Below are 144179 nucleotides of genomic sequence, written 5' to 3' on the forward strand. Positions count from 1 at the left end.
TCCCGGTGGATATTAAATTGGAAGCGATTGTGAAATTTGGGGAAGACAGAAAGGCAACCTAAGGCTCTGTGATGAGTAATAAAAAACCAAACAAACAAACAGAATTCAACAGTAACAGGTGAAGAGAAATGCTGAGGTTTCTGACGCTGCCGTGTGTTGTATGCCAGGTGCATCTCGGGTATGTTAGAGATGGTCGAGTGCTATTTCCAGTATCATGACAAGTGGGTGTCTCTGTGAATCTCTGAAGATAGGCGATTGAGGCAGGGAGGTGGCCTGCGTCAGGTATGTCCTCGGCAAATAGTATTGGCTATTTTTTCTGCTGCTGTGATAAAATCCCACAGCCGAGGTGATTTGCAGAAGAAAAGAGTTTGTTTGGCTCATGCTTCCAGAGGATGTGTCTGTCGTGGCATGGTAGCAAGTGTCATGGAAGGAGCAGGAAGCAGAGAGCTTGCGCCTCAATCATAAGCACAAAGCAGAGAGAGTCAGCTGGAAGTCCTCCGGCAACATTCTTCCTCCCGAAAGGCTACAGACCTCCTGAAATATTGCCACCTACTGGGGACCATGTGTTCAAACATCTGAGCTTGTGGGGGACATTCTCGTTCAAATCCCTGAATGTGTGGTCTAGACAGCTCCAGGTTCTCTTTGATCTGCCTTCTTTTGACATTTCTTTGCATCTAGAATTACAAAGAACTGATAAAAACAATACCTTTCTCTCTCTCTCTCTCTCTCTCTCTCTCTCTCTCTGTGTGTGTGTGTGTGTGTGTGTGTGTACGCACACCCGCACATGCGTGCCTAGGGATAAACTATATCAAGAAATTCCTTTCCTAGTGATAGGTTCCTGACCAGCGCTGATCCGAGGATGGGGCAGATTCGTCAGAAAGTGCTGCTCGCTGGGTGGGGCTCTCATCATCTCGCTTGCTAGCTGTCCCCAGGTTTTATAAGTGTACCGAGCATCCAGTTAATGTTCTAGAAAGAATTACTACCTACATTTCAATTATCCTGGTTTTTTTTTAATATTAGCTTTAACTTTGGATTCAGAAAGCATTTGGGTAGGGTTTTATAACAGAAATATTTTTAGTATAAATATTACAATATTTGAGGTATAAAGAGAGACCATTTAGAAGACCCTTTAGTGATGATAACACTCGAGGTTCCCTTCTCTTTGATTTTTTGAGGGGTGAAGAGCCCACAGGGACATGCATCTTATTACTTATTACAGTTAGTATCCTATGTAACAGACCAATAAGCTCATGCCTCCTGAATAACTGAGATTGTGTACGCTGTAGTGCATACACTCCTCTCTCTAGTGCTCGCAATACTCCCTCCCCCCGGTACCCGTTACTTCTGTGAGCTTACCGTGTTCAGAGCCCTTCATAGTAAGACCAGACGGTACTTATCTTTCCCAACCTGGTTCTCTATTCACTCTAACATCCCTCATGTTAATCCATATTTTCACAAAGGGCAAAATTGTGTTCTCTCTTTTTATTTTTATGTGTATGGGTGTTTTCCTGAATGTGTGGCACCACGTGGTGCAGTACCTGCAAAGGCCAGAAGAGGGCGTCAGATTCCTCTGGATCTGGAGTTACAGATGGTTATAATCTACCATGAGGGTGCTGGGAATTGAACCTTCGTCTCTGCAAAAGCCAGTGCTCTTAACCGCTGAGCTGTCTCCCCAGCTGCACAACTGCCTTTTTTTGAAGAGATGATCCCATGGTGTCTGCATTTTCTTTACCCTCCTGCTGATGGACTGTTATCTGGGCTGTTGTGGACATGTTTGAATAAATATGGGAGTTGAAACTACTCTTTGATGTACTGAGTTATTATCTTTGAGTGGGAATTGCTGGGTCACATGGGAATTTATCCTTATTCTTGGGGGCTGCACTGGTTTCCATAATGGCAGGAATAATGTTAAGTGGTGGTTTGAAGGCTGTAGTCATCTTTGGGGGTGTGTGGTCCTAGCACCCCTCCTAGTGTAGCCCGAGAAAAGGAAGCAGCTAGTACAGGTTTCCCTGTATTAGGAAAACTATGGCTGTGCACTCTCCAACCTACACAGGCTAGGAGGATCAAGCGAGAGGAGCTGGGAAGGCGAGCTCTGGACGCTTGCTGGTATCTCATATTGGGACCTCACTCAGTGTCTATCAAATTCAATATCCCCAGCAAAACATCACAGATGTTAGCACTGTGCTCCGCCTGGGGGGAAGTGCGGTTCGTCATTTAAGAACAGACTTTAATTGGGGAGGCTAAGTCTGGGAGTGCTGGTATTAAAAATGCCTCTATCTGACTGTCTCACCAGGTCCAGGAATGACGATTAGGGGCTGAGATTAGCTTGCATGGAGATGGTAGGGTTAGGGCGAGAAGGATAAGAGGTTAGAAGGAAGGCAAAGGGTCACAGTGCTGGGGAACACTGAGCAGTGTTCAGTGTGGATGGAGAGGAAGTCAGGGGGATTACAGCACCCCATTCACAGCTGAGCACCAGTGGGATCCCCTGTGTCTGTGCATGAAAGAAAGAGTCAGTAGCCACTAGTCCTGGTGATAGGAGAGCCTCTGCAGACAGAGGTAAGAAGTTCTCTGGCTGGCTCTCCTGCCTGAGCGCCCTCTGCACGTACAGCCTCAATGCTTTCCCTTCTACTCTTGGGCCCTTGCACGTGACCATGGTAAAGGTTAACTGTGACCGGCTGTCAAAGGCGGTTATCTGAAAGTCCTCTTCGCCAGGCCTTACGAGACTGCAGGAGGCAAAGCAGACATGGCCCCCAGACTCTTGGCATTCACTGTATGTTGGGGAGATGCATATGAAGGCAATAAACAAGGAAACAAACATCCAACAGCCAGGATGTGCCATGGAGGGGATGCCTGAGACCCGTGGGAGTTTATACACAGGCCTTCACAGTGATGGTGCCGTCAATGGCTCCTCAAGGTGGGAGCACTAGCTCATACCTGAGGGCCTGAGGAAGCTGATTGCATGAGGGAGTTGGGGAAAAGAATCTTCAGTGAAGGAATAACCCATCTCAAGATGCTCAGGGACAAGAAACTGTCTCAGGAAGCTGGCCATTGCCAGAGGGAACAGGGGCCTGGCGGAGCCTTGAATCATGGCTTCATAGGTTGTACTCAGGGTCAGGGTTTCTGTCCTTAGGGAAAAGGGCAACCCTAGAAAAATTTAAAGATGCATGTCTGTGTGTACACATACATACACAGGGACAAATGAGAGAGAGAACAGAAGGAAGAGGAGCAGGAACAAGGGGGATGTGGTGGTTTGAATACACTTGGCCCAGGAAGTGGCACTATTAGGAGGTGTGGCCTTGTTGGAGGAAGTGTGTCACTGTAGACATGAACTTTATGACCCTTGTCCTAGCTGCCTGGAAACCAGTATTCTAGCAGCCTTCAGTTGAAGATGTAGAACTCTCAGCTCCTCCTGCACCATGCCTGCCTGGACACTGCCATGCTCCAGTCTTGATGATAATGGTCTGAACCTCTGAACCTGTAAGACTGCCCCAATTAAATGTTGTCCTGATAAGAGTTACTTTGGTTATGGTGTCTGTTCACAGCAATGGGAAGCCCTAACTAAGAGAGGGGACAGGGGGAAGGAGAAAGACAAGAAGGAAAGAGAAGAGAGGAGGGGGGAAGAGGAGGAAGGGGGCAGGGAGAAGAGAGGGAAGAGGAGGAAGAAGAGGGGTAGGAGGAAGAAGAGGGGGAGGAGGAGGAGGAGGAAGCACTTTTATTAGTTTGGAGGTAGCAGCTGTATTTGTTTTCTTGGGCTGCCATAGAAAGTACAACAGATTAAGCCAAGGAAATTTCTATTCTCATAAAGCTGGGCATGATGGTGTGTCCCTGAATCCCAGCCCATGGGAGATAGGCAGGATAAAAAAAAAAACCTGTTTTTTGTTTTTGTGCTTTTTGCTGAAGTTTCATTTGAAATAAAAATAAATAAACACACAAGAGCCATATGTCAGTGATTTGTCAGTAATCTCAAAATGTGAGAGATAAAGCAAAGTGATGGTATTTTAGCTTCTGAAAATCCATTTTAGGATCCAGTGAAATGGCTCCGTAGCAGACATGCTTGTTGCAAAGTCTGATGATCTGAGTTCAGTCCTTGGGCCCACACATCGGAAAGAGAGGAGCAACGCCAACAAATTGTTCTCTGAAGTCCACACACTTAACTGTGGCACACACACACACACACACACACACACACACACACACACATACACACAGAGGATAGTATAAGGAAAAACTTGACCAGCCCAGCAAGGTCATCCACTAACTTCCATTATCATTACCATAGTCGTATCAGGAAGACACACATTCTAAAACTTAAAAAGTGGCCATTTTGAAGAGTTGCAGAGTCGTATGGTAACCTTGTTACCTTGATGTGGACTACCTGAGCAACATTGCCTAGAAAACATGTTGCCCATGCTGCTCTGCAGGACTCCTTCTAGAGCAAATGCAGGTGTGGGAGCGAGTAGCTCAGGGATCAGCAGCTGCACACATCCATCACAGATTAAACCAGCAAGCCTAGAGGACCACTGTCATGGGCAATGCCCACTGTGGCCTGTGGTCCCATTCGTGCACTCTTAAGAGTTCCTTACTGACCTGGGAAACCTACATGGAAATAGAAACCATGAGGAAGTAAAGCCACAGAGCAGGAGGCTGTCACTGGTTGGCCTAATCCTTTTATCCTACAAGTGAGCAAAGACGCTGAGGGTGCAGAGCCTGGGTCACACACTGGGGGGGAGTGTTGGGGACTGAGTCCAGGTCTCTTGTGTGCCATTTGGTTCGCCCCCTGATGACACAAGGACTCTTGTCTCATCTTAAATATATCCAGGCATTGGGCTGGAGACATGGCTCAGTGGTTAAGAGCAGTGGCTGTTCTTCTAGAGGACCCGAGTTCAACTCTCAGCACCTATATGGCGGCTCACAACTGTTAACTCCAGTTGCAGGAGATGAATATGATGCCCTCTGCTGGTCTGTGGGGGCAATGCATGTACATGGTGCATACGTGTACATGCAGACAAAACTCTTATACATGAAATAAAAATAAAAAATAAAATCTAGGCCGACGCAAAATGACTGGTTCTCACGGCAAGGTCAAGTCTTGCTTTTAACTGAAGATGTTGGGGATTTATTGTGTTAAGGAAAAATGTATCTTTTCTTCTTTCCAAGTTTGGAAAAACAATCATGCAGACAGCATGGCCTGGGAAAGCCTCTCCATCTGGACCATCAGCTGGAAAAGACCACGAAGGTCACCCAGTGTGACTCGCCGAGCTTCACTAATTCCTGGAATTCCGTAGTCATTTCTCCAAATTAATTTTTAACTTCTTTCAGTATGTCACTTAAAATAAAATTTTTATCTCACTAAGGGGGGGAGGGAAGAGGGGGGAGGAAGATGACTTAACTTTAAAGTATTAGCAGCACACAAAATTCAATGTGCTTTACATAAATTGGAATCAGGAAAAAGCCAAGCATGGTGCCAGCTACTCCAGAGACAGAGCAGGAAAACCACCCACAGTTTCAGGGCCAGCCTGCACTGTAGAGTGAGGTTAAAGCTAGCCCACGCTACAGAGCCAGTTACTTTGTAAACCCCTCTTACCTTAGTGTCTCACGGAATTTCCTGACCCCTCGACTATCCAGGTAAAAGCAAGACTTATCTATAGTAAAGCTACAGTGAGAAGCTCCTGGGTCTTCTTTTCAACCTCTCCTCCATTCATATCATATTTGCTAAGGAAACCTTTAATTTGTATCCATCTACTTTTTATGTATATAGGTGCTTTCTGTCCTCCTGCATGTATATACATGCACCGTATCCATGCAGTGCCCGTGGAGGCCAGAAGAGGGTGTCAGATCCCCTGAAACTGGTTAAGGACAGTTTCGAGACACCCTGTGGGTGCTGGGAATTGGACACAGGTCTCTGAAAGAGCAGCCAGTGCTCCTAACGGTTAAGCCATCTCTCCAGCCCCATAATGAACCTTTCTAAACCTGTGACAGAAGTGTCTTCTGTAGAAAGTGTCCAGCGGGCGTTAGCTAATGGCTTCTAAGGTCAGTGAGTGTCTGGGCTCGCCGGGGCTCAAATGCCTCCAGGCTGGGAGGAGCAGTGCAAGGCAGTGTGAGGCTGCAGCTAGCTCTTGGGGCTGTGGTGCTGGTGTGAATTGGACCCTTCCCGGGCAGGAGACACTGAGACAAGTACACAGGAGTCAGCATTCTTAGGGTGGACTCTGTTGTGGGAGAGAAGGAAGCAGGAATCTGACAGCAGTTATGTTACCCAAGCCCATGCGAGAATCTGAAACTGGCTGGCTATTGGCTTGTGCCCCATGTGGACCTGTCAGGAGATATGAACTGTTTCAGAAAGGAGGCAGCATTTTTCACCTGAAGTGTGTGTGTGTGTGTGTGTGTGTGTGTGTGTGTGTGTGTGTGTGTGTGTGTGTTTCTGTATGTGTGTCTTCATGGGTGTATCTATGGTGTGTGTATGTGTGTATGTGGTGTGTATGTGTGTTCATGTGTGTATCTATGGTGTGTGTATATGTGTTTGTACATGTGTGTATGTGTGTGTATGGTATGTATATGTCTGTGTGTGTATGTGGTGTGTGTGTTCATGAGTGTATCTATGGTATGTGTCTTTGTACATGTGTGCACATGGTGTATATATGTCTATGTGTATGTGGTGTGTGCTCATGTGTGTATCTATAGTGTGTGTATATGTGTTTGTATATGTGTGTATGTGTGTGTATGTGGTGTATGTGTTTCTTTATGTATGTCTTCATGTGTATATCCATGGTATGTGTATACATGTTTGCATATGTGTGTTCATGTGTGTATCTATGGTGTGTGCATATGTGTTTGTATATGTGTGTGTGTATGGTGTGTTTATGTCTGTGTGTATGTGTGTGTATGTGTGTATGTGTGTGTGTGTACGTAGGTGGTGTGCATGCGCATGTGCCAGAGGGTATGTGTGGAAGTCAGAAGATGACTTTCAGAAGTAAGTTCTCTCCTTCCATTACGTAGGTCCCAGGAATCGAACTTAGGTTACTAGGCTTGGCAGCAAGCTCCTTTACCATCTGAGCCCTTTCATCAGCCCAGCCACAGTCATTCTTAGGGATTTCGCCAGCTAATACGTGTTAACAAACCACCTTTCTAGCAAGTAAGTGGATGTCCTTCCATCCCTGGCTAGGGGATTTTGATGGACAGCACTCTACATCTGTCTATAGCTTGACTTTCTTGGAGTCTTTTTCTTCACATAGGTCTTGGGATTCTGTTCCCTGGGACTCTGGTGAGTCTGAATATCATGGTGGATCATGGTTCCCGCTGCCTTGACTTTCTCGTTCCCTCATTCCTCTGCTCCTTTCCACCTACCCCGAGCCTCATCTGGCACTTGAACTGTTCCAACAGTGTATGAAGGGACCATCCAGGCCTTAGCCCAGGGCACACAAGGCCTCACTTGCATTTGCTTCTTGGGTCATGAATGTTCATAACCTAATTCAGTCTCTATTTCTGTGATAAGGACCTGGACCAAAAGCCGCCTGGGGAGGAAAAGCTTTATCCTTTCCTCAAAGGAAGCCAGGGAAAGAACTCAAGGCAGAATCTGGAGCAGGAGCTGAAGCAGAGGCCTTGAAGGGGTGCTGCTCTCTGGCTTGCTCTACATGGCTTGTTTAGTTTGCTTCCTCATACAGCCCAAGATCGCCTGCCCAGGGATGGCGCCACCTAGAGTGTGGTGGGCCTTCCCCATTAATAATTAATCCAGAAAAATGCCCTATGGACCTGCCTGTGGCCAATCTGAGGAAGGCGTTTTCTCAAGTGAGGTCCCTCTTCCCAGAGAACTCTAGCTTGTATCAAGTTGCCAAAATCCTAACCAGGACATGACCAATTGGCAACGATTGGCGACTGGAGATGCCCAAGTGGCTCGCTTGTATGCCAAACACATTGCTTCCTGTGTCTATTTATGTAAACAGCAACTCGATCCCTTTCTGCTGACGAGGGTCTGTTGCCTCGGTCAAAGAAGTGATCTGATCCTGTTTTCGTGTCTGGTGTCCTGGCATAAGGAACCACAAAGTCCTGGTCGCAGAGTGTTGAAAGTTTACTGTGTATTTTACCATGTCCGCCAGTAGATGTGGCTCCTTTAAGTACCAGACACTGATTGCTCAGAGAGGTGCAGGGGCCCCAGGTGAGCGGTGAGATCCCTGCTCTTATGCCTGCGCCTGGAACATGTGCTCTTCCCGGAGAGGGTAGGACATTACTGACTGCTGATTTAGCACGGGAACTGTGTCTTGCAGAGTGTAGCCGGCTGTGCCAGGGATGCTGTCCAAACTGTCTGCTCAGTCAGGTGTGCATCTGTCCGACGTTGGAAGGTTCTGTCGCTCTACTCTCCCAGCCGTTTTAGGAGCCATGTGAGGTGCCAGAGTCACACATCATGTCTCCTTTGCTGTCAACAGGGCTCTTAAATGTTACACGGGCTGGTGTGGGGGTCATAAGAAGTGAAATAAACCCTCGTGGGGTGTTCAATAGGACTAATGTCTGAGCACCCCGTCCCCCAAGCGAGTAGGGCAGCGTAAAGCAGTAGTTTACATCAGAGCACAGTCAGTCATGTCATACCAACTACAGGCGCTCCCAACATGGGAGGGGACCGTGACGCCAGGCTTCCTTGAGGGAAGTGGCCTTCCTGGGGAGCAGCATTGATGTATGTTGCTGATATGGTTTCATCCAGCCTGGCAGTGTCTAAATAAAGGGAGAGGAAGGCTGCATTGCTGGGCCCATGAATAGCTTCTACTCCTGCTCTTATGGCTACTGTGCATAAAGTCAGCACAATAAGGCAGTATTTGTAAAGCTCTTGAGTTCAAATGTCAAATAGAGTAATTATCTACAAGCCTAATTCACCTTGTCAAAATCCCCAGGAGTCTTCAAGACATTGTATGAGTGTAAATGGGTTTGAGAGACTTGACCACAGTCTCTGTCTCTCTGTCTGTCTCTCTGGTCTTTCGGAACACCGCACCGCCACCCACGGGATGGGAGTAGAGGATTCGTTGAACCCCTTAATCCCTGTACTTTGAATGTTGGATAAGGGATGCCCCAAAGAATCCTGGGAACTACTGTCCTCCAAAAGGAGGCTGCAGACATTGCTTTCAACCAAGGAAAACCACAAAACTAAACCTGGGAGTCCCATTGTTTATTACCACCTGACTGAATGAACAGAGGACGGATGAAAGAAGCAAAAGATTGGCACAAGGTGGTATCTTCCAAGCTCCCATAGTCAAAGGGGGCACAGAGAGAATAGGGCCAGCAACCAGCTAATGAGCTTAAACAAGTTGGCCAGTCACTAATCATCTTTCTCCCTCCTCACTACTCCCCAGGGCAAGCAAGACACAGGGATGGCTCGTCAAAGTCCAAAGGTGGCAGCTGGGAGCCCTGATGCAGCTCTGAAGAGGTGGTCAGGGAGTTCACGGGTAAAAGACAAGGGTTGGGAATATTTTTGAATAATACAAGTTCACGGACCAGTGAGCCACGGTTGTGCATTTAGGAGCAGTGGCCTTTTGCCAGTGACAACACGCTGTCCATGTACTTGAGCGGGAGAGATAGGAGTTAATGAATGAACACAAGGGACTCGGAAGGAGCGTGCTGACAGAACACAGTCCAGCCAGGAGCATGCCAAACAGCATGGGCACGCAGCGGTCAGAGGAGGAACAACAGAACCACTTTTCAACAAATAGCCTCGCTGCGGGCTCTGAGGGCAGAGAGAGACTGCTTAAAGGAGCTGGATCATTGTGCTGGGCCAGGAGGCTCAAAGTGAGTTTGCTGCTCACATTGGACACTGGGCCACACGTTCCCAGGCTCCAGGGGGCTGCAGCCAGAACTCTGAGCAAGCCCAACATGACCTGTGCCCAGAAGTCCCTCTCCCTCTGCAAGAGAAGCTCCAGGGACATCCTGGTTCCAACTGCCTAAAATGGAGGCGTGTGAAACTGGGTCGTACTGGTCAATTTGCCCAAGCCTAGTAAGGCACAACATGCCCCAAACCCCGCTGCCCATCAAAGGGGGACTAATTCAGATTACCTGGAGGGAAAGTTCACACGGGTCACATGCATCTCCCTCTGATCTCATCCCATGTCAGATGGGTGCACTCTCTTGTGGCTGAAAAACTCAGGAATACCAGGGCTTGCTAACTGAGGTATCCGGTGGAATGAAGCCAAGGATCATCTGATCTGTTTTCATGGAACAAGGGTTTGCCCATAGAGATAAAAAGGTTTATGCAAACATATGCGCTCATCCATTCATGTTAAGATGAATGCTGGCTGGGAGTCAGAGCCTTCATTAGAACAGCAATTAGTGACGCCATGGCCATTGAACTGGGATTTGCTTGATTTATTCATCTTACGATCGAGCTACTTGTGTAGAAGGAAGGTCTTTGGAATCAATGGTAGGCGGGTCTTTATTAGGAGACCTCATATACATTTTTAAAGGTAATACAGGTAGGTCTTCAGCCTGTCCTGCATGTGTCATGGCTGATAGGCTGGGGTTTGGGAAAACTGAAGCCAATGACAGAATTATGTAACCTTAAGCCTGCTGGCAGGGAACACACAGTGACGGGCTCAGTGGGAGCGGACAGAACAGAAAAGTAGAAAGGAACTTGTGAGGTGCGCATCTGTTAGAAAGGTTAGGCTAAGGAAACATCGTGTGTGGGGAGAAAACCGAAGCGGCAATCTAACCAGGACCACTACAGCTAAAAGTGAGTGAGCGGAGAGGCGGCCAGCAATCAGTGTGACCCGATCAGTTAGTTCTGTGATTTCACATGGGATCTGTCCTCATTAGCACTCGGTAGAGTGCTGCCTGCCTGCAAGGTTTCTTACAATCTCCAAGAAGTGGAAGAAAGCTGTCATGGCCCCAGGGGAGCTTGTGGGTGGTGCCCGGATGTGCAAGCTTTCCAGAGAACGCCGAGGGAGTGCAGACACAGGTAAGAGGTGTGATTTAGATGTCAAAGTAGAGGCCTGAGTGATTTGAAAGGAAGACAGGAGCTTGCGGGTGACATAGCAAAGCACCAGGTCCAAACACAAACTCACACAGACACGGAAGGATGCTGTGAAGAGACAGATTTGGCTGCAGGATAAGACCTGGATAAAGGGAAGATGTGTTGGCCTAAGTCCCAGATAGAAGGCAGAGGGCCTGAGTGTTGACAGTGAGGTTTGGAAGTAAGACACATACAGAAGAACCCCCAGAACTCGGTGGCTGGTTGGATACGGAGAGCAGAGCCTCTCGCCTGGGGGCAGCTGGCAGTCAATGCCTTAGCAGGAAGAGATGCGAACTTCGAAGGGACGCCTGTGAACTTGAGCCTGTGGCTTATTCAAGGGTACCGAGAAAGTAGTTTAGGTTAAAAAAAAATATACACTATTTCCCCTCCTCTATGCAAGGCAACAGAAGTCCTTTGACCTCTGATCTCCAGGTGATCATGGGAAGGGGAAAATGGCTTCCATGGCCGACCCAGCCTCGTTTGGTCTCCTTAGTGAGGTTCTCAGAGTTGGAAAGATCCCAGAATGATACTGTTCTTGGCAGTTATGAAGCTGCTCAAAAGTAAGGGCCATGGAATTCTCAAACTGCGTTCTGCCAGTTGCCGAAACACCTCGTTCAGTCAGTGATGTTAAACACTCTCACCTTTTCCGTCATTTGTCTCGTAAGCTGAAGAGTTGCCCCGAAAGATTCCACCAAAGGCAGCATCTTCACCGAACGCTACAGCAGTGGGAGCTCTGCCAGGGTGCTACCCAGGGACCTGGTACTGACTGAAGTTCATTGTCTGAGTTTGCCCACATGGCAGTAGCTCTGGGCTCAAACTGGGTCCTGGGGCAGCAGGAGCGATGAGGCAGATCGATCTGCTAATACTCGATACTCGGCTACCATAGCTCACAGCCTCGGGGGGGGGGGGTGTCCGCTGCCGCAGCCTCATGTGCGCATGCGCGAGCGTGCGTGCGTGCATGTGCGTGCGCGTGTGTGCGCGCATGCATGTGTCCTCTGGTACTCTTGGACTCAAGAAGAGTGCATGGGAGGAGCTGGAGTTCCAGGCTACTGTGAGCTACCTCATGTGGGTGCTGAAAATCCAACGTGGGTCCTCTGGAAGAGCAGCAAGTGCTTACTGAGCCACCTCTCCCGCCGCTTGCTTCCTACTTTAATTTACAATCCTTTTCTTCTTTCTGTCCTTATTCTCTCATATATTACTTCTTAACTGCAGTTTTCCCTCCCTCTACTCCTCCAAGTCTCTCCTCCTTCCTCCTCCAGGTCCAACCCTGCTCCACCTTCCCTCAGAAAAGGACAAGTCTCCCAGGGGTAATGTTGAATAAATAGATATGGACCCACAGACTTCTCTTGTGTTTGAATGCTCCGCCCACAGGGAGTCGCACTATTGGAGGTGTGACTTATTGGAGTAGGTGTGGCCTCATTGGAGGAAGTGTGTCACTGGGTACCGCAGGCCTTGAGGTCTCATATGCTCAGCCTCATAAGCTATGCCCACTGTGGCTCACAGTTTCCTCCTTCCTTTGTATCAAGATGTAGAACTCTCAGCCCCTTCTCCAGCACCATGTCCGCCTGTAGGCCGTTAATGGACTGAAACTCTGGAGCTGTAAGCCAGCTCCAATTAAATGCTGTCCTTTATAAGAGTTGTCTTAGTCATGGTGTCTCTTCACAGCAGTAAAACCCTAAGACAGAGCCAACCACACTTGGCATAACAAGATACAGCAAGACCAGGTACACACCTTCCCATCAATGCTGGACTAGGCTACCCAGTAGGGGGAAAAGGGTCCCCAAAGCAGGCAATAGAGTTAGAGACAGCCCCACTCCAACTGGTAGGAGCCCACAAGAAGACCAAGCTGCAGAACAATAACATATATGAGGAGGGTATAGATCAGACCCTCACAGACACCGTGAATGTTGGTTAATTTGAAAATCTTTAATGGCATATTCAGCCGAGATGGAAAGACAGGAAAACGAGGGAAACATGAGAAAAGAAAGAAACCACCCTCCCTGAGGTCTGGTTTATGGTTCTAATTGGCTAAAAGTCAAGTGTTCTGACACAGATGACCAAATCTGTACAAAGTCTGTCTGCATAGAGATCATGGCCCCTGTTTTGAGAGGTGTCTTAAGAAGACTATTAAAATACCTGGTGAAGTACGCTGAGGATCTAAGGCATGTGCCCTGGAGACCTTTGGTTTTGCTTACAGGGAGAGATTCTTCGGAGAGAAATAAGTAACCAACGCATTTGTACTTAATTTTAGAACTTCACTTACCTTAAGGTAGTTTACACCCTTCAAACAATGTGAGCTCACATCATGGCTTTTGCTAAGTCATCGAAATTTTATTAACACGTGTTACAATGTCTCCGCCCACTTTCATTCTCTTGGTAAACACTAACCTTGCTTCACATTTCCTCACCCTTTATAGGGTGGAGTGGCAGCTCCTGCTAGCGCTGACAACGTGAGAGATACCTTCTTGTGTGATCCTCTTACTGTTAAGAAACGTTTATCTTATTTACGTGTGAGCGCCTGTCTTGTCTGCATGTGCGTCATGAGCATGCAGTACCTGTGGTGGCCAGAAGAGGGCGATGGATCCCCTGGAACGGGAGTTACAGGCAGTTGAGAACTACCTGTTGTGGGTGCTGGGATTTGAACCTGGGTCCTCTGCAGAAGTAGCACGTGATCTTAACTGTTGCATCATCTCTCTCTCCAGTGTGCTTGTTGTTTATTTTCAGTCTTTGCATATCTTCTTTGGTAAAGTGTCTGTTCAAGTGATTTGTTTTCTTATTGTTGAATTTTGAAACTCCTTTCTGTTTGGTTAATAGTCTTTTATCAAGTACTTAAATACACTGATATTTTTCTAAGTCTGTGGTGTGTCTTCTATCTTGACAATGCCTTTCCTAGAACACAAGTTTCCAGTTCCACAGAAATCCAGTTTGTTAACTGTGTCCTTCACAGAACTTGCCTTTGGTGCTGTGCCTGGCTGGTCACCACCAAACCCACAGTCCCATCTTCCCCTCTGCTGTATCTTCTGGGCGTTTCATACTTTTGTACTTGACATTTATGCCTGTGGTCTGTTTTTAATTAATCATTGAAAAGGGCATTAGCTCTGTGTGCAGATTTAATTGCCTTTGCATATGACTATCCAGTAGTTCTACCCTGAGAACAGATTTAGTGGTTCACAGGATGTCCTCCTCATAAGCTCTGCCTCCTCTTCCTCATTCTCTCTGTCTCTCTCTCTCTCTCTGTCTCTCTCTCTGTCTCTCTCTCTCTGTCTCTCTCTCATCTCTCTCTCTGTCTCTCATCTCTCTGTCTCTCTTTGTCTCTCTTTGTCTCTCTGTCTCTCTCTGTCTCTGTCTCTCATCTCTCTGTCCCTCTCTCTCTCTCTCTCTCTCTCTCTCTCTCTCTCTCTCTCTCTCTCTCTCCCCTCTCCTCCCCTTCCAGCACTCATTTACTTCCGGTTCATCAGATGATGATATGGGTACACGTAGAGGTCACGTCTCTGTTACAATAAGCATTGGATAGTATTTATTATTATTCGGTGGTAAGTGCTGTGCTTTTAGAATTTGGGGCTGGAGAAATGGTTAGGAGCACTTCCTGCTCTTCTAGAGGATCCAGGCTCAGTTCCTAGCACCCCTGTTGGGTGGCTCACAACCCCATGTAACTCCAGTTCCAGGGCAATCTGAAGTCTTCTTATACCCTCTGTGGTTACTGCACACACACACACACACACACACACACACACTTAAAAATAAAAATTAAAAAAAATCTTTAAACTGTAAACGTTCAGTATGTGGTATTTGTGCTGCACACTGAGATGGGACTGACGTGTTGAAATACGGGCGGTCTAAGCTTTGCTGTGTGAAAAAGTACACGCAGGACACTGAGCTGTGACTGGGAGTGCAAACTCCTCCTCTCCCATATGTAGTTCCTTTCTCCTGTCCTCCCTCCTTCCCTCCCCCTCTCTCTCCCTCCTTCCCTCCCTCTCTCCCTCCTTCCTTTCTTCCAGTCCCTCTCTCCCTCCTCTCTCTCTCCTTTCTTCTCTCCCTCTCTATCCCTCTTTCCTTCCCTTCTTCCCTCCCTCTCTCCTTCCCTCCTCTCTTTCTCCCCCCTCTCCTTCCACAGCACAGGCAGTGTTGATCTTGTCTCCCTTCTTCTGTCAGGTAGCGAGGTTTATGAGTTCTTTCGGCCTCACCTTCTTTTCCTATAGATCTCTGCACCTGCCTGTTAATTACTGAGTGCTCCTCGGCCCTGAACAGGATGTGGGTGTCACACCCCTCCCCTGCAGCTCAGGGATCTGTGTGGAAGAGGTAGGTAGACTGTAAGAGCCACAGGTGGAGGATGACTCTACAGAAACAGAATCTTCCAGATAGGACAGGGCTACTGCACATAGGAACTCACAGCATCATCAGTGTCCACAAGGCCTGCACATGTTCCAACCACACAAAATCCCAGCATGGGGGAGGGGAACAGGGCACAGAGCTCCACTGTAGCCAAGAAGCTCCTGCAAATGATGGCTTCTGGGAAATTAGTTTTCTTTTGTAGAGTGACATTGGGTAGATCAACCACACTCCAGGGCAGGCCCTGTGCTCAGGAGTAGTTGCCCAACACAAATCACTTCATAGTTTGTATGTGTATAAATAAATGTGTGTGTGTGCACATGTATGTATATATAGTATGTGTATGATGCATGCACATATAATAGATGCACATGTGTATGATATGTGTGTGCTCTTTTGGTTTTGGTTTTCTATCTTTTAAAAAAGAGAAAGAACATGAAGTTGGTTGGTTGGTGGAATGGATCTGGGAGGAGTTGGGGAGAGGGAGGAAGATCATTAAAATATAATGTATGAAATGCTCAGAAACGCAAGTGAATACATATAAAACACTGGTTCTACCTAAGCACCTGGGGAGAGGGCGTGGTAGCCCAAATAATTGGTTATTTCCTAAATAAAAAATATGGGAGATGGAGAGGTGGCAGTCCCTTAGTGGGAGCTCCCCGAGGTCCAGGGGGGCAGATCTGTGCTGTGTGGTGGGTTGGCGCTGGAGAGGTTAAAAAGCAGAGATCAGGAAGGGTCAGTGTTTGAGCACTGAAGAGACTGAAGGGATTCTGGCTACCCCAGAAAAGCACCCGCCTGAAACTGCCATTGACCGGAACCCAGGGTCACCACAGGCACGGTTCCCAGGAGTTCCTTATTTGTTTCACAAACATGTCAAGATTGAAAATCTTGTGACCCAAAGTTACTTAGTGCAGACCTTGAGGACTGAAAAGACCATGTGAAAAGAACCATTCGATTTTGAGCAGTGGGTTGAAAAATATCTAGAACTCGATGAAGAGGGGCGGCTTCAAACCCCTTCATGTTGTGGCATGAGATGGCCACTTCCTTGAGATTCACTCTTGTCTCAGCCTTCAATCATCTTGCATCTGAACCTAGCATCCCTACAGAGGGACAAGCAGTCTCAAGTCTCTCTTAATAATTACAATGGAATGCTCTGTACTACTTTTGAAATTTATTTATTAAATCACAAAGTTATTTTTGATGTTTACTATGGAATACATTTGTATCAAGAAGATGACCGCCCTCCCACAATAGGCTCCATTTCAGAAGAAGAAAAGGTGGAGGGCTGTGTTCTGAGTCCTGTTGAGATAATCAATGCCCTTGGTGCCCTCAGCCAATAAAACCAAACACTGTGGACCACAAACTGTGGAGAAGGCTTCAGGGGAGATATTTTATTCCAACTCAGAGCCCTCTTTTAACATTTAACTCTTTGAAATGAAAATTCTCGTGACCCACCAAATCCCTACACACAACCCAGAGGATCATCCCCATCAATCCCTCCTCCCTACTTCAGAGGATTGTCTTTACCAATCCCTATCTACCACCTCAGAGTCATCTGCAGCAAGGGTCATCTCAACCAAGCCCTACTCCCCCTTGAAGGTCATCCCCACCAATCCCCACAAACCCCCAGAGGTCACCCCCATCAATCCCAGTCCCTCAGAGGTCATCCCCACCAACTCCACCCCCTCAGAGGTCATCCCCATCAACCCCACCCCTCAGAGGTCACCCCCACCAACCCCCAAGCCCACACCAGGGTCCTCCTTTAGTTTCCCACAGAGCAGATGATTCCTTTTTTTTCCCTTTCTTTCTTTCTTTTTTTCGGAGCTGGGAACCGAACCCAGGGCCTTGCGCTTGCTAGGCAAGTGCTCTACCGCTGAGCTAAATCCCCAACCCCCAGATGATTCCTTTTTACTCTTAGGAAATTACTGTTTCCTGACTCTGACACCAGAGAAAATTTGATTCAGGAGATTAAAAATATGTTCTTGGCTAATGTAATTATAAGATCGAAGTCACTGGGCCTCATTTCAGCAAGGCGCTTAGAGAATTAAATACATTTGTCCTGAGTGTGTGAGTGTGTGTGGTCCTGAGTGTGTGAGTGTGTGTGGTCCTGAGTGTGTGAGTGTGTGTGGTCCTGAGTGTGTGAGTGTGTGTGGTCCTGAGTGTGTGAGTGTGTGTTGTCCTGAGTGTGTGAGCGTGTGTGGTCCTGAGTGTGTGAGTGTGTGTGGTCCTGAGTGTGTGAGTGTGTGTTGTCCTGAGTGTGTGAGTGTGTGTGAGTGTGTGTGAGTGTCCAGCTCTCACAGACTGGCGTATCTCATGTGGAGCTACCTGCACGGAGCACAGGCACCACGTGTGGTGCCGCCCTGTGGAGACACAGCAACACCTCACAACCAGGGACTGGCGAATGTCAAGACACACCCGGCTGAGCTATTACAGTGCTGCAGATGTGAAACATGTAATGTGAGGGTTTTTCTGTACTTGACTGTATTTGTGCTTCATTTTGGAAATGTCTTTTGATGGCTGAATACGTAAATGGAGCAAGAAAACAATGTACCCTGTATGTGTCCAAAAGCACAGAAAAATGGTAATGAAATGGGAAAGATTACCTACCGTGGTAACAGTCAAAATAATTTTTTTCAGATTTTCTTATTTTATTTGTACCAGTGTTTAGTCTGTGTACATGTGTGTGCATTCCTGGTTCCCCTGGAGGCCAGAAAAGGGGGAATAGATTCCTTAGAAATGGATTTACAGGTGGTTGTGACCCAACACATGGATGTTAGATATTAAATTGGGTCCCACCTGAGGGCAGCAAGTGCTCTTAATTGCTGAACCATCACTCCAGCTCTGGTCATTTAACATTGGTTCAATTGCCTTGGATCAGTGAAACTTCGTACCCCAGCTTATGAACTACCCAGGTTCCGGGGATTAAGTTTAAATAAAGGTTGGTTTGTTATTGTTTTTTTTTTTTAATTAACATTTTAACCAGTGAACTCTGGGTACAGCGAATTGTCAACCATAATGTGTTGTGGACCTCATCCCATCCTTCAACACAGACTTCACAAACAAGTGGGCATTCTTTGGCAGACTGGACATATGTAGAAAACACACACACACACACACACACACACACACACACACACACACTCACACACTGTATACACTCCTTCAGTGCTGCTTCTCTGGAGATCCATACTGACCTTTTTCTTTCCCTGAATTTACATTTCTTTTCTCTCCCTGAGTTCCTACTTTTAAAGGGTGAATGTATCTTTATTTTTTAACTTAGTGGAAAACAAAATTGACAATTTATTCTATATAACTATAAAGGGAGACATTGTCTATTCTATTAGGTCAATCAGTCAGTCAGGCATCTAGCAAGAGAGAGAGAGAGAGAGAGAGAGAGAGAGAGAGAGAGAGAGAGAGAGAGAGAGAATATTCCACTGAGCAGAGTTTAATTAATCAAAGAATCATCATAAACATGAAGGCAGAATTGAGGAAGCTGACCAGGCAGAGGCAGTCTCTCCAGGAAATATCACCAGGAGGATATGGCGTGTTGAATGAGAATGTCCCCATTGGTTCATACGTCTGTATATTTGGCTCCCAGTTGGTGGTGCTGTCCAGGTAGGTTTAGGAGGTGTGGCCTTGCTGAAGGAATTATGTCACTGGGGTGGGCTCTGAGGTTTCAAAGCCACACCTCACTCACAGTTTGCCCTCTCTGGTTCCTGCTTGGGGGTTCAAGATGTGAAGCCTAAGCTCCAGCCGCCATGTTTGCTGCTTGCTGCCTTGCTACTCTGCCATGATGAACCATCAACCCTATAAGGCCCGAAGAGAAAAGAAGAAATCTTACCAGACCAGTGAGAACCGGAGTCCTAAAGGAGTCACCTGACAGAAGCTGTGACTGGAGGAAGAGGTAGCCATGGCCAGACAGTGTCCGACCAAGGAACAATGGAAAAAACCATGGGTTCATTTTCTTTCCCCACCCCCTGATCTGCCAGTGCTTTCGTTGTACAAGTCCATCCGTAGCTAGGAGATGTAATCCTGAGACTCCAGACTCCTGGGTATATTGACACACAGACAGAGCAGACCAGAGGAAGCGAGCAAACCATCCCACACAGGAGGAAAGTCCAAATGTCTTGTTAAATGTGAGAGAATATTCTCCTTTCAGGGGCCACAGACCACCCAGGCTTAACAACTCTGTGGACACACATTGTTCTGCTCCTGTGGAGTGGACCCAACCATGCCTTTTCCACCTTTATCCCAAAAGCCTGACTCAGGTGATATATTTCTTTCCTTGTTGCTGTAACAAAAATGCTTGAGAAAGGTAACTTAAGGGAGAAAGGGTTAGTATTGGCTCACAGTTTGGAGAAATAGTCCAGCAGAATGGGAAAGGTCCGCAGGCAGAAATGTGAGGCACCTGGTCACATTGTATCTATGGTCAGGAAGCAAACAATGAAGGTCGGCTCTGAGTTTAGCTTCTCCTTTTTCTTCAGTTCAGGATCCCAGCCCATGGGAGGATGCTAACCACACCAAAGGAAGATTGTGTTTCTTTGTATCCCTGAAAACTTCTTCTCAAACACACCACAATGTTGGTCTCACGTGTGATTCTAAATCTAGCCAAGTTGACAACAAAGATTCATCCTCAGAGGCAGGGTGGCTCCTGCCTCTCAGCCTGGTGCCAGTGAGGAGAGTTTCTCAGACATTGTTTGCTTGTCTTCTTACGAGAGCTTGACCTAGCTTAGCTTCCAGCTGACTAGAACCAGTGGTACCCATTACCAGCCCAGGCATCTAAACTCATGAAATCCTTTTATCTGTTATTCTGTTCTAAGATTATGTGCTGGTTAATCTTATGCCCACTTGACACAGATAGACTTATTGGAGAGGGGGGATCTTCAGTTGAGAAAACGTCTCCATGAGATCTGGCCTGTAGGACAATTTTCTTAGTGTAGGAGGGCCAGCCCACTGTGGGTGGTGCCATCCCCTGGGCTGGTGGCCCTGAGTTCTATAAGAAAACAGCCTGAGCAAGCCAAGAGGACCAAGCCAGTAGGCAGCACCCCTCCATGGCCTCTGCATCAATTCCTGCCTTCGGGTTCCTGTCCTGTTTGAATTCCTGTCCTGCCTTCCTTCAAGGATGAACATGTGTAGAGGTATAAGCCAAATAAGCCCTTTCCTCCCCAAGGTGCTTTGGTCATGGTGTTGCAATGGTAACCCTGACTAAGACCTACGGTGACACTTGCGTTCATGTTTGTTATGGTTGATTTTGATGGGTGGGTAACTTAATTTAAAAATACATTGGAAGGGAGTGGAGGATAGAGTTGGAGTGGATAGGAAAAGACACATCACTTACATGTATGTAAAAATGAATAAGCGAACAAGCCCCGAACACAAAGGGAAAATATCCTCATGTTATCTCTATCTGGAGTTCTGATTTCTGTTTATTTTACTTTTATTACTCTGAAAGCTAATAATGACCCCAGCGAAACTCACTGGGTCATCAAGAAGGACAAAGAGAGGGCAGAAGTGAGCTCAGCTGGGGAGAGGAGGGTGACCAACGGGAGGTAGACGAGAGTGAGGACCTGGGTGTGAATACAACCAAACTATGCCATACAGGGTACACAAGTGTGAGCATGCCCAACCCCAGTTCAAGGTAGAATCAATGCGCCATGTCTTAGTTGGTTTCTTATTGTTGTGATATTGGTTATGCCCAAAAGCAACGTGTGTGTGTGGGGGGGTGTATTTTTGGGATACAAAAGTGTTTGTGCCACAGAGCATAGGGAACCAGGAATGTTAAACACTGTTCTCTTCTCAATGGAGGAGATAAAATAACTGGTTTTTTTCCTGCCCAGAAGGCTGGGAGTGGATTTTGTTAATGACCTGGTGTCCATTTTGCTCTCTGTGGAGGCAGACCTCACCCAACTTCTTCAGAATATTTTTTCTAGACCCCCGCCCCCACCATCCCCTTCCCTGTTAATAGAACCCATCCTTAGGGGAAACGTCTATAAATGGTGAAAGGAACTGTCTGGAATAGCCGTGGAGGATGAGGTGGCGTAGAACAGACACACAGCCTGCTGTCGAGTGAAAGCAGAAGAGCTGGAAGGGTCACAGTTGGGCCTGTCTCACTGGGTCAGGCCCTCGGCTGTCCCGAGACACCATGCATTTAGCTGCAAACAGGCAGACAGCAGCAAGTATAAGAAAATGCAAATGAATGGAATGGTGATATTCACCAAAAACCACCCCACCGTAAGACAGTGAGGGGGGAGGGGGCAAGCAGCCCCTTATATAGTGAGTCAAGCATACCAGGCTGTTGCCAGGTAACCGTGTGGTGGAGCCTAGAAGAAATGCTAATAGGAATGGTGTGTTGAGCTCATATCTTATAAAAGAAGAGAGTAGAAATGCTGTCATAATCTTCACATCGTCGTCGTCGTCGTCATCATCATCATCATCACCATCATCATCATCATCACCACCACCATCATCACCACCACCACCATCATCATCATCATTTCTATTGCCACTATTTTAATATGGAAAGCAGGTTGATTCTGGCAGCTCCAGTTTTCTGTTTGTGAACCCAGGGTGGGAATCTTTTAGCCAGTTCGCTTTACAGTGTGGGATTCCACATGTAGAACAAAGAAAGACAAGCCACAAACGCCAGCACAAACAGAGTGTGTCTATTCCAGCCCAATTGTCTCGCAAGTCACACAGTGCAAAACGGCCCTGGAACCGTTTGCAAGACATCTCTAGGAGAGTGGCCAACGAGTTTTGGACCAGTTTAATTTTAATTTCTTATGTTAAACGTATATGTGGTCCAAACAGTCAGCAACAGATGGCTGGCAGTTTTAAAACTACTGAGAAAACATATTAAACACAGTGAAACAAAAGACCACAGCTAACACTGAGCCTTTTTTTCTTCTGTGTATTTGGATTCTTAACAGTTTCCTAATGTGGAAAACGAAAGGACTGAAAATAATGTTAGATGCATCAACAGGGCCTTGAGAGGTGGTTCAGTGGTTAAGAGCACTTACCGCCCTTGCAGAGGACTGGATTCAGTGTCCAGAAATCATGATAGCGTTCAACTACCTGGAACTCCAGTTCCAGGGGGAACTGACGCCATCTTCTGGCCTCTATGTGTACTACACACACGGTGCACATACAAATGTGAAAGCAAAATACTTGTGCACATAAAATAAATAAATCTTTTTTTTTTTTCCCGGAGCTGGGGACCGAACCCAGGGCCTTGCACTTGCTAGGCAAACGCTCTACCACTGAGCTAAATCCCCAACCCCAAAATAAATAAATCTTAAAACTAAGCATCAATAGAGAATATACCATTTAAAGTGTTCGGTGTAGTTTTTTTCCCTGTTTGGGGGATTGGTGGACCTTGTGGGGAATAGATTGAACACAACTAATTATCGTCATCATTGTCATCATTGTCGTTGTCCGTCGTAGTCGTCATTGTCATCGTCGTCCGTTGTCATCATCATTGTCGTCGTTGAAGATCTGAACTGTTCTGAATGGCCGCATGACAGAGTGGGAAAGCTCACTGCACGAATCCTTGTTGACCTAGTCAGAATTAACCCACCGGAGTCTAACTCGGCCTCCAACACATGATATTTACAGTGTACCTCAAAATAGTTCCTGTGTTCAGTCTTGGGTACCAAGTCCAATTATCTTCCTGTGTATATTCAAATATTTCCAAATTCCGCACTCTCCAGAATCTGAATCATCAGCAGTCCTAAGCATTTTGGATGAGGGACGCTCAGCCTGTGAAGTTCTAGGGGGCCGTTATGTAACAGGGGCTTAAGGAAGAGCTTGTTTCTGCGACTGGAACCTCACACATGTGAAGAAGCTATGATAGTCATAGGAAAAATGACCGTCATAATATTTTGTATGTAGGTAAAATATTAATGGGAAGTCTCAAAAGAATTAGAAAGTTGCTGCCGACCAATTGAACGGCAAAATCAAAAGGCGCCAACACGACTCACTTTTTGAAAACTGTGGATATTTGCTGACATAATATATAGATATATGTATGGGTTTACGAGCAAAAAAATAACTGGGATGACAGTCTCATTATTAGTGAAGATATTTTATAAATTCTAGAAATAAAACTAGGTAGAAAAAAAGCTTCCTGGGCTCACAAGCAATTCTCTTTTTATTTATATTAAGTTGGTCGAGGTAACACATTGTAAGAAGGTATTAGAAAGGAGAAATTCTGTGGTGTGCCTAAAACTTCCTGAGTAGCTGTCATAGCAGAAGGCCTGGGCATCATTGCTGCTGTGGTCTACAGGACACAAGCATAAGGTGTCCCTGTGTCATGGTGCAGAGGACACAGGCATAGAGTGTCCCTGTGTCACTGTCCACAGGACAAAGGCATAGGGTGTCCCTGTGTCATGGTGCACAGAATACAGGCATAGGGTGTCATTGGCATGTCATGGTGCACAGGACACAGGCATAGGGCGTTGCCCTCTGCAGGACGTGTCCCCTGTCCTGTGAAGACCCCGGGCACTGTAAGTTACAGAGGGAACCTAGGCCGCAGAGACTTCCCTTCCTTAGGGAACACTTCTCACGGGCACCTCACTTCTCCCTCATAGGCTACTTCCAAAAAACTAAATTGTCACCTCTCCTGAGGGATTTAACTGTTCAGTGTGCAAGTGACTCTTAATGTGAGAAACAGGGTCATCATGAAGTGACAGGAGGGGACAGAGTCAGGGAGACAGCATCGCTCCCGGGAGGGTAGTAGCAAAGCCTCAGGGCTGCCAGTGCTTCTGACAGTTAGCTCCAATTCTTGCACTGTGCGCAGCCCGCGGCTCTCCCATAAATGAGTCAGTCCACTGGACTGTGTCCATGTGTGGGTGGTTTTTTCTTGTCTCTAATAATGTTATTAATGCCTCTGAATCATCTGGCTGATAAGGAAGACAGTGACCCCAGCTTTCAGTAATGTAGACATGTCTTAAGGCAGTACGAGACAGTTTCAGGAGAAAATGGAAGCAGTGGGTGCTTAATCTATGCCAAAGCATCCTAAAGAAATTGTGTTAGCTAATTAAAGTCAGGGAACAAATACAACAAAAACATACCTTTTATCCTTGGTAACGTTGATCAAGCTTTTAAGACCTGGAATTACTAAGTAAATAAAATTAAAAGAATGCATTTGAGGTCTGATACAATGGCTACACAGACGGGTAAAATGTTTGCAGTGCCTAGATCTGAAAAGGCTTACTGTCTGATACCATAAAGGGAGTTTCCTGCACCCGCAGCCATGTCGAAAGGAAAAGTAGGCAGCAGAGGGGTGCTTCACACAAAAGAGTATGTACAGGCTGACTGACATGTGACAACATGTTCAGACTCATTCCAAGATGTGATAAGTAACCCTGACTGTTAGCTTGACAGTTGTCAAAGATCTGGAGGAAGTCTCCTGCTGGTGAGGTTGGGGGTGGATTATGTACTCTCATTTGGTGAGAATGGGGGTGGGTTACTCTTCTGTTGGAGAGGGTGGGGGTGGGGTTAGGTACCCTTCTGTTGATAAGGTTGGGGTGGGTTAGGTACTGTCTGGTGTGTTTATAAAAAGATAAAGAGAGGTGGAATTATGTTCTATGGAGGTGTGGGGAAGAGGGGCCTCCAAAGGCCCATGCTGAGGCATCCCCTTCCCCTCCCCCCATGAGGGACCAGCCACATGACAAAGGTATAGTATAGAATGGAGTTTTTTCAGGGCAAGGGAGGGGAGTTAAGAGGATAGTAAGGCGGAGGGGGGAGGAAGAGGAAGAGGAGAGGTGGAGAGGCTGGACATGAGCATGTGGTGGGGGATGGGGAGGATGGGGAAGGGAAGAGCAAGAGAGGGGAGCAAGAGGACAAGAGAGAGAGGAGGGGGCAGGCAGCCCTTTTTACAGTGTCAGGCACACCTGGTTGTTGCCAGGTAACTGTGGGGCAGAGCTTAGACAGACTTCTAATACTCTCTTTTGGTGAGTGCTGGGGTGGGTTACTCTCTTGTTGGTGAGGGTCAGGGTGGGGTTAGGTACTCTCTTTTGGGGAGAGTGGGGGTGGGTTGCTCTCCTGAGAAGGGAGAACATCAGTGAAGGAATTGTGTCCATTAGATGGGCCTATGAGAAAGACTGTGGGGGCATTTTCTTGGTTAATAAGAAAGACAGTGGGGCCGCTCTCTAGGAGATTGCTCTAGTTTGGTTTTCTGTCACTATGTTGAAAGTTTGACCAAGAGCCGCGGCTTACCATGCAAACATGGCCAAGTCCAAGAACCACACCACACACAACCAGTCCCGCAAATGGCACAGAAATGGCATCCCCGGTCACAAAAAAAGAAACCCCGGTCACAAAGATACGATCTCTTTTTTTTTTTTTTTTTTTTTGGTTCTTTTTTTCGGAGCTGGGGATGGAACCCAGGGCCTTGCGCTTCCTAGGTAAGCGCTGATACGGATCTCTTAAGAGGGTCGACCCCAAGTTCCTGAGGAACATGCGCTTTGCCAAGAAGCACAGCAAGAAAGGCCTGGAGAAGATGCAGGCCAACAATGCCAAGGCCGTGAGTGCACGAGCAGAGGCCATCAAGGCCCTCGTGAAGCCTCAGGCCATCAAACACAAGATGCCATAGGGCTCCAGCAGCAAACCCAGCCATCTGGCTTTCATCACTCACCCCAAGCTTGGGAAGAAGATTAGAAGCTACATGGCCAAGGGTCGTAGGCTCTGCCAACCAAAGCCCAAGGCTCGAACCAAGGCAGAGGCCAAAGCGCCAGCTAAGATCCAGGCTTCAGCTCCAGTCCAGGCTCCCAAGGGTGCCCAGGCCCCTGTGAAGGCCCCATAGAAAAGGCTCCTGCCAGTGTGAAGACAGACGGATGGCTGTGACACACCTACCTACACACTATTTGCAGATGACCAGTGTCCTATGCTACTTTTACAAATAAACTTGAGACAAGAAAAAAAAAAAGAAGAAGAAAGAAAGAAAGAAAGTTTGACCAAAACCACCTTGTGGAGGGGAGAGTTTAATTTGATTTATATTTCTCCCATATAGTCTACCTCTGAGGGAAAGCAGGGCAGAAACTTGAGATTGAAACCTGAAGGCAAAGGCCAGGCCATGGAGGAATGCTGGTTACTGGCTTGCTTCTCATGGCTTGCCCAACCTGTTTTCTTATACGACTAAGACCAACTGTCCAGGGTAGCATAACCTACTGTGCGCCAGGCCTTTCCATGTTAATTATTAACTGAGAAAATGCCCCACAGTCTTTCTCATAGGCCCGTCTAACGGACACAATGCCTTCACTGATGTTCTTTCTTCTCAGGTGAGTCTAGCTTGTGTCAAGTTGACAATGAACCAGCAAACCAGAGGTAATGACATTTCTCAGCCAAACTCTGTGCCCAACTCTATGGGCCTCCTGGCTGTCCTACCATGGGGTGTTCTTGGGGCAGAGATTCTCATGGCTATGCCATGAGGGATTGTACATGGGTGTGGATTGCAGGATGTGTGGTGGCGTCAAGATGGCTCTGACGTTTATCATTGGCAGTGGTGGATCAGCAAAGGCTAAGCAACCAGAGAGGACTGGGCCACAGCCTAAAGAACAGGCTCCATTTCGTCTGGTGACAGGGATGTGACTTAAGAAGTTGCTGGCTGAGTAAAAAGGATAAGAAACAGGGAGGAGTGCTGTGGGGGTAAAGGTGTCCCCCTTAAATCATGAGCTGGAATCGTAATTCCAGTGCAACCCTGCTGGGAGGCAGAGCCCAAGGGCAACGAGAATGAGTCACAGAAGTTTGCCCTTGGGAATGAATGATTGGCAGGTAGGAAAGGGTTTGAGACTGCAAACTTGAGCTAACACTCACTCGCTCATGTAGGTAAGGATGTGTCCCCCTTCTTCTCTGATGGGACGATGTAGCAAGAGGTCCTCGATGACTGCGTGCTGTTAGCTTGGTCTTTCCAACTTCAAAGCCCCTACGCTTTGTAAATGACCTAGGCTCAGCTTCTCTTAACAGCAGTGCCACGGCTCAAACTACGCTCGTGAAAGGTGGCCAGCCTGAGACTGTCTTAGAGGCCCAAGAGACACACTATGGTTTGAAGTCTTGCTGTGCAAATTATTCTTCTATTAATCATGCACTGAGAGCAGAACAAACCCATTTCTCATTCTCTGAGGAAGTTTTGTTCTGTAAAGGCACTGAAAACATTGAATTAGCAAGCACCACCCATCGTGGAAGCAACCCCGAGCTGGGTTCCTAGCGGGCCTCTAGACACAGTATTGATCAATCAATCAATCAATCAATCAATCAAGTTTTTTTGTGTATTTCTCTTAAGAGATACTATACTTAATCCGGACCATTGACTGTTACATTGCAATCACAGCACACAGCACTGTGTAATTCACTTTTAAATAAATGTGTACATGTGCTTTTTTTCCCCAGAAGCACATTATGCCCTTCCTGGGTAGGGAGACTAAACGGGAATGAAAGAAGGGCCTGGCAGCACAGCCCGCAGTCCCAACACTTGGGAGGCGGAGGCAGGAGGAGCGTGCATTTAAAACCACCCTGAGCTACGTCATACGCTTGAAATGGCTTAAGCTGCATAAGATCCTGTCTCAGGCAAAGATAAACCAAAACTCAAACATAATACACAGATAACATTTAAACACTGTATTTTGTGTCTGAACAAAAGGCACAAAAATAGGGAAATCTGGTATCAAATGATCTGCAATTCGAACGCGGGTTTTCTGTATGAAAGCTAAGACAGGAAGGTGGGGGGTTGAACATACTTTTGTTGGTTTCTTTGCAGAACTGGAACGTGCTAGGCAAGTGTCCTACCTCTGAGCTGCACCCTAGTTACCTGTTTTGCTCAGTTTCAGTTGGGACTGTGTGACTAGCCAAGAGAGTCGGCACCAGGCTGGAGAGATGGCCCAGCGGCTAAGAGCATTTGTCGCTCTTGTGACAAATTTGATCCGGGTTTGGTTTCTAGCACCACATGTTGGTTCACAACCCTCCGTGGCTCCAGCTTCAGAGGATCCAATGCCGGAATACTAAATACTGATTTGGTCGTCAGCCAGTCCAGTGGTTCTCATGCTTCCGAATGCTGCCATCCTTCCATACAGCTCCTTGTGTCCTGGTGACCCACAACCATACAATTATCTTGTTGCTACTTTGTAACTGTATCACTGCTGTGAATCCTAATGTAAATGTCTGATAGGCAGGATATCTGGTTGTGACCCACATGTTTAGAACCGCTGAGCCATTAGCTAGCTGGTCTGGAACAAACTAATCCCATTCCCGTTTGCTTTTAATTCTGGGTCCCTCATCAGCCTCGCTAAGGGCATATTTGACAGGCACAAAGTTACACAAAGAAGGAAGCATGTTTGACAGACACAAAGTTACACAAAGCTGGAGACATGTTTGACAGACACAAAGTTACACGCACCAGAGATGGTTCTTATCAAAGGTTTGGTGAGCGGTAAGTAAAGTTAAAACATGGGATGATCTTCATTCTTTACACGTCTACTTTAAAACACAGATCAGTGTGCACAGTCCACCCCACGGGTCCGTTCACTTCACTATTCCTTAGTTTGCAACCCAGAAATCCCTCAGAGTTCAGCTCCAGATGTGCATTATAAACTCCAATCGGGATAAAGTGAGTGATGTTCAAGGTTTTCTAATCTAAGGCACATTTTTAAAAAGCTCCATTTGTATTCCTCTGTGGTCTGGAAAGTGAATGACGGGCATCGTGTCTGTATACAAACCGTGCATGTCTTAATTGAAGTGCTCTATTGCTGAAAATAATCATTTTCACGGACAGAAGATGCCAGTGGATTTTTAACATCATCTTTTTTATTATGTGTGTGTGGGGGTGTTTGGCACCAGGTGAGTGTGTACCATATGTGTGCAGTGCCCCCAAAGGTCAAGAGAGGGCGTCAGATCCCTGGAACTGGAGTCGTGGATGGTTGTGAGCTGCCATGCGGGTGCTAGAAACTCAGTCCTTGGCAAGGGAGTCACTGCCCTTAACCTGGTGAGCTGCCATCATTGATCCAGTCTCTCTTCCTCCTCCCTTCTAATGCACTCAAACCTTTGTGTGTGTGTGTCTGTGAGTGAGTGTGTGTGAGTGTGTGTGTATGTGTGTGTGAGTGTATAACTGTGAGTGTGTATGTGTGTGAGTGTGTGTATATGTGTGTGAGTGTGTGTGAGTGTGTATGTGTATATGTGTGTGAGAGTGTGTGTATGTGTGTGTAATTGTGTGTGTGTATGTGTGTGTGAGTGAGTGAGTGTGTATGTGTGTGTGAGTGTGTGTATATGTGTGTGAGTGTGTGTGAGTGTGTATGTGTATATGTGTGTGAGAGTGTGTGTATGTGTGTGTGTAATTGTGTGTGTGTGTGTGTGAGTGAGTGAGTGTGTATGTGTGTGTGAGTGTGTGTATATGTGTATGTGAGTGTGTGAGTGTGTGTATGTGTGTGAGTGAGTGTGTGTATGTATGTGAGTGTATGTGTGTGAGTGTGTGTGTGTGTGTGTGTGTAAGTAGAGCGTGTAAAGCATGATAAATGGAGAAGTGCAGCAAAAGGAGGCTGTGCCTCTGTAAGTAACAAGAAAATGTCCTTTGGAGCAGCTGCTGAAATCGTGTGCACAGAGTAATTGCCATTACAGTTTTGTGTATCTGAAGAAAACTTCTAACAAAATGAGTTTTAAATCCCTTCGTATTTTTATTTCAGCAAGCGGCTTTCCAAACAGTAACTTAGGTAGTGATTTTCAACAGATTTAGAAAGTATGAAAGACCAATTCCTCTGTCACTGCATCTTAAAAACATCCACACTGTCGCCGCAGACTCGGCCGTGTTCTTTCTCATTCTGTGGGGCCAGCTCCATTCCGCTGCGCACAGCTCAATGTCCACGCTCCTGTGCAAGCTGTCGTTCTATACTTCGAGACTCAGACCCTCATGTTGTTGGTGCGTCATTACTCTTTCTTGTGTGCGATATGTTTTTCACAGATCACCAGCTCGATTTCTTGAAGGCATAAAGTAAATGTCTCTGAATCTAATATGAAGAGCTGATATGTATGGCTTCTAATTTCAAAGTAACTTCAAAGCTGGTGCTGCCCCATACTCACGGACTCTACTGTTACTCTAAACACGAGCCGGCTTCTTTTGCTTTTCTGTTCCAGGAGGTGCCTGTTGACACAGTGCTCTCAACAAATGCGCTGAGGAGAAAGTGCTCACGAGCTCGCATGGCACCACTAATCTTTCCACAGAGATGTTCCTCATCCTTCTGTAACACAGGCTGATGTCTTTTCACCTTCCTGGCCTGTCCCGTGCTTCGTCTCGCCAGCAGGAACGACGCGGCACACACAGGATCCTACTACAGAAAAGCTTTAATGCGTCTTGAGAGGGAGAGCATAAGCTTACAATGCGGAGACCGAGAGTGAGGAATAACCGTCCCTTATATAGGAAACTATCCTCGCTTAGGACGTGTCACTCTCTGACTGGTCGCTGCCAATTATGCCAGATGACGTACCAAAACGTACGTGTCCCTTTGAGTAGGGACGTTACCAGGCGCCTGCGTATTGCCCTTTTTACTAGGTGCGTTCTTCCGGATGCCGGTGCCATCTTGTAATGGAGTTTGTGAGGACAGCTCCTCACATATGTGAGGACAGCTCCTCGGACAGCTCCTCACATCTCTGTGAGGACAGCTCCTCGGACAGCTCCTCACACTGGCCGACTTTCCCACTCAGCAGATGTCTTTATTCGCTCCCTGTGATGACTCCTCAGGGCTCCCTGCAGGTTCAGTTATGCTCTAGTCAGCCAGCATGCGTGTGCAGCTGACAATTGTTTCCCCTTCTGAAATGATCTCTGTGAACCTTGAATTTTATCGGACAACCTGCTGACCAGGAGTCAGTTTTGCTCTGTGCTCTCCGTTCTTGGACAGCCTCCTGGCACGGTCTATGGGATGCTCCTTAGGACCAGCTCCGCAGTGCTAACACCGCCATTCTGGCCTTCTGGTCTCTGATTCTGCTGAGACTGCAGAAGTAGCTGCCAGCCGGGCCCACAAGCAGAATGCAGATGGCTTTAATTACCTTCTTATGAGCCTTCATTATAAAACTAATAATCCAGAAACTTCAAAAAATATAAAAAGAACAATAAAATAAAAATGAAACTACCTGTAATCTCACGGGGTGGTGCTTTTAGCATTCTCGCACGTTTCCCATTGGCCTTAAGATAGTTGTGCAGTGAGGCCGCACCTCCACCAGCAATGCCACCGGGTATCCGACCCCCAGAGCCCATTGGGGACATTTTCCATCGAATCATCACAGTGAGCCTGGGAATCAAGTAGAGTCCTGTGGCTGGAGCAGAAGTTGATCTTTTCTCACTGTTAGAAAGTTAGGTCACAAAGGGACAGGCAGGCTTCGAGAGGGCAGTTAGCTCAGCCTCAAGCAGGTTGAAACACAAGTGAGAGACAAGGACCATCCAGCGTCTGATTTCGGTTGCTTCAGAAACGTCCATGGAGGAGATCTGTCACCGAGCTGTTCCTGGAGGCTAGACTGCTTTGGGGAAGAAGTGGCAGCTGTCTCCACCGTCAGACACATAGCAGGTTTCTGTGAATACTTAGAATGTGAATGGGTGAACAAAGGAATGTACAAGCAACAAGTTTTACAGAAAGAACTGCTGTGTGCAGTGGGCTGTACTCACGTATGTGCAGTGGGCTGTATTCATGTATGTGCAATGGGCTGTATTCACGTATACCTTGCACAACGTTGTCTGCACTTACAACTGTCTGCAATAGTGCATTAACAGATTAACAGTGCAGAGTTCATTCACCAGACCTCTTCTAAGGCCCAGTACAACTTCTATTGACCTTAGGTTCATCTGGCAAATATTTATGAAGACAAATTAGTGGCTTTTACCACACGTATTCCCTATCCACTCTGTCCATTTAAATATCCGAGGACACTTTCAGAGGCCCATCAATTTGGTAATTTCATTTTTAAGTGGGATCTCTATCAGACTAGAAAACTACATTAATATCTGATATACATTTATATCAAATTACACACACATACACACACACACACATGCATGTGTGATGTATAATCTGAATTTAAGTTAGTGGGAAAACATTGTTATGTAGTCAGTGTCATGCTTGGAAATGGGAATGCTGGGTAGTTCCTTTAGCCGGGCAGCACTTGGGAGGCAGAAACAGGTGGATCACTATGAGTTTGAGGCCAGCCTCGTTTACAGAGTCCAGAGACAGCCAGGGCTACACAGAGAAACCCTGTCCTTAGGGGGGAAAACATTGTCAAACACCAAGGATGTAAGCACGTAATTACAAACATCTGGAAGAAAACCTGAGCCAAGCAGATAGATTTTCCACATCACCAGTTTTAATGCGAGGTAGGCAAAATCAATTAAAAGCCTCTGGGTGTCTCACTGTGGAAACGTGACAAGTCCATGGGCCTCAGCCTTAGAATTCTGCCAATTAACCAACTCAATATATAAATTTTGTGAGGGCTTTTAATAATAATTATTGAGTGTATCTTACACTGTTTTTCTAGACGGCAGACTCGATTTTCTAATCAGTTTACTTGCTCTCTTTCTACTCTGGCTCTACATCATCACAGAACCACTAGAGTAAGTGACTGGTTTGTCCAGTCGCTGCCTGTCTCTCAGAACTCGACTTGGAAACATGGCCCTACAAGGAACATTGTGCCAGTGTTTGGAGTTGAGACCTTTGGAGACGATGGATCCATCTGTGGGGTTAGGAGATTAGGGGTATCTCAGGAGGGGTTTATAACAAGATCTCTCCAGTGTGTTCCGTCTCTCCACGGTGACGCCTGGCATGTCACTGGGAGTCTGCAGTCCCACCAGTAGGATGTCCCTCATCGGATGTGGCCTCTCGCTTTTGTGCTTTCAGTACCCCCCCCCCCGCTCCCAACTGTAAGAAATAAGTTTCTTTACAAACTTCTTTGTTATAGCAGCAGAAAATGAAGTCGGTTTTGTTTCTCCAGGACGACGTGGAAAGTTCTGGTTGTCATGGAGGAGCTCTGAAGGGCCGTGACTGGACCACTGAGTCCAGCACAACTCTTAGCAGAGACTCGGTGTTCTCTCCGAAGCCAAGGGTTGGTGCTTAGGCTGTAAGGCTTCCGGGTGCCCCATAGAACCCATCAGGACTTTGGAGTAGCCTCAGCCAGAGCCCACCACCAATGACTCACTGTCCACAGCAAACCACACCGCACAGCTCCCCAAAGGGTGGAGGACTCTACGTCCTTTCTTTCTTCAGAATTCTGCTCTCTTCAAAAGCATGAGAGAGTTTTTAAAAAACGACCCCAATGGGGGTTGGAGATTTAGCTCACTGGTAGAGCGCTTGCCTAGCAAGCGCAAGGCCGTGGGTTCGGTCCCCAGCTCCGAAAAAAAGAAAAAAAATGACCCCAATGCCTTGTTACACATATATATCAGAATTTAGTAAAAATGAGAAATAGCTCAAGAAACCTAATGTTGTATTTGTTTCTGGAGTGTTTGCTGACAGAAGTCGGAGCAGGGCTCTACCTCAGATTCTCTCTGCTCCCTCACTGACCATGTTGTCTCAGTCCTAATGGCTTGACTCAAGTCCACACACCACCATGGTTCTATCTCCATTGTGACCAATGACCTCTGTGTTGCCACCCTTCTCTAACTAGCCTTTCTGTCCCTGTCTCTCTTATGACCACCCTTTATATCAAGCCCAATCAGAGAATTCAGAATAATCTCTCCATCTCAAGATATTGAACTTCAAGCCACACCAGTGCAGCAAAACTCTGCAAATTGAGGTTGAAGTCTATCACTGACCAGATGGCCTCTGGGCTCCACAGGTAATGGAACCCAACTTCATTAGCAGGGTTTCTCCTTCTCTGACCTTGCCTGGGGAATTCTAAGCCCACACATATGTCTCTACCTGCGGAATGTCATGCAGTGTTAGATTTCTTGATTAAGTCCTTTCTCCTGATAAGAGACTGTTCAGCTAGCCCCTGAGATTCCTGAAATGCTTCCCCAAAGCCCTAAGCCCTCAGCCAATGACCTTTGCCGATCCTGGATGCTCCTACCCTCGGCCCCCTAAAACTTTATAAGCTTTGAATCACTGGAAGTGAGGTTGACCTGCCCTCTGATAGCCAGTCCTGGTGTGATCATTCACCACACACCCTCCCAGGGCTTCCGAAACATCCCACCCCGCCTCTCTGCTCCCTCTGCCCATGTGGACCATATTGGCAGATGATTCAGAAGGTGGGAAGGACCACCCGCCAGCAAGGTCCTCTATGCCACGCTCGCAGGTTCTGGGTACAAGGACGTAGACATCAGTGTGCCTGCTCTCTCTACACTGTAGAGCGTTAAATGCATTCCTGGTGTTAGCCTGCTTGTTGTAAATGATTTCCAGCCCACGCCAGGCTGTCACCATCTCCCATCTTCCGGCATATCAATATTCCCTTAGGACTTTGGCTGTGGGCTTGCCCACCGTAGACTGGGACAGAGTGCCCCAAGTCAGCAGCCCTGACTCATCGCTGTGAGCGCTCTCCGAGGAGTTCTATCAGTTCACTCTATACTGCGTGGGAATAATATTCCACATTTTCTTCTCTTTGCCTGATTGATCTTCAGGTTTCTCGGCCGTTAAACACTTTGCAGCCTATGACTTGATATTGTACCCTTGGCACTTACGGTTCATATTGTCTGACCGCATCCCAGGGGTAGGGGAGCGCTTTCCTCTGTGGTAGGATGGGGAGTGGAGCCCGTGTTGGCATTTCATTTCTGAGACACTAAAGAAGGCAGAATTGGAACAATGGTTTTTTATTAGAATGGCGACCGTAAGCTGAGTGACTGCACTTACACGGAGACCTGTTCCTCATTTTTAACTGTCCCTGATGTCGCTGGACACTTTGCCGAATGAGAGATTGTCACCTGCTTCTTACAAATCACAGGGAACTTCCACCCTAAGATAGAGGATCTGTGTGGCTCTTGGGACAGAAAAAGACCCTCCACTAAAGGATCTCAGGGTTCTAGTTTGATTTCTGTCACTGTGATAAACCACGTTGGGGTAAGAAAGTGTTGATTTTAGTTTACAGGTAACAGATCATCAAAGAGGAACATCAAGAAAGAACCTTGAAGTTTCTTATCGCTTACTGGCTTGTTCCTTGGTTTGCATTCAGCTAATTTTCTTACAGAGCCCAAGACCCTGCGTAGGGATGGTTCCGCCCACAGTGGGCTGGACCTTCCTGCATCAATTAGCAAAAAAAAAAAGCTTCTCAGACACGCCCACAGGTTAATCTGACGGAAGCATTTCTTCGAGATCCAGATAACTCTGGGTTGAGAATCTGAAACTGTGTTCTATGAACAGAATGACATTTAGTTTGTGACAACTGTCTTTTCTGTCAAAGGACACATTCAGGTATGGGAGTCAACGAAGACTCCCACATAGGTGGAGGTTTAGATCATGTGAGTCCTCAGTTCTTTCTGGGCAAGCATTTCTGTTTCTTAACAAATTGGGGCATCTATCCTGGATAAATGGTTAGTACAGCCATTGTCAGCTGCAACTAAGAGAACATACCCTGTCTGTCCTCAGCTGGAACGGGACCTACAAATAAATGTTTGAAGGCTCAAAGAATGATGGGAGTGCTTCCAGAGGAAGGAAGCCCCTCCCACTCTTGAACTGCCGGGTTGGGGAGTGACAGTTTTACCAAGAGGGACCAGATGTGCTCTGGAGATGTTCACTGAGATCTCTTCTCTCTCTCTCTCTCTCTCTCTCTCTCTCTCTCTCTCTCTCACACACACACACACACACACACACACACACACACTTTTATTTTTTTTCCGGGGCTGGGGACCGAACCCAGGACCTTGCCCTTCCTAGGCAAGCGCTCTACCACTGAGCCAAATCCCCAACCCCACACACACTTAAAAATGATTTTTAAAGCCAGGTGGTGGAGTTGCCTGTCTTCAATCCCAGTGCCCCAGAGGCAGAGGGCAGTCAGGGCAAGGTAGAATAACCCTGTCTTAAACAAACAAACACACCAAGCCCCACCCCAAAAGTTTTTTTTTTTTGTTTTTTTTAAAAAATCTTTTAAAAAGTAAGGTAGAGGCTGGAAAGATGGTTCAGCGGTTAGAGCACTGAGTGATCTTCCTGAGGACCTGGTTTCAGTTCCCAGCACCCACATGGCAGCTCATGACTGTCTCTAACTCCAGTTCCAGGGGATATGAAGTCCTCCTCTAGCCTCTACAGGCACCAGGCACACTGTTGGTGCACATACATGCATGCAAAATGCTCATAGGCAATAAAGTAAGATTTTTAAAAAACATAAGAAGGAACAGACTCTGTCTGAGATTCTGCTTTGTTCGTTTGAACATCATCTCTTTGAAGATGAAGTTGGTAAGAATAAAGGAAATGAAGCACTGGCTGCATTTTGGGATAGCATTGATTGCTCCTGCTGTCTGCACCCCCTGGCACTTACGGAACAGCACATCCCAGTGTGAGCCCTTTCCTGTTCTCGTTTTCTTTTTCTCCTTCAGGGTAAAAAAAAAAAAAAATCAGCATAATTTATAAAGTAAAAACAATAGAGAAGGAAATTTTTCACCAATTCCATGCCCCAGAGATAAGCATTTTCAACCAGGGGGATTATTAAAAATCCGAGTTTGTACATAATTGATGTAATTTGCATTTACTGATGGTCAATGGGGGTTCGCTGGTATTTTGTTACAGGCAGGACACTTGTGCACACACATCCATGTGCCCTGGCTGCTACAACTGCTGGGGGGGGGGGTGGTGTCCGTCCTTGCTGCAACACTTCTGGGTCATAAAGCACGAATGTGAAGATTTTGGAATTTTGACAAATTGCTCTCCTCCAAAGTTGGAGTTTGAATTCCAGCACATAACGTATGTGCATGTCCCCCTGATTCTAATACGAAATGTCAGCTCTTTCTGGGTTTCGACTTTGTGTTTTCTAAGGTTTCATCCTGGGATAAAGCATGACATCTCTCTTTAGTGATTTCTATTATATTGGTAGATCTGTTTGACTGTTTTTGTTGGTCTGTTTTCTTTTTTTCCCTTCGCAGCTTGCCTGTCAATCATCTTTTGATTTTTTTTACAGTTAATGAATGCATTCATTACTTAGCAGAACTAGTTATGGTTGTGGGTATTAACCTTTTCCAGATAGTTGCCGCCTGTCTGTCTCCTGCATCCAGTTCTCTAAGCACCTCTGACTACCACTCACTTAAATCTTGATTAGCTTTTCCAGGTTGTTCGTGGTGCTCAGGAAGGCTTTCTACAACCAAAAACATAAAAGCATACTACTGTCCTGCTACTTTTCTCCACTTAGAATATTGCTTCTCTAGTCTGTTAGATACTTTGTCGGTACGCAAATCTGGAATCCAGTTTTGTTTTCTTCTTAATAAAAAAAAAGCGCGATTTCCTTTTTTTTAATTTTGTTTTTTCATTAATTTATTTATTGACTTTATATGTCGATCACAGCACCCCTCCTGTGCGCCAGGTCCCCTGAAGTGGAAACTTGTAGTTTCTTTGGAAAGTTTGTTATATCAAATGCTGCATTGCTGGGGCACCCTGGTAAAAGGACGTCTCGCTGAGGCACGCACGCGAAAGACTTTTCCTGAAGCAGACACAGGTGGAAGGATGATTTGGTACAGCAAACGCGTGAAAGGAGCCCGGAGGAGGGAGTATGAATAGGACCCCACAGTGGGAGACACGCCCTGAGCATTGGTCTGTCCCACTTTGCTAATCTTCGCTAACGACACACACGTATTGGTTCACCTTACAGAGCGTTGTCGGTCTCCACTTGTGGTGGCACCGGAGAGAAACCCGCCAAAGAACTGCTCATGGGGGTTCCTGCAGCAGCTTGTGGCTTCTGAGGCCTTGCCTCAGGCAAGCCGGGTGGGGTTTTCAGTTTTGAACCACAGTCGCTCGTTCGTGCCTGGGGTCTGCCTGTAGAAAGGACCGGAATGAGCTGCTGAGTCGTATTGGCTGTCTGCCACGGGACTGAAACTCAGACAAAGGAGATCGAGCTCACCCTCAAAGAACAATTGCTGAGCAGGTCCATTTCCCCCACATCCTAATGACGTTTCTCTTCTACCACTTCCGCTGGGTGGTGGGCTAGAGGAGAGGTTGAATGTTATTAAAAGTAGGTTGCGGTTGGGGATTTAGCTCAGTGGTAGAGCACTTGCCTAGCAAGCGCAAGGCCTTGGGTTCGGTCCTCAGCTCTGGAAAAAAAAAAAAAAAGTAGGTTGCCCAAAATTTATGCCTACAGTTCCCTTTTCACACAGCATTTTCACCATGCTAGGCACGAGGCTCTCTTAGTTCCTTATCCATATTACCGATAGCTTCTTTCCAAGTGATCCTTTAGATTCTGGTATCTTCTTTCTCAGCTAATGCCATTTGCCACTGCCAAATTAATCAACCAGCCACTTAATGTCGCCTCTAGATTAAAATAAGTTGAGGCAACGAGCTCAATCAGGACAGTTCCTCTTCTCTCTTGGTGTCATTTATTGATACCTAAGAAATTAAATGGTTTATTTAAAACTTGATCCTGATTCTCGGGCGGGGCGGCACGGTGCCTTTGAGGGCATCGATGTGCATGCCTTGGTGTCTCTGAGCACTTCCCAGTTGGATTACTTACCACTGTGGCGCCATGAACTTGCTGCCGTGGGTAGAGATGCGTTCCCACAGAGGGCGAAGGTTGGTGACAAGTGGTCTGTGAGCTTGTGAGGATGGCATTGTGCTTGGGTATGTAGGCTAGAGTCAAGAAAATCCCTTCTACTCCCTTGACTGTCCTACAGGGAGGTGCACTGGGGAGAGCAGATCTGAGGATAAAGAGAAGCAGGGGATGAATGGGTCCTCTGCCAAAGAAATAAAGTCAAGTGAGCCAAATTAAAGTTTAAAGGCCGGTTTATTGGGGGTAACTCTCGGGCAGGTTCACCAAGAGCACAGGAGGAGGGCTGAAGTAGGGGCTTCTTTAAGGGGAGGGATGGTGAGGCACTGGGGTGGAGCTTTATTTGGTGTCTTTTAGGGCTCTGTGGCGGGGGAGGAGGGTTCTTATGTCCAGTGGTCACTTTGAAATCCGGAAGGAGGAGCTGGCTTTATCCAGTGTTTTGTTCAGGCTTTTGTGAATGTGGGCTCCTGGTCAGAAGAGAAGGGTGGGGACCTTTTAGCCCAGGTCATCCTGCCTTTGTCTCAAACCTCCCGCCTAACCGACGTAGGAGAAAAGGATCAGACTGTTGACGGAATTTTGATTTCTAGTTTCATGTGTGTGCCGTGCGATGTGCGTGTGTGCACGAAGCCACTCTTGGGCAATCATTCGCCACTGCTCCGGCACCTTATACACGGAGGCACGGCTTCTTAGTAAAGCCCAAAGCGCCGAGATACAGTCTTGCTAGTCTGGGTTTCCCACCTCCAGTTTCAGGGGCTAGAATTACAGGCAGGCCGCATGGCCATGAGGCATCTGTGTAGCGTTCAGGGCTCCAAAGTCAGATCCTTGCATTTCTGAAGTAAGCGATTTAACCACTGGGCCGTCTTCCAATCCCTGCTGACCTCTGTCTGTTGAAAAGATTTTGCTCATCACCGTGAGCACAGTCAATGAACACAATTGTCTCAGTCAGGGTTTCCGTTCCTGCACAGACGTCACGACCAAGAAGCAAGTTGGGGAGGGAAGGGTTTACTCAGCTCACACGTCCACATTGTTGTTCATCACCACAGGAAGTCAGGACTGGAACTCAAGCAGGTCAGGAAGCAGGAGCTGATGCAGAGGCCATGGAGGAATGTTACTTACTGGCTTGCTCCCCCTGGCTTGCTCAGCCTGCTCTCTTATAGAACCAGGACCACCAGCCCAGGGACAGCATCACCCACAATGGGCGGGGCCCTCCCTCCTTGATCACTAATTGAGAAAATGCCTCACAGCTGGGTCTCCTGGAGGCATTTCCTCAAGGGAGGCTCCTTTGTGATAACTCCAGCTCGTGTCAAGTGGACACACAAACACATCACTATTCAGCCTCAACCCTTACTTTCTTATTCATCCCAAGATGTAAATAACTTTGAGAGTCTCACAGTCTTTACGTATTAAAAGTGCAATCTATTTAAAATATCCAATATCTTTTAAAATTTAAAGTCTCTTAACTGTGGACTCCAGTAAAATACTTCAAGAGAAAAAAATGTCAGGGCACAGTCACAATCAATATCTGGGATCCATTCACGATCTTCTAGGCTCCTGCAAGGGCTTGTGTCGCTTCTCCAGCTCTGCCCTCTGTACTACACTCCTTGTCTTCTGGGCTCCAGATGCCTGCACTCCACTGCTGCTGCTGCTCTTGGTGGTCATCTCATGGTACTGGCATCTCCAAAACACTGCTGTCTTCCACTGCAACTAGGCTTCACCAATAGCCTCTCACAGGCTCTCTTCATGGCGGCAAGCCCCAACTCCTTTGCCTTTCAGTCCTGGACCATCAATTGCAACTGAGGCTGCACCTTCACCAATGGCCTTCCATGGCCTCTCACAGTGCCCACCCTCAGCTGCTCTCCATGACCCCTTCATGCCTTCAAAACCGGTACCACCTGGGTGACCCTTATACACTACCAAGTCCAGCCACAGCATGAGGTAAAACCTTGGGTGTCTCTGGAACACAGCCTCTTTGTGCTCTCAGAAAACACTTCCCAGAAGATTTCACCTCAGTGATGCTGGTCTCTTCTTAATCACCACTAGTTTCTTAGCTCCAGCTGACTAGCATCAACTGTCCCAGTAACGCAAAGGTTCACTTTAGTAGTTCTGGTATCTTGTTAATCAGCTGATTCTTCTGTTCCAGCTGACCAAAACCACAGAATCTTCACAATCAAAACAGCAATGGCCTGATAAGAGTCTTTAATCTTCCCTCTGAAATTTCACAAGCCAGGCCTCCATCTTCTGCACTGTTCTCAACATTATCTTCCAAGCTCCTACAGAACATCCCACAGAGCTCTTAACATCCAGTGGATCTTCTAGCTCAAAGTTCCAAAGTCCTTCCACAGTCCTCCCCAAAACATTGTCAGGTTGTCACAAGAAAACCCCACTCCCAGTAACAATTTGTCTTAGTCAGGGTTTCTATTCCTGCACAAACATCATGACCAAGAAGCAAGTTGAGAGGAAAGGGTTTATTCAGCTTACACTTTCGAATTGCTGTTCATCACCAAAGGAAGTCAGGACTGGAACCAAGCAGGCCAGGAAGCAGGAACTGATGCAGAGGCCATGGAGGAATGTTACTCACTGGCTTTCTTCCCCTGCCTTGCTCAGCTTGCTCTCTTATAGAACCCAGGACCACCAGTCCAGGGATGGCACCACCAACAATGGGCTGCCCCTCCCTTCCTTGATCACTAATTGAGAAAATGCCTTACAGCTGGGTTTCATGGAGGCATTTCCTCAAGGGAGGTTCCTTTTTCTGTGATAACTCCAGCTTGTGTCAAGTTGACACACAAAACTAAGCAGTACAAAAATTTACAGTGTCTTTTTTTTTTTATGCTGAGATTATAACGTTTTCTTCATATTCAAAGAAGAGGCAACAGTTTCCTCACAGTATTTAAAATTTCAAGGCATTTGAAGTCTACATGTTTGCAAAACAAAACAAAAACACAACACACACACACACTCAACAGAAATAAAGTGGGAGCTTGTCTCCATGGCTGCATTCTTGTATTCTAGGGGGAAGGGGATGGGACTCAGAGATGGATGGGAAGGGGGTATGGGGGAGACAGGACAGACACTTGATCCTGGGGTTCTTGTACTTCTCTGATTAATCGCTTTACCCTGTGTTTTACTTCACCACCACCCCTCCCGCCCCCCACTGATCTCCCCAAATGTGAGAAGGAACACAGGAGTCTTCACTCACACTTCAGGAGTCCAGAGTTTAATTACCACAGTGGAACCTTGATAGAGACAAAGGTCAGGAAATCATGGGCTGGAAGATGGAGCAGCAGTTAAAGCCTGTGTCGCTCTCGCAGAGGACTCAGGTTCAGTTCTCAGCACCCACATGGTTCACAGCCCAGCCGTAACTGTAGCTCCAACGGGTTCGATGGCATCCTCTGGTCTCTATGGGGACTGAACACCTGGGTGCCATACATGCAGGCAAACACACATATAAAGTAAAAATAAATCTGAAAATAAATACTTAAACGAAAGTTCTGGAAATCAAGTTTAATTGCCAGGGAATCACTTTCGTTGGGTTGAATTAACTGTGATCTACGAGCCCTGCTACTAAGTTTGGTAGACTTGGGGTCCATCTGATATAGTCATACACCACATGTCCCTTTCACAGCCAGATATCAAATAGGAAGCATTAAATCACCCTTTGATCACTGCTCTGTGAAAAATCCCCTTTTCTTTTTTGTATTGCTGGTCAACTTTTTTTTTTAAACAATAGATAGAATCTATTTAGCACACTAAACAGTCAGACTAAGTAGATCCCCAGCCTCAACTGTTTCCTTTAAAAAAAACTATTTTTATTTTATGTGCATTGGTTTTGCTGCATTTCCTTTTACATGTATGGTGATGGTGTCAGATCTTGAAGTTATAAACAGCTGTGAGTGGCCACGTGGGTGCTGGGAATCGAACCTGGGTCCTCTGGTAGAATAGTCACTGCTTGTAACCGCTGAGCCATCTCCACAGCCCTTCCAGCTCTTTCCTTATGTCACTTGAAGCGTCAGCTCTAGGAGGGGCCCTCGGGGCTGCATGCAGACATGTGTGCTGTTTCATTTTCCTGTAAGATGCTGACTGTGAGGTTGCAGGAAGTAATTTTTTTCATTGCTCATTCCTATTTTTCTCATTTACTGAGGTATCTAAATGACACGCTGAACAGAGCAGAGGTGTCTCTGTCCCCACCTGGTGACTTCGTCTCACTAACGCTGAGAATGTGTGCTTGCTGGAGTTGAGAATATTTCATCAGTACCGGAGTCCACTGGCTGTGCTACATCGTGCCGTTTCCAACGGTAACACTTGCCACTGTGTTGACTCCAATTCCTGTGGAAATCGGAGGGCATCGCTCCCAGAATGACTGTTCTGCAAGGGTCTTACTCATCCCTCTGTGGGCGGTGACAGAGGCTGAGTTGTACCATAAGGAGTAGGACGGTGGGATCCTTCATTTTTCTGGGCTTCTCTTAGGGACTCATCTTAGTGTACATTTGTCCTTTGAGCTTTGGGATGCTTCCCAATGAATGGGACAAAGCCCATGTATGCATATGTATGTATGTATGTATGTATGTATGTATGTATGTATGTATAATGGATTCTGTGATGCATATGTATGTATATAATATATGTATGTATATATGTGTATATATATGTACGTATATATGTATACATGTACACATACAATGGATTCTGTGACTTGAAGCTTCTCTTCAAAGGGCCTTGAGAGAACTGAGGAAAATATGCTGGTCTTTTTCATCCTAGCACTGGGAGTTACTGGGCTGACTTTCCCTCCAGAGTGGTGTGGGGGCAGAGGTCTTCCACCCAGCATCCCTGCACAGAGACCCCACTTGCTCGAAGGCTCGAAGGGCTCGAAGTCAAAACGTGAATATTTATAGGAAGGACGGCAAAGGGTGGGAAATGGGATGTGGTGCCGGGGAAGTTGAAGTCTGAGTGCTTTAGAGTTTTTCTTTCTCTCAGAAAACAACTCACAGCTACAGGTTCACCAGAAAATTTAGAGGGGTCTAATTAAGGAACGGATTTAAAGGGTTAAAGAATAACAGGGGGAAGGGAGAGAAGGGGAAGAGAGGATGCAGGGAAAGGAGAAACAGAACCCCCACACGACCCACAAATCTTAGACCCACTGTGTGTTCTTGATGGCTTCTCAGGTTGTGGTCTGAGGCAGGGCGGACTTCTCTGATGGGATGTGGGGCTCTCTCACCAGAAGAAAACTGAGTACTCTCAAACCTGGCAAAGTTTCTGAGTGACTTCCCTACCCCGCCTTCCGGCTGCGTTCAGACCCAGGCAGAGCTCTCTAGGGATGTCGTCTGAAAGATTCCCCTGAGTGGAAAGCTCAGAATGGGAGAAAGGGGAAAGCAGGTGTTTCATCCCCGAGGCGCCAAACGTCGCGCAAAGTTGGGCTGCACATTCTTTCCTCCATGAACACCAGTTCTTGGAAGGCAAAGGGAGTGGACGCGGGAGCGGGCGACGCGGGGACATCCCAGGACGGAGGGCATGGTATTGTGCGGTGTGGGATACGCTGCTCCCTGAGCTGGCTGCAGCAGGTGCTCGTTCTCCGACGTCCTCCGGACGCCAGCGGTGCTCCCTGGGCACCGTGGCTGTCTGAGCCCCTGTCCCGCCCCCGTGCCAGGCCGGAGTGGGGGGCGGCGCCTTCTCTGGATAATCATTGCTCGTGGGGCGACGGGAGCGGGGGTGGGCACCGCGGGGGGAGGGCGGCGGGGCTCGGGCATATAGGGACGCGGCGCGGTGCCCTCCCGGCTCCCGCAGCATGCCAGCCCGCGCCCCTCCTCGCCGCCTGCCGCGGCTCTTGCTGCTCCGTTTGCTGTCGCTGCATCTGCTGTTGCTCACCCTGCGCGCCCGCTGCCTAAGCGCTGAGCCGGGTCAGGGCGCGCAGACCTGGGCTCGCTTTGCGCGCCCTCCTGTCCCAGAGGCCTCTGGCCTCCTCCATGACACCTTCCCCGACGGTTTCCTCTGGGCGGTAGGCAGCGCCGCCTACCAGACGGAGGGCGGCTGGCGACAGCACGGCAAAGGCGCGTCCATCTGGGACACTTTCACCCATCACCCTCGGGCCATCCCGGAGGACTCCCCGATCGTCATGGCGCCGTCGGGTGCCCCGTTGCCTCCCCTGCCCTCCACTGGAGATGTGGCCAGCGACAGTTACAACAACGTCTACCGCGACACAGAGGGGCTACGCGAACTGGGGGTCACCCACTACCGCTTCTCCATATCGTGGGCGCGGGTGCTCCCCAATGGCACCGCGGGCACCCCCAACCGCGAGGGGCTGCGCTACTACCGGCGGCTGCTGGAGCGGCTGAGGGAGCTGGGCGTGCAGCCGGTGGTCACTCTGTACCATTGGGACCTGCCGCAGCGCCTGCAGGACACCTATGGCGGCTGGGCCAATCGCGCCCTGGCCGACCATTTCAGGGATTACGCCGAGCTCTGCTTCCGCCACTTCGGTGGTCAGGTCAAGTACTGGATCACCATTGACAACCCCTACGTGGTGGCCTGGCACGGGTACGCCACCGGCCGCCTGGCCCCGGGCGTGCGGGGCAGCTCCAGGCTCGGGTACCTGGTTGCCCACAACCTACTTTTGGTGAGTTCGAGGGGCCAGGCAGGGGGCCACCTTGGGGGACAGAGGGCCTCAGAAGTGCCAGAGCCACTTCCAGAAATCCTCCCTTGAACCCATTACGAGGTCACACAGGTCTTACACGCGGCCGGCGGAGACCCCCCACCCCCAGCAGCTCTGGGGCTCTCTTCCAGAAGTGGAGTTAGAAACTGGAGGGAAAGGCTGCGGCTCGTGGTGCGCGCTTTAGGGCCCCTAGAAAAGGACCCAGAACTCTTGCTCCACTGAAGAAAGGAGCCCGCGGTTTCCCCTCAGGTGTTGTGAAGTCAAAGTTCCTAGAGGTAAGGGCCGGGAAGATTAGAATTAGCTGCAGGGTCAGAATAAAGAGGGTGAATGAAAGCCACACCTTTGTTCACAAGCTGCAGACCGGCCTTGCCCCTGCAAGAGCTCCGTGTTAATTCAGTAAAACCTGTCTTGCTAGTGACACAAGGCTAGCTAATCCTTGAAGTGTTTGGGCTTATGCTGTGTTCAGAGGTCCCTTCTGAGGCAGGGCAGGGTAGGAATATTCTTGCTTCTCTCACCAGTAATTGCCACGGGTCTGAAGACCCCCTTACACAGTGCAAGATGGACGTAAAAACACAGGGACATCTATCGGGGGACGGCTTCCTCCAACACCCGTGTTTCCACAGTGCCATCTCTAGTCGAAGGGATTCCTCACCGAGGAAGTGAGTGACCAAATACAGCCAATGGTTCTGAACGTCTTGAAGAGGAAGGCTACTTCTAAACACGTTCTAATCAGTAGGGCACTTTAACAGGCTAAGCTACAGAGCCAGGCCTCCTGTTCTAAAGACTTAATTAACTGTAGACAGTTGAAGCAGGGCCGCGCTGGCCTATCGTCGACTCTGTGCTCTGAACCGCTGGTAGTGTGGCATTGCCTAAACGACATTGTGTCAGCTTCACAAAACCTGGGTTTGCTTGTGGCCTTGGTTTCATGTAGGTGTGTGTTTTTATACACACTTTTAGAATAGTGATCCCTAAGTGTGGTCAATCTGCCCATCTTTTCAAAACAAAACAAACAAAACCAAACAAAACAAAAACCCCAACAAGCCCTGGGCCAAATCAGCCCAGAGGAAGGACTGGTGTTGAAAAATGTGGGAGTATGGGCAGGGGGGAGGGTTGGTGAACTGAACCACCTTTTGAAGAAAAAGCAAATTGTCAGCTCCTGCCAGAAACAGATTAGGGACAAAGATAACTCCTTGAAGTTGAAATGATGCAAATTCTAGTATCTGGAGCACATAGAATAAACTATGTATGTGAAAGTGTGTGTGTGTGTATGTGTGTGTGTGTGTGTGTGTGTGTGTGTAGGGGGAGGGGGAGGCTGTAAATCTGGTGCTCAGTGATTACTTATAACATGAAGGGTTGCATGAACTCTCTGCTGCTTACTGTCAGTCATGCCTTCGACTTTGCAGTTGCATTTCTAACCGCCCCTTGTAGAAGTGCAGCGGACTTTGTAGTCGTGAGACACGAGCCACTGGCAGGCACGTGGCTCATTTTTGCTGATGCCGCACTTGAAAACCCAAGTTACTGTAAAACATTAATTTTGCCTTTTAAATTCCTCTGGGTTTAGAATTTAGCCACCCCGTTATATTATTTAGAAACAAGGCGTTGCAAATGAACGCCACTGCGTATGTAAAACCCTCTTATTTTGCTCTGGGTGCTGTTTCTTGGTGCTTGATGGGGGTGGGAGGGGAGGGGAGGAGTTTTTACTTTACCTGAAAAAAAGTCAAGATGTGCAGATTTTGGTCATAGACACTTTTGGTTTCCATGCTGGTGGTTTTGCGAACAGTTGGGGGCCACTAAGTGCTTTGAGTATTAATTTGCATTCCAGAATGCTGAGGAAGGAGGCTGTGAGCCAAGACCCGTCCCTGTGCTTAGACTAATCTTCAGGTGGGCTTTGCACACTGGGGCAGGGGATGGACTTTCCACCTCGTGGGAATTCCACAGTCACTCTCTCTGATGACTTGGGGGAGTCCGAGCTTGGGCTGTGGTCTGAACTGGGGTGGGCTGGGGTTGGGACGAAGGAAGGTACCTTTACCTTCCTTGCAGAGCACGGAGCTGGCTGTTTTGTTCCTTTGGGTCCTCCTCTGGATTTTTCTTCTTCCACTGGCTGGAGTCAGATGTCTCAGTTTCCATGACTCTCGAGATGAAGTTTTGACAGCTCCCCATCCCATAGTCTGTAGCTGGGGGATCCAATCTGAGGGTGCCTCTGAGGTGATTTTCCTCCGCACACAGATTCCTGAGAGGCCCAGAACCAAGTCAAAGGCACATTTGACCCCACCTCTGTCCCCTCAGAGGGGGTTTCTTACGGGTCTTGGTATCAAAGCTCACACCCCATTTCTGGGCCGCTGCTCCCACGTCTTGAGTCTCTCTAGCTCACTTGCCAGATTGCCTCTGTCTCAGGGTTTCTGTCACAGTGATGGAACAGTGCAACCAATAGCAGCTTGGGGAGGAAAGGTTTTACTTCATGCTACATCTTGTGGTTGATCATCCAGGGAAGTCAGGGTAGGAACCTAGATTGAGGAACTCACGCAGAGGCTATGGAGAGGCTGCTTACAGGCCTTGCTCCTCATGGCTTGCTCAGCCTACTTTGTGATAACACCCAGGGTCATCTGCCCAGGGAGAGCACTACCCACACTGGGCTGGGCCCTCCTATACCAACCACTAATTGAGAAAATGCCCCCACAGACTTGCCTACAACCTGATCTTAAGAGGCGTTTTCTCAGTGGGGGCTTCCCCCTCTTAGATGACACTAGCTTGTGTCAAGTAGACATACGAGGCAGCACACCCACTCTCCCCTGGACATTCCTTTTGCCTCCTGCGTGCCTTCTTCACTGTACCTGGAAAGGGGGGAGTATCTAGAGCTCTGTCTTGGGGCCTCCCACTGGCAAGCCCTCCATATGAATCTTAAGACCCTCCACCTCCCCTGTGCAATCCAGAGCAACCACATTCAGTCTCCAGCTGGGACTTCTCTGAGCACAGAACTCTGACAGCTTTGTTCACTTAGCTAGCAAGGGAGGTCGATAGTTTTGTTCAAGATCAAACTCTCATTCTCCTATCTGTGTTATGGTACATTGCTCTTCCAGTTGGTCAAACCCCAGTTCCAACTCTTCCCTTGTCCCTTCCCCCTTCTCTCTCCCTCCCTCCCTCCCTCCCTCCCATTCTTTTTTTCTCGTGTCTCATTGGGCATTGGACCCAGGGCCTAGGGAAGCACTGTACCACTGAGCTATCTCTATGATGGGGCCCAGCCTAACCTTGTGTTTTGCCTCAGCAATGCCCTGGTTGAATCTGTGCTCCCTGCTGTGTGGCCTGTTGGGAGTATTCAGAAGGAGCATCATTCTGTGGGAACAACACAGATTCCTGCTTGCTAGAACCCCACCTATTCACACTTGAACATCATTCCTTCCATCCATGGAATTCCACCATACTCCAATGCCTCTTATCACAGTCTTCATGCTTTTATCCATTTCTCTCTACCCCCTTTATATCCCCCCTCTCAATCCCCCTCTCTGTATCTCTCTCTACCCCCTCTCTCTCTACCCCCTCTCTTTCTGTCTGTCTCTCTGTCTCTCTATCTCTCTGTCTGTCTCTGTCTGTCTCTCTGTCTCTCTGTCCCTTTGTTTCTCTCTGTCTCTGTCTGTCTCTCTGTCTCTGTCTCTCTCTGTATGTCTCTGTCTCTCTGTCTGTCTCTCTGTCTCTGTTTCTCTGTCTCTCTCTGTCTTTCTGTCTCTCTCTGTCTCTCTGTCTCTCTCTGTCTCTCTCCACTTCAAGAGCAAGAAATCCTTACTCTTTCTCAAACCTAGGGCTGGAAAAATGACTGTGTAGGCAAGAGAGCTTGCCGCTCTCACAAGGACTAGGGTTCAGTTCCCAGCACCCACAGGTCAGCTCCCGATGGCCTGTAACTCCAGTTCCAGGTGATCTGAAACCCTCTCATGTCCTTTGTGGGTGGCTCCTGCAGGCCCACAATGCACACAAACTCAGTAGGCTCACACACATACATGAAAAAAAGAACTTAAAAAGAAAGCTAATTTGCCCTTGGTGGGTGCTGGCATTGTCTTCTAGCTACTCGGTGGCTTGGCTTTGCCTCAGTAACTTTACTCTTAGGGAAGCTATTCCCTGAGTCCATGTGTCTGTCTACCTAGCCATCTTCTGGTGGGATGGAGGATCCCAAGGCTTAATCAGGAACTGTCCTGAGTGCCGCATACAGTCTGGCACTCCAGGTAAACCGTTAAGGGTGGTTGCTGTCTGGCTGTATCACAACCAGTTCCAGTTAGAGGCTGCCAAAAGTGACTCTACCACATCATGGCGACGTTTTCAGAATGAGGTGAGTGGTGAAGTATGTGTTAGTCAGAGTGAATACTGGAGATAACTTTGTCTCCAGTTGCATTTTTATCCCCCAAGCAATTAATGTGCATGCATTCAAGCCACACGTCAGGAGTTTCCTGCGTATTAAAATGCCTTTGGAAGTATCAGTTGGGTTGAAGGTTAATCTAGTTTATAGAACATGGCTGGATTTTGGTGTGTATTTAATGAGAAAGAGTTGAACTGCTCTTGACTGGCTGCTCTGTGCATTGAACACAATGTTCTCTGGAGGGTAAAGTCAAGTTCAAGAAAAAGAATTAGTGAAATAATTTTTAAATCATAGCAATTGTCTTAAAATGTCAATTGCAGGGCTGGGAAGATGGCTTAATGGCTGAGAGCACACACTGCTCTTGCAGAGGATCAATCTGAGTTTGGTTCTCTGCACCCACACTGGTGTGACTCACGATCCCTTACAACTCCAGCCTCCTTAGACCCCAGCAATAAGCCTCCTACTTCCACACAGACATAATTAAAAAGTAGTAAAAGCAAATCTTTAAAATGTCAGTTGCTTCGAGGTAAAGGAAAAGGAGAAACGCAAACTGCCAAGAACTTCAATAACGTCGATGTCCCTTTCCTGAGCACGGTGAGCACCCACACAGCTGGGTTAGACGAATTATAGCCGGCCATGGCTTCTGCCCACTCAAACCACGAGTTGAATCGTGGTTTTTAAAATTCCCATTGTTTCGCGCCACAGTTTGTTGTAATTAATTTGTGGGGAAGGTGCTTTATTTCCCTGAATACTATTTTTGAAGGTTTTAGGTGAAGAGAACAGAGGACATATCTACTGGGAGGGGGCGAGGCAGAGAGTGGGAGCCACGGTGCCCTGTATCACTGCGTGCCCTGAGGTCAGCATCATCTGCAGAGACGCCCATGAGATGTAACATATAGAGAAGCAGCCACCCACAGTGTGCTTTTTATGTGTGCCTGTGACGTGTTGGGTGCTATTGGAGTGAAATTAGTTATTGCTGTGTCTTGGGATATTTTCTTACTCACCTTTTAAAGACTTAACACTGTGGCCACAATTTATGGGTCAGAGAGGACAGACAGTCAGAATAGATACTTCTCACACCTGGGACTCTCTGAAGTAACAATCTATATGTAATATTTCTAATCTTTTCCCTAGATTTATTTTGTTGTATGTATAAGAGTGTTTTGCCTACATGTACACATGTATGTGACCACATGTACACCTTGTGCCCTGGAACTGGAGTCGAGGGTACGTGTGAACTACCCTCGGTGCTAGTCATTGAACCTGGGTCCTCTGTAAGAACAGCAAGGTCTCTTAACTGTTGATCTATCTCCCTTGACTTAATTTGGAACCCAAAACAGCTTTAAAAATGAAGTCTTTTTGGAGATTATTTGACCAGAATTTTACCAAAGGTTTCTTTGGCTCTTTGAAAGGCTCCATTTTCACAAGCGTCTTGATGGTCCTGGTTTAATCTTCAGAAGATGCACTGAAGTGTGTGACTGGCACAATGAAGTGTAAGGGCAGCAGAAACATTCCTATGTAGTGTGGCGAGAGTCTGTGTAGACTGATGTGAGATTGTCATCCACAAGGCAGCTTGACTGTAGCCCACACTTTCTAAGCTGAAAGCAGTGAGGAACAGAGACCTTAAATATAGTGACTCTATAAAATGTATTTCAATGTCAACAAATGCCTTTTTAGTGGATGAATTGAATGGTAGAGTAGGGAAGTGTCTTAGGGTTTTACTGCTGTGAACAGACACCATGACCAAGGCAACTCTAATAAGGACAGCATTTAATTGGGACTGACTTACAGGTTCAGATGTTCAGTCCATTATCATTAAGGCAGAAACATGGCAGCATCCAGGCAGGCATGATGCAGGAGGAGCTGAGAGTTCTACATCTTCATCTGAAGGCTGCTAGCAGAATACTAATTTCCAGGTAGCCAGGATGAGGGTCTTAAAGCCCAGACTCACAGTGGCACACCTACTCCAACAAGGCCACACCCACTCCAGTAAGGCCACACCCACCCATCAAGCCACACCCACTCCATCAAGGCCACACCCACCCCAGCAAGGCCACACCTACTCCAACAAGGCCACAGCTCCAAACAGTGCCACTCTCTGGACCAAGCATATACAAACCATCACAGGAAGGGTCTAGGAAATCCACATCAAATTTTCTCCTAGGATTAAACCCTCATCCTCTAACTTCTGCATCCCTGTTCCTCTCAAGATGCCCCTGGGTTTCATCTTTTGTTTTAAACTGACACCTGGTTGTCTCTCTACCTTCCCAAATCTCAAAGAATAAAATAAATCATGCTTGCATGGGACAGATGCTGTGGGGTGGATGTTTGTCTCCTTCTGAAACTGAGGTTGAGAATTAACTGCCGTTGTAGTAGGTGAAGCCTTGGGGGAAGGGTGCTGTTAGCTTGTGAACCATTAGTGCTGTTACTGGTGTAACGGACGAGGTGTCTGAAGATTGGCTCTGATGCTTGGCTTCTGTTAGCTGTCTTTCAAGAGTACAGTCTCTGGCAGTGCAATGCCCTCTTTCCCATGATGCAATGGGAAGGCTATGTGCAGCCCCTTGATCTTGGATTTCTTGGCCTTTTGAAATGTGAGATTAACTTTTCCTTAGAAATTACCTAGACCATGATATTGTGGTGGCAGCAGAAAGTGGACAGAGGCAGCAGCTGTCTAAACATCTGAAGAGGCCAGTGTGTGGGCTAAAAAGTCTGCTGGGACCCTGACACTTAGGGACTCTTCATGAGAGTTCACAATGCAGCAGGAAGGTAGAGGGCTGAATTCCAAGACCACAAATGTAAACGTTGAATGCGCCTCTTGATCATGTGCCCTTGGATGGAGGAGAAGAGACAGGAAAGTAGACAGAAATGATGCCTGGTGTTGTTTGGCTCCACCTTTACCCCACAGTGCTTTCTAAACTGAGGTGATGGATGTAGAAGACAGGGCTGGGGTCAACACAGGCTCCAGGAGAGAACTCAGACTGCTGTACCTCTGTGGATTTATAGCTCCGCCTGTAGGGTTGTAGCTCTGTCTGTAGGGTGGTTGTAGCTCCTTCTGTAGGGTGGTTGTAGCTCCTTCTGTAGGGTGGTTGTAGCTCCTTCTGTAGGGTGATTGTAGTTCCTTCTGTAGGGTGATTGTAGTTCCTTCTGTAGGGTGGTTGTAGCTCCGTCTGTTGGGTGGTTGTAGCTCCTTCTGTAGGGTGGTTGTAGCTCCGTCTGTAGGGTGGTTGTAGCTCCTGTAGGGTGGTTGTAGCTCCTTCTGTAGGGTGGTTGTAGCTCCTTCTGTAGGGTTGTAGCTCCTTCTGTAGGGTGGTTGTAGCTCCTTCTGTAGGGTGGTTGTAGCTCCGTCTGTAGGGTGGTTGTAGCTCCGTCTGTAGGGTGGTTGTAGCTCCTTCTGTAGGGTGGTTGTAGCTCCGTCTGTAGGGTGGTTGTAGCTCCGTCTGTAGGGTGGTTGTAACTCCTGTAGGGTGGTTGTAGCTCCGTCTGTAGGGTGGTTGTAGCTCCTGTAGGGTGGTTGTAGCTCCTTCTGTAGGGTGGTTGTAGCTCCGTCTGTAGGGTGGTTGTAGCTCCTTCTGTAGGGTTGTAGCTCCTTCTGTAGGGTGGTTGTAACTCCTGTAGGGTGGTTGTAGCTCCGTCTGTAGGGTGGTTGTAGCTCCTGTAGGGTGGTTGTAGCTCCTTCTGTAGGGTGGTTGTAGCTCTGTCTGTTGGGTGGTTGTAGCTCCTTCTGTAGGGTTGTAGCTCCTTCTGTAGGGTGGTTGTAGCTCCTTCTATAAGGTGCTGCCTTTACCACCTCAGTGGGCTATGTCATTGTAGGTCACTGGGAGCCTTGGTTCCACTTCACTCTGGATCATGACCACAGACCCTCTCCCTTTAACTTTTCCCTAGTCACTGCTCCAAGTTCTCCGACAATGCTGTATATTTCTCTATATACCAGGAGGCAGGGGTAGAACAGAAGGGCCTTTTATTCTGTTCTTAATGCATGCTCTTCCTCAAGTCAAATACCACATGCAGCATGGCCTTCTTACTGTTTGATATGCTTGGGAGATTCCCTGGGCTTCCATTGTATCTAACATGGGATCTTGGGGGTACAGGTAAGTGGGGTACTTTGCACCTCTTGCTGAAAAGGGCCATGTGTCTCAGCCTGTGTTACCTGACAGAGGAGACAATGGGCTCCTCTTTCTTCCACTTAGCCCCTCACTCTGGGAGGAGCTGGGTGCAGTGCGGTAGCTTTGAAGTTGACAGACTTTGCTTTATGTTGGCTGCCACAAAGAGAGTGACAAAGTCAGACGCTTGTTCTCCCTCACAGATTAATAGAGGAGAAATAATAACCATCAAGTGGTCACACTAGAGCACTCAAAAGCCTTAGAAGAAATGCGTGGCTACCGTAGAGACAACAAGGAGAGACAAGCCAGTTTTGAAGGATGGGAGGGTAGGGGGTGCTTAGGGAAACTAAACAGGGAGATCAAGAGTTACCAGGCCTTCTGTGGGGGCTGCTTTGGACTTTTGGGACCAGGTAGTATCTATTGGGTGGGAACTACTTGTAGTAGTGAGAACAGCCACAGTCTTGGGGAGGGCACAGCTGGGTTCCCATAATGCTTTGTGTGTGTGTGTGTGTGTGTGTGTGTGTGTGTGTGTGTGTGTGTGTGTGTGCTGGTAAGTCCTGTGTTGGACTGGGCTCGCCAGACACACAAGGTAGGCAGCACACAGCTGAGGTTTGTGACGCAGCCCCTGCCAAGTCTGGGTGAGTAAGCCAAAGGTGACAGTACATTCAAGACTCAATACTTGGAAGCCATGGGTAAGAAAGGACAAGCCATGGGTAAGAAACTGGAAGAATGAGGCTGGGGTCTTCAAGGCTTCTCACCACATTTGCTGTGCAGAGCAAGGTCCAAATGCACAAAGCAGAAGGCTTTATGTTCTTGCCATACAAGACAGCCTCGGTAGTTGTGGCTGTTATCCCACATCCCTAGTCAAATCACCAGGCTCTCAATTCTCTATGCAATTGCTGTTAAGCCAGATAGCGTCTGTTGTCTCCTATGGGGGTTTACTTTTTAAATTTACAATCTTATTAAATGTCACCAAGGAGGGAGCTTCCCAAGGAAGGAACTTAGAAATAACAGAAATGGAGAAACATTTCTGGATCAACATAAGGAATAGTGTTACATGCATAGTGGAATCTTCTTAACTGGCTGCTGAAATCTTGATATATGATTTGAACAGCATGCCTGGTCTACTATGAGAGGAAAAGAGCTGGCTCTGATACACATTTCTACATCGCTGCTGTAGAGATGTGTGTGAATAACACTGGACCCTTCATTGTGTATGACTGGGGTGGTGTTTCTTTTCCCAGGAACTCCCCCTGACATGCAGATCCAGAGCACAGTAGGTCTTCCCATCTGTCCCTTCAAATGCTGTATTCCCCATCTGTGCTGGGTGATTCAGATCAACTTGAAACAAACCTATATACTTGGGAAGAGGGATTCTCAACTGAAGAGTTGTCTCCATCAGATTGGCCTGTGGACTTGTCTGGGAGGCTTTTTTGGGGGCGGGGAATTGCTAATTGATGTACAAGGGCCGAGCCCATAGTGGGTGGTACCATCCCTATGCATCTGGACCTAGGCAAAAAGAAGAAAGTTGTCTGAGTGAGCGAGCTAGGGGCTGTTGTAGAAATATTTAATTGCAACCCAGGGTTTCTTCCCTGCCTTTGACCATGTAGTTCTCGGATAAGAGATACACACAAGCTTTATATTTACAATAAACCTCAATCAGCACAAGAGCTGGGCAGATCTCAGTCCTCAATGCTATTATGTCTATTTCCCAGTCAATAATCCCATTATATAATTTGCCGTGTTTCGTCTGGGCTGCTCGTAATTCCAAATAGCCAACCCACAAGGCCACCATTTCAGGATTCACCTAACCCTTTTCCCTCTCTCCACCTTCCCCCAGCACCCCTCCTTCTCCTCCAACCCCAAGCCTGGGGTCCCTAAACCTAACCCTATGTCTCTTCTGCCCAGCTATTGACTGTGGGCATCTTTAATCACCAATCAGAAATAACTTGGGGGCAAAGTCACATAGCCCAGTTTGGGTCTACATGTGAACTGGATTCTCTAACGTCTGGGGCAACCAGGTCTTGGGGGCCTGCACTTGGCATTACAATACATAGCAACAAGGGGTGGGGTGGGGTGTAAGCCAGTAAGCTATATTCCTCTCTGGTCTCTGCTTCAGTTCCTGCATTGAGGTTCCTGACTTGACTTCTTTTCATAATAGGCTGTAACTTGTAAGCCAAATAAGCCTTTTCTTTCCCCCAAAGTTGCTTTTTTTTGTGTGTTTTATCATAGCAACAAAGAAGCAAACTAGGATACTTTGTAATTGAATTTCAACAAGTTGTTGGAAAGGTTTGCTTTCCACAGCAGGAGGGGTGGGTACAGAGAGTGCTGCGTGCCCTGGGGCTGTCCCTGAAGCCCACACTGGAGCATGCTTTCCAGTGACCAAGGGCTGGCAAGTCTCTTTGGGGACCGTGGGCTCAGATGTGTGACTTGCTCTGGGTCATGGGGCAGCGTAAGTGTGTCAGGAACAAAGGCTTGTGACTTCGTACCCACAGGAACTCTTTCCCTGGAGTTTTTCTCTCTTTAAAGCCAACCTCTGTACTTATGAGGTATTGTAGTTTCTATTCTATTGCTGTGGTTTATTAATTTTATTTTTAGTTAGTTCTTTGAGAATTTCATACAATGTTCTATCATGTTCACGGTTCTGCCAACCCTTCCCAGCCACCCTTTCCATATCGAACCAACATTGTGTCCTCTTTCTAAAAATTGTTTAAACACACACATACAGAGAGAGAGAGGGAGGGAGAGACAGAGACAGAGACAGAGACAGAGACAGACAGAGACAGACAGAGACAGACAGAGACAGACAGAGAGACAGACAGAGACAGACAGAGAGACAGAGACAGACAGAGACAGAGAGACAGAGACAGAATGACAGAGACAGAAAGACAGAGACAGAGACAGAGAGAGACAGAGAGACAGAAAGACAGAAAGACAGAGACAGAGACAGAGAGAGACAGAGAGACAGAGACAGACAGAGACAGAATGACAGAGAGAGACAGAAAGACAGAGACAGAGACAGAGAGACAGAGAGACAGAAAGACAGAGACAGAGACAGAGAGAGACAGAGAGACAGAGAGCACGAGAGCCCCCATCAGGTGCAATGTGTGTTGTCCAGATACTCCAGTGTGAGCATCCACTTGAATGTGGCCAGCCCACTAGAGGCCACGCCCATAAAGTAAACCAACGATCCCTCTGCTATGAGCCATCAGCAGCCAATAGCTCCTGAGCTAGGGGTGGTGCCCACCCGTTTTCCATGCTGGGACTTTTTTCTGGCTTGGGCTTGCAGAGGTCTGGAGCTTGTTTCCCAGCCACTGTGTGTTCGTTTGTGCAACTGCTCTGTTGTGTCCCCAAGCACAGCTTCATTGTAGCCACTTACCAATCTTTTCGTGTGGCATCAGCTCCCTCTTTCTACAGAGTGGCTCTAAACCTAATCACCCTTTAGCTGAGTCCTGAAAAGTGTGCGTGGCAGGGTCGGGGGCAGAGGGAGGCGATGGTTTCAAGTATTCGTGTCTGGCAAAAACACAATGAAGAGGTCAAAAGGAAACATGACAACAGAACAAGGCTGGTGCTCACAGGTCCCAGAAAGGTAAGAGGAGGAAGCTGATAGCAGTCTGCAAGGGATGGGGATATCAGCCAGTGAGCAGAAAGGAAGAGGAGAGGGAGAGGGGAGCCCAGACACAGGAGTCCCAAGGCCCATGGGCCTCAGCCCCATGGCTTCCCTGTGGGAGTCACCAATTGTCTAGTTAAGGAAGCACGTGCGGACAGGGAGCTGTTTGCGAATGGATGAATCATCTTGAGGAGTTTGGGGATTTGGATGGAGGGATATTAGCCATATAAGGTAGAGAACTTTAATCTAGCCTACAGGTGACAGGGCATGACTGAGTTTCAAATAACACACCAGATTAAAAATGATGGCCATGGCTGTGGTCATGACTGGTGACAGGCTTTAAGATACTGAGCAGTTGAAGCACTTCCAGTTCATTCCAGCTCCAGTGGGGAGCCCAGCTCACTGCAGCCGCATGGCCGAGTTCTACTGTAGAACAGAAGAGCGTACAGGAGAATGGCTGGCCGTGCTCAGCTCACGGCAGCAAGAGGAAAAGACTCTTTATTATTCTAAGCCTCTCAATGGGAGGTATCTATACTTTACATTGGATAAGGGAAACACCGCCATCCCATACCGATGTGTGTGTCCTCACATGCACACCAATCCGTACTGTGCATTGTCATAGGAAGGTCGCTGCAGAACACCTGATGTGGTGTGGCGAAATCTGTCCTCCCAGAGACCCAGCAACCTTTTAAAAAATTGTATTGTATTTTCATTCACTTTACATCCACATCACGTCCTCCCCTCCTCCCTTCCTAGTTCCACCATTACAAATACTCCCCATTGCCCCTTCCCATTTTCCTCAGATAAGGGGCACACCCTTGGGTACCACCCTCCCCTGGAGCATCTGGTCCCAGCAGGTCTACGCACTTCCTCTCCCACTGAGACCCAACCAGGCAGTCCAGTTAGTGGAGAAGGAGATCTAAGGGTGGGAGACAGAGATGGAGCGGTCCCTTGTCTATTTGTTGGGGGACCCACATGAAGACCAAGCTGCATATTTGATACAAATGGGGGGTTCTGCGTCCACCTCCTTCATGCTCCCTGGTTAGTGGCCCAGGCTCAGTAAGCCCCTCTGATCCCAGATCAGTTGACTTTGTCGATCCTTTTGTGGTGTCCTTGACCATTCCAACTTGATCACCTTTATCCCACACTCTTCCACAAGACTCACAGGACGCTGCCTGATATTTGACTGTGGGACTCTGCATCTGCTCAATCTACTGCTCCGCCTTCTTCTTGTTCAGTGATTTATAGACCAGAAAATTGACCTAGACTTGGGGGATCAGCAAAAGATGATGACTTTCTGCCATATTGCTCTCTGTGGAGCCTCTTTCTAAATCCCCGGAGTATTGGTGACTTTCTATTGCTGTGATAAGACTGTTACCAAAAACAATTTATGGAAGAAACTTACAGCGCCAGAGGGAGAGCCACAGTAGTGGGGGAGGCATGGCAGCAGGTAGCTTGAGCAGGAAGCTGAGAGATCACATCTTCAGCTACAAACAAAGCCAAGAGAGCAAACCGGAAGTGGACTTAGACTCCTACTCTCAGGTCACCCCTAGTGATGTACTTCCTCCACCAAGGCTCCACCTCCTCAGGGTCCCACGATCTCTCCCGAAAGTGCCTCCAACTGGGGACCAAGTGTTCAACCACGAATCTGTGGAGGACACCTCTCTCACTCAAAGCCAACAGCACATATGACTTCTGGATATTTAGCAATGGTTCCTCGGTTCTCTGTATTCCAGGGTCTTGTCCTGTCCAAACCTACTTCTATGTCCCTTCTACATTGTCCTGGCTTAGAGGGGGCCAGGGCTGTGAAGTTTATTTCTGGGGCAAGTTCCCTGTAGTCCCTGAATTCTTTGCTCTCCTGTCTTGTGTTCCAGTTCCTTGGCCAAAGACTAAGTTGAATCCCAGTGACATTCATCCGGTGCTGACCAAGCCTGCCAATGCTCTAAGCAACTTTGCTGCAGGGTGATTTTTCTTGAGCCTCGTAGTTGTCTCCAGATGTTTTAGACGGGAACTGACACTTAGAAGAGTGTGGTAACTGTTGCTGTTTTAGGAGAGAAGCCTCCTCAGATAAAGAAGTCCTGGCTCTTGCTAGGAAACGGTGGACCAGTGCGGTGGGTGCCAAGCACGCCAAGGGGTCTGCAGAGACATACACTGACGGAGTGGATTAGAGTCCCAGGTTGTCTCAATCAGGACTCTTACCTTGATACGTCAGACCTGTCTTGGCTGAACATTGAAACATCCCTGGATGTTTGGATCTCTGGAACTTTCTGAGGTCCTATGTGCGTTGCTACAATGTATCAACTCTTTCCGGGCTAAACAGGATGCCAGTGGGTACTTGTGGCTTTCACACTGAACTTAGCTGCCCATTAAGGGCTGTTAGTTTCTTCTTGCTGACAGACCACAATACAATACAGAAGGAAGAAGTGAGCTCAGCTGTCTTTCCTTGCGGGCATTAGAATGCCAGAGAATCTACATTTACAATGTATGTCCCTTGGTAGGTCATTTGCCCAGGTTACCCCAGGTAAAAAATTCACCAGCTGGGTCTGAGCTAAGGGACTATCTCCCTCTACATATTGCTATGCTGGCATTCTTTCCTCCAAGGCAGCAAGTTGGCTCTGCAAACACACTGTGTTAGTCCTGCTTCTTCTGATAAGCAGATGTCAAGGCAGGGTTAAATAAGTGTGCAGAGAATTCACCTGGGAACCAGTGATGAATGAATGGGAGCAGCTCATTAGATTGTCATGCACATGTGATGTCTGTAAAGGGCAGGAAGGGGACTCACTGGGAAGGTTCTCAGATGTGCCTGTGGATCTAAGAAAGATCTGCTACGTCAGTGGAAACTTCTGAGCCAACAGTGCTCCTGGCAGGAGTCTGTGTCTTTACTGCAATGTCTGTGTTACAATCTCTGGCATTTTCTCTCTGCCATACCAGAGCAGCCAATGAGAGATGTGTGGTCACAGCTCAGCTATGGTGGTGCCCCAAAGAGGTAACAGCTGATGTCACCATTCAACTGTGCACCTTATCAAGTGACATATTTTCATGGCCACCATGAAGAACACTGAGAAGTGCCACCACAATAAAAATTATTTCCAACCCAGAACTTAATACTTAATACTCGTGAGGATAACATGGAAATTCCCAGATAGCCTACTTTTTTTTTTAAATTTTCCATGAGCCCTTTCTCAGGAAGCTTCTAGAGAATACCTCCCATGTAAAGTCATGAAGACAAAAGGAAGAAAACACAGTGTGCACAGACCATGTGTAAGCTGAGAAGGTGAGGACGACGCGCAGGCTTGTGAGATGGCCATGCTGTAGGCACAGAGAAGCCAGAGCAGAGAGGGGGATATTCCAGAAGTATGTCTCCATGTGATATGAGCCAGTGGGAGTCTGTGCTAGACAGATGCTGGGGATGGCAAGATCAGTGAACCATGGGCACAAGGAAAAGCAAGCAAAAGGAAAGCTATGTGACTAGGAACTTCAAAAGCTTCAAAACTAAGGAAAACGGACTTCATTACCACACCAGTCATCTGTGACTGATATTTACAATGGTGGAACATTCCTTTACCAGATGCTAGTGAAACCAAGATGCTTGCAAGGCTAATTTGCCAGTGCGAGACAGCTAAACTATTAGCTTCCATAACAGGAAGCCAGGGATACTCTCTACAAAAGGAGAGTGAGAGTGGTGTAAGTAAAAAAAAAAAAAAAAAAAGTCATGGCCGCGTAGTGATTTTTATTTCCTCTAGGGAGGAGGGCTGAGGTGGAGTATGTGGGACAGAGGGTATAATTCTCATCTAGTTTCTCAGAATTATATTTGACTCTTTAAAAAAAAGATTAATTTTTATTTTATACCTATGTGTACCTATATGTCTGTAGTCTGTATACGTACCATGTGCATGCAGTGCCCACAGAGGCCAGTAGAGAGCATTTGATCCCCTGGAACTGGAGTTACAGGCAGTTGTGAGCTGCCCTGTGGGTGCTGGGAGTTGAACCTGGGTCCTCTGCAAGATCAGCCAGTGCTCTTAACTGCTGCGCCATCTCTTGAGCCCCAATGTTTGACTTTTTAAAGCATGAGCATATATTACTGTCATAAAAATAAAAAGGAAACAGGTACTTTATCACCGCTCTAAAAATTAAGTTGGCCAGTCATAACATGTATAGCATGTTATGTATAGAGCTCATTTTGAGTCCAGTCTTGGAACATTTCCGTGTTTTCAGAATCGTGCCTTGTGAGTTTTCATGTCTGACTACAAACAGTAAGAGAGAAATACCACTGTGCCTGCATCCTGTGGGACCGTGTGAGTGAGCCTCCTTAGTGAGGAGAACCCTCTCATTAGTTAGGGTTTCAAGTATCTATCAGTCTTTGTCATTAGGAATCAACCATTGAATTTTGGTTTAACTGTTGAAAGCTTTCAAGATGCCACTCTTTTTTTTTTTCATCTTTATTAAATTGGATATTTCTTATTTACATTTCAAATGTTATTCCCTTCCCGGTTTCCAGGCCAACATCCCCCTAACATCTCCCCCTTCCCTTCTCTATGGGTGTTCCCCTCCCCACCCTCTCCCCATTACCACCCTCCCCCCAAGAATTCTGTTCACTGGGGGTCCAGCACGACCCAGGGCTTCCCCTTCCACTGGTGCCCTTACTAGGCTATTCATTGCTACCTATGAGGTCAGAGTCCAGGGCCACTCTTTAAATAGAAACTGTACTATGCGTGTGTGTGTGTGTGTGTGTGTGTGTATCACTTTTCTTCTTTTTATTCATGCAGAGGTTTATGAGCTATAAAGTTGCAACACACAAACATATAACTATTGTGTTTCTGGAGGGGCAACATGATACCATCAAATTATTTGAGGTTAATTTGCCAGATGTATTCTATTCATTTGTGTTGGCCTCCAGTTGTTTCTTCCTTTGGTAACAATGCGTTCTTTCTAACTATTACATGACGTCTTTTTCACAGGCCTCTAACTATGAGATCTTTAAAATTAAGAAGACTGGGGCTGGAGAGATGACTCAGGGGTCCAAGAGCACTGGCTGCTCTTGCAGAGGATGGGGATTTGGTTCTTACACCCACATGGCAGCTCACAGGCTGCTGTAACTCCAGTTCCTGGGGATCTTATGTCCCCTTCTGGCCTACTCAGACACTGCATGTACATGATGTACACACACACACACACACACACACACACACACACACACACACACACACACACCATACAAACATACAGGCAAACACTCGTATACACAACACTAAAAGAAACCTAGAAAAGAAGATTGTCTTCCTTTAAGTGCCTAGTGATCCTTCAGGGAGTCTGATGGTCGCTGCATTGGTCCAGTGCCAGTTCTGTGAGGCCACTCTTGGAAATGACAGATTTGGAATGGATGCTGATGCCTGATGGACTTGCTCTCTTTGGTTTTTAACTCGGGACCACTGCAGTCCCCTGCTCTGAGGACCACGTATGAGGTTCGGAACCAGTTTGGCCTCCTGTCCCCCACTCAGCTTTTTGGCCACTTTATGGGCCCTGCTGTTGTGCTGAGGGCGGGTCTTACTTTGTTCTCTCTTCCTAAAGCAGTCTTTCTGCCTCACCCTTTAGCCACAGAACCAGAGACTTCAGTACAGAGGGGCATTTAGTTTCAGAAAGCCAAACACCTTAAAAAAAAAATAGGATTCCATTAAGTTGATAGTGGAAAGTGGATTTATTTACATTTTGACCCCAACAGAGATAGGAGGACAGGAGGATAGAAAAGATTAAAAAAAAAAAAAAACCTAAAAATCTGATTATGCATATGCTAACTCAGCTGTCAGAGCCATGAGTTCTCTCCCCAAAAGGCACGCTCCCCTCTAACTCTAACTGGCACCATGGGCTTTACTCTCCTTCTCCCACGGTTGGATTCTGAGGAGGGGGACTTATTTCTGTGAGGTCCGTTGTTTCAATAGTCCGGTCGCTCAAGAAAGGAGCAAGCGTGTTTCTGTTTAGAATACCTCTTCTCCTGTCAGAATACAGCGTCACAAACCTAATTCTGTGCTCACGTGCGGCTTTCTCCATCAGATACGTCCAGACCTCCCCATTTAAAACGGTTTCTCCCAGCAGTTCAGCCTCACAGGAAGTGGAGGAGATCACTTCCTGGGGTTTCTGGGACATCACGTGACTTACAGGCGCTGCCGATGACATGCTTCAGGAAGAGTCTCACTGGACTTTGCTATCTCAGCTTCTGGAGAGATGACTCAACTGGAGCCACTTTTAAAACAGAAAACAAATCCCTCTGGGATGAGAATGGTTCCCGAGAATACAACCCAAGGTTTCTTGTCAAGCCCTCCGAGGAGACGCCAATTCTTTGTATGTAATGACTGTTCAACACTGTGAAGCCGGGAAGCTCATGACCTATTATTAAATTCATGGAATGAATGTTTGTAAATGAATCTGGGCAAAGCCCAGGGACACCAAGAACTCTTTCTTTTAATGATACAAATAGCCTTCGGGGGTTATTTCTAATCACAAAGGCTGGTCGCGAGGAACGTTTCTTAGGTTTGAATGTGCAGCAGAGGTGTTGGCTGCCACGGGGGCTGAGGCCTCAGAGCAGGCATGCCTGGTCAGTCTGATTCTCTGATTCTCCAGAGGTGCTTTTTGCCATAGGCGGGGAGTTGAAAATCTCTGACGAAGGCAGACATTACCTTATGGAAAATGAGAGTGATCGAAGTGCTACTGGTAGGGGTACACGTGGAGCGCCCCCTACAGAGATATAAATAAAAAGGTTAAACCACACCATAGCAGTGAAAGGACAATAAGACTGGTGGTGACACCGGGAAACCACCCATTTCTTTGGCACACCAGGTCTTTATGTTCGTGTAGGTTGATGTCTATACGAAGGTGAGGGCTGGCACCATGTTAGGTCAAGGCCATGATTGGACAGTAAAAACATAAGGTGGGGACAAAGCTTTTGTAAGGAGAGAAGGAGAAGGAAGGAGAATCAAGATGGAGACAGAGAAGGATGACCCTGATCCAGGTGGTCTTGAATTGCTGAGGTAGCTGGGATGGATTTCTGTAGGCAAATTTATCTTATCTAGGTGGGTGGTTTATATCCTTATCAATTGGTTTTGGGTTTATTGTGGGGATGTATTGTGGATTGAGAATTTAACATATAAATCTGATTGTTGGGTTGCAGTTTGTTGAGTCTTGATTGGGAATTTATACCATAACTATTAGGGAGAGGATGTTGAGAATGTAAACAGAGCAGCGGCAGAGAGTTACGAGAGGGTAGCCACCGCTGGGACCACAGGGTGGATGCTGGGAATGTGAGCAGAGTCCGCAGTAAGAGAACCGCGAGATAGGCTACCCGCCTTGGGAACTAGATGGGGAGAGATTGCTGCTGGGCTCAGAGAGTAGCTATAGAGGTGGGCTGGAGCTGTGAGTGAGGGCAGGGTGCCACACTGGAACGACTCACAAAGCACCCAGGTCAGAGAGTACTTGGGGGCAGCGTGGAGCCACTGAGATAAATTAGCGCTCGTTCCAATGGCTCCACCAGAACCGGAATTAGGAAGAGCACTACCCCCAGGGTAACCCCCAGGGTATGTGTGGGAACGGGTCGCCGTGCACCAGATGTAGTGTTCGTTGGTGCCTGCCCCTCCTCTTGCTTAGAGAACGGAGAAGGTCCCAGAGGTAGGGCAACTGCCATTGTATAAACTGAGTGCTCACGCTCTGCTCTTCTCATCCCTTCTCTTTCCGGAGTCAGAGTCACCAAGGCCACCCTGGGAGCAACTCCGCAGCCTGTCTCCTAAATAACTTCCCACCACAAATAGGTAAATGGGCAGAGGGCAGACATTACTTTTCCCTAACCACGAATCCATGCAGCACTCTGTTTTTCTGTAGGCTTACCCTGCCTGTTGATGTAGAAACACATCCATTTGCCGTCTTCACCCCTTTGAGTTGAAGTGTTCGCTCCTGTGAGTGGAAAGGAGTTACTTAAAAAGCAAGTGAGCCTCTGGTCTGATCACCAGAAGGCTCAGCGGATCCCAGCTGGAGAAGCTGGTGAGAAAGGAGAGCATTTAAAAAGGAGAGAATTTAGAAAGTTATGGGAGAAAAACGTTTGTCTCAGCGTTGCTGAAAAAACGAAGGGGAACTGCTCGATGAGGGTGTTTCTGATGGTACTGATGATAGATGTTGACGTCAAAGATCTTGTGATGACCTTCAGATGACCTTTATCTCAGCACTTACAGTCCCGTCTCAGTCCTGCATCCGGCCGTGTGCCTCCCTCTCTGGTCCTTTATGGTCTTCTGGTATGGTTCCCTCCAGTTCATGGTTGACTGGCATTAGAAACATTGAGGTACAGCCTGAGATGCTGGCACTCCTCCACGACTCCAGTAATGACAGTGGGCTCGCCATTCTGGCCACAAGCTGGGATATTTTATTAACAATTTAACATTAGTGATTTGGAAATGATTTAAGTTATTTATTTATTTTTTTAATGTACGCGGATCTTGCCTGCGTGTTTGTCTGTGCATCATATGCATGCAGTGCCTGAGGAGGCCAGAGAGACTGTCAGATCCCCTGGAATGGGAGTTACAGATGATCAGGAGCTGCATGTGGGTGCTGGGAACAGAAACCAAGTCTTCTCTAAGAGCAGCCAGTGCTCTTCATCACCCGGCCGTCTCTTTAGGCCCTAGAAGGATTTTTGCAGCAATGTGACTTAGTATTAAGTAGAATGATTTAACAAATGTCAAGTTCTGCACACTGTGAGCTATGAAGTTAATTTTCCCTTTTTGAAGAAATTTTTAAATTATTATTATTTATTATTATTATTATTATTATTATTATTATTATTATTATTATTATTATTTTGAGATAGCTTTACTCTCTAGTTCTGCTTGTCCTGGAACTCCCTGGAGACCAGGTTGGCCTCGAATTCACAGAGATCTGCCTTCCTCTGCCTCCCAAGTGCTGGGATTAAAGGCATGCGCCGCTATACCTGGCTTCCTTTGAAGAATTTTAAAGCAAGTGAAAAAGACCTTTTATGTAGCCCACTTGGCAAAGCCAAGACACGATGGTTCAAAGCGACAAAGATCCAAAGGCACAGCTTGATTTAAAAACCCATCCTGGCTTTCATCACGGTGAGTTGATAGAACATGCCTTTAACTGAATCAGACCTACTGGTAAATATGTAAATATATGCAAATCAGGTGAGCCAGGGCTGGGATCAGCTGGAGGAGAAGATGGGCTTTTTGAGAAAGAATTAGAACTGAGCAGGAGTTTCGAGGACCCGATGCTTCAGGATGTTACCTGCCTGTGGTCAGTAGCATAAAAACACTGTCTTCTACAAATGAATACACTTGCATAGCACATGTACCATAGTTTCGCACCCAGACACACCCACAGACATTTCGTGATTCCTGTGAAAATACCAGGATAAGTGCAGCACAGGAGGATGAGACACGTGGAGCAGAGCCTCGTTTGTCTCAGACAATCGCATCCTGCATCAGGTGGGTGAAGCCACATGAGATGCTTGCTGGGTCCTACCCTGCCTCCCGAGTGGTACTCGCTGGAAAGTGTAGGAGCGACGTTCTTCCCATCCTCTGTGTCAAGCTGCCTCTCAAAGGTCCTTCCAACAGCTGCCACCTTAGTGAGGACTGTGCAGTGTCTACATTTTGGAGAGAAGAAGTCATTTCGGCTTCTAGCTGTTCACATTTTAATCTATTCTGCTGCAGATGGTTTGAGCATTAAGACTCTAGTCATCCTGTCAGAACCTCAGCTCATCTCTTGGTACTCCAGTCAAACCCCCATCACTTCATACTAAAAACCTTTTATGCCAGGTCTGTGGGTGCACACCTTTGATCCCAGTGCTTGGGAGGCAGAAGCAGGAGTTCCAGGACAGCCTGGGCTACCCTGGGAGAACCTGTGTCCAAAAACCCAAACAAAACTGACATTTTAAGTGTATAAGCAAACAAATACCTACTCGTATTCAGCTCCCATGGTCTCTTTTATAAACTTATCTTTCCAAAGTAGTAAACTATTCATCTTTTATGCTAGGTATGTGGGTAGCATTATTTTCAGAGCATTCCAGGCACATTTTCAGATCTGTGCCTTCAATCTATAATATCTAATCATGATATCAATGCAGAAGATATTGAAAAGATTTTGGTTTTGCTCCTAACCTGTCTTCCTAGAAGGTGGCATGGCCTTCAGAAGAGATCCCAGTTGGTTGACCTAAGATCTTTTTTTTTTTTTTCCTTTTCTTCTTATTTATATTTTGGGGCAGGGGGGAGAGGTCCAAGTTATTTGGTAAAATACCAAACCTGGTCAAAAGAACAATTCAATCAATGATATCACTTTGTAGACAATAAACCGGAACCACTGGCCCTCATTCTTCCTAAGGCTAAGATTTTTCAATACAGTTCGTCATGTTGTTGAGACACCCCGCCCAGCCGTAAAGTTATCTTGGTTGCTACTTCGTAACAGTCATTTTGCTACTGTTGTGACGTAAATATTATAATGTCAATATCTGATATTCATGACATCTGAGGTATGACTCTCCCTTTGGAGCCGTGACCAACAGAACTGCCGCACTACACATCCAGTGTTAATGATGTAGGAATTCTGTGGACAGATTAAGCGTTTTAAACTATGCTACTCTCCAGACATTGTAAGGTTAAAATGTATGAAGTTGTTTTTCACACTTGTGAGAGTTAGGGGTGACCGTAAGGTGTAGGAAGGGGAGATTAGTGATTCGATAATTGCTGAATGGTAAGGATTTAATTAAGTTGACTGATCCAAGGCTTCCGGCGCCACCATCAGAGAAGATGAGCACCGTCGCAGAGACACAGAGTGGTGGATAATTCGCAGAGGAAATTCTATAACCCTGGAAGTCCGGGCTGTTTTAAAATATTTTTTTCTCATACAGTGAACAATATGTACTCATTACAGAACAGACAGAACAATCAGACAAATAGAGAATTAACAATGTCTCCAGTCTCTCTAGGGGAGACGATAGGTATTAGTCATGCCCTTGGTACAAATCTTTAAAATGCTGTCCTGGTTGTTGGCTGTTTTTATTTTGTTCGTTGTTTTGTTGTTTTGTTTGTCTGGTTTTTGCCACCTGGGCATGTGAGCATCATCTGAGAAGAGGGAGAGTCAGATAACATATTCCCCATAAGCGTGGCCTGAAGGTAATTTTGTGCAGTACCGTCTTGGCTAAGGTTTTATGTGGGCGAGTCCAGCCCATGGTCCAGCAGTGTCCCCGTGGGTTGTATCAAGGAGGTAGACAGAAAAAGCCAGGGGGAGCAAGCCAGTAAGCACATTGCTCCACGGTCTCTGCTTCAGTTCCTGCTTGAGTTTATCGCCCAGACTTCCCTTGATGATGGAAGGTGTGTGACCTGAGGTATCAGCTGAAACGAACCCTCTTCTCCAAAAGTTACTTTTGTCGTGGTCTTTATCACAGCATGCCCTGTGTATAATGGTTTTCTGTATGTGTATGGTCCCATGAGCTAACTAACAGTCTACACGATTATCTGTAGTTAAGCAGATGTCTTAGCTTCCCTCAGTGAACGACTGTGAAAGGGATATGTAAGCCAAATAAATTCTTTCCTCCCCGGGGTTGCTTTCAGTCCTGGTGTCTTTATCATAGCAATGAAAAGAAAAGACCAAACCAAGTCCTAAGAAGAGGACTGGGTGATATAGTCAGTAAGGGACTTGCTTGAGTTTGGTCTATAGAACCCAAAAGGTCACATTATGATGCTTTTGTAATCTCAGCACTAAAGAGACAGACACAGGCTGGTCCCTGGGGCTCGCTGGCCTAGCCACCTTAGCATAATTGGTGGGTTCCAGGCCAATGACAGACACTGTCTCAAAAAACAATGCAGAAAGCTCCTTAGGAATGATACCAGAGGTAGACAGACAGACAGACACATACACACAGACACACACATACATACACACAGACACACAGATACACAGTCACACACACAGATACACACACAGACACACAGAAACACAGACATACATATACAGACACAAGTATACACAGAGACACATACAGACACACAGTTACACATACACAGACATACATATACACATACATAGACACACAGACACACACAGAGACACACACACATACACATATACATACAGAGACACACAGACACACAGATACAGACATACACAGATACACAAACATACACATAGACACAGACACACATATACACACACACAGACACACACAGACACAGACACACACACACACACACACACGCACACACACACACACACACACACACACACACACACACGTTCTGTTGAAGGCATCCTGGGTACCATGAGTCTATTTTGTCTGTCTACCTGAGCGTCAGGTTAGACTCTGTTTGCCTCTTCAGGAACTCTGTGGAGAAGGCTGGTTGTTTTGTGGATGGAAAATGCAGAAGGGTTATTTTGGGGAAATCATTAGATGAGTGCTTTGTGAGAGAACTTATTGAAATTCTGTTAAGGAGCCTTGGTTTATAATCTAGAGAATTGTGCTGATACAAACAAGAGGATAATTTGGTCTGTAAACATGGCCTTAGGCCAGTCAGCTGGCTTGTGTAACAGCTCAGCACAGAGGTGACCTTGAGAAAGTCCTCAAGCCTGCATTGTTCTTAAAGTCGAGGGGAAGGAAGCCAAAAAAGAAAGAAAACAAAAGACAGAAAAGCCCCATTTCTCTTTAAATGTTCCAATCCTTGTCTTTTTAAGAAGTCCACCTCTGAGACCTTACATCGTGACTCTTGGGTATGGAGTGACACACACAGGTACCTGAATTATTTTCTATTTATGGGCTGCACTTCAATTCTTTCACTGTTGGTCTCGGTTAATTTAATTAAGATTTTAATTTAACTTTCACAGGATTAAATTAATCTTCTAAGAATTACTCCATTTTAATTTTTTTTTTTTTTGTAATCTAAGGAATAGTCACAATAAAGTGACCTCCTGAGTGTAGCCCCTGAGATGTGTATGTGTGAGTGCTAACATTCCCAGGACTGGTTTAGTTTGCTCAAGCACCCAGTTTCCTAACGCTTGAGACAGTGGCTCGATGACTTGAAGAGAATTCGACCTCCTTGATTGGGGGACGTTTGTGCTGTCTGTGATTCCTTTCCCCTCTTACACTCCACGTGAAGCATCAGGTACACGACAGGCCATACCAGTCCGCATCAGTGCCTGGCCTCTTGCCAGCATCTCCTCGTCCAACCTCACACTTCACCCAGACCAATGGTCCAAGCCGCCATCTTCTTTCTCCTGGCAACATCATTCCTGCAGTAGCTGCCTAACTGCTCTCTGGGATCCCTGTTGATTCCCACCCCATACCTCACATCCAGTTATCTTTCAAACAAATGCGTAAGCCAAATGACATTATGAATATGGTTGAAGAGTAAACATGTGGTGCTTACTAGCTGACAGTCAAGTGGCTGAGCGAGAGGTCGTTCAGATCCTGCAGTTTGTGACATTTTTGTATGTGTTGTTGTAAAAATATAAAAATAAAAAAGGTATAGTTTGTCTTTTACCCCACAAGGCCCCACACCGAGGTGCCCCAAGATATCTGCTAGATATCTTGGCGGAAACATCCTAATTCCTCGGCGGCCCAGTGTCTCCAACCGCCGCACACTTTCCTACACTCAAACTGTCACGTAAAAGACCACACAGCACAATAATATTAGATCCAATTGATAAGATATAATTGCCCACTTAAACATACAAAGCCTGGTACCGTCCATCCCTTAGGAACATTGATAACAACCTGTAAATACACAGAGCAGAATCTTTTTTTTTTTTTTTTGGTTCTTTTTTTCGGAGCTGGGGACCGAACCCAGGGCCTTGCGCTTCCTAGGCAAGCGCTCTACCACTGAGCTAAATCCCCAGCCCCCACAGAGCAGAATCTTAACATCACCTGCCATATTGTCCTATCACAGCTTCTCAGCCCCTCTCTCCTGTCTCTTCCTTTCCGTTCCAGTCTCCTCCTCTTCCTCCAAACTTCTCTCCCACCCATCCTTCCTTCTCATCCAATGACAGGCCTCCTTCTATCTTGTGCCTGCCTCACCTGTGACATCAGCCTACATATATGTATAATGAGATGTCTTGGGATGGGTCCCAAGTCAACACAGAATTCATGTACGTACTGTGTGCAGGATATTTCTTCAGGCAGACACCAGTATCGGCTGGTTTTTACAGGGTATCTTCATTTCATTAGGAACCCTGACATTAAGACCAAGGGCCTTTCCCACTTGTGGTGGTTGTATTGGGTCTCAATAAATGTTGAATTTTAGAGCATTTTGGAGTTAGGGTTTGGGGCAGGGGTGGGGGTGGAGCAAGGCATATTCAACCAGTATCAACTCGTTTAACTCTCCTAAGGATGGGAATATAAAATATTGTTGCTATCCCTGTTTTAAGTAGAACAGAGAACAGAGAAACAGAGTTGATACCCAAGTTCTTTCTGTGGTGGCAGGGTTGGAAGGGTGCAGAGTTAGAACAGCTCATACAATCGGTAAACTCTGTCTGCATGGCCTGCTGTCATCCTCCGAGCCCTGCTGTACTTAACGACTCTCCCTTGTTCTTTATGACCTCTGCCAACAACTTCCTATCTAACTGCAGCCCCCACCCAACCCTACCATCTGCTAACCCCTCTCTCTTTATCCATCTCTTCCTCCCCGGGATAAAAGCTCCAGGAGAAGAAGGCACTATCTTTCCCATCTCTCAGCAAAATAGCAGAATGTAATATTTGTTGCTCAAATGAGTGAGTGTTGACTACTGTACGAAGTGGAAATTTCTGGTCATGTCATGTGACACAGACTCATGTGATGTTTTGCTGAAGCAGACCCGTGAGAGGATTCACGATGCTTGGAGAAGAGTGTAATAGGTAGGACCCCGCAGACAGTGATGGGATGCTCTACATAGCTAGCCACGCAATGCTTCGAGTCTTTGAAGGTCTTCACTTCGGGGAGAGAGGCTTAGCAGAGAACTCCTGGCATTCCAGCTGTTTCCGCTCATTCCTGGCTGACTCATGCTCATTTGGCAGAGGCCTGGCTGTTTCTGCTGGATTGCACTGCCAATGCTGATCCAAGTTTGGTGACACTACTGAACTGGATACTGGTATCCTGACAATGGAGATTGGGATCGCCCCCATAGAACTGCTTCTAAACAGGTCCACATCCCCACTGTCCTATTACCCATCTTTTCTCCCCTACCTTCGGATGATGGGCAAGAGGGAGTGTTGAAACCTTTGAGAACCCTTATTAAAGTAGGTTTTGAAAAATCTAGGCCTACACCTGTAATTAACAAAGTAAGTGATTTGCACAGTTAAATTTATGTTTTAGAGTACAGTGGTTTGAAAAGGTCTGGCCCCCATAGACTCATGTATTTGAATTCTTGATCCACAAGGAGTGACATTATTAGGAAGTGTGTCTTTGTTAGGTGTGGTTGTGTTGGAGGAAATGTGTCACTGTTGGGGTGGACTTTGAGGTCCTAGGTTTAAGATCCATCCAGTGCAGAAAAGACAGTCTTCTCCTGGCTGCCTTTGGATCAAGATGTAGAACTCTCAGTTCCTTCTCCAGCACCAGGTCTTCCTGGACACTATCATGCTTCCTGCCATGATGGTAATGGACTGAACCTCTGAACCTGTAAGCCAGCCCCAATTGAATGTTGTCCTTCTTAAAAAGTTACCTTGGTCATGGTGTCTCTTCACAGCAATGAAACCCTAAGGCACAGAGAAAAACCAATGTTTCTTGTCATATCAATCCTACATAACTACAACTCTGAGTATCTTTATGACTAGTAATATACTCACAGTCTGCTTCTCAATGAGTCTTTTGTGTTTTACTGCACAATCCTATGAGTTTTGGCAAGTCCATGTGTGATGCCTAATCTTGTTTGTCAACTGAATATCCCTGAGAAGAGGGAACCTCAGTTAGGGGGCTGCCTTCACCAGATGACTCGTGGCCTTGTCTGTGTGGCATTGCTTCATTGATATATGAAGGCCCAGTGCATGATGGGCAGCATCGTCTCTGGGAAGGTAGACCTGGGCTGTATCAAAAAGATCACCGAGTCTTCTCTGTGGTCTTTTTGCTTCAGTTCTTGCCTCCCTCAGTAATGGGCTGTAAACTGAGAGCCAAATGAACCCTTTCCTTCCCGGGGTTGCTTAGGTTGGTGCTTTGCCACTACAACAGAGAAGCAAGCTGGGACAATGCCCATCTGTGTGACAAGTCCTGATAGAGAGGTACAGAACCTGCCCACTACCATATAAAACTTCCTGTAACTCCTCAGCGGCCCTCCCCTCCCCTGACAACCACTGTTCTGCTTCTGGTCAGTAGATACTAATGAGGAGGCTTACAAATGGAGTTCCCCAGCTATGTGAGGGCGCTTTGTGTCCTTGCTCTAGATGATAACTTTTAGACCAATCTGTTTCATTGCACAAAAGAGTGGTTCATTTTGTTTCTTGTTTGTCTCCCAGATTAAACCTAGGTCCTTTCACGAGCAAGAGAGTGTTGGACTACTGAGCTGTGTCTTCAGTGTGGCTTTTCTCCCTCCCTCCCCATCCCCCTCTCCCTCCATAAAGGTCCCGCTCTACAGCCCAGGCAGCCCTGGTTTAGTTTTACTTTTTTTTTTTTTTTTTTTAGCTGGTAGACAGCTGCTACAGATTGTGAAATATTATTGCACTCGGCGAAAGGAGGCGTATCGTCTCTAAAACATGAGAAACAAGCAAATTTACTTCGTTGAATGGTTTGCTGAACTTGGGGGATGGGTGAGGAGACCGTTCTTGGATGACTGACCAGAAGAATATTGGAGGAAAATAAAGAGGGTATTTGGCGTGGTGAGCGGAAGGTCCTCTGGCTCATGCGGCGAGAGGAAAATTGGATCAGTGGTTTTGGAAACTACACAGAATCAAGCAGCAAATGGCAATAGAGTTTTCCAAATGCGTGTTGGGGGAATAAAAGGCTAACAGATAGCCCTTGTATCTGTAGGACAAATATGAAGAATTCATCAAGGAGTTCAAAGGTAAAGAGGAAATAAAGTCCAGATTAGCTCCCATGTTTGTTAAGTGAAAAAGAAGCAGATGAGCCATCAGGGTCAGCTGGGATTTCTGGAAGCACCGAGTTGGCTGTGTTAAGCCGTTTTACAAGGGACTCCTGGCCCAGTCTTACCGGCCCATGTCTTCACAGCTGTATTTGGTTGCCTCTTGTTCCTGGCTTGACCCTCACACTTTCAAGAAGCCAGCACTGTCTCGGTGCTCTGAATGGCGGGACAAGATGCTAAGGTTTATCTTTCAGTTTCTTGGACTGATTCACAGGGAAAACAAAAGTCGTGAGAGTGTGTGTTAGAATTTTGGGGGGTGACAGACAAATGAGAAATAACCAGTTTGATCCCAACAACTGGAGTCTGTTTGGAAACTCCCAGTCTCTTAGGATAAATCACATAATCCTATTTAGAAATTCCTGGTACAGCCACAGATGGGAGATTGGTTCTTTTTTTTTTTTTCTCAAGCCCACAAATTAAAAAAAAAAAAAAGCACATAATCCAAAGATAACAGTAAGCTATTCTAATAAATTCTTATTTTATTAATTTTCCCAAGGTGAACCGTAACTATCCACTGAATACAATGATTTTACATTTTTCCACTGGCTGCTAAGACACACTGGCAATCTCTCAGGTCATGGTGGCAGCTCTCTGCAGGGTGGCCTTCCTTGAAATAACTCATTGGCTTAGCTGATTGTGGCGTTATAGGCTAGTCACTGTGTAGGTCAGATGGAAACCAGGCATCAGTGGGGCTGGGAATCCAGTAAATATCACATGCTTCCTCACAATCAGGGAGAAATTCACCATGTTTTTTTCCTTCGTAGGCTCACGCCAAAGTCTGGCGTCTCTACAACACCTCCTTCCGCCCCACTCAGGGGGGCCGGGTGTCCATCGCCTTAGGTTCCCATTGGATCACCCCTCGAAGGATGACCGACTATCACATCAGAGAGTGTCAGAAGTCTCTTGACTTCGTGCTAGGCTGGTTTGCCAAGCCCATATTTATCGATGGCGACTACCCAAAGAGTATGAAGAACAACCTCTCATCCCTGCTGCCCGATTTTACTGAATCCGAGAAGAGATTCATCAGGGGAACAGCTGACTTCTTTGCTCTCTCCTTCGGACCAACCTTGAGCTTTCAACTACTGGACCCCAGCATGAAGTTCCGCCAGCTGGAGTCTCCCAGCCTGAGGCAGCTTCTGTCTTGGATAGATCTGGAGTATAACCACCCTCAGATATTTATTGTAGAAAATGGCTGGTTTGTCTCGGGGACCACCAGAAGAGATGATGCCAAATACATGTATTATCTCAAGAAGTTCATAATGGAAAGCTTAAAAGGTAAGCTCTCAAGTAAAATTCCCATTTTTTTTGCCAAAATTCACACATGCATACTCCCACATACACACCCACCCACACACATACCACATATATCATACTGTACACACACATGCATATATATGTATCATATACACACCATACCATATACACATACACAAAAATCACATATTAAACACACACATCATATACCACACACATCAATATGACATGTGCCACACATCTCATACACGGGAACACACACACACACACACAACATACCACATACACCTTTTAAGACTACCTGCAAAATGTGGGTATATGATTTTTGTCACAATTTAAGCGGTGGGGAGAATCTATTATGTAACCCTGCTCTTTTTTGGACCCTTCGGAAACTTAATTTTCGAAGTTTCATAAAAGGAATTTTAATAATCTGCTGAAAACAAGATGAATATTTAGAATCAGTGGATTCACAGTCTCTCAGATACATTATTATATCATATAATACAGTATTAAAAACCTCAGATTATCGAGCCCTCTGTATATATTCCTAGCTCATTTGTTTCAGCGGAATAACATGCTTTTCCTTTAATTTTTTTTATTCTTCAAAATTGCCATACATTTATACAATGCATGTTGATCATTTGTAACCACAACTAGCTCCCTCTTTCAATAAAACGCTTTTTTTTAAAGCAAAAGGAATATTCATATGACCTAGATAAATTGAGCTTTAAAGACTACGGAAGTGGGTCAGGTATACAGTATTTACTGGCAACCCAAGGCCCTTGGTCCCATCCACAGCACAAGAAAAAAAAAGAAGACACGGTCACGATGTTAGGTCCCCAGGTTAGGAACAAGTCACCCTAGCACCCCTGGTACTGAGCAACTGCTAGGGCCTTTTGTAAACCAGAAAAAAAAAAAGTGTTTACCAAACAAGAAGCATTACATCTGACTTGTTTCTGTATCTTTTTTTTTTTTTTGAGATTTCATTTTTATTTTACCTATGTGAGTTTTTGCCTGCATGTGTGTATGCGATGCCCACAGAGGCCAGAAGAGGGCGTTGGATCCCGTGCACTGGTTAGAGTTGCGAGCCACCACGTGGATGCTGGGAACCAAACCTGGGTCCTCTGGAAGAGCAGCCAGTGCTTTTAACCACTGAGCCATCTCTCCAGTCCCTTGCCTTGTTTCTTTAAGTGGAAAACCCCTCTCTGCTCTTGAATCACACAAAGCCCAGTGGGGGATGACACCACTCTTGTCCTCTCTTCCTTCTGCAGCCATCAGGCTGGATGGGGTCGACGTCATTGGGTACACCGCATGGTCCCTCATGGATGGTTTCGAGTGGCACAGGGGCTACAGCATCCGACGAGGACTCTTCTATGTCGACTTTCTGAGTCAGGACAAGGAGTTGTTGCCCAAGTCTTCGGCCTTGTTCTACCAAAAGCTGATAGAGAACAATGGCTTCCCTCCTTTACCTGAGAACCAGCCCCTTGAAGGGACGTTTCCCTGTGACTTTGCTTGGGGAGTGGTTGACAACTACATTCAAGTAAGTCAGTTGACAAAGCCTGTCAGCAGTATCAGCAGGTCTCCTGCTTCCTCGCCAGGCTCTTGCCAGGGCGGCGCAGCATCAGGAACTTTGAGCCAAACAGAGCTCCCTAGAGAACTTATGAACTACATAGTCCAGCATGCTTCAGTCTTCAAACATCTTTCGCTCTACACCTTGTGCTTTCTATTAGATCCAAGGGCAAACAGAATCAAAACATGAATATGTAAGCTCTGTTAAGACAATACACCCCTTTAGGGTTATGGTTGAAATCCCTGCTCAGGAAGTTAAGTTTCTCATAAATAAGATTCAACACAGAAGTCCAGAGAGTCTCAGGGAAGCCGCTGAGAACGTGGCTGGAGTGTTTAACAGATCCCTCCTCACCGGAAATGCCCCGCTCCAGGCTCGTAGAAAACACCTCGAGAGAGCAGACCACAGCTTCAACGATTTATTGATAGCACTGTGGTGCTCCAAAATGATCAATTAGTACTTATTGAGCATCAACTGTGTAGGAAGTCCTCAAAACCGGTTTTTTAGTTTCCCTGGTTTTAAAGTGACTTTGTTTCTTGGGGTTTGACTGAATAATTTAAGTAAGCACTTGATGGCTGCCTATTGTGTACAAAACCCTGTGTGCGTTGCTGTGTTACCCTTGTGACGAAGACAAAAGTCATGGCTGAAAGATGCTATCTCTGACCCTCCCCAACCTCTGCTCTGACATCCTTCCTGTCCTTAGATGTTCCTGAGCTGTGAGTTTCTACATTAACCACTGCACCAAGAAACTTTGAGAAGTGATTTTCTTTTTTTCTTTTTTCTTTCTTTTTTTTTTTTTTTTTTTTTTTGGTTCTTTTTTTCGGAGCTGGGGACCGAACCCAGGGCCTTGCGCTTCTTAGGCAAGCGCTCTACCGCTACCCCGATTTTCTTTTTTTAAACCCTAAAGTTTCTCTTTCCCCCTCCTGGTTAGTGCTCCGTAATCAAGTGTTATGGCGTACATTTTACCCAAATAATTAAAAATATCCCCCTAAGCCGGGTGACGGTGGTCCACACCTTAACCGCAGCACTCAGGAGGCAGAGGCAGGTGGATCTCTGAGTTTGTGGCCAGCCTGGTCTACAGAGTGAGTTTCAAGATAGCCAGTGCTGCACAGAGAAACTCTGTCTTGAAAGACAAAAACCAAAACAAAGCAGCGCGCGCGCGCGCGTGTGTGTGTGTGTGTGTGTGTGTGTGTGTGTGTGTGTCCCCTAGCTACACGCCATCTGTTAGAAGTTTGTAGCTGAGGGGTTAGGGATTTAGCTCAGTGGTAGAGCGCTATGCCTAGGAAGCGCAAGGCCCTGGGTTCGGTCCCCAGCTCCGAAAAAAAAAAAAAAAAAAGTTTGTAGCTGGGCACATTCACATGGGGGAGGGGTGCGTGTCACTTTGCTCAGACCCAGTGTCCCAGCTCCTGAGTTTGCTCAGAACTCCTGATGCTGTTGGTTGACCAAAGTCAAGCAGATTACACACAACATGGAGCGACACTGTTGTCCACTCCTGTGAGGAGAAACTTTTATCAATAACAAATTAAATATGTGTTTGGCACTCATCCTTCCCCAAACTAAAAAACTTTTTAGTCGAACCTAAGGCAGTAAGTCTCTAAATTAGGTGGACTTTTGCCTGCCCACTCATTTCTACGGCTTTCCTAGTTTAGAGAACTGACCCCATTACCCCGAATCTTACAGGGTCTTTCATATTTTGTTTTTAGTTAGACTTAGTAGAAACCGTTTTCTGGGATGGCTCTGGTAGAGAGGTTACGAATTTAGTCCGTTCAGAGTTGAATAAAAATAGTCCGAAAGAGTTCTGAAGACGTGGACCTTAAAAGACCACGCGGCAGGTGGGTATTTTCTCTTGTGGAGCTGAGGCTGTGAAACATTTGTGGGCATTTGGCGGGGCCTTCTGACACATTCCCTCAGCGTCAGGATGAGACACGGTCTCCAGAGGGCAGTTTCCCTCAGACCCTTTTTTTATTTATTTTGGATTGCGCTCCTTCGTAAACACAGCGCTTGCCCTGGCTCTTGGAGAACAACACGCCCACACCTGACAAAACCTGGGCCAGAGATTCAAGAACTGGGTTCGCCGGACCCCCTTCCTTCATGGGCAGGGCAGACGAAGGCGCCTGTTCCCACAAAACTATTTCAGACCAAAACCCAGCTTTGACGCTGTGAGGTGGGTTGTCCCTTTCTGTGTGAGCCACAAGATTATCTGAGGCTACTTGAACACTTGACCTACATTTCCTAGAGTTTTCATTTCTGGAGGCTTCTTCATGGCTGAGAAGAGTTGTTAATATTGTTACAGAAAAGTAATTTAGACCCTAAAACCACACTTTAAAAGTCCCCTTGTGGATCAACGATGGTATTATCTCTTTTCATACTTTTAAATCCTGACATTAGGTTATCAAAGTTTTGGTTTGGGGTTGTTTTGGATTGGGTTGGTAGTGATGATGGGGTTTTTGTTTGTTTGTTTGTTTTTTTGTTTGTTTTGGAAGTTTCTCTGCGCAGCCCTGGCTGTCCTAGAACTCACTCTGTAGACCAGGCTGACCTTGAACTCTGCCTCCAGAGTGCTGAGATTAAAGGCGTTGTGCCACCCCTGCCCAGCTGTGTTATCTAAGCTTTTTCACCATCTTTCACACCAACAAAAGGCAACAGTTACACACACATACCACACATATATTTGACACCCAGAACAAGCCTGGATACACATCGTAATTTTAACAAGCTCAATTTAGTAGCATGTGTCAACTTATTTTTCTGACTTTAAACTACTCATTGGAAAATTTTCTTCATTTATTCATTTTTTAAACAAATCTGTTTTTATTTGCTTAAACGCAGTCTTAGGACTGGAGAGATGGCTCGCTGGTTAAAAACACTGGATGCCTTTGCAGAGGATCCTGATTTGATTCCCAGCACCCCCCTGGTGACTCAGAACTGTTTGTAATTCCAGTTCCAGAGGCTCTGACGCCCTCTTCTGGCCTCTACAGCAACTGTACACAACTGGTGCACATGCATGCAAAAACCACTCATACACATAAAATAAAATGAATACACCTTTAAAAATAAATAAAAAGTAGTGTTGTATAATTAGTGGGTTCTTACATTAAAAGCAAAACACCTATGCTAGTTGCAGGGACACATACCTGTAACCCACATTCAAGAGGCTGAGGCAGGAGTCTGATCTAGCCTAGGGTAAATTTTTTTAATTGAAATTAAACAATAAAAATATTCTCTGCTTGTATTCTATATACTCTCTGTGAATAGAAGTCACCCGTGTCTGTTATCTGAGGTGACAAATTTCAGGTTCAAAAATATATTAATCTGAGTTCGAATAAACAAAAACTATGGGTAATGGGTAATATGTACTGTTTTTTGTTTTTGTTTTGTTTTGTTCTTGAAGGGCAATGTTTTCTTTCTTGTGAACAGCAGTTTAAGAGTTCAAGTGGAAGAGAGCCTAATTGTGTACCTCTTGCTTGCTAGGGTTTTTGAAGTTATGCATGCATTTTTCAGGTCTGCCCAAATAGCTAACAGTTGTTTGGTTCTTTGTAGGTGGACCCCACTCTCTCTCAGTTTACTGACCCGAATGTCTATCTGTGGGATGTGCATCACAGTAAGAGGCTTATTAAAGTAGACGGGGTTGTAGCCAAGAAGAGAAAACCTTACTGTGTTGATTTCTCTGCCATCCGGCCTCAGATAACCTTACTTCGAGAAATGCGGGTCACCCACTTTCGGTTCTCCCTAGACTGGGCCCTGATCTTGCCTCTGGGTAACCAGACTCAAGTGAACCGCACGGTTCTGCACTTCTACCGCTGTATGGTCAGCGAGCTGGTGCACGCCAACATCACTCCAGTGGTGGCCCTGTGGCAACCAGCAACCCCACACCAAGGCCTGCCACATGCCCTTGCAAAACATGGGGCCTGGGAGAACCCGCACACTGCCCTGGCATTTGCAGACTACGCAAACCTGTGCTTTGAAGAGCTAGGCCACTGGGTCAAGTTCTGGATCACCATAAATGAGCCAAACTCACGGAACATGACATACCGTGCGGGGCACCACCTGCTTAAGGCTCATGCCTTGGCATGGCACCTGTACGATGACAAATTTAGGGCGGCTCAGAAAGGCAAAATATCCATCGCCTTGCAGGTTGACTGGATAGAACCGGCCTGCCCATTCTCTCAGAAGGACAAAGAAGTGGCGGAGAGAGTTTTGGAATTTGATGTAGGCTGGCTGGCAGAGCCCATTTTCGGCTCCGGAGATTATCCGCATGTGATGAGGGAATGGCTGAACCAAAAAAACAACTTTCTTCTGCCCTATTTCACGGAAGATGAGAAAAAGCTAATCCGGGGTTCCTTTGACTTCCTGGCGTTGAGCCATTACACCACCATCCTTGTAGACTGGGAAAAGGAGGATCCGATAAAATACAACGATTACCTGGAGGTGCAGGAGATGACTGACATCACGTGGCTCAACTCCCCCAATCAGGTGGCGGTGGTGCCTTGGGGGCTGCGCAAAGCGCTCAACTGGCTAAGGTTCAAGTATGGAGACCTCCCGATGTTCGTGACAGCCAATGGCATTGATGACGATCCCCATGCCGAGCAAGACTCACTGAGGATGTATTATATTAAGAATTACGTGAATGAGGCTCTGAAAGGTGAGACACCCCCCATCACACACACACACACACACACACACACACACACACACACACACACACACACACACACACACACACACGCTCCTTCAGTCCTAGAAATGCTGTCATCATCAGAGCATGTATGGTTCTTGATGGGGAAGAAACCACTGTCCAGCCTGAAGTAGAACTAAAGACAGCAATCTTCCCTTTGGTGAAAGAGCATGCTCAGGGAGGGGGGAGGAGGGGGGAAGAAGGGGGAGGGACAGGGATGGGGGAGGGGACCAGAGTCTGTAGCTCAAACGCGCACGCGTGCGCGTGCACGCGCGCACACACACACACACACACACACCCTACCAAGTCCATTTAATGTTGTTGGTATGTACAGTCGGACTTCACGTGTACAGCTTTCTTACCATGTCTAAGACAAATGATCACAGGATGCTAAACCTCAATTTATAGATCTACAGTGCAACTTCTATACCTAAGGCGGTGGGAAAATGATAGAAGAGGGCATAGATATAAGGATATCATCCAGTGTATCCAGAGTACCAGAACCTCTCTTGCCTCATATGTGTATGTGTATGTGTGTACGTGTATGTGTATGTATATATGTGTGTGTATGTGTTTATGTGTATATATGTATATGTATATATGTATGTATTTGTATATGTGTATGTGTGTATGTATATGTGTGTATATGTATATATGTATTATGTGTATATGTGTATGTGTATACATGTGTAAGGAAACTGTTCCTTTCATTCCTTTACCCTCTCTTGTTCTTGAATCTCCTCAATTTAGTTCTCTTCCTTAGCACTCATAACCCTATAATTACCATCCTCGTGAGTGTGCATGTGTGTATGTGTGTGGTATGTGTGGTGTGTTTGTGTGTGGTATGTGTGCATGTGAGGTGTGGGGTGTGTGTGTATGTATGTGTGCATGTGTGGTGTGTGATGTGTGGTATTGCGTGAAATGTATATGTAACATATGAGCCACAAGAGAAAATGTACAATCCTTGTCTGAGTCTCAGTTATTTCGCTTAACATGATGATCTCAGTTGGATCCACTTTCCTGCACACAGCACCCTTCATCTCTTCATGTTAGAACAAAATCTCGGCATGTACATGCTGTGCCTTTATACACAGCTTCGATTTCTTTTCATCTATCGATGCATATCTCATGCCTCTCGTGCACGGTGCAGCTGCCCCCGCAGCCATTTTGCCTGCTTGCGTTGTGCATTTCCGCATTGCCTTGCTGTTGGCCCGCTTGTTCTTGTGTGAAACCTTTCCCGCTGAAATCGGATGAGTCTCGAGTGTTGCTGAATGGCATCTGGCTTCTCATTATCTGCCAAGGCTGTGTAAGAGGGCTGAGCTGTGTATAAAACATCACAGTCAACCGTCTCCTGCTCTTTGTCTTTCTCTAGCCTACGTGTTGGACGGCATCAACCTTTGTGGCTACTTTGCGTATTCGCTTAGTGACCGCTCAGTTCCCAAGTCCGGCTTTTATCGATACGCTGCGAATCAGTTCGAGCCCAAACCGTCTATTAAACATTACAGGAAAATTATTGACAACAACGGCTTCCTGGGTTCTGGAACGCTGGGAAGGTTTTGTCCGGAAGAGTACACCGTGTGCACCGGATGCGGCTTTTTTCAAACCCGGAAGTCCCTGCTGGCCTTCATCTCGTTTCTAGTTTTTGCTTTCGTTACTTCTCTCGCTCTTATTTATTACTACTCCAAGAAAGGCCGGAGACGTTATAAATAAGTGTGAACGCCCGCCCTGCCATTCGCTTTGGGATCAGTACGCACGCACCGTCAACCGTCAGCTGCTTGTGTTGTGATGCCACGTTCCACACTTTTGGACTCTGGAAAACCTTTTCCTGTCAAGGATGGTGGCGGTTTTAAACAGGCACTGGCGACTATAAAATATTGCAGGGTGAATGGTATCTGAATCTGCTCTCTTTGGCGGCAATTACGCACCTATGCCCACCGCAGTTTCTACACTGTGGGAGTACACAGTAGGGTCACCGAAGTTTCTACAGCACCCCCGTAAGGAAGACACGGAATATGCTTGTGGTAACAGTGCCTTTGGGTAAAGACAGGACTTTGAAGAGCCACTCCAGGAACTTTTCTATCAGTGACCATTTTGAAATTCACATCTTCTTTGGAAGTTACAGTCACTCAGTTGGCGTCTTAACACCTGGACTTTACCTGATCCAGTTTTACAAGGGGAAGTAGAAAAATACCTAGCCGAGATGGCCAAGAGCCCCGAGGCCAAAACAGCCCGTTAAAAAAGCGCTATTTCTGCCAAATGCTGCTAATGTTGATTTATGAATGCATTTAGAAAGCTCATTATGGAAATTTATATTTTTGTGAATGTTTTTGTGCTGTGCCTAAACCCCAGATCCTAGAGGGCTTTCTCTTACTGACTTTCCTTTCAGAGCCTGCACGCACGTTGAAGATTTTTTTTTTTTTTTGATAAACGTTTGTAAAAAATAAAGATGAGTCCTGAGCTGCTGGCCTCTTCGGAAGCGGAAACTGTGTGTTGCTCTGCAGCAGTTCGAGGAAAGAAGGGATTTTTTTTTTTTTTTTTTTTTTTTAAGGGAGCAACATGAGTGATTTGGTTGAACGTCCTTTTATCTTTGAACAGAGATTGGGATGAATGAAATGACCTCCCCCACGGGAAGAAAGATGAGCTGTCACCGAAACTGTAAAGAATGTCTCTGTTGCATTCTTCAGAATATGCTGTCAATGCTTGGTTGCAGTGATATTCAAATTCCTTAGTAGACCCGACAGCGATCCAGTGCGAGCACACTGGGAACCTGTCCCTGTGGTCACTGAGACCTACTGTGTGCTTCTGTACGTGTGAAGGGGCTTTGAAGTAGCCCCTCTTGGAGCATTTACACCAACCATGCTCCTGACTTCTGTAGAAAGGGCTAATTAAGTCTTCTCCTTCCACACCCGATACTGTAAGTCTTAGTGACTCTCACCGCTGAAGTCTCTGTGCTATACCTGAGTGGTCTTATAGATATAAGCTGATACCAGATCAGGCAGGATTAATCAGTCCTAGCAGGCCTAGCTACCCTTGCTGACACAGGGTCACAGTGCACACAGTTCATCACCCTGTTAGTCTTCATCTTTGATGTGGTATGGTTTTCCTCATGAATGATCAGCTTCTGCTGTGGCAGTCTTTATACATCTGGACTTAACATTGAAATCAAATGCTATAGAATCAATAGTTTATTTTGTCTATTTTTATTGATTGCAGAGTAATATATACTAATTGTAAAAAATTTAGAAATGAAAACAATATGTGAAGAAAAATTATAATATAACACAGAGATGCCTTTGATGGTTCCTGTGTGTCATGTTTTGTGTAGTCAGATCGTGTTATACATAGGCATACACCTTCCTTATTCACTCATGTTGAAATAATTCTCCTGTCGTTACTCTTCAAGAGCAAAGTTTTAATCGTTATGGGGAATGTTGTCAGAATAGCTCAAAACTGTCTTATTTGTTGGCCCAATTTCCCACTAATTAGTTCAATAATAAATATCATCTAGAAATCATTTTCCTGCTGCATCATTTACTCTTCTTTAGCCCTAAAATATAAAGAGAAGTAATTGTTTCTTGAGGAAGATTATAACCAATCTCTGTGTGTCTTCTACCGTAATTATGTGTGTGTGGATTGGTAGTGAATTTCTTTCAAACGACATTCTTTGTCAGGAGACACTGTACTTGTGCTGATAATCTAGTTACTTGGAAAACCAAGGCAGGAGGATGACTGGAGGTTAAGGTCAGCCTGGGCTGTAGACATTTTTTTTTAAAGTAACAAAGCAAACAGGTCTAGGTGACCAGAACCATGGGGACATTCAGATGGCCACAGAAGGTGAGACCTGAGAGACCAACACAGACAAAAAGCCCAAGAGAACTGTATGAGAGTGGCAAAGAGCCTAGAAGAGGAGAAACAGACACAGCAAAGCCTACCAGCACAATGGGCATCATGGGAACTTCAGAAACCACCAGCCATCAGCTAGATGGAGGAGTTGGGGCTACTTGTGTCAGACTTGGAGACTGGGGCAGGCAGAAGGGGACTGGGGGGAGGGGCTTCTGGCTAGTGGGGTTGCCTTTGTTTACTACTGTAATGACTGAACACATCAAACTACACAACTGTCTCAGTCAGGGTTTCTATTCCTGCACAAACATCACCACCAAGAAGCAAGTAGAGGAGGAAAGGGTTTATTCAGCTTACACTTCCACATTGCTGTTCGTCACCAAAGGAAGTCAGGACTGGAACCCAAGCAGGTCAGGAAGCAGGAGCTAATGCAGAGGCCATGGAGGGATGTTACTCACTGGCTTGCTTCCCCTGGCTTGCTCAGTCGACTTTCTTATAGAACCCAAGACTACCAGCATAGGGATGTCACCATCCACAGTGGGCTGGGTCCTCCTCCCTTGATCACTAGTTGAGAAAATGCCTTACAGCTGGGTCTCATGGAGGCATTTCCTCAACTGAAGCTCCTTTCTCTGTAATAACTCCAGTTTGTGTCAGGTTGACACACAGAACCAGCCAGGACAACAATTCATAAAGAATGGAAGTTTATTTGGTCAAAGATCTGAAAGGAAGTGCAATGCCAAGATGGCGGCATCTGGTATAGGCCTGTTGTCATGCAACCCAGTGGGGATTGTCACATGGCAAGATAGAGCAAGCTCACTAGCCCTTGCCTTCTTATAAAGCCACCATCTTCATGGAGACCCCATCCTCTCAACCCCACCTGATTCAAATGATCTCTAAAGAGCAAATATCATAACGTATCTTTGGAGATTAAGAGTCTAATATGCAAATTCCCAGGGAGACACTCAACACGGAGGGAATGATAAACCAATTCACTCTCCCTTCTACAGTTCTCTATAGCCTATAAAATAGGTTCACATCTAGTTCCCAACTAGGCTAAACTATTGGTGGAAAGTATGTTTAAAGGGTCTATATTCAGATTGTTCCTTTTCTCGTAGTTGTGATCAAATACCTCACCAGAAACAGCTTGGGGGTGTGAGTTTACTCTGGTTTAAGATTCAAGGAGATACATTACAGCAGGTGAAGGGTGACAGCAACAGCCTCAGTTAGGCAACAGAGAGAGGACAAACATAGGGCCAAGCTATCCAGACTCAAGACTTCCCCTAATAACTCACTTCAACCTCCTAACACGACCAAACCTCTCAAAACATCCACAGGAAGCCAAAAGGGGACATTTCCATTGAAACCATTACATTCTACCCATGGCTACTAAAGATTCATGGCTATCCTATGGCACAAAGAGACATTCATTTCAAGTTCAAAAGTCCCCTATTGTCCTTTTTCTAGTTTCAGGTTTTATTTATTTTTATTGTATGTGTGTTTTGCCTGCATGTATGTCTGCGTAGTACATGCATGTAGTGCCCATGGAGGCCAGAAGAGGGGGTCAGATCCTCTGGAACTGGAGCTACAGATGGCTACAAGCCACCATGTTGGTGCTGAGAATCGAATCCTCTGGAAGAGCATTCAGAGCATTAACCACCGAGCTAGCTCGCCAGCAACCCCACCCCCACCCCCACCCCCACCCCATTATCTTTAATAGTCCCAATACTGACCAGAGGTCCCAAGTCTCAGGCTGAGGAGATGGCTTCCCTTTTAAAGTTGTCTTTTGGGGGTGGGGGGCGGGGTTTGTTTCACCACAGCGATGAAAAATGTATGACATCATTTTTCTAGACTAATTCCACTTACTCTTAACATGTTTCAGATTTGTTGATAACTCAATATTTAGAGCTCAATACTGTAGAAACAAAGTCTGTTACTATCACGATGGTTTATTTACCCTGACACATTAGTTAATTTTTTGTGACTTTTCATAGACATGTTCACATAGATTCCTTTAGTAAAACTGAAAAGAAAACCCAACTCTTACATTTACTTTATGATACTAAATTATTTTGCTGAGTTATTTTGTTTAATTGTACAAATGTTTTATGGATAGAATCCTGAGGACCCTTTGGTAGAAGATACATCCATATTTGTGTCTTGTACCATCTGCTCCTTTGAAACAATCCAACGACATAGACAGAACATTAGAATTTGCATATTTGTTATTTACTTGGCAAACAGTTGCAGACTTACCTATTTTTCATTTATCCCCAAACCCTTTAGTAGGGTTTCTTAGTTTACTATCATCTTTGAATATGCTTATTTTATGGTAAAACAATTTAACAGTAAATGACATTATTTATCTTGTATAAATTATTTGCAATAGAAACACCAACCATTCCCCTTAATAAATGACTAGGACTGATGAGTTTGGAAATTTCCATTTCTGTGGGCTGTGGTTTCTGCTGTCTAATTACGGCTTCAAGTACAAATGTCGCCTAAGGCATTTTGTATTATTTTGGCCACCAACTGCAAGTGAATCAAAGCTTTGGTTAATAATATATATCTAAGCTATTAGATGGCAAATTGTACAGCATTCACGGCCTTAGTGCTACTTTTAAGACATGAACTCCTTTCCCCTTTAAATTACAGGTTATCCTCAATCTCTGGTAAACAGCCCCAAGGCTTCAGATGGTATGTTTCAGCAGACAGGAGTGGGGGTGGGGCAGAAGTGCTAAGCCAGAGAGGAGAATGGACATAAAATTAGAGAAAGATTGACAGTTAAGATGGACGCACGGACAACATGAAAAACGAAGCAGCTTTTACTGTTGTTGGTGCCATAATAAAATGGCTTTAATTTATCCCTGCCTGTCATTTCTTACCAACCCACCTTCACAAACACAGTGCAGATTAGTCATCTGGTCATACCTGCAGGAACCCAGCAGGTCTGAAGACACATGATGTCACCATGATTCATCCAGAGAAGGACAGGGACCGGGAAAGTGGGTGAGGGGTCTGCTCTGGGGAACCTTGAGTGGAGCAGCACCCACAGAACCTCTGTGTGTGTGTGTGTGTGTGTGTGTGTGAGAGAGAGAGAGAGAGAGAGAGAGAGAGAGAGAGAGAGAGATTCCCCCCCCTCCACCCCCAGCTCTGGAGAATGAACCTGAGGGAGAATGAACCTGGGGTCTTGTACCTGTCACTTGTTAAGCAAATGTTCCACTATTTACTGAGCTAAATCCCTAACCACACATTTTTTTGTTTCCCAAGCCAGGTTCTCACATCTGGGGTTGGTTTTGGACCACGTTACATAGCAGAGGAGCGTCTTGAACTTCTGACCTCCCTCTTTCTATTTCCCACGAGCTGGGATCACAGCTACAAACCACTACACCTGGTTAGTGTGGTGCTGGGGACTGAGGGTTCTTGCCTTTTAAGGAAGCACACTTTCGATGGAGCCACAAACCCAGCCCCCACAAAACATTCTTGGGGATAAAAATATCTGCCGACTCCTGTGCGTGGAAATAAAGGGGCTGGGGTTTAGAAGGATCAAGCTCTCAGTAGAGGCAGTCCCAAGTCAGATAGGGATCTTGGAACGCTAGCTCTCCTAGCAATTTTGCACCCTTTTAACCAGGGATTGTTCTTGTCTCTGAGGGGGTGGAGTCAGTAAGACCAGTGGGATCCGGCATTGGTAATACATCCTGGTCACTCGGAGCTTTAAAAAAAAAACAAAAACCAAGACCAAAAAACAGAGCAGCTTCTCTGGGGGGGGGGGGGGGGGGGAGTAGGATTACCCTGGAAGCTAAAACGAGAACTGGTAATTTCATCCTGGCTTCTCCGAATCTCACTCTGTAGCCCAGGCTGCCCCAAAACTCCTGGCGATCATCTGGGTCAACCTCACAAGTGCTGGGATTACAGGTGTGAGCCATCACGCTCACCAACTTGAAAGCACATAGGAACCACTCCGGCGTGGGCGTCTGAATGACAGTGAGCGCCACCAGCGCGGGCATTTCAGGCTTCATCCCTAGTGGGTGGTGGTGCTTTGAGACATGCAGGAGGTGTGGCCCCCTGGAGGAAGTAAGTTACTAGAGGCGGGCATTGACAGTTTAAAGCTTCACCCCACTTCCGGTTCACAGTAACTGCTTCACACCTACAGTGAGGGTGTGAGTTTTCGGACCCCTGCTCCTGGCCTCCTGCCGCCATGCCTGTAGCTTGCTGCCTCTCCTCCTAACCAGGACAGAGTCTTACTCCTCAGGAACCAGAAGCCAGAATAAGTAAACTGTTCCCTAGGTTGCTTTTGGTCAGAGTGCTTTATCACAGCCACAGAAAAAGTATCTAACACCCATGGCGAGTGTCTTCTAGACTGTCTCGCTGTGGCCTGTGTGTCTGAATGGGAATGTTCCCTTCAAGTGTCAGGGTCCACGACTCGACGAAGAATGACACCCGGACTCAAATGGTATGCAAACACAAAGAGTGTTTTATTCTGCAGAAGTCCAGCGTGCTGGGGTCTCCCATTACCAGAATAGACACCCCCAAGTGAGCTTGCAGGCCCGATGTAAAGCACATTAGGGAATTCTGGGAAAATCCTCTATGTTAATCTGTGGGGCCCATCTCTACAGACATTCCATTGCTGGAGTGTGTGGGCTGGAAACAAGATGGGGGAGTCTGGAAACTGTTGCTGACCTTGCCTCAGGCCACGTGGCAGGGCAGCTTCTGAGGCCTGGACTTGCCTGGAATTGCCCAGTTCTTGGAAACAGAGATCTAGGTCTGGTCTCTTTAACTGCCAGTTTGAAGCCTGTCATGGAGTCAGGCTGGCTCATCCTCCTCTCTCCCCACCACCACCACTCCCCTTCAGTAATGGGTCATCTCGAATCCTTGAGATGTCTCTGAGGCCCCTGTAGTAGCAGCCCCAGTCAGTCCTGTGCCAAGGAGAGAACCTAGTAAAACACGCTTTTAATAACCCAGTTCTTTAGAGGTGCTAGCCGGTTGAAGACAGTCTCTCCGGAGTAATCAGTCACTCTGGGTACAAGCTGTACTAGATCATAAAAATCCCCAGTCGTATTTACAACCAGGCCACAAATGCATGGAGTAAGCCCCGAGATAAAAGCCCACCAAGCATTCTCTGGGGGCAGCATGTATCCTGCAACAGTAGGGGTTACATCGAGGCTGCAAAGGTGGGAATAGGGGCAGAGGAGGCACCGGCGTGGGGCGTGGGGTGGAGGTTGGGGATACCTTATCTCCAATGCAGAGTCCCTGTCTGGTAACAAAAGGTTCTGTGTTAAATCTGGGCGAGGAGAGTTAAGAACCAGCAGTCCGGGAGTTGGGGATTTAGCTCAGTGGTAGAGCGCTTGCCTAGCAAGCGCAAGGCCCTGGGTTCGGTCCCCAGCTCCGAAAAAACAAAAACAAAAACAAAAACAAAAACAAAAACAAAAACAAAAACAAAAACAAAAACAAAAACAAAAACCAGCAGTCCAGTCGGCCTTCCTGCCTGCCATTGTGAACCTGATGACAAGGTTGCATCAACCCTGGGTGTACAAGGGCTACTACTGACTGGTGCAGTAAAGCAGAAGTAGCAAGCGAGCAGGATCCGGAGCACTGGAGTCGCAGTTTCAGTGGATCAACAGGATGTGGGGTAAGGACCTTCTATCGTTCCTGTCGAGGTTCGCCTGGACGTCTCCTCTTCCGGGACCTTGGCTGCTGGATTGTCTCTGCCTGCAGGCTTAACGTGGGAGTAATGTATCCACATCCCGATCCTGGCCACCTTAACAGCCATAGGCATGGCCAGAATCACGGTGTGAGGTCCCTTCCAACAAGGTTCCAGAGTCTTCTGGCTCTGTCTCTTCAACCAGATTTAGTCACCTGGTTCAAAGCAATGGGGGTTTCGAGGAACACACTCATATGCCTGGTGGATGGTGGGCCAGAGTTGCTTCTGGATCCTATGGAGGGCTTCCAAGGATTTAAAAAAAAAAAAAACTTACATTGGTCATATTCAGCTAAGATATCAGACTGGAGGTTAGGCAGCACAGGTGGGATCCTCCCATATAGGATCTAAAAAAAAGAGGGGACCTAAAATATAAGGGTTATTCCTACCCCTATATAAGGCATAAGGTGGGAGAGATGCCCAGTCCCTGCCAGTTTCAGGGTAAATTTGAGCAAGGTCTCCTTCAGGGTCCGATTCATTCTCTCTACTTGCCCTGGACTCTGGAGTCTATATGAACAATGTAATTTCCAATTGGTCCCCACAACCTGTGCTAGAGGTTGAGTTAACAGAGACGAGTGCTTGAGTGTCAGACTGGGTATGATGTCTTGTAGAAGTTTGTCACTGTGTTGGCACTCTCCTTCTTTGTCAGGTAGACTTCTTCTCATCCTATATCCATATGTTCCTGGTTTTACTTCTGTATAATCTATTTCCCAATTAGCCCCTGGCTGTTCCTCATTCTGGTTTCTGTAGGGGGCCCTTGATGGGGCCTGAGGGGTTCACAGCCTGGCAGGTGGCACAGTCCGAGATTACCTGATCAACCATGTGTCCTAAGTCAAATATTTTGTACCTTGCCCCTCACAGCCATTCCTTCCGTTTTCAGTGACCTGGTGTGAAGTTTGATGGATCTGATGGGTGAGTGGCTTAGCAAACTCCTCAGGTGGGATGGTGCAGCCTTCAGAGGCCAGCAACCGTCTGTCTCTTCTGTAAACTCCTTGGCATCTTGCCTGATGTTGTTTGTCTTCAGGAGTAAATTCTAGGACAGCGGGGAGCGCAGTGGGTGGCAAAGCTACCAGGATGTCCGCAGTGGAAGCTCAGTCTCCCTTTCGGCTTTATCAGCTAGTCTGTTCCCTCGGGCTATTTCTGATGTCTCTTTCTGATGCCTGGGGCAAAGAATTATGGCCACTTTGAGTGGAAGCCATAATGCTTCCAATAAAGCAAATATTCTTTCCTTCCTTATTTTTGTTGGCTTTTCCCTCAGCAGTCAATAATCCCATCTGCTGTCGGCGTAAACGTTGGCTATGGCTCCTTTTGCCAGTTTTAAAGCCTGGGTTTGAGCCTTTAGCTCAGCTTTCTGGGCCGAAGTTCCGCGCCCCAAAGCAGTTACCCAAATAGCAGAGTCCATCACCACTGACCTTGCATACCTGGCTCCACTCTGGAGGTAGCCGCCCCATCCGTGAAGTAGATACGATCTGCACCTGGCCAGGGTGTGTCAGCCAAGTCCGGCCTGATGCTCTGAGGGTGCCCCAGGACTATACAGAGAGCAGTCATGCTGCCATCTGAGGATGGGTCAGGTAGCAGGGAGGCTGGGTTCAGGGCAGAAGATGGGTTATATCTTATGTGAGAGGAATTCAAAAGCAGAGCCTGAAAGTGCACCCCAGTCTGGGGTTGGACAGCCATTGGCTGGGTGGATCCTGAGGGTCCCCTCAATAGCGTGGGGAGTAGGGATAACAGATTCCTGCCCCATGGTTATTTTGTCAGCACCCTTGACCAGCAGAGCAGTGGCACCTATGATCTGGACATTTTTGGGTCACCTAGCCCCGCTTCTTAGATAAATAAGCCACAGGTCTTTCCCAAGGTTCCAAAGACTGGGTGAGCCCCCCCTTTGCTCTCCTCTCTCTCTGATCCACATACAGGAGGAAAGTTTGTGAATGTCGGGGAGGGCCACAGCCAGCACCTCCAATAAGGCTCTTCCTAGAGTCTTAAAGCCATGTTTGTCTCAGGGGTACGTTCTATTTTCTCTTATTGGGCCCTGGTGGCCTCATATAATGGTTTGGCTACCTCAGTGAACCCTGGTACCCAAAGTCTACAAAACCCAGAAATTCCCATACTTGCCTTTGGGTTGATGAACTGGGATGATTTGCCCCCAGGGTATCTGACAGCATGCGTTGGCCACTCCCCCTTAGAATATGTAGCCCAGATAGGTGACCTCAAGTTGACAAAACTGGGCCTTCTTAGGAGATACTCAGTAGCCAAGTTGACTCGGCTCCTGTAACTGGTCTCATGCAGCCTCCTGGCATGTCTCCAAGTCGGGGGGCTGCAATACATACAGGAGCACAGTTATTTGGGGGTGGGCCCACCAGTACACACCCAAGTCCTCATGCAGTGGCTATTCAAAGATGGTGGGTGAGTTATTGAATCCTTGAGTTGGGCATGTCCGAGTCCCCTGAAGCCTCTCTCCAAGTCTTGCCACTCAAAGGCAAATAGGGGCTGGCTTTTGGGTGCCAGAGGCAGGCCACAAAGCCAGTCAGTGATGGAGGCTTCCAATGGATGTCAGGGGCAGCTTGGTTAACAGAAGCCATGTTCACAGCTGACTGGTGCTCTCTGGCTTCTGAGTCAAAAGCAGTGTGGGTCCTATAGGCTTCAAAAAGTCTTCTAGATGTTCCCTGGGGCTCTCATTCTTTCCCTGCGTCACCTGGCTCACCTTAGATAACTTAGTGGTCGGTCTGGTGGCCTCTTGAACACCCCCCACCCCTCAGTATCTGTCGGTAGACCTGGAGCCTGGACTTACGTTTTGACTTACCTTTAACGCAGTGTTAAAATCCCAGTCGGGTTGAGTCATAGGAAACTCTGCATCCATGTCAGCCTGGGATTGAGTGGGCAGTCCAATTTCCGGGTGGCTCGCACAATCCCCTCTCTCTCCTGGAGCAGTGGCTGACAGTCACTTCAGGTGGACTGGTGAGTCAGCACGATCGACCTGTGCGCTGATGGTCTTTCTAAAAACGGGAAGTTCTATTACTGTCAAATGACACATATGTCATGAACTGTCTCTGCTGAGCGTTTCCAGGTCCCAGAGCCTGGAGGGGTAAGGCCAGAGTGGAGTCGGCCCTCTGGGCAGTGTGGGCCGAGTGTGGGGTGGACTCCAAGTGGAGTCCGGAGTCAAGGGCTGCTCCTCCTTCTGCCTGTGCGGTGGGAAAAGCAGGAATATAAGGAGGGGACAGAGATCCTCCTCCAGGAGCAGAAAGGGGGAGCCCAAGCTGACCTGCCTTTAGAGAAAGAAGGGTGGCCCTGGGCCTCATAAACTAAACCTTGACCCTGAAAATGATGGGAGATGGAAAGTCCCCTCCTCAGGCCATCATACTTTTGAGGTGAGCCATTCAATCCTGCAAAAGATGCTTAGGTTGTGGGACAGGACCAGGACCACTGGACTGTTTGTTTTGTGCCTGTCCCATCCTAGGAATCAAAGAAAAATTTGTATGAGAGAACAAAAAGCACAAACAGAATACACAGAGAGAGACAGACACAGAAGGGCATTCCTGGGAAAACAAAACCAAAACCAGATGGCTGTCTCAGACCGGTCCTCCTCCCTGCACATGGGAGACCCATAGACCCACACGCAGTTCAGAATTCAGATGAGAACTAGCCGGTTCTCCAGCTTCTGGTATAGGGAGTCGGGAGTGCCCTCTGTTGCCCCTGGTTGGGTGGCAAATACATGTCAGCTTTGTCCCTCTCCAGATTAAACCCAAAACAGAAACACAGAGATGGACAAAACAAAAGACAGCCGTGTGCCCAGACTTACTGATTAGAAAAACACTCTGCTTATTTGGATCAAGGGGTCTCTAGCGAATTATTGACAAGAGCCCCCAAAAGTAAGGGTCCATGATTTGCTGAAGAATGACACCCTGGACTCAAATAGTATGTAAACACAAAGAGTGTTTTATTCTGCAGAAGTCCAGCATGCTGGGGTCTCCCCATTGCCAGAATAGAGAGACACCCAAGTGAGCTTACAGACCCAATTTAAAGCACATTAGGGGATTCCAAGATAGACGACCTCTGTGTTAACCTGTTGGGGTTAACGTTCATTATTGGGGTGTGGGGGCTGGGAACTTGCTGGGGAGGTCTGGAAACTGCTGCTGACCCATTGTCCTTGCCTCAGGCCAGCTGGTGGGGCAGCTTCTGAGGCCTGGACTTGCCTGGACTTGCCCAGTTCTTGGATACAGATCTAGGTCTGGTCTCCTTAACTGCCAGTTTGAAGTCTGTCATGGAGTCAGCCTGACCTCACCCCTCACACCAGCACCTCTCTCTTTCCTCCAACCCCTGGATGTGCTTAGGTGTGGAATTGGACAGATAGCACTCACTGTGGTATTTCATGCTTGAAGCACTTTCTCCCTTTGGATTCTTTGGTTAGGCGTTCGCAATCATCGATGACTGGTTTCCTGTGTGCCAGAGGTTGTTTCTGTCTTTGAGGACTTCAGTGAACAGACCTTACTCACTACACAAAACGTCCTCTGTCCCTTTGGGCCTCCTGCTCATCCGGAAACCTCACAGAACACCCTATTGGGAATTCGGTGATTGACTTCTTTTTCCCCATTAGATAAAGTTGTCCAAAGCAAGACTTTTTTTTTTTAATCTTATTAACGTTATTCCTTAGGAGGTTTACTAATTACTTAATAGACATATCTTACACACATGAATGCTGAGTGAGTAGGACAGAGAAGTATATTACATATATGTGGCTCTTTTAATTATAGCTCAGATAGCTGCTTTCTTCTCCGCTCCCCCCAATTACCTCGGGCCTAGAGGAATTCTCACGCACGTTTTGGCTGGTAATGGTGTTCATGGAGAATACCCCCAGGCTGTTAAAAATCTGGATTGTCTGTCTCAGTCATTTGAAGATGATCATTTTGGGTTATTCATTTCATTTTAACAGGCCATCATGGGCTATAATTTTCCAAGAATTAAAATATAATAAAAATCACTGTAATAACACACACACGCGCGCACCATTAATTAGTTCATTCAACAATAATTAACACACATTTATTGTGTGCAAGATAATAGAGTTATCAAACAGAACGTCCTATCCTAGATATATCTGAAAAGCTTTGGCCACCAGTGGTGCTAGATTTTGCTGTAAATTTTACATACAGTGTGATGATCCTTAGTTATCTTCTTAGTAGACATTCAGGAAAATATGGTTCTTTAGGAGAGTGAAGCTATGTGGGGCTGGAGAGCTGGTTCGCTGGGACTGTTGTTACAGAGGACCGCCTTTAATTCCCAGTGCCCACACAGTGGTTCACTACTGCCTGTACCACACCTACCACCCTACCCTAACTGCCTCTTTCTGGAGGATATGAATGACCTCTGGTTTTCAGGGGCACCAGATGTCTGCTTGGCACACAAACATATACACAGGCAAAACACCCATAAAATGAGATGAATAATAAAACACTCTTGCGCTGGATAGCTCCTTGTCAACCTGACACAGAGTAGAGCCTTCTGAGGAATGGGAACCTCAACTGAGAAAATCAGTAGGCAAGTCACTGGCCACTGTAGGCCCTGAGTAGGTTGCCTAAGAACATAAGTTGAAGAAGCCAGAGGGACCAAGTCAGTAAGCAGCAGTCTTCAGTGGCCTCCAGGTTCCTGGTGAGTTCTTGCCCTGACTTCTTTTAGTAATGGAGTGTGTCTAGGACATGTAAGCAAGAAAACTCTTTCCTCTGCAAGTTGCTTAGAAAGTAAACCGGGAGCACCGTGTGTTAGGCGTAATTACTTTTAAACCACCTGTGAAGTAACCATCTACAAACCAGATCCATTTCTTGGATGATCTGTAGGGCACTGGTTGCCTGGTCTACCAGCTCCTTTAGTCTCTGTTTCCCAACCTTGACTTTATCACTTTGATGTTCTAATCGCCTCTCAGTAGGTCACGCTTATATTTTTGAAGTCTGTCGGAAAAGAAACAGATATTTAACGTGGCCAATGAAAGGAAAATTATACAGATTCAAGGTTTAAAAATATGAAGTTAAAAGAATAAGTTTCAAAATTCACAGACTCAGGGCTAAACACTGTGAAAAGCAAGTCCAGGCAGCCCCACCCTGCCACTAGGACTAACAGACCATAAAGATAAAGAAAAGGAATGCAGGAACCAGCCCGAGTTATCAGGACTGACCCAAACCATCTGACAGAAGGGCACCTCCCCCAGCTTACTCAGAGTCACGCCTTAACCAGATGTCCTTCAAACCCTGATACGCCCCTAGCTTCTAAAATCCTGTACGCTCCAGTCAATACGTACTCTCTTGCTGTGCTGTAATCTCACTGCCATGTTTAAATGAGCCAATCACTTATAGCTGCGCCAGAAATTAGCCAATTGTGTGTAACCGCACCAAACCCCCTAGCCTTCCCTATATAAAGCCCTGACTTTTGAGCTTCAGGGTTGACACCTCTGTCTCCTGCGCATGATACGTGTCGACCTGGAGATCCCCATAATAGATCTCTGTAATAAACCTCGCCTTTGCTTATTACATCCAAAATGGTCTCTCTGTGTCTGGGGTCCGCGATTTCCCGTGACTTTAGAAAGGGTCTCTCTTCGGGGATCTTTCATCTGGGGGCTCATCCGGGATCGGTGTTTCCTGGGGCACACCATCCTGAGACTTGAGCTAGGTTCTTTCAGCCATCTGTTATCATACAGGGTTGATTCATGAATCCCCGTTAGTTTTTTAGTATCTCCTAACGAAGTTAATCTAACCTAGACACGAAATCTCCATTTCTATTCTATTCTAAATTCCATTTTGTAGAACTCCAGTGTTGGCTTAAGCCTCAGATTCAGGATGAGAGATAACGATAACGAAGGTTTGAAGAGCCTCATCTCACAAACAAAGCAGGACATTTCAAGACATGCCTGTGTTCTGCTTCCCATGCATAGGAGGACATTCTATTTTATACTCAGCTGCCGCATAAACATGGAACAATAGCAGCCATCCAACGGAGGCCATGTGTATGTGTCTTTTGTATACAGTGACCCTATTGGCTTCTTTCAAGTAAGGACAGGCTCCATCAGACACAGGCCCAGAGGCTTCTTTGTGTGTGTGTATGCGTGTGAGTATATGTGCACGTGTATGTATCTGTATGTGTGAGTGTATGTGTGCACATGTGTGCATGTGTGTGTGTGTGTGTGTGTGCTTGCAACACACACATTTACCCTCAGCTAATGCTGAGGCAGCTTCTCCTCAGTTTCATATTCTCAGTGCCCTTCTGGAATAATTTCCCACTCCTGGGTGAGCCCCTTCAGAAAGAGGAAGAAAAGTTAAAGTGCCTATTTTTTAAAAAAATATCTTAATTTTTCAAAAATTGTGGCAAAGTACAGTTTATGTGGAAAGTTTAAGGCGCGATTATAAAACTTCGTCTCTTGTTCGTGGACACCAGGATCATCTTTTTCACGACGCCTCTGTTCACTGCTGGGATGAGTATGGTGGTTTGAGTGAGAGAGTCTCATGTTTGAACACTTGGTCCCCAGTAGGTAGCTCTCTGTGGGGAGGTTACAGAACCTTTAGGGTGCAGAGCCTTGCTAGAGCCTGGGACAGGCTTCTCGGGAATATGGCTTCCCCCCAGCTCCTGTTTGATCTGCCTGCTTCCTGTGTATGGATAAAATGTGATCAGTTAGCTTCCTGTCGTTGCTACCATGCCTTCTGCAACAGTTTTCGACTCTAACACTTTGGAACTATAAACTGCAATAAACCCTCTCTCCCTTAGGCTCGTGTTTGGTCACTGTGTTTTATCACAGCTACAGAAAAATAACTAACGGAGCAGGCTTCCTAAAAATGTATGCAGTGCTGGATTTTTGTCTTTGCAGAGCATCGTGAGTTCTCCGAGCCAGGAGTCCGCACGTGAGTGCCAGGAACTGAGTAGTAACACGTGTTCGTCACATCCTGTTCTTGGGGGTGTCCTATTCCCATTTTTCCTATGAGAAAGTGGGGTCTTTTACATGTTAGGAACATATGGAAGGTTCAGTACAGGAAGCTAAGGAGATGGGCACTGCAGAGGGCTGCTCCTGCACTCTTGCTGTGGGCTACCTTCACGGCCCAGCAACCTCCTTGATTCAATAGCGATTGCTCAAAGGAGGATGGTCTAGGGAAGACGGCCAACTGATTTACAAGGAGAGGAGGTACAGCCTCGGGCTTTGAGAGCTACACAAAACCTCAACCATTTCTAAGAGTGGTTGTAAGCAGCAGATTTACAAGGCAAAGAAAGTACCAGCCTGGTAACAAGCAAACAAACAAAACATGAGACACTTCACCAAGAGAAGATGGGAAAGCAAATCGTACAATGCACACACACAGAGGCTTAACTCCCAGGCATGGAGGCTTCGAGGTACGGAGGTGCCTGGCAATGCGTGCGTGTTAGCATCCATTGGCTACTTGGATGTTCCTCTCTAGCTGCCTTGAGGTTCTCCCAGCGATTTTCTCTTTGGATTTGTGATTTGTGATGACGCCTGGTGGGCCAGTACAACAGAGCCTTCCTTACACCAGCGGCAGTGTGACGTGAATGGCTGTGAGTCAGCAGCAGCCATCGTGCACGGGGACCGACCCAGGTCTCACAAGCTTGCCTTGAGGCAGGCCAATGCTTCCTTGGGTGGAAGACAGGCCAGGGCCTGGGTGGTGATTTCAGCAGCAGGCACAGAAATCACAAGAAAAGGTCAGAGGCAACAATAGTAAAACACTTTGTGAAAGCACATGTGCCCTGTTTGCATTTCAAGTTGTCGGAGAGATGACTCAGTGTTGAAGACCGGACACTACTCTTCCAGGGGACACGGGTTCATTTCCTACCACAAAAAAACATCGCATTTCCTGTTTGTTTTTTTTTTTTTTTCTTTTCTTTTTTTTTCCGGAGCTGGGGACTGAAGCCAGGGTCTTGCGCTTGCTGGGCAAGCGCTCTACCACTGAGCTAAATCCCCAACCCGCATTTCCTGTTTCTTAAAGGAAGAACTTTAAACTCATTTCTGTGGTCACCCTTACAAGATTGGACGTCTCAATATATCATCATGGAAGAGGGAGGGATTGTGAGGCCCGCCTTCGTGTGGGTGTTGACAGTTAATGGTGACCAGGGGAAGGAGTATCACTGTCTTCAGTGTTCTAACTGTTGATGTGTTGCCCAGGCTCCTGTCAATAGCCTGTATTTATGCAAGTGACCCTGATGAAACTCAGTGGGAGGGGCAGGGACACACATACACACACACAGACACACACACACACACACACACACACACACACACACAGAGAGAGAGAGAGAGAGAGAGAGAGAGAGAGAGAGGACACAGAAACAAATTTATACACAGACCAGCACACACATACATATACACACACAAACAAGCTCATACACACAGAGAAGAACATATACATAGAAGTACATACACGTGGACAGGCAAACAAATGCACACACACACATACACACATACACACATACACACACACACACATACACACCATGGAAAAGAGGGAAGTTGTTAAGAAGGCTTCATTCAGCACAGAAGGGAATAAGAAAAGGTCACAGGTATGTGCACAAATGTGTGTGTCTTTAAAAATGAATAAAATTGAGGGGTTGGGGTTTTAGCTCAGTGGTAGAGCACTTGCCTAGCAAGTGCAAGGCCCTGGGTTCCATCCCCAGCTCCGAAAAAAAGAAAAAGGAAAAAAAATGAATAAAATTTATTATGTACAATTATGAAAACTATCAAAGAATAAAATAATAATACTAGGGGCTGGGGATTTAGCTCAGTGGTAGAGCGCTTACCTAGGAAGCGCAAGGCCCTGGGTTCGGTTCCCAGCTCCGAAAAAAAAGAACCAAAAAAAAAAAAATAATAATAATACTAAAGGGGACTTTGTTTTCCTTTTTGTTAGGTCCTTCAGGTTATAAGCCCAATTCCCTTCCCAGGAGAAAATTTCACTACTAGAAGAAATAGAAATGCACCCTGAGTCTTCTTGTCCAAATGAGAGCTGCAGAAGACGGTGGGCAGTCTCCTTAGGGCTGGCCTTAAAGCATATCACAGACCAAAGGGATTACACAGCAGACTACGTTGGCAACCCCTCAGGCCTCTGCTTTTTGGCACCTGCCAAAGCTGCACTTGAGGTTGGGAGACGCTAAAGCTGGGGTGTGTTTTCTCTCCTCTTCCTCAGTCACAGCTCTCGCACTGAGTGTTGGCGCACATCAGTTCCGCCAGACTTGGCGGCACACGCCTTTACTTCCAGCTCTTCAGAGACAGAGGCGGGCAGATCTCTGTGGATTGGAGGCCACCCTGGCCTACTGTTGGGATCGGTGGTAATGTTTTGTCTTATCCCAAAAGCCATGTTTCCAGAGCTGAGGGTCCTTGTTCCCACTTGGCTTTGATTGATAGTAAAGAATTGCCATACAGCCAATGGCTGGGCAGAAAGATGGAGGTGGGTCTTTTAGATTGTGTGGGTGGGGTCAGGGAGAGAGAGGAGAGACAGAGACAGAGACTTGGAGGGAGAAGGATCCGATGTAGGAGCTGCAGGCAGGAAATCAACCAGCCTTGTAAAAATTCCTGAACATGCCCCTAACAGCCACTCTCCCGGTTGGGTCTCGGGTAGCGGAGATGAAATATTGACTTAGCAAGTTGACTCAGGGAAGTCGGCGGGGAGAATGTGTGCTAGCTGTCGGGGTTGGAGGGGTGGGGGGAGATTAGAAATCGCCAGTCACTGAGCTAATCAAGGCATATCAAAATTAGATGGCGTATGTGTGTTTTTCATTTGTGAACCTAGAGAGTTTTTGGGTGGGTGCACAAGTATAACCTGCCGGGAGCCAAAGTGGTTTAACTAATTCACCAATACAGTCTATATAAAGAGTTCTGGGCTGCATACTGAGCCCGTCTATCTCAAAAGTAAAACAAGAAAAAAAAAATGCTAGTGAATGGATTGAAGTTGGTCTTCTCTGAAACTGATATTAACAGCCTAGGAGTTAGCTCAAGAGAGAGAAGAAAGCCAAGATTACCGGAGAGAGGGTAACAGGTTTGATCCTTCCCGAGGCTACATTTTGAATAAGCTAACATATATGAAAGAGAATCCAGGGAAAGGGGAATTATGAAGAAGTGACTGTTGAACCAAAAGAGTAAGAGGACGTCTCCAACGTTAAGGACAATCTCAATGTGCAGAGTCGAATAGTTCATTAAGTTCCAAGCAGAAAGAATGAAACTCATTGTACAGTCACCGGTGCTCTTTGGGGGAAACTTTGTAAACCTTAAGAATAAAAAGAAGGGCTGGAGAGATGGCTCAGCGGTTAAGAGCACCGACTGCTCTTCCAGAGATCCTGAGTTCAAGTCCCAGCAACCACATGGCAGCCCACAACTATCTGTAACTCCAAGATTTGATACCCTCACACTCAGACATACATGCAGGCAAAACACCAACGCACATGAATTAAATAAATATTTTAAAAAAAAGAATAAAAAGAAAACATGACAAACTTCCAGACAGAAACAGCCACAGTGAGCAGCAGACTCAGGGGATGTGTGATGTGCGACGCCTTAAGTGTAATTCTATGTGTGGCTCCCCTGTAGATACTGAAGACGCCATTCACCTCTCTGGATAGAGGAATGGATGGGATTCAGAGATACAGCGCCAGGCACATGAGATTAAAAGATGAAATCTGCAACCGAAGAGCAGCAGCAGCACACATAACCCTAGCAGTCGGGAAGTAGAGGCTGAGGGTCAGGAGTTCAAGGTCACCCTCAGTCGTTAAAGTGAGTTCAGGGCTAGCCTGGTCTACAAGAGACTCTGTCTCAGCCTTTTCCCCCATTCCTTAAAAAAACGAAAAAAATTAGAAACACGTAGCAGTATAATGTCCTAAGAATATGTATGATATTCATATCAGCATTGTTCACAGCTGAAATTCTGAAGCGAGTCCCCATAGGGAAATAACTTAATCCATTTTCGTCACATAGATCCTTCAGCCATTAAAAAAATTAATCACAGCCAAGCCAATCAGTCAGGAATCATTCGGAGCATCGCTGAGTGGGAGCCTAGTTGTGGAGATGCTACTACTGCACGTGAAATTAGGGTTGGGTGGACCACGGCGCCAAAACGAAGAACAGCGATGGACTCGGCTCGTGGGGGAAGCGGAGCGCAGTCTTCATTCGCAGCCATATTACAGATCTACAGCTCTGATTACAGAATACACGGGGTATAAGATACCAGTCTGCAGGATTCCCTTTTTTCTTAGTGAACAAAAGAGCGGGTTTTTATGTGTTACTCACTGAACTTCTTTCCAGAAGATAAATAGGAGAGAGTTTTCCACCATAACTCCGAAGACATCCTCCTGTTTTCAAGGACTGCCTGGTAAGTGCGTTGCCCTGGCTGATGACAGTTCAGCAAATCTCCTCCAATTGCCTCTATCTAAACAGTGCTAATAAGTCATGGAGTATGTCCACATATCCATGGTTTTATACATATGTGTGCTGCTGAGATGTGTAAGGGTTTTTGTTTTTGTTTTTGTTTTTTTTTTTTTTTGCCACCAAATCTGATGACCTCAGTTCAGTGCCCAGGACCCACAGGTTAAAAAGGAGACAATTGACTCCCACAGGTTGTCCTCTGACCTCCACACACATAACGTGGCGTGAGTGCCACCTCCACAAAATAAATAAGTAAATGAAGTAAGTAAGTTAAAAACTGGGGACTGGAGACATGGATCAGCAGTTCAAAGGACTTGTTGCTTTTGCAGAGAACTGAGATTCAATTCCCAGCGCCCTCATGGTCTTTCACAACCATCTATGACTCCAGTTCTAGGGGATTCTGAGACACCAGACCTGAAGGTGGTAGGTAAACAGGCATATATGCAGACGGAACACTCATACACATAAAATAGGCCTAATATATATTTGTTAAAGTGTATTTGTTTATGATATGAGATAGATTGCAGGTGTTTTAGAACAGTACAACAAGAATGAGATGTTGGAAGGAAAGAAGGAAAGAAGGGAGACAGAAGATAGAGAAAGGAGGTGTGGAAGGTGACTCTGAAATGTCTCTCAGAGGTTTGTGTTTCGAATGCTCGTCCCCTGGCTGGTGCCCTGTTAGGAGGCTGTGGAACTGAGGTGGGATGTAGCTGGCTGAGTAGGTCACCTGGCTCTGGCTTCACTCACTGCTTGTTCAAGTGCTGTCCTGTGCACAGTCTCCACCATATTCTCCTGCTGTCATGGTCTTTACCAGACTCCAGTACTCACAGTGAGTGTCCTGTTGGGGGTTTCTATTGCTGCGGTGAAACATCATGACCAATGTAATTTGGGGAAGAAAGTTTATTTGGTTTACATATCCCAAGTCACAGACCATTGAGGGAAGTCAGGACAGGAACTCAAATAGGGCAGGAACCTGGAGGGAGGAGCTGACGCGGAGGCCATGGAGGGGTGCTGCTTACTGGCTTGTTCTTTGTGGCTCGCTCACCTTGCTCTCTTATAGAACCCAGGACCGCCAGCCTGGGGAGGCCCCACCTATACCAGCATCATGAATTAAGAAAATGTCCTACAGGTTTGTCTGCTTCCAGCCTGATCTTGTGGAAGTATTTTCTTTATTGAGGTCCCTCTTCCCCTTCTCTTGTGTGACTATAGCCTGTGTCCTGTTGAAATAAAAGTAGCTAGCACAGTTTTGGGCAAAAAAACCCTCTGAAACCAGGAGCCAGAATAAATCTGTCCTCCCTTGAATCCTCTGTCAGGTATTCTGTCACAGTAAAAACAAAATACTTAGAAAAGGGCTAAGGTGTGGGTGGGGAGGTGGGGGAGAAAGACACAGGTATTGTATACAAGTTTTCTCTGGATCCTGCAGGGAAGCACCTTAATCAGGCAGGTAAACAACTCAAGTAGCTTCAGGAGGTCCCTGAGACTGACCAGATACAGTAAGTCCCTCCCTGTCAAAGTATGCAATAAAACCTGAGAGTCCCTCTAAGACTAGAGAAATAGAACTGTCAAAAAGACTCCTAGACTAGCCAAGACACAAAGAAGACTGAGACAAACAAAGTTGCAAAAAGACTCTGAGACCAGACCAGCTACAAGGAAGGAGCAGAAACCAGCTGAGCTGCTTGGAAGAGGTTTAGACCAATTGAGGTACCTGGAGAGATGACTCTTGGACCTGTAGAGCTGCCTGCAGGCTGTGCCGTGTGCTCCAGGTTCCCAGCTTTTGTGAGCCCACGCTCAGGGCTCAGGAGGACCTTGGGGATGCCATCTGAGTCATTTCTGCTCCTGTAACTAACCTCTTACCCATAAACCCCAGTACAACTTATTGCTTCACCAAGTTGGTCTTTGACAGTGGCTGTACTGTGGTCTGTCATGGGCTCTCTGGGCTGAGTAGACGGCATGTGTTTGCATTTTCTTCAGGAAACGTTTTGTCACACAACAGCAGGGGAGAACAGAGGTGGGGGTGGGGGAGTGTGGAGAAAGGGAGGAAGAGAGAGAGAGATAGGGAGAGACAAGGGAGGTAGAGAGGAAAGAGAGGGAGGGGGAGAGAGAGAGAGAGGGAGGGAGATAGGGTGGGAGGGAAACAAATTCTTGGAAAAGCCAGCACAAGTGCTGTGACCTTCATGTACGTTCTCTTCTTGGAATATAAAAAATAAAATAAAACTCTAGCTGTCTCGGGCAAGCTTTCCCTTCCATTGTTCCTGTAGCTGTTACTCACCTGTCAGCAATTATTTCCCACTCAGCCTGCTGGGATAGTCACCCCCCCCCCCCCATTTTCCCAACCTATTAAGTAAACAGGAGCTGTGAGCTTCTTTAGAGCGTTTGTCAGGCTGTGTTCCTGTCAGGGAAAGAGAGAGAGCATTAGATGGCCATTTTGCTGAACTTGGCAGTTTAATGTAACGGCAAGCTGTTTTACCACCTCTGTATTTTAAAATATTTTAATTCCCTGAAAAAAAAAAAAAAACCAAACAACAAAAAAGCGATATTACGTAGCTACAATTTTCTCAGCTCCTCCAGGCTTGACCCAGTAGGAGCAACAGGAATCTATCTATACCTTCTGAAATAGTGGGACCAAGTCTTTGAAACTCCAGTGAGTCCTGCTCCCACTTGGGGATGACAAAGGGCCTGTGGTGGAGCTGGCCTCCTCCTGTGGGCTGCTTCAAACAATTTTCTAGCTACCTTTTGTCCTCTGACTTTTCCCTTGTGAGGTCATTTTCTCCTCACAATGCCCACCTCCGTTTTCATTAATAAAAGTCTCAGGAGGGGCAGGAGAGATGGCTCAGTGGCTAAGACTTCACTGCTACTGCAGAGAGCCCTAGCTTGATTCCTAGCACATGCACACACACCTGTAACTCAGGTTCAGGGACTCTGGTGCCCCCTTTTGGCCTCTGAGGGCACTGCATGCATGCGGTACATAAACACTCCGGCAAACCTTCATATACATAAAATAAAAATAATATTTTTTCCAAAAAATGTCTTTCTTTATTGATAAATCACTTCTTTATTGATAATTTATCTCTATTGATAAATGCACAAGTACTTCCTCTGAATGACTCCTTTCAAGATAAACTTGTCGGATTGGTCTTGGAATTCACCCCATTTGCTTCCTGAGAGCATCTTTGAGAACAGATCTTTTATAGCTTGTTCTTTAAAAAGAACACACACACACGAGCACACACACACACGTATACATGCATGTACACACAAACACACGCGTACACACGTGTACACACACTACACACGCAAACACGCATGTGTACACAAGCACACCTGCACACACATGCACACACATGTGCACATACATGCATGCACACACAGAGGCACGCACGCACGCATGCATGCATGCACACATGTACACCCCAGATTTTGTGAGGCTTCTGGCTGCTCAGAAACTATACTTTAGCACGCTGCCAAGAACAGCTCTGCTCCTGCAGAGGTGGGTGATTATGGGAAAGTAATTTTTAGAATGGCCACATTAAACAATAACGAGGGAAGGCTCCCTGGGGGAATTTTGCGGCTTTGCGTGACCTTCCTTAATATAAATTTCAGAGGTGTCGATGCACCAATCAGAACAGCCATCATGACTTTAATTTGCACACGCTCTTGCAGGCAGCTGGAGTGTGAGCTTGGTGTGTGTGTGGCAGTGAGTCAGGAGGCCTTGTGCCCTTGGGTGCCCACTCCTGAGGACTTCGAGCAGGGCTCTTATTTTTGATAATGTGCAGTCTCGAAAATGTCCACTGTAGTTGAAAATGGTGGCTGTTTATCATTATGTATGGCCTTCCTGCTGACCCAACGGGTATTTACTCAGCGGCTCAGAGAAGGCTTGTGGGAGGGTTAGAGGAGGCAATGCTCTCAGTCACCCAGAAGTCCTATTTATGGGTGTGTGTGTGTGTGTGTGCACGCGCGCACACTCGCGCATCTGTGAAGGGGTGGGGCTTTATCATTCATCTTTCTTTCCCCGAATCCCCTTCCTCTAAATTTCTCTCTGCCACTCTGCTCCAGAGGTGAGGTGTGAACAGTACTGGAGTGTGCACTCACATTGTCTGTCTGGGGAGGGAAATGTCCCCAGGGGATGGCTGTGTGGACACAGCAGAGTTACGTGAGGTAGGAGGGAGGGATGCTTCATGCCTCCTGGTTCTCAGAGAGGACTCAGAGATGGGAGCGGGCTCTGGCAGACCTCTTTCCCAGCACTCACCTCTGAGCTGCCTTTCCCTGGCTCTCAGGACTGCTGCTCTGTGCCTCTGTGGTTTACAGAATCAACTTCCAGCCATTCTGCACCTTAAAGTGGCAGCGTCTTTCTGCTTGGCCCCTGTTGCTCCTCTCAGGTTGCTTGCATTTGAGGGTTTCCCACTTCTGGCCAATTGGAGAGGAATGTGGCTGTGTGCACATCCCTCTCCCTTCATTAGGGGAGGAAGGGATTAATCAGGCAGACGGTGTCCAGAGAGACCAAGTCCAATCCCAAGCAGGTCCTGAGAATCAGGACAAGGTCGGGGTCGCTTTACATGTCATCCAGCACTGCTTCACACTGCTGTTCCAATAGCCTCGGTCTTCTGGCAGTCTAAAACAGTGAGGTGTTAAACGCTTAACCATCTACGCGTTTTTTTTTTTTTTTTCTTTTCTTTTTTTCAGAGCTGGGGACCGAACCCAGGGCCTTGTGCTTGCTAGCTACGCGTTGTTTTTAAAAATGTACCCACACACATGTGGCGTGCAGACATCCGCTCAAGCATACACATACACATTCAATAAATATTAAAAAAATTAAAACTGCACACACATCTTTGGCGGGATCTTTGGTCACATTGTGAACCTAGAGATTGTGAACTGGAAAATAAAAAATAATCTGTTACTCGTTGTGATGTAGCTGAGCCCTAGCGCACACACCTTTAACCCAAGAGCTTTCTGCAAACCAGAGCTACAGGAAGTCAGGATAGGTAAGAGGTAGAGCAGCATCCAGCAAGGGTGGGGGGGATAAGCACGAGGAAAGAGAAGGGAGGGTCTTTGAGTTGAAAGGTACTTAAGACAGGGTGGATAGGACTGGGAGCCATTTCCTTCCCGATGTCAGTGGAGTAGGGCAGTCAGCAGGTTTGCACCCCAGCTTCTGGCTCCAGAGTCTTCATTGATAAAATTGGACGGCAGGGATTTTATTTTAAAACAACCCATGGCATTGAAGTAACAATTCACACCCACGGGGCGGGCGTCCTTCAAAGGTGGCCGCGGTAGACGTCATCCATCGAAAGAGGGCAGTGAGACATCAGAGTCCTCCGGGCTTCGCTGGCAGGAACATAAGGTAGCTGTGACTTTGGAAATTACTTGGCAATTGCTTAAAAGCATTAAGCGGGAATGAACGAATCACTAGGCGGTTCCACAGCTAAGAATCTACCAGAAATTCAATGCTGTCCATGCAGTCACCCTTGGGCCTCACTGCAGATAGTCTGTAAGGAAGAGGCCCAAGCCAGGGGCCTGCATGGAGGGCTCTGAAGGGTCCAGGGCATGACACACATTCTGGGCTGATGACTCCCCTTTTCTCCAGCAGGGTCCTGCCTAACTCATCCTGGGACGATGGGAGCCTGCACTTGTCACAGCTACACAGAATTTTCAAACAATTTCAAGCTGGAGACGCCTGTAACTCTTACAAGGATGAATTGTTTGCCTTTCTTCTGTTTCCCATTGACATGATCAGGCAGGGCTGGCCTCTCTCTCATCCCTTTATTTTTTTACTAAATATGTTTTTGAACATTCTTTGTATTATTGTTTGTGTTATTGTTGGCATGTTCTCTGTGGCACATTCTGGGCTGATGGCCTCCTATGGCCATGTGTGGCAGTAACGGCCACCTTTGAACTTGCTTTTAGCCTTTTGTCATGTTACAAAGACATGACTGGAGACCCAGAAATGCTGAATTCTCAGTTGCCTCTTTGTCAACCCCTCCCACCAAGGACTGATAATCTGTGTAGGAGCAATTGGAAGCCTAAGAGTATTGCCATCTGAGGACTATGGGAAAAAGTCAAGGCTCTCACCCCAAGTCTTGATTTTAGGCCTAGCTGCACCTTGACATGTCACTGGGTGAGAACCTGGTAGCGTGTGTGTGTCCCAGTGGGGTCTATCCCAGAATTTACAGGGCTGCAGGTTCAGGTACATAATGAGTAGTTTCTCTTAGCTGACTTTACCCCTCCTCCCCGACCCTTGGTAAACCCTGAATTCACCAGGAAGCAGGTCTCAGTCTGCAGCGGCTTCATCATGGAGATTACCTGCAAATCAGACTTAAGTGGTGCTCTGTGGAAGACCCCAGCTCCTGTCTCAGCGAGAAAACCCCAAGAAGTCGGCTTTGGACGGTTGTCATGGCCACTGGCTCTGTAGAGAGCAGCCTCCTTCTCAGTGAGGCAGGAGAACAAAGATTCAATTGCCAGAGTTTCTTTCCTGGGTAGATAATTTCAGGAGAGTTTTTCTGCGTCTCATTTTATTCTTTAAAACACAACGGGAGTAGCGTTGGTATTCTAGGCTCCATCTCCATAGCTACCTGGCAGTAGCCAGGTATGCTCCGCCCCACAGTTGCCTAGCAACAGCCAGCTGTGCCTGCCTATAAAGGGGGCTGCTTGCCCCCTCCTCCCTCCCTCTCCCCCCTCCTCTCTCTCTCTCTCTCTCTCTCTCTCTCTCTCTCTCTCTCTCTCTCTCTCTCTCTCTCTCTCTCCCCTTCTCTTGCCCTCTTTGTCCTTGTCCCTTCTCTCCCTACCCCCAACCCCCTTCCCTCCACGTGCCCATGGCCACCTTTCCTCTCTTTCACTCTTCTTCTCTCATTAAACCTCTCCACATGTTGGTTTGGTGTGTTCTGTCCCGGCACGGGCCGAGATTTAAACCCTAACGAGTAGTATTGAACTAACGCGTAAATTATGTGCGTGCTTAAATTATGCGGATGTGGAGACCAATGGATTTGGCACGTCTGCTCACACAGCAGAGCCTCACGCAGTTGTGGCCATTTTTTCCTTAAGGAGAGACTAAAACTTTCCACTCCAGAGGCTTCTTCCTCAGCTGCAGCGCCCGAAATGTCACCTTGAACAGCCCACTTTCAATCTCTGCGTAACATCTCGGCTCTGGAATGTGGGAACTGGAGACGCTGTTTGTTTTATGCTCCCGAATCCTGGAACCGGAATTACAGCGTGTTCTCCTGTCTTCTCTGGAAAAGCAGGCCCCTCCACCCCAGTGAGTTCCACAGCTCCGGAGTCCCGCTGACTGAGCTGCTGTTTAAAATCCCTCCAGAGCCAGAGTCTGTCCGAGTCTCCTGCTGGGTGTCTGCTTTGCATCAAACTAAGCCCAGAATTGATTCTGGACAGGGTAGACTTCGGGATTCGTGGGGGAAATCATAACAGTATCTCAGCCTTCTGAGCAGCTGGTTTGCCGCTGACTCCGCAGGCTCTGAGAAGCTGCAGAGATGGTTCCTTGAGCCAGAAGCTGGGTATAAACACTGCTGGATTTATCCCCAGATGCCTCAAAAATGACTGATCGCTGCGAGTCTGCCACTTCCAAGTTGTGGAATGGAGTGTCCTACTGGCATGAGAAATAGTCAAGTCCTTGGTCTTCCTCTGGTAAAAACAAACAGCCTGACAGACCATGTTTTATAAGGCTGAGACAAAGCAGACTCAGCAAGTGTTAAGCACGGGTAGGACTTCCCACAAGCAAAGGCTTCTGGGTTCTCCTAAGTGGAAAGGTGAGATTTGGCGGCCTTGAAGACATTTTGTAGTTAATCAGAATTGTCACTTTGATTGGACTGAGAAATGTGTAGATCACTGAGGGGCTCTTATGGGTGTGCTTCCAGGGCTCGGGCCTAGTGAACGGTTTAATTCAGTAGAGTCCGTGTTTATGTAGTCACTACTGAGGATCAGTGAAATGGTGGAAGCTGGGTCCTGGTGGAAGCTGGGGACTGCCCTTCAGTTGCTTCTAACCCTGGCCTCTTCTTCCATTTTGAGATGAATGGCTGAAGCTTTTGAACCAAAAATAAAAATAAAAATCTCCCCTCTCCATTGGTTATTTCTGCCAGGTTCTGTTAATAAGTGAGGTAGGGGTAGGGTGGGAGGGGGCTGCCAGAAAGTGTTCTTCTCATATCGAGGCAAAACTCTCTTGCCCCGGGATGTTCTAGAAAAGTAAGGCTTCCAGGTCTGCAGGAAAGTCGGAGTTATGGGGTGTAGTAGAGTAGGGGTACAGAAACAGTCTTATCCATCCCAAACGTTATGGAAGACAAGGTGAGGTCGACCTTCAGGGTAAGGCCTTTTTATGCTTTGGCGTAATTTCAGGTTTCTCTTCATCCTGAAAATAAATCCTCCTCACCTGCAGAAGCCAGAAACCCAAGTAGCGGGAGACAAGGCTGATTCCCCACAAAGACGGAAAAGGCTTAATTATGCAAATACGCAGTGGAGCAGCTCATTCATATTAAAATGTCAGTCCGCTCCTGAGGCAGGTGGGCTGGTTGGTGCTGATGCAGGGGTGGGAAAGGTTCCTCCGATCTGAGGGACTGATGGCCGCTCCTGGTTGTCCACCTGTCCGTCACCCCTGGGAACCACAGACGAACAGCCTCCCTCTATCAGATTGGCTCATGGGCACTCGTGGGGGGCATTTTCTTGATTGCTAATTGATGTTCGGAGGGCCGGGTTCACCAGGGAAGGGCCTATCCCTGGGCGGGTGCCCTTGGCTGTCTGAACAAGCCAGTAAGCCTAGTAGTCCCTCCATGCTTCTGCTTCCAGCCCCGGCCTTGGCTCCCCTTGATGACCGACTGTAGCCCGTAAGATGAATTAAACCCCTTTCTCCTTAAGTTGCTTTCAGGCCACGGTGTTCATCGTACCAACGTGGAACAAGGGCGCTCCAGACAAACCTGTCCAGCCTCTCTGAAAATCCAGAGAGGGAAGCCCCGTGTCCCTCCCACTTCCCAGGGCCCGTGGAGGAGCTGGCTCTCCTGCAGGGAACAATGCAGCGCTTTTTCCTGTGAGATAACCCAGGTTTAGGGAAATGAGTCACTGCAGGCCCATTGTATGATTGTCCCCAGCATGTGAGCCACACCCCTCTGATGAATTGGTGAAACCCAGTCTTCTTTAAAGGTGAACTGGTGTCTCTCGGGAGTCAGCCATGGCCTCATCATATTTTGAAGACTGAGTGAATTTGGGTCTGAGATCCATGTGGGCTTGGATTCCTTAGGGTCCCTTCCTTCCAACTGCTGGTGACCACCCGTATCCCGAGAGGTCAGCGCTAAGACAGGGCAGGTTGTGAGCAGCACCCTAAAGGCCAGGTTCCGGGGGTGGGGAAGCTCTGCGAGCAAATGTTAATCCTGTCCCATGTGTTGTCCCTTCCCTTGTCCCAAAATGTTGAGTCTTGTTATATTGTTGTCTCCTCTCTTAAGACTTAGTCCAGCTGGGCCAACCAGTTACCTGGTAATAAACTGTTGCTTGGAAAAGCTGATGCACTGAAACAGACCTTGCTAAAATGGTGGGAGGAGTAATCCCTCTGTATAGATAGCATACCCTTCTTCCCCAGATGGGCCCTAGTGGACTGCTTATAGAACTGCCATGTTTCTGATAAGTTAGGGCTTGTCTGAATACTAACTCAGGAAAATATTCCCTCCCCCTCCCCCTCCCCCTCCCCCTCCCCCTCCCCCTCCCCCTCCCCCTCCCCCTCCCCCTCCCCCTCCCCCTCCCCCTCCCCCTCCCCCTCCCTTTTTTTATACATCTTTTTTTTTTCCAGAGCTGAGGACCGAACCCAGGGCCTTGCGCTTGCTAGGCAAGTGCTCTACCACTGAGCTAAATCCCCAACCCCACCTCCTCCTTTTTCTTGCCAGATTCCTTCTGGCTATGCCAAGGTTTGACTGGAGTGTTTTTGTCTTTGCTTTCATTCTAATTAAACTGTTCTTAGACTTAGAAGCCATTCTCAGGCCCTTATTAATGAGAACAAGAACCCAAGAGGCAATCCTGGTAACATGTGTCACCTCAGGTAGAAGTGGCCCAGGTTTCAGGTAAGAGATGAGAACATCAACGCTGACTAGCGGGAGGTGTGTATATGAAATATCCCAAAGCCTTTGCAGAGGTCTGAGAGGTTTTAGCTCCTGAAATAAAGGTAGCCAGGGGATTGCTCCTTGGTCACTAGGCAGAATAATTAAGTGCTAAGGTCTAGGGTAGGCAGGCTCCTAACCTGTGCATAGCCCAGGCAGCTTTCTGACTGGCTGGAAACTGTGGCTGTCTGGCATCAGCAAGGACAGCTTTCAGAGTAGCCATTTCCCTAAGCCACTGTACCCCCTCCTCCCCACCCCCACATATACACACGAGGCATGGGTACACAGAATCGACGACTCAGATTCATGCAGCTTTAGCAATTCCGTGTAATTAAGGATGAATACTGAGGTAGGAGGTAGGAGGCTGAAGAGATCTCTGTCACAGTCTTCCCCGCCTGTCTGCAAAACTTCCCACGGTCTGTTTCTTTCTTCTGTTTCTTTCTCCTGAATTGTTTTTATCTCTTCGTGGCCATTTTCTCATTAGACTACGTGCTGCTTGGATCTCATTTCAGTCCATCTTATGGTTTACTGTTTTCAACCACTTCCCACAAGCTAGGGTCATCTGGCAGGAGGGAAACTCAGTTGGGCATAGGCCGCCATCAGATAGGCAAGACTGTAGGGAATCTTCTTGATTAGTGACTGATGTGGGATGGTTCAGCTCACTGTGGCTATTGCTGCCCCCGAGCAGGCCGGGAGGAGCAGGCCGGGAGGAGCAGGCCGGGAGGAGCAGGCCGGGAGGAGCAGGCCAGGGAGCAGTGCTTCTTCTCCTTGGCTTCTTTCCATGTCCTGCTTCTGGGTGGTTGCCCTGACTTGCCCTAATGGAGACTACAATGTGGAAGTGTGAGCCCGATAAACCCTTTCTTAACCAAACCGCCGCTGGCCATGGTTCTTATCACAGCAATAAAAATAGCTAATTTGAAATAATAAACACTAAAATTTAAATATAAAATATAATAAAATAAATAACAAAGAAATATATAACATATAAAGTAATAAGTAATATATTTAATAGGAATAATATAATATATAAATGAATAAAAATAAAATATAAATATAATATAAAATAAATAGTAAATATTTAAATAATAAATTAAAAACTTACAGACTGTAAATTTGTAAGGTCACTGAACACCTAAGTTTGCTGTCGCACAGTATATACTTTCTGTAGACTTTTCCTAATGAGTAAGTTAACTAAAGCTTCCTATTTGTTGAGAAACAAGTTAGCTTTTTTTTTTTAAATACCAGCCAGTTTTCGATTCTTTTGTGTTATGTTGAAACTGTCAAAATGCAAAATCTCAGTTATTTTCCTGGTTCTGGAGTCTTCCATTTCCCTGTGTATAAACTGATAACATGTCTGCTTCACTGCATGGTTAAGGAGAGAGAGAGAAAGAACAGCCAGAGGCATCTGGAAGAATCCAGAGCAAAGAGAGGAAGACATAGACGGATCATGGCCAGCTGGCTGGGCCTGGTCATGAGAGAGGGGGAGGGAGAAGGATAGGGGGAGGGAGAGTAAATTCAGACACAAACATAGATGAGAACATAGCTGAAATAGCAGAGTTATAAGGAGAACGAGGGGCGGGAAGCCTGTGAGCTGGGGTGGGGGGTTGGTGTAGGGGAGGAGGTGAGAAGGGCCAGGATACCAATGTGGACTTTGAAAGGTGTAACTGGTACTGTGGGAGCCTGCCTTGGTGTGTTAATAGGCTTCACCGGTAGCCTTTTGTCCCTTCTGCCTTTTAGAGTTATCTTTGGACCTGACACCCAGCATAAGAGCGCTCTTTTTATGACCCCTGCCATCTGTATGCATGTTATCTTTGGACCTGACACCCTGCATAAGAGCGCTCTTTTTATGACCCCTGCCATCTGTATGCATGGTCCCCTGTGGGACACATCAGCAGGTGCTCTACACGTGGGGAGAAGTTAAGGAAAACACAGTCCAAGTCCTTGGAGTTGGTATCAAGTGGGAGAGTTCTTGACACAGGAGTAAATGTCTGATTCATACAATCAAGGGACTTTTTAGGACCAGTGAAATGGTTCCTCGGGTAAAAGCACTTAAGACCCGTGTGGTAGAAGGAGACTTGTGCAAATTGTCTTCTGACCTCCATAGAGGGAATGTGTGTATGAATGGGCATGGCAATGCACACACACACACACACACACACACACACATATATATACACCTCTGGCTTTAAATAAGTAAATACATACATACATACATACATACATACATACATACATACATACATACATAAATGTGACTTTAAAAAGAAGGAGATAGGGTTGGGGATTTAGCTCAGTGGTAGAGCGCTTGCCTAGCAAGCGCAAGGCCCTGGGTTCAGTCCCCAGCTCCGAAAAAAAAAAGAAAAAATAAAAATAAAAAGAAGGAGATAAACTAACAAGTGTTTGTAACAGGGGATGCCAGGGAAGGTCATGGAAGGAATGGCTAAACAGGAGTTTAAGGAATACACAAGAACCAGTGACCACCAAGCTGGACGAGTCAGCCTGAAGTCAGAGACAGGGAAGAGTGGCATCCCTACGACTACAGCACTGGGCTCAAGGCCAGGAGAGGACGCAATGGCATTGACTATGCAAATGAGACACGTGACACATCTTCAGCCTTGCATGCTGGTCGTCCTCCCTGTGTCAGACCTGTGTAGAGACAGAATCAATAGGAGAGGGTGTGTGTGTTTGTGTGTGTGTGTGTAGTGGTTAATGTATTTATATAATATGTAGCTAAAATATATATTATTTATTGTCAAGTTATACAGATACTGGTTTTTTTTTTCTTTTTCTTTTTTCTTTTTTTCGGAGCTGGGGACCAAACCCAGGGCCTTGCGCTTGCTAGGCAAGCGCTCTACCGCTGAGCTAAATCCCCAACCCTACAGATACTGTTAACAATCATATGTTAACATAAGTGTGCCTTTTGGGTCCGTGTGATAATATTAATTCGTGAGGCTGTGGAGGTTGGGAAAGTCCCACAGTTCATGGTGTGCAAGCTGGAGCCTCGGGTTGCTGGCATTACGACTCAGTCCAAGTCTGAAGGTTTGTTGGAGGCTGCTGTTATGAAGCCGGGGCCCAGAGCAGAAGAACATGAAATGTCTCAGCTCAAGCAGTGGGGAGGAGTGCGAGGCAGAGTCCTCCTGGATTTTTATTCTCTGTGCCTTCAATAGATTGGATGATGCCCAGCCACGTTGGGGAGGCCCATCCACCTCCCTGACTCCTGTGGTTTGTCTGGCTACCCTGTGGTCCACTCAGATTCACCCAGTAATCCAAGGTTTGCAGAGCATCCGTGAACAAAGTTTCAAATTCTACTGTGCGTTAGTGGTGCAGTCCCATCTCTCTAGTCTTTAAGTGTCCCGGTGTGGACAATGTAGGTGTCTGAGTTCGGCAGAGACATATGCTCTTGCTTCAGAGGGGCGGCAAGTCAAGAACTAGGATACCTCTGCCCTTGCTCACAAAACTTTCACAGACCCAGTGGCCCTCGAGTTCTTGCTTCGATAATTTGATTGAAATTCACAGACCACAGCGGGTGAGTTTTAGGGAGAAGTTTATTATAGATTAATAGGTGGGAGGTAAAGTGAGGTGGGACAGACAGCAGGACCCCAGGGATTCAGGGATGGGGTACCACTGAGATGTCATCCTGGGGGCTCTTGGGAAGACTTACGACAGAAATTGGGGTGAATAGTGGGAAGGAGGATGAACCAGTCAGTCCAGCTGGCCACAGGTGTCCAGCTGCCTCCTCTCAGTATGTCACGTCACCACATCACACATGGCTTCCAGGAAGAGATAACAGGAAACCAGGGGACCAGGACTCTGTGCTGGTATTCCTGGCCGGCAGCAAGGATGTTATTGGGATTGTTGTTTTGAGGTGCCCGCCCTGCTTGGCTGGGTTCTGTCTTACTCTGGTTGGTTCTACTCCCATTCAGCGTTGAGTGGCGGGTATGACGCAGAGGAACCCATGTTTTCTGCAGCCAACCTGGCTTTAGAGCTATGGTAAAGCAGTGGAGGCTGATCAGGAGAAAATACCTCCCTCCAGTAATCAGAATGGTCTGGTAGGAGCCTGACATTCTAGTTGGACACGTCAGTCACCTGGCTAAGGGACCCCCACAAGGAAGCAGCGTCACCTTTAACTGTGCTAAACAGATAGGACACGTCACTAGTGCTTATGGAAATAATTATTTTTAAACCAAGAATTCCTGGCCCCTAGCACAGTCCCTCCAGAGTCACCATGACAACGTTCTCCTGGGTCTGCTTGCCTTTCAGAAAAAGGAACTCTCTTTCCTCTTCTAGCTCTTTAGGAGCAGGCCAGATCCTCAGTGTGCTTTCTCTGGTACTCCCCCACCCTTTTCCTCTAAAGCTTCCCACTCCACAGCTGACCTCCAAACCGGCTTTAGAAAGGCAGGACTTGGGGGCTGGGGATTTAGCTCAGTGGTAGAGCGCTTACCTAGGAAGCGTAAGGCTCTGGGTTTGGTCCCCAGCTCCGAAAAAAAGAACCAAAAAAAAAAAAAAAAAAAAAGGCAGGACTTTCTTTTTTTTTCTCTCTCTCTCTTTTTTTCCCCCTCCAATTTCTCACCTTCTACCCCTGGGGCAGAGCTGTTGCCTCCCTGTTTTGTTTTTTTTTTTTTTTTTGTTTTGTTTTGTTTTGTTTTTTAAACTAATGAACGTGTCCTCAAGCTACCTTTTGAATTCGTTCTTCTTTTATTATGAAGACTAAGAGTCCCAGAGGGGATCCCAGTGTCTTTACTGTCTCTGCCGTCTCTGCTGAGGCTCCAACACACTTTCCATAGCAGCGCTGGAAAACCAAGTGTCAGTTGTGCACAAGGAAGGCGAGAGCTAGCGGTTCTGAACTGGCCTCGTGGCTGGGATATCTGACAAAGATTCCATGATCCCCGGCTTTGCAGCCTTCAGCTTCAGTGGCAGGTTCTATGTTTGGCTGCAGCAGCACACATTTTGCTCTTCTTGGTGGCACCCCACTTGGTGGCACCCCACTTGGCCTGTGTGTGTGTGTGCGGTCTATTTCTATCCTTTTGTGTTATGTCCCTGAGAATTCATAGTCGATGGTGGTTTTGTTTGTTTTGTTTTGTGACCAATATCAAAAGACAACTAGTTTCATGCCTCAGGATTTCTTATTCAGAATGAAGCTAGAACTCACTTGAGATCTGGGCCTCCTGAGAAGCATTTGTTCCCTGGGGTCGTGACAGGGGTGACGCAGTGAGCATCTCCTGCTTTGAAGATGGAGACAGGCTGTTGAACCTGGGAGTAACTCGTTCTCACGAGGGCTGGCAGCAGAATTGAGATTTTTTTTTTAATGGGCTCTATGACATCATACCGCTATGGCTTTAAAAACCTTTAGCAGAGCGGCTGGAGAGAGAGCACAGTGGTTAGGAGTCCTTACTGCTCTTGCAGAGGACCTGGGCTCACTTTCCAGCACCCACATCATGGGGCTCCCAGCTGTCTGTAACTCTGGGAGCCCAACGCTCACAGACCCTCACAGGAACCTGCACGGAAACTCACGCGGGCACACACTTTGATTTAAAAAACACAAACAAGCCCGGAGATGAGGCTGAAGAGCCTTAGCTGAGGGTGTATTTCTTTCTGCGGTTGAAGACACTAATCCACCCACAACAAACCCAACCAAAAACTCTGTCCTGCCCACGAGATGTGCAGGGATAAAGACGGAGCAGAGACTGAGGGAGTAATGAGAGCACAAAGAGGGAGCACATAAAAGTGACGGGCCCAGAGTCATTTGTGACTGTATGCACGAGAGTACCTCTAGCAGGGCAAAAGCCATTTTACCAACTCTCCATCTCTTGTCCACTTAACAACAGGAAAACAAGATCAGCAAGTTTACTATTTGATTAAGATAAACCACATTTGTCTTTGTAACTTCCAGGTTAACGAACAATAGAACGTGTTTTGGAGACCTCTAAGATACCTTGGTATCCAAAGACTTACATTATCATATAAATTTTTTAAATTACTTTTTTCCATACAATATTAATTTTGATCCTATTCTTTCTCCTCTCCCAACTCTTCCTGGATCCTGTTTCCTTCTCACGTTTGTGTGTCTGTCTGCATGTGTGTACCTCTGGAGGCCAGAAGGTAGCATTGGGTGACCAGGCACTTACCTGCACAGGTAGTGTGAGCCACCACGTGGGTGCTGGGAACTGAACCCAGGTCCTCTGGACAGTGCTCTTAAGCACTGAATCCCCTTCCCAGCCCTGACACCCAACACTAACCAGTTATGGATGTCTGTGGACATCTATGTGATTGGAGCCAGAGGGGTTAACCTGATGGAAAACCGCCTTCTAGAGGCATCTTCCTCGTGAAGCCAGCTTCCTACTTAAAGAATGAATCATGAAAAAGAATACACATGTGCTTATAGAAAATAGGAAATATTTAATGTATATAAATTTATCTGCCTTGGCAATTATTTATTTACAACTGATGATTGATACCAACAATCGAGGTAAAGATATACATGAGGTATAAATATAATATTTAAATGCAATATTTTTATTTCCATCAACAAGATAACAATGAATAAAATACTGTGGTAGTTGACAGACAAGCGCGACGAGGCATCATTTCCCCCTCCCCTTTCCTTTATTTGAAAGATGCACCCTGTGGTTAGCAGAAGTGATGTGATTAGTGCGTGCATAAAATCGGAAAGTCAGCTAAGTTGGAAGAGGAAGGGGCTGGGAAATACAATCGTGTCATCTGATTCGGTTTTAGCATTCCTTAGATCCATGTTTCTCAAAGTGTGTCCTTGAGGCCAGCAACCCTGCATCCCTCAGGCTCATGGGAAATACAGAAGGCCGGGCCCACCCACGAGGCCTGGATGGGAGCCTGTTAACAAGGCCTTTAGGGGATTCCCAGTGCATGCCAACTCCCTGAGAAACGACACTAGTTGTCCTGGGTGCCCACTCTGCTTTCCAATGGCAGCCATGATGTAATAGAAGAAGTAAATTTGTCCAGTCCACTGAGAGCTGCCCAGGAGGCAACTTGTGGTCTGACTGCCACTGTCCCAGGTAGACACGGGAATGAAAAACTCCTACCCTGGGTTTTCCCTGTGCCATACCAAATATACAGAAAACAACTTTATTCCTCCCAATAAAATGATTACACACCACAGATAAAAGAAAACACTGCATTAGTGTATGTAACACAACAACAAAAACCGGGAAAACACATGTCTGTTTTTCTCCTTGTCTTCCGACACCAGTTGCTGAATTAGGATCTCAATCTTTGTCTAGACAGCCTAAGACAATCTTTCCTGGAGATCGGACATGATAAGTTATCTTTCTACAGATGTCATATCACAATAAAAAACAAAACAAAACAAAAAACCAACTCTATCCTCTCTTGGTTGAGAAAAGCCAGCCTGCTCATTCTGTACAAAAATAAATAAGATTAGGGTGCTGGTGCCAGATAGTGAGGAAACATGGGATTGACACATCAGCCTGAAACTTATAAATAACTAATGATAGAGCTTTGGTCTTCTGTCAGTCTAAAACCCTGTCTCTTAGATTGCAAGGCTTCTTTAATGGCTTAGGTTCTAAGAGCATCATCTATAGGGTACTTGGAATTCCCTGAAGCCCTGATGACCCTGGACGCTTGGTAGAGCCTCCTCTCACTTTGTCTGGTGTCCAGAGTCAAGGTCAGTGCAAGAACGTGTTAAATAACTGTGGCCCCATGGGCCACTGGTCAAACAGATGACTAAACAGCATTACGAGACCTATCTGTGTCTCAAGAGGATATGGGGGCTCCCTTTGCCTCTGAGGACAGGTTCCGCTGTTCACCCCTATGTAGGGGTGGGTGGTACTAGTTTTCAGTCCCTGGTGCCAACTCCAACAGTCACTTGACATCTCACTCAAACTGCATCTGAGTGGGCTCAGAGGCAACGCAAAATCTAGCCTTGGATTTGGCAAATATCTCTCACCTGCCGCTTCGTGTTAAAGAGAAGCTAATATTATTTCCCTCAATTTATGTCAACACCCTGCTGTAGTCCTTAAACATGGGAAATAGGCCAACCCGTGGAAGAAGCTTTTAACTCTGTTTTTCTTTGGTTAGCTAATCTTTGGGTGAGCATGGGCAGACTGACAGACCACACATTTCCCACGTTTGGTGTCTGTCAGCAGGCTCTGCTCAGTGGGAGGACGGGAGGGACACGGGGTCTACAGCAACCTTGGAAGTGCCATGTGAGAAGCCTCACAGAGTCAGACACAGAGTTCTATATAAAACCAGTATTTTACATATATACAGTAAGGGGAGATATACACACATATACAAATGCTACAGTACATTTATTTACAGCTAAGACACGCTTCTTAGAAGCCTTTAAATTAGCAAATTAGGCAATGCGGAAGGAATAACCCATTTAATTTTAAGCAATATAGATAAATGTTCTGCGACATTATATTAGTAGGGTTTATCATCTCCGGGCAGGCTAGAAACGGCCTCCATGGTCTCGTGACCTCCGGCTCCCTCTGCGGTGTTCCTTTACATGCGTGCACGCCCCACACTGTGAGTCTTCCTTTCTCTTCTTGTTCCCTGAGTTTGAGTTCACGCTGGGGAAAGCTTAGATTTTTGTTTCTGGACCCTCAGCAACGAGAGGCTGGAAAGAGTTCCTAATTCTGGCAACTTCTGCGGCACAGAGGTGTCCGAAGCCTTTGCTGTACCATTCTGGGGAGTGGCCTCTGTAGGAGAGAACAAAGGAAATGGAAACCCTGTTAGGGGGCGGGGCCGTCCACGGGCTTGGGTCATCAGTACCCTGGGAACAGCGTGGAGCTGCTGCTTCGGACATCTTCGAACCTCAGCATTTTGTCCTTATGATTCATCCGGTGCTTCAAAATGACACCAACTTCTCATAGTGAACTAGAAGACTCACATTGAATTGGGAGGTGGTGGCACACACCTTTAATCCCAGGACTGGGGAGGCAGAGACAGGTGGATCTCTGAGTTTAAGGCCAGCCTGGTCTACAGAGTGAATTCCAGGACAGCCAGGGCTACATGAGAAACCCTGTCCTGAATCCCCCCAAACCAAAAATCAAACCGAACCAAAAAACAATAAAAACTTCAGCCCTCACCCCAATAAATTTATATCTACCTATGCATAGAATTTGGTTTTGGCATCATGAATGCCTTAAAGTGTTCAGTTCAATTTAAGTTAGGAACAGAGGAGGAAGCAGGCATAAAAGAAACACGGGAGGGCCTGAAGAGAAGGCTTAGCCAATAAAGAGTTTGATCAGCAGTCCTCCTGAGAAACGCCAGGTGTGGTAGAAACAGGATGTTCCCTGAGGGTCAATGGCCAGCCAGTGTAGCCAATCAGTTAGCACCAGGCACAGTGACAGACTCTGACTCCTCTGCCCTCTTACTTCAGGCGCCCACACAGAGCGCCTGAGAAAGACACCTAGCATTGACCGCTGGCTTCCACATGGGCATATATTCCGTGCACATGAATAAAAATAAAGGAATACATATAAGAGATTAGCATCGTATTTACTGAACCTCGACACACCTATGTGTCCTCAAAATAGAACACAAGGCCACTACCAGGGGAGGTGATGACTCCCCTACTGGGAACACACCCAGAGAAAATGGGGAGGGCATATGATTTATACTCACTGCAGAACTATTCAGAAGAGTGAGCTGGGAATCACCCTTAGTGTGCGGCACTATGGGTAGATAAAGGGAATGTGATGTATATATATATATATATGTGTGTGTGTGTGTGTGTGTGTGTGTGTGTATATACATATACATACATACATATATATATGTATATATAGCTTTCTGTATCAGTGGTCTTCAACCCCTTTGGTAAACCTCTCTCTCTAAAAGTATTTACATTTTGATTCATAACAGTAGCAAAATTAGTTGTGAAGTAGCAACAAAAGTAACTTTATGGTTGGTTACCACAACACCGGGAACTATGTTAAAGGGTCACAGAATTAGGCAATTTGAGAACCGCTGGTGTCTGTCTGTCTGTCTCTGTCTGTCTATCAAACCATCTATCCACCTATCGCCTATCTGATGGTTCTTAGTCCTAGAAAGGGAGACACTGTTATTTTTACCAGTGAAGCTGAAGGATGTTCCTACGTTGAACGTAAGTTAAGCACACCATACTAACCACTGCGTGCTCTCATTCCTACGTGGATTCTCAGAACGTGGAGCTCTTCTGAATCAGAGGGTAGGACAGTACTGACCAGAGACCATATAGAGTCGGAGCTACAGTGATAAACGTTGGCTGAATGAGGCAGCAATTTCAACCTGACTGCAGTTCTAAGCAATCATGATGACTATATTTTTCTCATCAGGAATTTGAAGACTTGTGTACCACCGTTCTGACCCACACGTGGTTAGGCGGGGCTCCACTTCTTCCACAGCTGAGGAGGTCGATCGGCTGGGACCTGTGTGCTCCTCATCAATTCCGAGATATATTACAGGTGGCTTTAACTAATAATTACTTTCCTGTGCCAGAGAAGGACCTGGAAAATTCTGGGAGCCTCTATTGACTTTCATCCTGACCCCTGACTCCGAGGACCCATTCCATGCAACGTCACAAGGTCGGTTTGCTGGCTCTAGGAGTGACCATGTGCTAGTCGTGTGACTGGAAACACGCTCCTGATCACTGTTGGACATGTTCATAGCTTGAGTTGGAAAAGGAATGAATAAGTTAGGGGAGGTATAAAGGAAAGCAAAGAAAAGCAAATTCTAGGGTGGGAGGGTGAGAGATGAGGGTGTATGGCCCCCTGGAGAAGCTGGCTCCCGGTGTGAGGAAACAGAGCAGAGGAGGGAGAAGCCAGAGTGACAAGCAGGGCTCAAGTGCACACACCATATGGCCCACCAGCACCCAGTGTGGCCCACCAGCACCCAGTGTGGCTACTTACTTCAGGTCTATCCTGCAGATGTGGGTCAGCCTGGACTTGCCGGAGCCACAGGGCTCTATCAGGTACTGAGAGTCCATCACCACCGCCCGCACATCACCCATGAGCTGGGCTTCTTCATGCTCCACAGACAGGGACACCAGGGTGCACATTCCTTTGGGCAAATCGGTCTTCCAGGTCCTGGAGGCAAACAGGCCTCGTGTGAGGGTGATGGAGAGAGAGACAGGTGACCCTGAACACGCAACTAAGCCCACACTTGTGTCCTCCCGCCCCAAACCTAGGCTCTAACTCAATGCTAGGCACTTGGATTAAGGTGATGGTTTCCATGAGCCTATGTAAAGTTTAGACAATGAGGTCCAAAGGACCGATCTCAGCTTCCTACTCAGAGGGTAGAAGCTCCCAGACCTGAGTTTAGAACCCCAAATTGAGGCCCCATCTTGGTCTGCTAACAAAGCCCTTGCCCAACATCAATGAGGCTACCAACTCTAGAAGAACCATGAAAACACTGTGCGAGGCAGAGTGTGGGTCTAGGTAGAGCTGGGACTGGGGGATGGGGCAGAGGACGAATACAGGATCAGCTGATGCCTAATTTAAAAGAAATTGAACCTATGTTGACCGTATGTTCATAGCTTTGTTTAAATGGCTGTGTAGCTCTTGAGTGGGAGAAGAAATAGAGGGAGTTGATTTGAGTCCAGATGGAGAGGTAGGGAGGCCTAGTGGTGGGGAGAGTGGTCTAACTGGTAATCCATCCACGGAGAGCCACAGGCCCCACAGTGGATGCGGTCAGATGCTGCCTGGGGTTTCCTGGTTAGTGAGTTACTGGAGGTGAGGCTTTCCCGTGGTTTCTGTGGTCCGGTCGCTCTGTCCCGCAATGCCCTTTGCCGTGCTATGACCTGGTGTTCTCAGACCGCTCAGCCTCCCGACTCAGGAGCTAAAGACAGATCTACTCTGTCACATAAATCGCAGTCTCAGAGGACTCCATGATAAGTGATGGGAAGCAAGTGAAGATTCTTGAATCGAGTTTGAGTTTGGAGGCTGATATGGCAGACAGAGACCTTCATCTTGGCCTTGCAAGCTCCTTCTCCAGGGGATTTCTGCTGGCGCGCACAGGTCTGCTGCTGAGCTGCAGTCCACCTCCCTTGCCATCGCCTCGCATTATTTATTCCCTCTGAGACAGTCAGCCTGCAGCCCTTCCTTACTATTTACTCTCTGCACGCAGAACACATAAAGCGGCTCTGAGGATGGCTAAGTTGGTAAGGAGGTGGAGTCAATCCCCAGCGCCGGTATAAAAAAGCAGGCATGATGGTACACACTAGTGATCCCATCACTGTGAAGGAAGGCAGGACGTTCCTGGAGATGTCTGGTCAGTCATCTTAGCCTACTAGCCCTGGGTCCCAGAGAGAGACCCTGTCTCAAAAATAGTGAAGCAGATGGCTCCTATGGAACAACCAAGACTGACTTCTGCTCTAGGCACACACACGTGTGTAGGCAGGCTCTGTCTCTGTCTCTGTCTCTCTGTCTCTCTCTGTCTCTCAGAAATCTAAACTGGAGAGGAGACCAAGATGGGCCTGTTATGTCTACCCACGGCCTCCTCAGAGCCAGAAGCTATGAATAGCATAAGGCATGATGGGATGTTCTACAATAAATGGTGGGCTAGTAGGATGCTGGAGGAGACAGAACGAGGGAGTTCCCTGCAGGGACACACACCCCTGTCTCCACAGCTTCCATCCTGGACAGCCACTTCTTCTCTACTTGTTGAGTTAGATAATTAAATTTCAATGCCACAAGATGAGTGATGTCCTAATAACTGGCCACAAGCCTCCCCCAGTTGATGTCCTACATTGTCCACTGGGATGAGGTCGCTGGGATGCACACAGATATTTAGGAGAAACAGATTCTTAAAAATTGAGATCCCACGGATCCAAACCAAAGGCACAAAGGACTCATATGAAGTCACCTCTGGTTTGCCCTCAAAACTCACTTCATAAGGCGACTATTTCAAGCACACGTCTGGGGATTTCACAGGCAAATCCTCTTACCCTGCTGAGCTGGGCAGAGACTGTTTACTTGTGTTTTTAATAAAAGGGATATATTGCTCTAATTACATTTTGTTCATGTCCTTAATTCTGCCAAGCCCCTGCTCTTGCTGGTGAAATAGTGAATTTCCGCTGTGCAAACTTTCTGTGATTGCCTGAGCATCCCACTCCAAGGCCAGAGGGCAGGGACTAACCCCGAGACCCAGCAGAAACAGCATCTCAATGGCAGACACAGGGCCCAGGAGGTTTTGCCAGGACCGAATTCTAATTGAATGCCCGGTGTCTCCGTACACTTGGCCTTTTGGGGCTGAGCTGGACTTCCATGCTTGGCAATTAGTTGTGAACATGTGCGCTCACACACCCTCCCATCCCCAAGTCCTCCCAGACGAAGACTTGCTTTTGTCTCCTGGGACAAAGACAAAACCAGCCGGCCTTTTGCATAACTTGGCAGACAAACCCAAAAGACAGCAGTTCCTCTGGGGCCTCTGCTCTGAGGACATGAGTGACACTGAAGGCCTAACAAACTGTGCACCTCAAGAGAGGGGGACATCAGAGAGCCTGGGCAGAGCTGTAAACTGGGCGAGGGCCCCAGAAGTCAGGCATAAATAAGGCGGAGGCTTAAAGCCCCACAGCAGTTGGGAAAGGTGTTTGTTTTGGCGACTCTCATCTTGTCTTTGGAGCAGGCTCTCATACACCAGAGTCCGGCTTACCTGAGCACCACGAAGTCTCTGGAGGGGTGTGGAACCATGCTGTTTAGCACATACTGGTATATTTCTGTCTGTCTGTCCAACGTTTCCACGACCTTCCACTGCACGAAATCCTCATCCCACAGGTGACGTTCTCTCAGCACGCGGTTCAACACCACGGAGGGCGGTGCCTCCACCTCCACGGATGCCTTCCACAGCTTCAGCGGGTTCCCGTCCCCCACCTTGGCAAAGACATGGGCAGGAGCTGAAGAGGTTACCCCGGGCTACCCAGACCAATCTCCTGTGACGGGCATTGCAAACCATCGGTGGTCACTTAAAGTGAATGGATGATACTGTACCCAGATTTAAAACACAAATACTTCGGCCCTCAAGCTGATGAGAAAAAATGATAAAACAGCCATAGACACAAACACATGCAAGTGGTGTGAGGCAGATGTGCTCTAACACACTTGACTTTTACGAGGTTCTCCTCTGCCAGGCACTGTCAGAACGTTCATTCCACAAGCGAAAAACGCTGGGCACTGTTTTTCCTGGCACCACACAGTAATGAGCACAGACCGGGCTGGGATCCAGAAGCCCCTGTGTGTGCGAGTACAGACCCGGCTGGGATCCAGAAGCCCTCGTGTGCGAGAGCACAGACCCTGCTGAAATCCAGAAGCCCTTGTGTACGAGAGCACAGACTGGGCTGGGATCCAGAAGCCCCTGTGTGTGCGAGTACAGACCCAGCTGGGATCCAGAAGCCCTCGTGTGCGCGAGCACAGACCCTGCTGAAATCCAGAAGCCCTAGTGTACGCGAGCACAGACCCGGCTGGGATCCAGAAGCCCTCCTGAACGCTCTGGGTTCTGATGGGAGTGCTGCTGGTGGCTTTCGAACAGGGCTTTTGAATGCCCCTGGGTCCACACAGGTGCCGTCCCACAGTTAAGCATCCATTCTGCAGCAGAGGGAACCTTACCTTTTTGAAAGCAAGGTCCGTGTTGTCAGGGCTGGAACACGTGACCCACCCCTTGAATTTCTCCTTAGCCTCTTTCTGGAGGCCTTGGACAAGATGCTCCAGGTACGTGTGAAAAGTTGCCCCATTCTCTGCCAGCTGAGTTCCCAAGTCTTCTAGGCTGGGCGCGTGGATCTCAGCCTCTAAGTAGGAGTTACGAGACTGGGCCACCATCTCGTGTGGAACCTGAGCCAGTGAATACATGGGAGAACAAAGCAGTGAGCTGATAAATGCCGAGAGTGACAAGGATCAAAGTCGCCTCGTCCACCGTCAAAGGTCCAAGGCCAGAAGGGGCTTTGCTAAAGCTAGGAAACACATATGACTCTGAGCCCATGTTTGTCCAAAACACTGGGATACGTTCCCGATCACGTGCTCCATTTCTTTTTAGGATATCTGGCAAGAGTGGGCTCAGACAGCTTCACTCATTCATACACATTGACATATTGAGGGGAAAACTCAGCTATGACTCAGAGAGGGCTTCGCAGTTTTCAGTATAGTTTTTTCCATCGACAAATGCCAGTGTTGCCATGGAGAGTATGGCAGGGGTCTCATCCACTTGCCTCTCCAAAGTACATGAGGCTATACTGATAGGCTGTCATTGAGTCTAGTGACAAGGATTCCTCAGTCATACTCAAGTGCACACGTGCGCATGACTCGCGCCCACACACACACAGAGACAGAGACAGAGACAGAGACAGACAGGCAGACAGACACAGAGACAGAGGAAGACTCTAATCAAGTTTGATGTAGAAATAAAATGTATTGTAATTGGCCAACTGGCCTTATATTTGACCAAGGAAGACGATTCAACTGTTTGCATAAAAGTCCCATCATGGTAAACCCCGAGAGCCCATGACTGCCAAGGCCTGACTGTGTAGCTAGCTCTTTATAACTCCTGGGGGTGGAGAACAGAGCTAGAGCCCACACTGTCATTGTAAAGTGAAGAGCAGAGAGATAAGCTTCCTCTCCTTCCCAGCCTGCCCCGCATCCCAAGACCTCACCTCGAAGAGTCGGTTGCATTCCGTGATCATGTGGGCGAGCCCCTGAGCTGCGGCTAGATTTTCATTGAGGTCTTTCTGATCTGGCTTCCCAGTGGCGTATTTCTTCTGGATGACTCTGGAATGGAACATGGATGTGCTAAGTAGGTCCCAAGCCAAAGACTGTGTTAGGACACCCAGACTGTCCCTTCTGTTTGCCATTCATTCCCATGCGCTGCCCAGACCTCAGGCTTTCTTTGTTTGCAAATAAAAACCAACGGCCGCACATCTTTAGATGCTCCGAGGCAGGCTGGCAGCTCACGACCAGAGGCCGTGGAAAAGTACAAAGACAGGAAGGGCTGTAGGTGGAAAGGTATTAGGTCTCCCTCCCCCCCCCCTTTTGAAATAGCTCGACTGCAGGTTCATGTGCTTCCTTGTTTAAATATGGCCTTCAAAAACTGACAATTGTGGGCTGGAGAGATGGCTCAGAGGTTAGGAGCACTGACTGCTCTTCCAGAGGTCCTGAGTTCAATTCCCAGCAACCACATGGTGGCTCACAACCATCTGTAATGAGATTTGATGCCCTCTTCTGGTGTCTGAAGACAGCTACAGTGTACTTATATATAATAAATAAATAAATCTTAAAAAAAAACCCTGATAATCGTAAAATGCCTTTTTGTGTATTTTCCTTCTTCTTCCCACCCAAATAAAATAGAACAAAGCTTCTTGGGCTTTCTGAGTCTCAACTGATCTGCTTTAGGGCTACCTTGGTGGTGCTATGAGCCCCACTCCCCCACGGGGGTGAGGGTGCCTCGCTCTGCTCCCATGATGAGTCCTGATAATCTCCTCTCTGAATTCCACCATGAGAACACTTTTGTTTAATTTTACTTATTAAGAAATTGGATCTCGGGGAGGCCTGGTTGGGAACAATGCCAACCATGAGGAAAACTTACCTTGGGGAACTTTCTTTTTTCAGCAAGTTGAGATGAAAGAGGGAGGGGGCCAGGCACACGGCCAGATTCATGGGCGTCATCTGATTCTCGTCCACCAAGTTCACTACGTCATGCAGGAAGCACAGGAGCGTCTGCAGGGCCTCCCGGTTCTCATCCGCCAGCAGGAGGATGGCTGCCTGCACGGCCTGCAGCCGCTGTTCTTTGGGGACGTCTGAAGAGAGGTGGGTACCAGGTTGTTAGAAGGAAGAGGCAGTGGGGAAGAGTGCATGAGCTCCTCGTCCAGACAGCAGACACTCAGAGGCGTCACAGAGTTGCAACTTGAACCTCGTCCAACTCCAGAACCCATCTGAGTGTCCCAGACGTTCTTAGGCCAAAGTGGCTCTTCTGTCTTTGACAGTTTGTGGCTGGAGGGATGGCTCAGTGGTTAGGAGCACTGACTGCTCTTCCAGAGGTCCTGAGTTCAAACCCCAGCAACCACATGGTGGCTCACAACCATCTGTAATGAGGTCCGATGCCCTCTTCTGGTGTGTCTGAAGACAGCTACAGTGTACTTATACATAATAAATAAATAAATCTTAAAAAAAAAGATGGTCAGTTTTGGTGGAAGTTGGCGATCTATTGGGGCTCTGTCAACCTGGCCTCTCTTGTGCTCATCCTCTTTGACAGGCAGTTTGGGGAGCACCTTAGGGTAACCAAGGTTGGGTGGGACACTGTTGTGAATGCCACTGGGTAAAAAGACAAAGGCCTGGCCTTTTCCTAACCTAGTAGAGCCCCAGGCCACATCACTCTGGCAGCACAATGGGCAGTGGGTAAGCTGTTTGCCCTTGGACACCCCGAGGGAGACAGTGCCTCAGGGTGGGCCTGATAGATCCTTCCGGTCTCTGCAAGTCAGGAGGGCTCACTTGGGACAATGTGCTGCTTTGACCCGAGTGGTCCCTTAGTGTCACCTGTTTGATAATCTTAGGATCTCGAGCTTTGAGTTGTGCTTGTGAAAAAGGAACCTGGTCCCCTACAGCCTTGGGGAGTGAACGAGGGTCTCAATCTCCCTCTGAGAGCGACTCTGATGGAGGTGAAGGGCATCGATTATATAGGCTCTGGGCAAATAGCACAAAGACACAAAGTAGAAAATGGAAAAAAATCACAACAAATTGGGATTGAGGGACAGCATTTTGTGGCTCCCCTGGCTCTGTTTCGTGATCATATAGGTTTGATGAATGTTTCGTGATCATGTATGTTTGGTGACTATGGCTGTCTTCCTTCAAAATGGACACCTGGGAGTGGGGGTCTCTATGAAAGGCTGTTTGCACTCCTGAGCCAGGGGGCAGTGTGCTCAAGACCATCCCTTGATCTTCCACTGCACACCATTTCAGTGTATATCCCTGTGTCCTGAACACATTAAGAAGAGACACTCAGATATTTGTTACTGTTAGAGGTGTATGAGAAAAGGCTGGCACTGGCTGCTCTGGGGTAGTGTAACCTTCTGCCTGCACCCTTGGGAGCCATTTGTTCTGGGCTCTCCTTGCCCTTCTGAGCGCTGTGCAGAAGGCCAGCAGCAAATTGAGGTTTCTAAGAAAGCATGGGCACTTGTCCGGCGAATAGCTTGTCTATGGCATCCTGGTGAAGACAGGGTTTTCTAGAGAACACTTTTGTCTGGATGACAGTGAGGCTGTTTTTTGTCTGTTTGCTTATGCTGGAGCCAGTATAACTAGTGACATACATTCACCACACACCCTTCAACTGCTTGTAAATATTGCCCTGTAGGGAAGACGATTCTGTGCGCGTGCGCTATCTAACCTGTGCGCATGCGTTATCTAACCTGTGCGCACGCGTTATCTAACCAAAGCTGGCCGAACTTTTCTTCCACCAGCTTCCTCTCCCACTGTTAATCTTGAAGTCGCCCACCACCGTGTTTGCTCTCTCTCTTCCTTTCCGGCTCACTTGCTCCTTTGTCTTCTCTGAAGATCCGTTTACTCTGAATTCTGTTGCCTTTGGATGGCAGCTGCGTTCACCATTAAGCCGTGCTTTCTGTTGCGCGTAACACTGTTGTAGTCCCTGCTTCTGTTTTGGTTCTTGGAGATAACTCCAGATTTGCCTTTGTTAGTACCGTAGAATTTTGGAGTGTGGTGTGGGTGGTGACACGAATAGCTCTCTCCGTTCCCTTTTGGAGTCCCCCACCCTCCAGGCCACCAAGTTTGAGGGCATGTCTCTGATCCCTCAGACTGCTCTATCTTACAGGCTGCAGGATTAAGGTCTTCATGACCCATACTGCACTCCAGTCATCTGACGCCAGCAAAGGAAGTGAGACAGCCACCACCGAGCTACTTTAGAGAGCGGGGTGGCTACCAGAACTCTATTTTCTAGGACACTTAAGACTCTGGGGCATCCATTCTCAGGAACCCCAGGAGTGTGCCTGCTCACCAAACTTCCAAGCCTGTCTGTTTGATTCCACTTATTCGTTGGGTCCAGATCGACAGACCTTAAATCAATTCTGATGAATTTCACCCCTGGGGCCACTCAAGAGTCTCTCTTCCCTTCTTTATCAAAATACATGTTCTTTTTTGGCTCTGGGCTGCTTGGGGAAATGGGCCCCTTGCACTGATCCAGGGGTGAGCCCTCTCAGCTTATATAGACAAGGACCATTCCTCACTCTGTTCCTTTTCCCATTGCTTGCTCCAGGGGCAGTATGAGACCAGGGATGGCACTGGGAGTTCTGAGAAGTCCACGTTCTCCATAAGAAGAAATGCGTGTCCCAGGAGACACCCGGGCTTTCTCTTCCAGCTTCCAAGTGTGATCTTCTGAAGATGTGATGATTGTGTAGGTAGTGGTAACTTACCACTTAGTTACGATCTGACTTCAAGAGTGTGGAAGATACCAGAGGCTGCTGTCCTAGCATTCCCAGGCTGTAGATTTACCCAACACTGGACTGGTTTAATTTCACTTCATTTTGTCATGTGTACTAATAAAATGTTGTCATTAAAAAACAATTTGTATGTATGGAGGTTGGTTCCGTTTGGGGCATTAAATCTTTCAATAGCCAGTGAATTATTTATAATTATTTAATAATTATCTAATTATTAATGCCACTTTTGTGTTACCACAGCCTCCTAGTTTATCAGTGTCCTCTGGTACAGTGTTGTACACTTGGCATTTATTTCCTTTTTGCTCACCCCAGCCTTCCTGGATCTGCCTTTTTAACCCTTCTTACCTTCCTGTATCACAGTCATTCATGGTCCTGTCTCTCCTGCCCCAGTCTAAGATCCCTAAGAACAGACAGTGACTGTCACATCGTCTAAGTTTGCAGCACTCAGCATGACCATGCTCTGTAACGGTTTGTGCAGATAAAATGAAGTCTTGCTTTGCTCTGGCTTCTTGGTTGTAAGTTTAGGCAAGAGCCAAAAAGGTATTTACCTCTTGGGAATAAATTAGCTTTAGCCATTGATAGTGTTAGCTTCAACCTTAGGACTGATGGAATGTAAATATCCACAATGAGGCTTAATTGGATCAGCGAGCACAGTCTCTCTCAGCAACACCCCTGAGAGTGTTCTTTTGGGCTCTGGGACCCAGTATCACTGACTCAGCTTAGCCTACTCACTCTGACAGAATAGTATTTATTCAGTGTCACCTCTTTACTCTGTTTTACAGGCAGCATTTAAAGTACTCCCTGAATTTGTACTATTACACACTTCTTAAACACATTTGGTACAGAGTCTCCGTAGTAGGGGTCTCTTCAGATCGGATCAATTCCATCTCACTCGAGCCGTATTTTGATGTGAAAAATCAAAGTCTGTGGACCGGAGTAATTTCCCGCTAAGAACTGATCCTTGGGCCACGAAGCTGCTTGCCGACTTGTGATGACATTATTACCCCCATAGAAAGAAGGCCTGTGCGCTCATTCCAAATGTCTGCCTTTGTGACTACATTTGCAGAGTGGGCTGTTAAATCAATTGTTCTTCTCATGACTGCTTTAGCTAGAGTGGCTTCGTGAAGAGCTACTGATTCGATGTCACTTGAAGTCTTCCAGATGGAAATGTGAGTTAGCTGAGCTAAGATGTAGCCTTGATTTGGTTTGCTTCATTTCCGGGTGAAATGCATCCTTCTGCTTCCCTGTTTGTTTTCAGCGTTTATATTACATCTGAATCTTCTGTCAATTTTTTTTTTATCAAATTGAACATTTACCTTTCAAAAAAGTGAGACAGGTTTCACACACACACACACACACACACACACACACACACACACACATACACACACTCTCTCTCTCTCTCTTTCACACACACAGACACACACTCTGTCTCTGTCTTCCTCTCTCTGTGTCTCTTTGTCTCTGTCTCTCACACACTAAATTCTATTGGATCCTTTTTTTTTTTTTTTTTTGGTTCTTTTTTTTTTTTTTTTTCGGAGCTGGGGACCGAACCCAGGGCCTTGCGCTTCCTAGGTAAGCGCTCTACCACTGAGCTAAATCCCCAGCCCCTCTATTGGATCCTTTTACGCTTTAAATATTAGCTATGCATATTAGAAACACATTGGAAATTGGCTTGAGATTGTATGTAACCATGTACTAAGCAGGCACTACTAATATTGAGAAGGAATTTTCAGACACATACAGAGAACGACACAGAGATGCCCATAAAAGACTGAGCAAAGGCTATTTCTGAAGAGGCAGGTTAGTAACTTTTAAATACTTCACAGATTCACGAATAACTTGTATCATTAAAATTCCATCTTTTGCGGGGCTGGAGATGTGGCTGAGCAGCTAAATGTGCCGACTGTTTTTACGGAGAAGCCTAGTTCAGTTCCCAGCCCCCCACATGGCAGCTCACAACCACCGGTAACTCCAGTCCCAGTGCATCTGATGCCCTCTTCTGGCTTCCACGGGTACTGCATGCAGGTGGTGCACATACACTCATACACGGTAAATTAATCTTTAAAATACTATCCTTTTGACAGTTGGCACACTGTGTTATTGGTACTTACACTGATAGATGTGGAGGAAGGTCTCACTGAGCTTGTTGGTGAAAAGGGGCTCAGGGAGGTCCCGGAAGAACTGCTTTACCATATCTGCCACGTCATAGGCAGACTGGTCTTCATAGCTCACGTTGTCAGGGAAGTTCTCATTCATCTGACGTAGGGCATGGATTCGAGACTTCACTCCCGACTTTCGGAAAAGACCCACCTGCAATGAGTCACAGGGACACATCGTAAGTCAGGTCTCTTTTCTCCTCACATCGTCTTCTTTGGGAGGGATACTGGCTATGAAGAGGAGGCCTGGGGGCAGGACTTGAGGAGCTGGGAGTCCATTCTACCTCAACAATTCTGAGTTTCCAGGATAGCAGGATAGGTAACAGTCAAGCATTGGCTCCCTTTCATAGCAAACAGAGATATGGAAGATACCCCGCCCCACAGAGCTACAGTGGAAAGTCAATGTGCACGCACACGGAGAGGCGTCCTGAGTTGTAAACGTTTGTGACAGCAGATGGTGTGATTTACTTATTTTATTTCAACAAGTACCTGTGTAAGGCATTATTATCCGAGGAGTCACTACTGAGCTCCCCCTCCTTCAACATTTGAATTTCCCTCCACCCGCCATGGAAGGTTCAGTCAAAGTAATGTGCTTGGAAAATGGAGGCATCCCAGGGGCACAGGCATATCCTTTTGGGGAATGACTCCAAGGGGAGCAGCTGATAAAACAAAACTTTATAAGCATGCATTTAGTGCCTCAGTTGATTTCCTTTCTTTGGAATCCTTGGCACCTGCGATGTGTGCTTGTCACATTCTGCGGTTGGGAGGGACATGACTCACTCCTGGGAGGCTTTTTGTAGATAGCATCATATATGGGAAATTTAAAAGAAATGGTCTCTTAAGGAAGAAAAACTTCTTTTTTTTTTTTTAAAGTATGAAGAAGACGCTTGGTAGAAATTCCAGTTCCTCCAGGGCCAGCACTTCATGAAATCAAAGTATGTGGTCAAGGTTGGGCTTGATGCTCAAAACTGTGTTTTGCCCATTGACTGTCCTGCTTTAAATCAACCAGCTACATAAGAATGGGAGGCTGAGCTCTGTACTGAAAGTGAGGCATGGTGACACTATAGCTGTGCATGCTCTGGCAGAAGAAACTTTCTTCCCCTCTCACCTTGCCTGAAGACTACGTGTGTGACTCTTCTTGAGACCCCAGGCCCTTTTCCTACAGTCTACCACCTTTAGCAGTTTGACTGCTTCCTAACCTATCAATAGGACAAGGAACCTTAAGGACAAGTGAGTTGAGTGGAAGAACCCTTATGGCACAATGAAAATGCCAGGAGGAATCGGGTAGGTTAAGTTAAGCCTCCCACTCAAGACTTGCCCTGTCCGAATCATAACAGAACTCTCTTGGGATCCTTGGCTTAGATATCAAGCACCGAGCTCTCGACACCCAGCCTTCGAATTTCTGCTCTCCCCTCTCCTCGAATACAGGCTAGCTCACTTCTTTGAGGTCAAGGTGGAATGTTCCTGAGTGGCCGGACGAGTAATCAGTGGCCAGTGGGGCTGTCCATTCCTCTCCTCCCAGATACCCAGAGAAATACATGTGTCTGGTTGTTATAGCCTGGTCTCTTGCTTGTTGCTATAAATGAAAGCAACCTTAACTTAAAAAAGAAAAGAAAAGAAATAGTCTCCAGGAACAAGGAGAGAATTCCAAACCATCAGAGGACAGTCAGAATTTGTACATATCAGGTCACAGGGGAAATTAAACACGGGTACATTCTGTGGTCGTAAGAACAGAGTTCTTAGGAACAGCTCTCTGCATTCCTGGGCTTATCACGGAATTCCACAGATCCAGGCAGATTGCTATTTAATGTGTTAAGTTAATTTGTTCCAAGTTTGCAGTATCTAGAAAAAGCCATGTTTAGCTATATTTGGGTGACTTCCCTACGACCAGTCTAAAGAACATGTACTCTCCCCGGTCTGGCACGTATTTCCAACTGCGTCACAGAGCACAGGAAGAAAGTAGGCATTGTTAAAAGGGAAAGAAAGGGAGAAAGACCAAGCTCTGTAGCAGATGCTTATTAAAATGAGATCCAGCTTCAAAATTTACATCCTTGAGGCTGTGTACTACTGGAAGGAGGCTCCGACTGTGCACATCTCCGAGCTGTGCTGCACTGGGTCCCAGTGCCCCGAGGGTGCATCCTTGAGTGTGACTCACAACTATCTATGTCATTTGAAAGTAATTCTTTCCCACTCCCAACCCCCCAAGCAGAGAAGCACCGAACAGAGTCACAAAAGGGATGTTTCTGCTGCTACTGCCCGGCTTACTCCTTTGGCCCACTGTGTCCTCAGGCTCTCTGGGAGTCTGAACGTGTGTACACCCTGGATGGGTGTCTTCTTTGAATTGTTGAAATCTCAAGTTTCTTCTTTTGGAAAATGTTGTGATTTTTTTAACACTTCAAATCTGTCTGGGGGTCTCTAGCTGCAGGCTCTGAGGTGCGCCTTCTAACTGAGCCTGCAGGATGTCAGGCTGGTCATTCATCCCACTTCACATCCTGACAGAAACCTGTTCTTCCCTCACCTTCCAGGAGAGGTGGGAAATACCTCTGGGTTCTGTGGATTGTATTGGAAGTCTAAAAGGAAACTGCTCTCCTAAACTTAGTAAATACAACATGATTTAAAAAAAAGCCAGACCCGAACCTAAGAATGGCCATAGAAATGAAGTCTTCCAAAAGAGCACAGTGAATGGGTGAACAAACAGACCTAGAAGTTTCTGTTGTCTGACTCTGAACTGTTTCTCCATGAACGAAGTGGTGGATTCCCTGACCACTGAGGATTGGCTTTCTGAAGGGGCAGTCAGCAGTACCTGGGCACAGGAAGAAGACTATGGTCGGCGTGTATGAGAGGCCCTCTCCTCTGAAGAACACTGACGGCCAATAGTCATTTCTTTGTTGAGAAGCTTCCAATACATTTGTATTTTGGACCTAAGATACTTTGTTCTAAGAACAGAAAGTGATTTGTTTGTTTGTGGTTTTGTTTTGTTTTAAGGGTACGGTGCTCACTGGGGCTGAGAGGTAACCTAGGTCTTTCGACTCCCTATAAGCAAGATCCAAGGCAGGTGATAAGTCTTCTGCTTCTGTCTGTCACAGTAGAGTGGGTGGGTGACCTGTCATACGGGGACCCACAGTCTGATTAATGCTCTGTTGTCAGATTTTAGGACAGGGGATGGAGCGATGGCTCAGTAGCTAAGAGAACTGGTTGCTCTTGCAGAGGGCCTGGGTTCAGTTCCCAGCACCCACACGGGAGCTCACAACCCTCAGTTACTCCAGGTCTAGAGGGATCTGACACCCCCTTCTGGCCTGTGTGGACATCAGACGTGCATGTGGTGCACAGACACACTTGTAGGCAAAACACCCATGCCCGTGAGATAAAAATGACTAAACCTTTTGGAAAAATGAAAGTAGAAATGAACAAGAAATCGAACATTTTCGTTTTATACTGGGTCCCAGAATTTATACCACAGGCCTGCTCTGTACCTGCCTTCAACCCATCATCACTCTCCTTAGGAGGCACACAGTGGGAGCTCAGCTGTGCAGAACCCGATGCAGGAGCCCCCCTACCCTGTGAATGACCAAGGTGGGTGGCCAGTGTCCCTTTGGGTTACTTCCACCTGTTTTTCTCGTTTGCTCTTGATCTCCAGCAACCTAAAAGCCAGGGCTCAGGGAGCAGTTTACATAGAGGGTCCTGTCTCAGGTAGTCAGCTGACAAGGTGACAAGCAGGCACCACTGGAAATGGAGTGTCTTCCCAGAATTATTAGGCGTTTAAATCTTGAGGCTCCATTAGAAGGAGTGGCTGGGCGAGAGTGCTGCATTAGAATTCAAATTTCATCTAAATAGTATTAAATCTCCTCCTTGGCATCCTGTTTATGCTAATCCTTGCCCGGCTTAATGATGTTTATCAAGACTTCCATTTCCTCTTCAGAAACGGCTCGGCTAATGAAGAAAGGTTGGCTTTATTCAGAAAGAGAGAGTGGTAAAATAGCATGCTATGGGCAGCCTTCCACCGCAGGAGCTCGTATTTACCAGGAGCCAGGGGATAACCTGTGTGCTGTGGTTTAAGACAGATGTGAAAGCTCCCACCACAGAGCAAGGCTGGTCTCACAGGCTACCTTGTCGAATACAAATGGCTGGCAATGGAAGGCTAAACCTCTTCATCTGCAGCCATCTGCGAGGGTGAAAATGGATACGCTCACTTCCTCATTACAAACTGTACTGCGCTGGGGAGTGTGGAAAGGGAAGTTCTGGCAATGTTTCAGGGCTCGATGCTGCTGGCTCCCACAGCCTTCTGATGAGTGCTGATTTTAGAGTTTAGCCTTCAGGAAGAGACCCCAGCCAACTGCAGGTGGCCTCTCACTCTGTTCAATGCCAGAGCCCCAAAGTAGTCTCGGAGGTGGTTCCTGTGGAATATGCTTACGGGAAGGATGTTTGGGGAAGGCGTTCCTGGTCTTCCACAACCCTGGGTTGAGAGTGCAAGGCCCTGTGCCCAACAAGATACCCGTGGGCAAAGAAAGGACTTATACTTCCCTTCCCCTTCCCGGCCCCGCCTCCTTCTCCTTCTTAGCCCTGCCCCCTTCCTGTCTTAGCCCCGCCTCCCGCTCTTGGGTTCTTCACTGTGCATTTGCTCTAGAGCTCTAGGGTGGTCTTCTCCCTCTGCCTATTTCTCCTGGCTTCCTACTCCTCTAGTCTTCCTTGTTGCCTGCTCTTCTGTCACCTCTTTGCCACATGGAGGCACTGTCTGTGTGCTCCCCTATACACGACATGCGAAGGGAAGGCCATACACAAGGCAGTAGTTTGGTTCCTTTGGGTAGCCTACAGCTGCCTTTTTTCTTTAAATGACCCAAGAGAAGGACCGCTTTCCCAGCTGGGCTACATTGCTCGCCAGTACCTATGTCCTCGACAGGGACTTTGTCCTACAGAGCTCTGTACACATTTTTCCCACCGTGGGAGTCTTTGAGACTGGTATGGGGAAGAAGCCAGGGTAATAGGGCTGGAGAGGTCAGTATGACCCCTTTCTTCTCTTCCTATGACTTTATCCGGACATTTTTGGCTGCAGAAGGGAGAGGGGACCAATCACAGGAGTGATCCAAGTACAGACATCTCTGTGAATCAATCCCTGGTATGGGGTGGTATTTCCTATCCAGGGGCATTGCGATTCATTTATTCATATCCAAACTAGTTCAAGGAAGAACATGACTTACGGCGATCTATGACAGGTTCAGTGAAAGAGACTAGATAGGGAAATTACAACAAGTAAAAAATAAAAAGGATTAACAGGCTGGGAAGAGGGCTGGAATCAAGGAATTTGTGCCTTGAAGAGGGTGGAAATGTGGGTACATTTCCTATAGCAGAATATGCATTTGGTCTGAGCCTTCCAGCACATGAACAGAGAGGAAAACACACCCAGTTAGATGAACTTGGAGTCTGCAGTACAAAACACAGGCCCGTGGGCCAAAAGAAACATGGTTCCCAAGTACTGAAACCAGGGACGAGGGGGGCTCCTTCCTCTCCTTCTCACAGAAAGGGCACACCACATGACACAGTGGCCAATGTCATCAACAGAGTCTTGACAGTGGATATATAAATGAGGGCTGTAGAGGGACAGCACCACACCCAAGTCCAATGGGGAAAAGCCCTGCAGGGGCAAAACCAGTGAGAAGTGAAGTTAGATTTAGGAGATGCTGGCCTCACTGTGGGGACCACGGTGTTGACACTACGTGCTTCCCTCGGGTATGTGTGAGAGAAAGCGAGGCAAATAGAACAGGATTTTGTATAGTTGTCTGAACAAGTCTCCATGGTTACTGTTGGTGACCTGGTTGTAGATAGGTTGCTTTTCCTCCAGGTCCTCCTGAGCCCACACCACTTGTCCCATGAGTAGCCATGCCATTGGTGCATACTGTCCTTTAGATCTTAGGAAAGGACAGAGTTAAGAACTCTGAGAGGACCGTGGAAGGGGTGGGTCTGCTGTACAGCTTTAGAGAAATTGAGAGGCCTGAAAAGTGGATTTTTTTTTCTTTTCTTTTTTTTGGAGCTGGGGACCGAACCCAGGGCCTTGCGGTTGCTAGGCAAGCGCTCTACCTCTGAGCCAAATCCCCAACCCCTGAAAAGTGGATTTTTATCCAAAACTACCTCCTCTCCACAATACGGAATCCATGTACCCGCAAACCGACCCAATGGGATTGGGTCCATAAAGTTATATCATAGGGCATAGCTGTTATACTTTTTCCATTTGAAAAGAGATCCTTGGTTCTTCTCAGTTATATACCTGTAAGAGGCTAAGTCTGATCACCATGTGCATTCATGGTACAACTGTGACCGAAGATAATTAGATAGCAGCAACCAGATTCATTGGCTTACCCTACCAAGATGCTATAATACGTGCCAGATGTTTTATGTAGAGAACAAAACCAACCATCTCCCCGAATATCCAAAACAGTAGCCCTGCACTATGACATGAAAATATGAAAAAATGTGCATCTGTATATTCTCTAGATAATAAAGGTCAAAGGAGGTCACTGGCCAGGTCCAAGCAAGGACGCTTGCATTCGGTTCCTTGAGCTGTCGTGATTTTAATACCTGCTATGTTTTGATATCTCTGTAAGCATCAGGAGCTAAGATCTTTGAGTTCATGGAGCTTAGCCCTTTCCTGCCCACTGAGCCCCAGACAAGGGTGAATCAACAAACACCACCGAGAAGACCAATGAGCAGTTTCCCGCTACCTAGTGTGCTGAGCAAAGGCTGCTACAGAGGTTGGGACATGGCCGTTCGAGGGGGCACTCTGTGGAGTGTGAGTGTGGCCTTTATTTTGGGGCAGAGTGTGGAAGAAAGGAATGCTTGGTAATATGGAGGAGCTTTGTAAATTATGGGATGGATCTCAATCTGTGCTTGGTCAGAGCGTACCATTAAGATGGTTTCCAAATTGCCCTGGAGGCAGAAAATGTTGTGAGTATTTCCTTCCCGTGAACTTCCCATCAACTCTTAGGCGAGGGGCTACTTGGTTCGGCTGATGTATCTCTTACATTTTATACGTGAATTAAAAAAAAATGGAAGTAAGTCTGGTTTGCTCATTGAGCTGCTCTGAGAATTTAGTAAGGGGAGAAATAGAACTAAATTCACTCCCCTCCCCCTGAAACAATGAATCAATGATAAAATAACACTGTGGAGTAAATAGTAGCACTGGAATAGTAATTTAAAATGTAGAGTAGCTCACAGCTTACTCCCCAGTCGCAAGGAAGTGGGGACATTGTAGACATTGCAGTTACGAAATAACAACATCAATTTCCTTTGGCCAACCAGGATGCCACTCAACTTGGTAAGGAGGAACATTGTCAAAAGCTAGACAGGGACGTATCAGGGCCATATTAAATCTTGGCATTACAGATCTCCGTGCTGTTTACTCTAGGTTAGCTAGGCCTTGTCCTGGATAGGCCCCACTCACTCTGCCATCCCCTCACCCCAAGCCCGTGTTTGGGATTCACCACTCTACCTGATCCAGACAGTTGCTACGTAGATACCTCAGTGCTTGTTGAATGCTCTGAGGCAGGGGCTGTCCTGTTCTCTGGACATGGACTATGAGCGGGACACCGAAGACAGCCTTGTCTCTGTAGTCAGGAGCTTTGATTCTCTTCATGAACTTTGGGACGGACCTGGAATTCACAGAAACCAGGTCATGCAAGGCCCCCGGGGCGCTCTGTGCAGACAGGCTGTGGAAGCAAGGGAGAGGGAGGCCAAGCTCCTGTTGGAACACTTCAGAGGCAAAGGCAGAATTAAACCTTTTTTCTATATCATTCACAGTCTATGACACTCTATATGTGGCCCTTGCCTATGTGTCATTCCTATTAAAGAGCCAGATTCATTGTCTTTGTGGCTCTCTGTTTTCAAATCGGTGGTGGTGGGCATTTTTTCAATTTAATTATGACTAAAAACAGCTCTTGGATATCAAACGCTTAAAACCCCCGATTGGGGGGCAGGGAACAACAAACTGTAGACAAGGTTTACTAGAGGAAGAATAATTTGGTTGATGTTGGTGTGTGGGGTTGTTGAACCAGATTTTCTTGGCTATGTCTTTAGCTTTCTAGAGGGAGATCTTCATTTAAAAGGGATTTTAACACACATGCATATATTGATTTGACCATACAACTTGTAACCTTTGAAAACATTATCATAAACACAACATTGATTCTTCTACACATATTATATGACACAACGCTTGATGTTTTTAAAATCATGCACCCATCTATCTATATAATGTCGACCTTATGGGATCCTTCATTCCAAAGATATGCTGCCTAATCTCATCTTAACTCGCCAAGGAGAGCACGCACGTACTTGAAGAACCATCGAATCAATGCTCTAAGGGTGGGTTCTGTGCCAGGCCACAAGGTACAAGTGACAGACGTTTCTTCACAAGCTGCCAGTGA

General features: G+C 46.9%; 2 protein-coding genes and 1 long non-coding RNA gene across 16 annotated transcripts in view; 1 reads left to right on the top strand and 2 right to left on the bottom strand.

The window, feature by feature from the left end:
• The first annotated feature begins 44699 nt into the window (after window positions 1-44699).
• Window positions 44700-85713, top strand: Kl (Klotho). Of its 2 annotated transcripts, none has more exons than NM_031336.2 (5): window positions 44700-45539; window positions 75471-75981; window positions 77232-77500; window positions 81065-82166; window positions 83572-84376. In NM_031336.2, exons 1-5 carry the CDS (start codon window positions 44715-44717, stop codon window positions 83907-83909), a joined length of 3045 nt encoding a protein of 1014 aa, NP_112626.1. In that variant the 5' UTR covers window positions 44700-44714; the 3' UTR covers window positions 83910-84376. The 2 variants fall into 2 exon arrangements, with proteins under 2 accessions (NP_112626.1, XP_038945737.1); XM_039089809.2 differs by lacking the exon at window positions 44700-45539 and adding an exon at window positions 62958-65423 and having other exon boundaries at window positions 83572-85713.
• Window positions 85714-90490: 4777 nt separating this feature from the next.
• Window positions 90491-112252, bottom strand: LOC102548964 (uncharacterized). The gene is made up of 5 exons (XR_010056432.1): window positions 110420-112252; window positions 105828-109444; window positions 94535-94723; window positions 93147-94048; window positions 90491-92894 (listed from the first exon to the last, which is right to left on the bottom strand). It is a non-coding gene; the product is annotated as an uncharacterized LOC102548964 (long non-coding RNA).
• An 8322-nt stretch (window positions 112253-120574) lies between these two features.
• The window catches only part of Stard13 (StAR-related lipid transfer domain containing 13), a 396060-nt gene continuing 372455 nt past the window's right edge, over window positions 120575-144179 (bottom strand). For 8 of the 13 annotated variants that reach the window (XM_017598426.3, XM_017598424.3, XM_017598428.3 and 5 more), the window contains 8 exons: window positions 143246-143462; window positions 135721-135919; window positions 130747-130957; window positions 129818-129932; window positions 128781-129002; window positions 127831-128048; window positions 125088-125264; window positions 120575-122894 (listed from right to left, as the gene is read on the bottom strand). In XM_017598426.3, the coding sequence (XP_017453915.1) occupies window positions 122777-122894; window positions 125088-125264; window positions 127831-128048; window positions 128781-129002; window positions 129818-129932; window positions 130747-130957; window positions 135721-135919; window positions 143246-143462 (1477 nt within the window). In that variant the 3' untranslated portion in view covers window positions 120575-122776. 13 annotated transcript variants of the gene reach the window in all.

This window comes from Rattus norvegicus, chromosome 12 (genome assembly GCF_036323735.1).
Source record: "Rattus norvegicus strain BN/NHsdMcwi chromosome 12, GRCr8, whole genome shotgun sequence".
Taxonomy (NCBI): Eukaryota; Metazoa; Chordata; class Mammalia; order Rodentia; family Muridae; genus Rattus; species Rattus norvegicus.

Coding starts and splice junctions, on each gene's coding strand:
- Kl (NM_031336.2), top strand. CDS start 44,715: ATGCCAGCCCGCGCCCCTCCTCGCCGCCTGCCGCGGCTCTTGCTGCTC. Junction 45,540..75,470: donor TTGCCCACAACCTACTTTTG/GTGAGTTCGAGG, acceptor TTTCCTTCGTAG/GCTCACGCCAAAGTCTGGCG. Junction 82,167..83,571: donor CGTGAATGAGGCTCTGAAAG/GTGAGACACCCC, acceptor GTCTTTCTCTAG/CCTACGTGTTGGACGGCATC.